Raw genomic sequence first — 116,058 nt, forward strand, 5'->3', positions numbered from 1 at the left:
GTCACCTCCGGACCCACAGCCACCAATCTCCCATTTGACTTTGAAGCCACGGTCATCTTCGACTACGAAGGACGAACAACAACTACTTAAAAATGACATTTTGGATGTAGTGACAATTGCATCTATTGAATGTTTGCACAAACAATACATTAATAAAGCACCTTGTTAAATATATAAAACATGTCTGCATCAGTGTTACTGTATCTTGTATTTCCATACAATGTTACATTAGGCTGTTACACATCTATCGTCAGAGAAGTACTTGCATAAGTAGGTAAACCACCTCCATACAAGCAAGGACAGAAAACAGGGCAAAGTGAGTATACTTATTTATTCAGTATTCCAGTAAGTTTCAAATCCTTGGAGGAAGAATTCAAGGTAACAAGAGCCAGAGAAGTGCTACAGTATAGGGACTCAAGTGACCCAAAGGTGGCTAGAGCAGGGATCCAAGTGAGGACTGGCAGGAAGTGGAGGGCAGAGGAAGCTGTTCAGGAGGCAAAGGCAAGGTGCATCACAGGAGGCTGGTGGGAGTGGTCACACGAGGTCGAGCTGGGCTAGGATCCTTTCCAACTCCCCAAATGGACACCAGAGGGAAGGAAAGGCGTCGTCTAGTTCAGGAGGAGGTGACAGCAGTAGGGGAGGAGATGAGAGCCTGCAAGGCAATGGGAATGAAGCAACAGGGAGCTTGGACAAGATGGGAGAATGCGGTTGAGAGGAAAGTGACCTGGACTGATCTTTGGAAAGCCGAACCACACCGCATCCAATTTCTCATCCAGGCAGTGTACGATGTGCATCCAAGCCCATCAAACCTGCACACATGGGGCAAGGCAGAGTCATCTGCGTGCCCACTGTGCTCCAAGCAAGGAACCCTGGAGCACATCCTCAGCGGCTGTGCAAGGGCACTTAGTGAGGGACGGTAACGACAATGAGGAAGCAGTGTGCATGTGGCAAAATCTGCAAGAACGATCGTGGCTTGAAGGTCCACCAAGCGAGGATGAAGTGTTTGGCGGGAGCAGGAGCAGCACAACACGCAGGTGTCCAACCTAGTGAGACGAAGGAGGGGCCAGGCCCGGAGTCACCCCATAGTGCCCAGAACCTCCAAGTGTTGCAAACTAATCCCTCTAACATGAAGTCTAACAGGAGGCGGATCAAATGGCCTGCAGCTAACATGACTTCACTGTGGAAGCAGTTCGATGAAGATGTTAACCAAATTCTGGAGGCAACGGCGAAGGGAGGGGTTGATAGGAAGCTGCAAGCCATGACAACAATTATTGTCCCAGTGGAGGTTGGTTGTAGGGGATTCGTAGCCCGTTCTTTAGTTACAGCCTTCAGCATTTTGGGCATCAAGGGAGAGAGGAAGAGGAGAGCCATCCGCAGTACCACAGATGCAGCAGAGAGGGCCTCAAGATGGCTATGGCTCAAAAGAGGGGAGCCATGGAGTCATAAGTAGCTAGCCATCTGGACACAAGCTGGGGTCTGATCAGCCCTGGCTGGGTCACCTGGAGGAGGTTGTATGATGTTGAAAGACCCAAAACACCCAATGATTCCAGGAACATCACTGAAGATGTGTCCAGAAGCATCAATAGATGTATGTACACAGCTTGGGTCAAAGTATTTGGTGAGTACATTTCTAACTCTTCTGGCTTCAGTCTCGTTGCCATCTGTTCTGAAATTGTTAGGTTGTGTGGGCGGTTGAAATTAATGTAGACAATAAACAACACACGCATGAAGCCGTCCGCCATTGTTATTGTGGTGTTGGAGGTTGCGTTCGAAAACAATGAAATGCCGTGCTGCCGCCACCATCTGTTCCGGCACATCATGACAGCGTTTTCAAAAAGAGCCGGTTACCCCGTACACACTACACCGACCATTAGGCGTTTTCAGATTTATTCACTCTGGAGAGCGTTTTTGAAAAGCTCCATTTTCGGGGGAGGAAAACGCCGTTTTAGTGTGGACAGAGAGTCAAAACAAAGAGAAAGAGCTTCGGTTATGGATTTATCTGGTCTGGTGGGGACGTAGCATAATAGTTTGTCAAACAGGACCTGCCTTTGCTGACTCCATGCTGCATCTGCCTAATGGTTCCAGTTGTTTCCAGATGCCTCGCTCTTCCTTCTTTAATGATGGCTGAAGCATTTTCCCAACCTATACCTCACTCTTCCAGCTTGGAAATCACCCAAGCCATTTTCAGATTCATTGTCAGATTTTGATACACATGTCCTTGGACAGCAGGGTCTAAAATATATCCAATGTCGCCTTCACCCTGATAACCAGCTTCATGTGTGGTTGCATCAGGTTGTGAGTAGAATTTAAGTACTATCTGTCCCCAACGTTGCGAAGGATGGGATGGTCCAGTTGCCGTGATATGTCCCACTCAGCTGGACGTTGCTGCACTACCTGTCTTTGTGGAAAAGTTCTTCCGGATCAAGACATTTGACAAGTCCATCAGTCAGCGGTTAGTACGGAACATGGAGCAGATGCCACAGGAGAAGACTTGATGGACACAGTAGGGTGGTTCTCTGAGCAGAATGCCTCATTGCCAGATCTCACCAATAGGCATCAGCACCTTGCCTGGCTGGCAATGAGAGGGGCCCTCCCAGTCAGATTCTTTCTGCATGCCTGGAGAATCACTCCCACTGTGTACTGCCCATGGGATGATTGTAGTGAGTACAAGATGGTTGCTCAATTCACTGCAGATTGCGGATTTGCAAAGAGAGTATGGAGAAAGTTGGAAGGGCCTTTGTCACGATCCATCTTGAGCAGGTTTGTGACTGAGGACTCTCTGATCTATGGGTTGTTCCCAGAGACACACACACATATGGATATCAGCTGCTGCTGGAAGATCACCAACTTGGTGAAAGACACCCTTTTGTCTTCTGAAAACTTGTTGGTCTGCTTGCCCATTGAGATGTCCATAGAGCAGGGATTCCCAACCAGGCGTCCATGGACCCTTCAGTAATGGTGGGGGTCCATACCATAAAAAATGTTGGGAACCCCTACCATAGAAGAATGCTGCTGTTTGGCACATTCTGGGCTGCAGGAGTACATCCCGAGGAACACACTGCAGCCATTGCAAAGGCTCAGTGGGGAAGGACCACAGTATACGGTTCTTCTGCTACTGAACAGAGAGTTTCTGGGTTGGGTGAGGAATCGTTTCAATTATTTTAATAGTGTATCTCCCCAGGGGACCACATGAGTGGCAACAATCCTAGTTGTCTTAAGGTATGTTATAAAATATTCCTTTATGCTTGACAATAAATGTGAGAATGAAAAGGCATTGCACGGTTTATTCTTGTAGATATGCCTTATTATGAATAAAGTTTATTTTAGTTATAAAAATTAACAATGATTTATATTCTTTAAACAGCATGTGTAACTGCAATAATTAAACCAAGTACAGGTCGACCTTCACTAATCCGGCACCATTGAGACCTGAGGAGTGCCGGATTAGTGAAAATGCCGAATTACAGAAGAATCACATTAAGCATAATCAGTGCCGGATTATCGAAGGAACCGGATTACAGGTAACCGGATTAGTGAAGGTTGACCTGTACTTCACAAACTCTAGTTTGTCCATTCTACCTTTTATTTATACATTATTCTCACTGATGCCCAAGTAACACATAGCACAAATAATTGAAACTGATACTCTTACATATTTAGGGAAATCTTAATCTAATTTTAACTACTTGTAATATTTTTAATATTTAATATTTGTAATCCGGGGAGTGTGAAGCGCAGAATCAAATATCGCTTTGATGATTGTACGTTCTAGTACCAATTGTTTGGTGACAATAAAGTATAAAGTATAAATCTCTTTACACTTCCCATCTTGCTCAAGGTGTTGGCTACATTTTATTGGATTGAGCTCCAGCATTTTATGTGTCTTGCTCTGTAAATTTTAATTTTTTTTTATTATTATTATCACAACTCTGTTTTGCATGCCATCCATATAGATTATTTCATCACATCGGTGCTTTGAGTCGGTACAGGAGAAAAGCAATAACAGAATGCAGAATAAAGTGATATAATTACAGTGAAAGTGCAGGTTGATAGCAATGTGCAAGGTTATACAGTACTGTGCAAAAGACTTAGGCACCCTAGCTATATATACAGTGTATATATATACCAATTTCCCTTGGGATCAATAAAGTATGACTATATATATGTGCCTAACAGTTTTGCACAGTACTGTAACAAGGTAGATTGTGAGGCTGAGTACATTTTGTTATATTAGGAGACATTCAATAGTGTGAGAGAAGCTGGTGCTTGAGTCTGGCGGGTCATGTTGCTAGGGTCATTCAGGGGTTATGAAATTATGCATAGCATATTTATTGATTAACTAAAGTGAGAACCAGTTTTCAGGTAAAAGAATCTGTTCATTCTTTAACTTCCAACTGGTACTTTGTGGCTAGTGAACCCAGTCATTGAAATAACACAGGGAAAAACAATAGATGAATGTTGCTAAACACAAGAGATTCTGCAGATGCTGGAAATTTTGAGGAATACACAAAGTGCTGGAGGAAACCAACAGGTCAGGCAGCAGCTACGGAGGGGAATAAACAGTTGACATTTTGGGCTGAGTCCATTCATCAGGACTGATGAATGTTCCTGCTATTAGCACTTTATTAAATGTGTATCACAGCTCAGGTGACACACACAAAAATTCACTGCTCAGGTGAGATGTTTTGTCACTTAACCTGGTTAGTTGTAAATTCATGGAGTCATGAATATAGTCAATACTTGTAACAAAAAGTTATCTGGCTTTTAGAATTGGTAGATAGATAGATAAATACTTTATTGGTCCCAAAGGAAATTACCGTGTCACAGTAGCATAACAAGTGCACAGATATACAAATATTAGGAGAAAAGTAAGAAACAATAAAAAAATAAGTTACCTCAAACAGTCCAATAGGAGGAGGCCATCACTTTCCCAACTATGGGTTGATTTATTATAGTGCCTAATGGCCAAGTGTAAAAATGACCTCCTATGGTGCTCTTTGGTACTATTGTTGAATATGCAAAGCAGTCCTGCTAGTTGGGATGTGCTACCAATGTAAATAAGTAATTCTGCAAATTTACCTGACAATTGTCCAAATTAAATTGGTGATTGTAGCAATTGAAGCTGCAGTTAATTGTTCATTGCTATTTTGTGTTGAAGAAGTATAAAACATGCTGTCAGGAGAATGCAATTCTCTTGGATTCTCCTGAACATTCTGTCTCCTGGAGGCTCACTGTGTGAATAAACACTTTCATATTTCCTAGTTACAGCTTCCATGTGGCTCAGTTTTAGTTCTGTCACAAGACCTGCTTTCAAGCTTTTGTATTTTTTGCCCAGTGGGAGGGGGGAGAAAAGAAAGTGAGTCCAGAGTGTGTGAAGTCTTTGAATTTGTTGGCTGCTTTAGAGGGGTAGTGCGAAGTATAGACAGAGTCCATGGAGGAGAGGCTGGCTTCTGTGATGTGCTGAGTCATGTCTAGAATTCTCAGAATCAGGTTTATTATCACTGGCATATGTTGTGAAATTTGCCATCTTTGCAGCAGTTGTACAATGTAATAGTTCGATGATTCAATTTAGTATCAGAGAATGTATACAGTACACAACCTGAAATCCTTACTCTTAATAGACATCCACGAAACAGAAAAAAAACAATGACAGAAACGTTAGAAACATTAGAATCCCAGAGCCACCCTCCCCCCTACGCACATGCGGCAGCAAAAGCATCAACCCTCCCCCCAGTTGCTCCAACAAAACCATCAACCCCTACAATCCATCATGCAAGCAATAGCAATGGCCCCAGAGACCATGATCTAGAGTCCATCAAAAATTACTGTTCATCTCAACACTTCAACATCTCAGACAGGCTCTCTCTCTCTCTCTCTCTCACTAGTGAGGGAGAGAGAGATAGCACTCCTACCACAGTGAGAGGGGAGATCAACAGTTCGTTGTTTCGATGTTATAATCTGCTGTGTCGCTTCCATGTGCCCCTACCTCTACCTGAGGACCAACAAATTCTCACTCACCATTGAGAGAGAGAGATTGGTTGAGTGCAGAGGCCTTCTTTAGACAGCAGTGTATACCATGTGCCTCCTGTCTCGATGTTTCAATCTCCTATGATGCTTCAGTTGGCAACACTGGCAAGAAATTGGGTCATCCATGGGACTGCAGCCCAAAGGTACACATCTTCCAGGACACACCTGGTGATATTGAATGCCAGGCTGCTCAATGAGTTCTGAGAGCGAGAACCCACCTCCCCCGGCCCCCCTTGAAGAACTGTAGTTTGAGCGCAGCTGTAGATCACGGACTTCGACAAGACCCCAGCCACCTTGAAAAAGAGAGAAAAGAGATATGTGAAGAGGAGAATTAAACTGTTTCACAGACGAACTGGAAGAAGTCGCCGCCCAGGTTCGCAAAAACCTCCGGCGCCATCTTTAACTGCTCCCACTCCCAATACATAATAATAGATTACAGTTTTAAAAACAAGTGTGCCTTCTGGGTGATGGGGGGGGGGGTCCTTAATGATGGATGCCACCTTTCTGAGGCATTGCTCCTTGAAGATATCCTGACTGCTGGAGGCTAGTGCCCAGGATTAAGCTGACTGAATACACAACTTTCTGCAGCTTCTTTTGATCCTGTGCAGTAGCCACCCCCATATCAATCAGATCGTGACGCAGCCAGTTAGAACGCTGTCCACGTTACATATGTAGAAATATTCGAGTGTCTTTGGTAACATACCAAATCTCCTCAAACTCCCAATGAAATTATAGCTGCTGTCGTGCCTTCTTTGCAGCTGCATCGATATGTTGGGCCCAGGATAGATCCTCAGAGATATTGACACCCAGGAACTTGAAATTATTCTCTCTTTCCACTTCAGATCCCTCTGAGGACTGGTGTGTGTTCCCTTATCTTGCCCTTTCTGAAGTCTACAACCAGTTATTTGGCTTCTGTCTCTCTCTCTATGCTGTTGGAAGATGTTACTGAAGTTCTGCAATTTATCGGCTAGAGTCTAACATGCCCCTGGACAAGTTCTGGATTTCTGTGAAGGAAGAGTATCTTGCCTTTCATGGGAAGGCAGTGAACATCTTGCTGCAGTTTTCAACTTCTTACATGTGTAAGCAAGCTTTTTCTTGTTTAACAAGCATCAAGAGCAAGGATAGAGATTGTCTCATTTCAGTTGAAGGTGAAATCCGTGTGTGGTTATCTCAAGTTCAACCCAGAATTGAGTCCTTGTGCGGCAAAAACCAAGCACAGGTTTCATGAGCTAGGCCTATATTTGAGCCTGAACATGTGACTTAGTAAGAAAAAGCTTTTTCAAAGTCTTGTATAAAATTGTGTCTTAGGCTATATTTTTATTCATATTGCTTTGGCTTATGGTTTTTAGTAACTTTACTATTCAACATTGTCAATGTTGTCATGTTGTAAATAGCATTAATTAAAATCAATTTACAACTTTAAATGTACTAAGCCTGCCTTGAGAAAAATTAGATTCCGTTTTGGCTTAAGCCAGTTATTTAACAGAAATTTATTATATTCACCTTATGAATTTTTAAAATTTATGAAATGGAAAGAAAGATTAATTTCAAGAAAGGCAAGCTGAGCTTAAGTACCTGCTTTTTTCCAGAAAAGTTGGCTAAAAATTAGTTCTCTATTCAAAATAGCATTGACAATTATTTTTGGATTATTTGATCACGCTAATCACACTAACGTACCATGAGCTGTAGATGTAATAATTTTTACGCAAAGATTCCCTGAGACTTGAAAATTATTTCAAGGGTTCCTCCAGGGCATAAAGGTTGAGAAAGGCTGGATTAGACTGTGGACTGTGGTTTCTTCCAGTTTTAGAGTTTTTGTATTCTGTGTTTTTCCCATTCTTTCTTGTTGCCACGATCTGCTTGGCGCAATTTTTTAGGTTTTTTTGTGCAAGTGTAGGGGATTTGGGGGTTGATATTTTTGTTGCCATTTGGCACGTTTTGTTAGTTTTTTTGTGCGGGGTGTTTTGGGTTTGATGCTCTTATTGCCATTTGGTGCTTTTTGTTAGTTTTTTTTCTGTGGTATGTTTTGGGTTTGATGTTCTTGTTACCATTTTGTTAGTTTGGTTTTATTGTGCAGGGTGTTTTGGGTTTGATGTCTTGTTGCCATTTGGTGCTTTTTATTAGTTTTTTTGTGTGAGGATGTTTTGGGTTTGATGTCTTGCTGTCTGACATGTTTAGTTAGTTTTTTTGTGCGGGGTGTTTGGGTTTGATGTTCTTGTGGGGTTAGGTGCATTTTGTTCATTGTTTTGTGGGTGGGGGGTGTTTGGGGGCTAATGATCATGTTGCCGTTGGTTTTTTTTGTGCAGCAGGGATGAATTTGAAGTTTTTCCTTGAACGATTTCTGTTGTTTTCTTTGTTTCATGGCAATTTGGAGAAGACAAATCTCAGAGTTGTATATTGCATACATACTTTGATAATAAATTAACTTTTGAACCTTTGAACCTGACATTGAGTGCAAGGGTTGTTGGTGTGACACGATTCAATTAACTAATGTATCTCAGTCCTGCACACCTTCTCATCATCTGAAATTCAGTCAACAATAGAAGTATTATCAGCAAATTTATAGATTACTTTTGAGCTGTGCCTAGCCACACAGTCATGGGTGTTGAGAAAGTAGAGCAGTGAACTAAGCACATATCCTTGAGGTGCAACACACACAAAATGCTGAAAGAACTCAGCAAGTCAGGCAGCATCTATAGAAAGGAGTAAACAGTTGACATTTCAGGCCAAGACCCTTCTTCAGGACTGAGAATGAAGTGGGAAGGTGCCAGAATAAAAAGTGGGGGAAGGGGAAAGAAGCTAGCTGGAAGATAATAGGTGAATCCAGGTGGGTGGGAAAGATCAAGGGCAGGAGAAGAACTGAATATGATAGATGACCCCAGCAGATTCACAGGTGGAGTGTTGCCTCACATGAAAAGAATGTGAGGCCCTTAATGGAGGTGAGGGAAGAAGTGTGTGGGCACTTAGGCCACTTGTCAGGATAAGCACTGGAGGGAAATTAGCGAGGAGGGAAAAATGGACAAGGAAATCGTGTAGGGAGTGATCCCTGTGAAAAACAGAGGGGGGAGGAGATATGTTTAGTGGTAGGATCCCTTTGGAGATGGCATAAGTTGCAGAGGATATTGTATTGGATGTGGAGGCTGATGATGTGTTAGGTAAGGACAAAAGGGATTATCTCTATTACCGTGGCAGGAAGATGGGGTGAGCTCGGATATACTGGAAATGCACCTCTGTGCCATACCCCACAAACAGGATTTCTTGGTGGCCAAACATTTCAATTCCAATTCCCATTCCTGTCCAACCTGTTGATCCATGGCCTCTTGTGCCAAGATGAGGCCACCCTCAGGACGAAGGAGCAACGCCTTATACTGTATTCCATCTGGGTACCTTCCAACCTGATGGCATAAATATCGATTTCTCTGTCCAGTGAATAAATCTTCCTCCCTAACCCCCCATCCCTCCATTCCCCATTCTGACCTTTCACTTCTTGTCACCTGCCTATTACTTCCCCAGGGTCCCCTTTTCCTTCCCTTTCTCCTACTGTCCTCTCTCCTCTCCTATCAGATACTTTCTTCTCCAGCCCTTTACCTTTCCTACCCACCTGGCTTCACCTATCACCTTCCAGCTAGCCTTCTTCCCCTCGCCCCACCTTTTTATTCTGGCATCTTCCCCCTTCTTTCTCAGTTCTGATGAAGGGTCTTGACCCAAAATGTTGACTGTTTACTCTTTTCCATAGATGCTGCTTGACCTGCTGAGTTCCTCCAGCATTTTGCGTGCGTTGCTTTGGATTTCCAGCATCACATTTGTGATTATCATTTAGATGCACCAGTGTGGATTATCAGTGAGGTGGAGATGTTATTTGCGATCTGGACAGATTATGGTCTTCTGGTGAGGAAGTCAAGGACCCAACTGCAGAGGGAGGTACAAAGGCCCAGGTTTTGGAGCTTTTCAATCAGAACCGTAGGAATGACTGGGTTAATTGCTGAGCTGTGCTCAATAAAAAGCAGTCCAACATAAGTGTTGGCATTGTCCAGATGATCCAAGGCCACATGAAGAGCCAATGAGATCGCATCTGCTGTAGACCTATTGTGGTGATAAGCAAATTACAATGAGTCCTGGTCCTTGGTGAGACAGGAGTTAATTCTCTTCAGTCTCTTGCAGTTTTGGGCACAGCAGTTGCCCATACCAAGCTGTGAAGCAGCTGCAGGGTGAATATGTTACAAATAAGGAATATGAAAACAGAATGTTGGAAGTACTGAGATCAGCTAGTATCTGTGGGAGGGTGACAGTGCAGATGATGATCTTTTATTGTTGTTAAGTACCCCGTAACTGGGTTGCCAAACCAGCAGAAATGGATCACTCAGTTGGAGTCTGGAGTACTAGAACTAAGAAAGTTTTATTAAAGAAACAAGCAACACAGTAATCGAAAGGATAATAAATGCAACAGTTCAGTGATGATAAACACACATGTGCACAGAATTAAGATAACAGCATCAATCAAGCTCTATCGTTGTCTAGGGGTAAATGACCAAATTTCAAAGTGACTCAAAGTTCAGTCCAGTTTAGTAGTTCAGTTCGCAGTAATCGTTGCCATGGCGATGGACAACGTTGGGGAAGAGAGAGATAGAACAGGAACAACTGATCATTCAGACACGGCTTCACTCACAGACCGGCGAGATGGCTCACAAGCAACTTTTTTGGGCGGGTCCTTGGTGATGTCACCTGAGGTCACCGACTGTGACCCCTCCTCCAGATGCGGTCGATCCTCTGCAGTGAACCCGGCACCCAGGCAAGGGCGGACACACACCGGGTTCCCGCTGATCGTACCTTTCCACCCTGGCCGTTGTCTGGTACTCCTCACCGACTCGTGAGAAGCGTACCGCTTCCAGGGTCTCGTTACCTCGGGTGGCGTGTGTGTCCTGCCTTAGCGAACCGGTCCCTTTTTATCCCCCTGCTGGGGTATTGCCTGTCCATCATTTCAAACAGTTCAAGGTTCAAAGGGGGAGCCGCTCTAGACAGCTCTCTCTCCTGTCCCTTCATTACACATCTCCAGATCGCCTGTCCATCACTTCAAACAGTTCAAGGTTCAAAGGGGGGAGCCGCCCCAGACAGCTCTCTCTCCCCCGTCCCTTCATTACACATCTCCAGACGCTGCTCCATTGTTCCTTATCTCTCCTTCCCCTGAGGGCAGGTGGCAGACCACTTGCTGATGTCACTGATGCTAACCCAGGCCAGCAAACATCTTAATTTTATGTGTATTCTCGTCACATTGTAATCTCTCCTCATCTCCACTAATATTTCCAGAAACTGCAAATAAGAAGGGGAGAAGTAAGAGACTGCAGAATTTGGTCAGCTTCAGAGTAGAAGGACTTTCTTGGTCTTTTCACTCAAACAGTTGGGCAAGATGTACTTTATGAAGTCCTTCAGTCAGTCACAAGATTGCAAATCAGGGAGGTCAGGTAAAATTTTAATGGGTTGCAGCACATGTAGGGGTGAAGGGGAATGAGAGGGTGGATGAGTTGGCAAAGAGGGCTTTAAAGAAAGAAAATATAGAAATGCACATTAGTATCAGTAAAGCAGAGGTTAAGTGTGTAATCTGGGAAAAAATCAGATTAGATTAGATTCAACTTTATTGTCATTGTGCCGAGTACAGATACAAAGCCAATGAAATGCATTTAGCATCAGACCAGAATTGCAAAGAACAGTGTTATTTACAAAATAACTGCAAATGAAAAAGTGCTACAGCACATAAATATAAAAGTACTGAGACAGTACAATACGGATGCAATACTGCTTAGCGCTGTGATGTGAGGTTCAGCAGTGTCACAGCCTCAGGGAAGAAGCTCTTCCTGTGCCTGCTGGTGCGGGAGCGGAGGCTGCTGTAGCGCCTACCGGATGGGAGGAGAGTAAAAAGTCCATGGTTAGGGTGAGATGCATCCCTGATAATGCTTTTCACCCTGCCCAGGCAGCGTTTATGGTAGATCTTCTCAATGGTGGGCAATTGGGTGCCGATAATCAACCAAATGTGGCAAGAAAGGTGGGACATGGAAGGGAAAGGGAGGCATTTATATCAAATACAAAAAAGTGTTGCAGCTACTAGGGTAGGTAGTGGATACAGAAGAGAGGAGACTATGTGGACTAGGTTAAGGCTGGGGCACTGTATGTTAAACAAAACATTGAAAATGATAGGGAAACACCAGACAGGATTGTGTGAGGAACGTCAGGAAGAGGAGTCAGTAGAACTTGTAGTTCTGAGTTACAGGAAGTATGGCGTACAGAGAGAGATGATGATAATCAATCTAAGGGAATTGGGGGTGCAGGAATTCACATTAAAAGGGTTGCTGGGCATGGGTGAAAAAGCACAGGTCAGGTTATTTCTAGTTTTCTTAAGGGGTACAGGGTTTTTTTATAGGATATGATGAATAAGCAGGAATAGGGTACTAGGATGGCCAAAGATGGGAGGATAAAATGTAGGTTAGGGTATGTGTGTGTGTGTATGATTGGGAGCAGAAGGTGGCGGTAATGCACCATTAAGCTGGGTGCCAACCGCCGTAAAACAAGAAGGAGAAGAAGGACTTACTTTCAAACAGACAGAGGAATTTCTTTAGTCATAGATTGGTGAATCTGTGGAACTCGTTGCCACAGATGGCTGTGGAGGCCGTCATTGGGTGTATTTAAAACAGAGGTTGAGGGATTCTTGATTAGTAAGGATATCAAAGATTACGGGAAAGAATGCAGGAGAATGGGGGTTGAGAGGGACAATAAAGCAGCCATGATGGAAAGGCAGAGCAGGCTCCATGGGCTCAGTGGTCTAATTATGGACCTGTATCTTATGGTCTTATCAATGACCAAGGATGGTGTGCTGGATGCAGAGGCTCATGCGTGTGAGATAAGCACCAGGGGTACTCTGTCTCTATTTTGTCTCGGACAGGTGGGGTGAGAGCATAAGTATGGGGCACAGAGAAGGAAGCCACGCTCCTAAAAAAAAATGGAATTTCAGATGTCTTGGAACAGAAAAGCCGCATCGGGGCTGCAGTAGGACTTTGCGGACAAATCTAAAGCAGGCTTCACGCTGGGGAAAAAGAAGGAGCGGCGTACTGGAACATACGGAAAATCGGGCGAACAGGAAAATCATATATTTTCTCTAGGGTCTGCTGTCATATTGCTGACTGATAATACTGTCGTTTATTAACGGAAACAAAACACTCGAGACTAGTGGGCAAATGTGCCTGCACACTACAGGGACTAAGATTTAGTTACTGGGTAAAAATAACGCTACCGCCGCTACTGCGGTGAGCGTTATCGGGGACGTTAGTGAAATAAATTCAACAAGCGCTGGAAGTGGCTGGCTCTTTAAGAAACCTACCAGTGCGGCCGATCAAAATGTCAGCTCCTCCCCTTCAGTCGGTTTACGACTTTCTTGGTAGGTATTGCATTTTTTAAAAATTCACAACGTTGCCGTAAATTGTGGAGGAGAAAATGTAGTGGCTCAGAGGTGGAGGCTGCGGAAGGTACTATAATTATATGTTAAATATATGAGAAGAGGGAGGTGGGGAGGGGAGAAGGGAAAAGAAGTTACAGTAGTGGCAACGAGCGAAGGCGGCACAGTTGCTGATCGTCTTTCTTTGATACAATGTCTTCTGCTGTAACACGGCGATGGTGGGTGGTTGAGCCGAGAACCCGGCATTGCCGCTTAGCCTGAGGCCAGCTATGAGTGGGCTCCGCCGTCGGGGATTCAGGAGTAAGCAATCCGCATACGCCAACAAAAAAAATTACTTCTGAAAAGTCTTTGTCCACCTCCAAAATATCTAGTGAGTAGTAAATTCGCAGTAATTTTCAGTATGCTTAAGAGGCGGTGTATGTTTGTTATGTTAGATAAGTTACAGGTTGTTACTAAGCGGCATAAATAAGCAACCCAGCAGCCTGCTATGCCTCCAATACCAAAACGCACTGTATAGATGTTAATTACATAATGGTTAATATTATTAATATGAGAACGATTCCAGTCTTTCTTCTCTTCAGTACATAATTTAAATGACATGTAGCCCCGCGATCTGTTATCATCACAGTTTTAAAGTGTGAATGAAGTATGTGATAAGTTGAGAGTAACTAACAGCTGTGGGTGCCACATTAAGATTTAGCAAATTAGCACCTCTAATATTGTGACAGTATCTAAGTTGCATGATTTAGTATAGGATTTTTTAACTGTATGTTGGCTTCAAGGAAATTGGCAGTTGAATTTATCTTGGGATGGATGTTGGTGCTTCGTGTAAGGTAATGTTATTTGGTGTGACGGTGATCATTTAAATTACAATTCAAATCAGTGAATTACAGAGTAGTTCTTAAGTCCAGAATAATTAGCATCTACAACAAAACTGTTTTTTTCTGTATTGGATGAGAACCCAGAGATTTTGGAATGAATAGATTTTCACATCTCAAAACAAAGGAGCTTGAGGGATTGACCTTATAGAGATCATAGGAGGTTGATCTTGTAGAGATTCGTGGAATCATATGGGCAGATATGGTGTGGATGGTCACAGTCATTTTCTCAGGGTTGGTGAATCTGGGACTGAAGGGTGTGGGTTTAGAGTGATCTGAAAGAATTTGAGGGGGACGTTTGATGCAAGTTGTCCAAAGTTCCTCTATACCAAATTTTAGCCATCCAATAGTGCTCGCTCTTCTGAACTTTGCTGCTTCTCAGCCACCGTATTGGGTGAAAGATTATTTTAGATCCGAGGTTTCCAACCTGGAGTCCACTGATCCCCTCAGTTAATGGTAGGTGTCCATGACATTAAAAAGGTTGGGAACCCCTGCTTTCGAGGCATATGAAACTAGGATAGATCAGCATGTACGTTTGGCTAAAACGCCTGTTTCTGTGCTGTAATTCAGGAAGGCAGTAGGGTGGCTGAAAAAAGCCCAGAAGAGTGAGCACGACTGGATGGCTAAAATTTGGCAGAGAGCAACTTTGGACACAAGTTCACATCGTCTTGTGTGTCTGTTAGAAGAGGATATGCCAGGTGAACTTGGATAAAACCCCAACACATGACTGTAATTATAAAGGAGTTTCCCTGATGCCTACTACATAAAGGTCATTAATTGGGTCTTACATGACCACCAATATCTAGTGACTGAAAAAGAATAACTCTTGATGTGTTATGTGGATTCCATTCAGCTGGATATTCAATGGATTAGATCTTCATTGCCTGACAACTCCAAGAATAAATCAAGAAACAGCATCAGCAATATACATTTTTTAATCTTCCCCTCTAACCTTCCCCTTTTCCCAAAAGGGGAGAGGGGTTGAGGAGAATACTTATCAAATTTGGCTGCCCTCAGAAATTCATTCTCCATCCTAGTTCTGCAATTTGACCATTTGTAAGCCGTGATCAGTTTGGATTATTAAATCCAAACCAAACCCAGTTCTAGTGCAGAATGACATCAGGCAAGACATATGTCAAATATCCCAATCTTTCCCTCTGAAGTTCTGTACCTCTCCAATGAGCTTTTGTTGGAGTGGAGTAGGTCAACAGAATAAACATGGGACAGTTAAACGCATATTGCCTCTCTTAAGCATTCAGTGGATCAGGCCATCATTTGTCCATCTGAAGAAAAAGTTGTTTGATGATCAAATGTGAAACAAAGCTCCGAGACCACAGGGTAAGAGACAAGGTAAATGGAACTGATGGGATTGCTTTGCTAAGAGTAGGCATGGATTCAGTGGGTTGAAAGGCATCTATGCTTAACAAGCAAGTCAACATTTCTGTAAATTTCTGAATCATGGGCTACTTACCTCAGATTTCTCAAGACTCTTGAAGGATACCAATGTTAGCTCCACTAACAACTCCAATGTTAGACCAGTGTCAGCATCCTTTCCTGGGCCGACATACCCAGCACTGAGGCTCTGATTAGACGTAATCACCTTTGAGCTGCAAGCCATGTCATTCACATGTCTGACACTAGACTGTCAAAGCAAGCATTTCTGAAGATAACCAGATGAACAGAGGTATGTTCTCAAAGCATCCTTGGAAAAAGTGTAATATTCTCACTGACGTGGGAATTCCTATCTAATATGTTCAGTGGAGAAGAAGCATTTGGAGTGGCCTTAAGCATCACAAAATCCCTTGGGAACATGTAAAAGCTCTGCATAAATGGTGAAGATGTTTCAGAATCTACAGTTGCACATTGGCCTCATCAGCTACAAAACTTACAAAGCCCAGATGGAAGTGCAGGTTTATTATCACTGGCATGTGACGTCATCCTCGATCATGGGGACTTCTTTAAGAAATACAATTACTGGTAAATATTTCTTCACTTAAGAAGATTATGCCTCTGTCATTTACATCTTGCGACGCTACTATATTAAGAATATAACTAAAATCTAATAGAAACATAGAAAATAGGTGCAGGAGTAGGCCATTCGGCCCTTCGAGCCTGCACCGCCATTTATTATGATCATGGCTGATCATCCAACTCAGAACCCCGCCCCAGCCTTCCCTCCATACTCCCTGATCCCCATAGCCACAAGGGCCATATCTAACTCCCTCTTAAATATAGCCAATGAACTGGCCTCAACTGTTTCCTGTGGCAGAGAATTCCACAGATTCACCACTCTCTGTGGTGATCTGTTATATTAGTAGATACCCATTAAGAAACTAAAGGAAGGTGAGAATCATATACAAAGCGATAGACCGTACAATTGGGGAGTGATGCATGTGAGGGCTGAGATACTATCTTAACTGTCTTACTATCCACTGTCGTATTTTAACTTTGCTGTCTTATTTGTTGTGTAGTTGGATGGCATTAATAGTGATCTATTGACTATAACATACAATGTTCCAATTCTCACAGAGGACATAATGAATGTGGGTTTTTGCCTTTGCTTTTAATGTTGAAATGTTATCACATTGTGCATAGGGTGGAGGGACAAGAAAACTAATTTTGGTTTACAGTGTTTATGTTTTCCAAAGGAATTGAAATATAAATTCAGTTCAAAAATATGAGGTAGTTTTCTGGACAATCAAAGGATATGTAGGTTCCATCGTAACTGAAGGAATTGGGTTCAAACTGTTTATTTTACCTTGGGTTGATAATGGAAATTTTTTTTCACATATTTAAAGGAAACTGAAAACTCTTAGGCATATATATCTATGGTACCTAAGACTTTTGCACAGTACTGTAGTAATTTTATGTATTGCACTGTACTGCTGCAAAAAAAAACAAATTTCATAGCATATGTGAGTGATGATAAATCTGATTCTTATTGTGGACTGAGGAGGAAGGGGTCAGGGAGAGAGGAATCACAGTTGCGAAAAGGGGAAGGGAGAGGGGAAGAAGCGGGAAGCACGAGAGACATTCTGTTATGATCAATAAACCAATTGTTTGGATTCAAATGACCTTGCCTGGTGTCTCAGAGCTGGGTGTGTCAACCTCGCTCCTGGCACTCTGCCACCTGCCCCTCGCCTCACCCGCAGCACTCTATCCTTACCATTCCCAGCATCCTTTGCTCCTGCCAGATTTACAAACACATTCAGTGCTCAATGTTGACAAATACACTACAGTGCAAAAGTCTTACACCTTAGCTATATATACAGTATGTGCCTAAGACTTTTGCACAGTACTGTTGTTTCAAATAGGTGGGGCAGGTATACAAACTTTTTGAACGGCAATGTGTGATTAGAAGGCCATTAGTGAAGGATGGAGGGATTACTTAGTACAATTTGAAATAATGACAATATTTGTCATTAAAATAGATAGTGGAGAGAGTGACAGGGAAAAAAAAGGTACAAGTCACTTTGGAGTGAAGTAGGAATCAGCAAAAGAAAGCTTCAGAATTTCTGAATGTTAGCTATAAAGCCTTGGTTTGAATAATTACTGCAGGAGGATGTTAAATTCTCATTGAGCTGGCCTGAATTATTGATTATGAGTCAATAATTATAGGGATAAAACATTGAAGAATAGGAGAATGCAAAAGAATAATAATGATGTTTAATCAAAGAGTATGTATTTTTGATCATGTTTGGGTGTGTATTTATGTCTGTTTGCTTGGTTCAGGCTTCCTTCTGTGTGTGCGCACAGAGTTGGATATGTTAGTAGGAAGATTTGGATGCTTGACAAGGATTTGAGTTTCCTATCTGATAACAATTATGTTGGAAATGTAAAACAATGGCAGAAATCTCCTCTACATTGAAGAAGACAAATATAGATTGAGTGACTGCTTTACAAGACCTTTTGCAAAGGATTACCTTGAGCTTCCAGTTGTCCATTATTTTAATTCTCTGTCCAACCTGTCACTCTGACTTTGCTATCTTCTTTTCATGCATTTCTTCAAATATGTACAAGATAAACTCAAAGGACAACACTTGATCTTCTCTCTGAACATATTGCAGCTCTAGGACAAATATAAAATTTAACAATTTCAAGTAACTGCATTTTTTCTCTTCCTCAGATGTAGCTGTATCCTTCGGTTTCAATTTGTTGCCTTTCACTTCCATCTCTAACTGTTTTTAAAGAAATTGTTCCTTTTACAGTCTGCGGTTGCAACTGCAGTTACGGTTGCGGTTCCCTCTTCTCTCCATTCCTCCCCTTCTCTCTGGCTTCTGTGAAAATTTTATGTAAATGCTAATCTGATTTTTCTAAATATAGTTTAACGAGATTTTGCTAACTTGTGCTAATGTGGTTCACTTTGCTTAAACAGAAGACTCTTGATTACTGAATTCAACTTCTTAGAATATTCCTGACCCTAATGTTACTAATTAACCTGTCTCAATGCTATACCTGAAGGAGAACATTCCTTGGTTACTCCTTCAACATATTGCCTTAGCAAATTCTGGCAAATTCATTTCATTGACTTGTCATCCATGTTATGTTTGCCAAGTCTTACTTTTTTCCCAATCTGTATAAAGTTTAAGGAATCCCAGGGCCATAAAAATAAAAATCATTCAATACTTATCTCTCTGTGGTACTGATTCACAGGGGCAAATATGATGTAAGATTGGCCTCAATGACATTACCTAATTGCTTTGGTTGTAATCTAAATCATTTAACATTGTATTGGGCCATGCCAGAGGAATGAGGAATGTTAATAGCGGATAATTGTGTATAATACACTCCCTGAGAATTAAATTACATGTATAGTAGTCAGAAGTGTTAGAACAGAGAGTAGTGCAGCACACTAATGGCTCTTTGGCCCACGGTGTTATGCCAAACTTGTTCTATAAACAAAAGTAAGAGGGAGAAAAGGGAAAACATCATGGTGTTTGTTTGCCAAAAATAAAAGTATATAATCAACATGCAGCTTATCAGCTGGGTTAGTGGAAGTACTAAATTCATCTGTTGAACAATTGTGCTGCATTTGTAGACATCTCTGGCAAACTACATAATTTGTATGACATTTTTCTTTCTCCATCCCAAACCTTAAAGGATATGAACTGAGGAACAGGCTGGACACATCCCAAAGATGAAGTTTTTTAAAGAGAGGATGAGGCAACCGTGGCTGACAAGGGAAGTCAGACACTGCATAAAAACAAAAGAGAGGACATATGATATTGCAAAATTAGTGGGAATGTAGAGGATTGGGAAGCTTTTGAAAACCAACAGGCAATGAAAAAAGCCATAAGTAGAGAATAAATGATGTATGAAGGTAAGCTGGCCAATATAAATATAAAAGAGGATACCAAATGTTTTTTTCAGATATATAAAAAGAGAAACGAGAGTAGATATTGGACTGCTGGAAAATTATGCTGGAGAGGCAGTAACAGGGGACAAAGAAATAGAAACATAGAAACATAGAAAATAGGTGCAGGAGTAGGCCATTCGGCCCTTCGAGCCTGCACCGCCATTTATCATGATCATGGCTGATCATCCAACTCAGAACCCCGCCCCAGCCTTCCCTCCATACTCCCTGATCCCCATAGCCACAAGGGCCATATCTAACTCCCTCTTAAATATAGCCAATGAACTGGCCTCAACTGTTTCCTGTGGCAGAGAATTCCACAGATTCACCACTCTCTGTGTGAAGAAGTTTTTCCTAATCTCGGTCCTAAAAGGCTTCCCCTTTATCCTCAAACCGTGGCCCCTTGTTCTGGACTTCCCCAACATCGGGAACAATCTTCCTGCATCTAGCCTGTCCAATCCCTTTAGGATTTTATACGTTTCAATCAGATCCCCCCTCGAACTTCTAAATTCTAACGAGTACAAGCCCAGTTCATCCAGTCTTTCTTCATATGAAAGTCCTGCCATCCCAGGAATCAATCTGGTGAACCTTCTTTGTACTCCCTCTATGACAAGGATGTCTTTCCTCAGATTAGGGGACCAAAACTGCATACAATACTCCAGGTGTGGTCTCACCAAAGCCTTGTACAACTGCAGTAGTACCTCCCTGCTCCTGTACTCGAATCCTCTCACTATAAATGCCAGCATACCATTCGCCTTTTTCACCGCCTGCTGTACCTGCATGTCCACTTTCAATGACTGGTGTATAATGACACCCAGGTCTCGTTGCACCTCCCCTTTTCCTAATCGGCCACCATTCAGATAATAATCTGTTTTCCTATTTTTGCCACCAAAGTGGATAACTTCACATTTATCCACATTAAATTGCATCTGCCATGAATTTGCCCACTCACCCAACCTATCCAAGTCACTCTGCATCCTCTTAGCATCCTCCTCACAGCTAACACTGCCACCCAGCTTCGTGTCATCCGCAAACTTGGAGATGCTGCATTTAATTCCCTCATCCAAGTCATTAATATATATTGTAAACAACTGGGGTCCCAGCACTGAGCCTTGCGGTACCCCACTAGTCACCGCCTGCCATTCTGAAAAGGTCCCGTTTATTCCCACTCTTTGCTTCCTGTCTGACAACCAATTCTCTATCCAAATCAATACCTTACCCCCAATACCGTGTGCTTTAAGTTTGCACACTAATCTCCCGTGTGGGACCTTGTCAAAAGCCTTTTGAAAATCCAAATATACCACATCCACTGGTTCTCCCCTATCCACTCTACTAGTTACATCCTCAAAAAATTCTATGAGATTCGTCAGACATGATTTTCCTTTCACAAATCCATGCTGACTTGTCCGATGATTTCACCGCTTTCCAAATGTGCTGTTATCACATCTTTGATAACTGACTCCAGCAGTTTCCCCACCACCGACGTTAGGCTAACCAGTCTATAATTCCCTGGTTTCTCTCTCCCTCCTTTTTTAAAAAGTGGGGTTACATTAGCCACCCTCCAATCCTCAGGAACTAGTCCAGAATCTAACGAGTTTTGAAATGGTGGATGAACTTAAGACAGGTGGAGGGGAACGAAGTGTTGAGGAAGCATGGAGTCTGCAGATGAACTTGGACAGATTGGGAGAATGGGCAAAGAAGTGGCAGATGGAATATAGTGTAGAATAGTATATGGTCATGCACTTTGGTAGAAGCAATAAAGACTTAGACTATTTTCTAAACTTTAAGGTTAACTTTCAGGTTGAGTCGATGGTAAGGAAGGGAAATGCAATATTAGCATGCTTTTTGGGAGGACAAAAATATGAAAGCAAGGATGTAATGCTGGAGTATTGTGAACAGTTTTGGGCCACTTATTTAAAAAAATATATATGCTGGCATTGGAGAAGGTTTAAAGGAGGCTCATAACAATTATTGCGTGAATGAAAGGGTTAACACGAGCATTTGATGGCTCTAGGCATGTACTCACTGGAGCTTAGAAGAACGAGGGGTGATCTCATTGAAACCTGTTGAATACAGTGGATTTAAGTTAATTGGACCATCAGACGCTAAACACTACACCATGCTTAGAGTGATCAGTTTTTAAATAGCATCAGTTGCTCGTGATTGTGTTCAAAAAAGACGTGATTAGCTGTTAACTAACTATGCCATTGAGGTGCTATAATTGTCAAAGGTTTGGACACGTGGCTAAAAACTGTAAAAGGCAGAGGAGATGTGCTAGATGTGGGGGTGATCATGAATATGGAAAGTGTGGAACAGGAGTTCAACCAAAATGCTGCAATTGTGGAGGAGCTCATAATGTTGCATATAGTGGGTGTGAGGTTGTGAGACGGGAGACTAAAATTCAAGAAATAAGACTGAAAAGAAAGATCACTTATGCAGAAGCTGTAAGAATGTCAAGAGAACAGAATAATGCTCCTAATGAACAGGGAGCAATAGGGATACGAGAGATGCAACAAAGAACAAATGACAGGATTTATGTAGACAAAAAGGCTCTAGTAACATTCATTGCAGGAGTGATTAATAGTACTGCTGAGGTAAAGTCAAAAAGTGACAAAATTCAGCTGGTGGTAAAAGCAGCAGTAAACCATTTAGGGTTAGTAGGACTGACATGGGAGGAAGTGAGGGAGAACCTCAGTAATCAGTCAAGCCAGGAAGTGTCATGTGTTGGTTAATACTAATTATGGTGATTCTTTTACAATGGAATGCAAGGAGCTTACTGGCCAATAGCCAGGAATTCAAGCACTTTATTAAAGAAATGGTTGTAAAACCGGATGTAGTGTGTATTCAGGAAACTTGGTTGAAACCAACTTTAGACTTTGTGGTATATGGGTATATAATGATAAGGAAAGATAGAAATCTAGGGGGAGGAGGGGGTTGTGCTATGTTAATCAAGCAAGGTATACCGTATAGGGTACTGGAGAAAGGAGATGATCAGGAATACATAGTGGTGGAAGTGTGGGAGAGAGGGGAGGGAGTGGTTATAATTAACTACTACAATCCATGTAAAAGGTTGGATTTGGACAGCCTATTAAAGATACAAGGACAAAACAGACATAAAGTAGTGTGGTGTGCAGATTTCAATGCTCATAGCACAATATGGGGGGATCAGATTACAGATCCAAATGGAAAGGTAATTGAAGATTTGATGGAAGAAAGGGATTTGGTGTGTATGAATGATGGTAGCGGCACAAGGATAGATATAACAACAGGAACTGAGTCAGTGTTAGATATTACGTTAGTGTCTAATACCTTGGCTGGCATTAGTAACTGGGGAGTTTGGACTGCTTCAACAGTAGGCAGTGATCACTACCCAGTTTTGTGTTCAGTGGGTGAAAGAGTTGAAGTAAGACCAGGTGGCGGAACCCCAAAGTGGGTGTTTGAAAAAGCTGATTGGGGTAAGTTCCAGAAGTTGAGTGAAGAAGGGTTGACAAAGATTGATATTTCTGGAAATGTAGATGAATTAAACAGTCAGGTGACTTCAGCAATTATCATGGCAGCAGAAAGGTCTATACCTAGGAGTAAAAATAGGATGAATAGAAAACTGGTACCATGGTGGACAGAGGAATGTTGTCAGGCTGTAAAAAACAGAAATAGAGCATTCAGGCTAGTTAAAAGAACCCATAATATGCAGCATTTGGTTCAATATAAGAAAGCACAGGCAGTGGTGAGAAGAACTATACGTCAAGCTAAAAGGGCAAGTTGGAGGAGTTTTTGCGACAAAGTAGGAAGAACAACACCTGTGGGAGAGATATGAGGAATGATTAAGAGGATGGGAGGAGATAGAAGGGAATGGGAATATCCAGTAATGATATCTGAGGAGGAAACTGCAGTCTCCAGTAGGGATAAGGCTGAGGTCATGGCCAAGTCATTTGTGCTGATACACAGTTCAGAAAATTTGTCTGAAGAAAGGAGAAGAAGGAGGGAAAGATTAATGAGCCAACACCCAGGTGTGTTAAGCAGGAGGGAAGGAACAGATGATATAATTGATGATCCATTTACATTAGCAGAAATGGTGAGAGCAATAAAGAGATCGAGACCAACCTCCCCAGGGAAAGATCTGATATGCTCTGTGATGCTAAAAAATCTAGGAGAAGGAGCGCTCTTGAAGTTGCTGCATTTTTATAACAGAGTGTGGGAGGAGGGAAGATTACCAAGTGCATGGAAAGAAGCCGTAGTAATTCTAATAAGGAAGCCTGGCAAGGATCTGTCAAAACCCACTAGCTACAGACCAATTGCATTAACATCAAGTATATGTAAGATAATGGAAAGGATGATAACAGAAAGGTTATCATATGAGCTTGAGAAAAGGGGAATGCTGGCAAGTTATCAGAGTGGTTTTAGAAAGGGAAGGAATTCCATGGACTCGGTGATTATGTTAGAGACTGAAATAAGGAAGGCCCAGGCAAATAGAGAGTCAGTAGTGGCAGTGTTCTTTGACATTGAAAAAGCCTATGATATGATGTGGAAGGAAGGATTATTAATTAAACTGCATAAGATGGGGGTTGGTGGGAGAGTTTGTAATTGGATTAAAGATTTTTTGTTTGGTAGAAAAATTCAAGTTCGGATTGGATCAGAATTATCAAAACAGTACATAGTGGAAAATGGCACACCTCAAGGTAGTGTGATTAGCCCATTACTTTTCATGATTATGATCAATGATGTCTTCACAAAGGTACCAGTGGATATAGGTAGGTCACTGTTTGCGGATGATGGGGCCTTGTGGAAAAGAGGCAGGAACATGGACTATATAATCAGGAAACTACAAGAAGCAATTGATGAAGTGATGGAGTGGGGTTATGATTGGGGATGTAGATTTTCAGTAGATAAAACTCAAACTGTATTTTTTACCAGGAAAAGGGTTGAGGTAGGGAAGAAGTTAAGGATGTATGGGGTTGAATTAGAAAGGGGTGCATCATTTAAATTTCTGGGAGTTATATTTGATTCACGATTAACATGGGCAGACCATATCAGGAAAGTTGAGGAGAAATGTAAAAAAGTAATAAATGTGATGAGATGTTTGACTGGTAGGGAATGGGGAGCAAGTTGTTCAGCTTTGAAGAGAATGTATGTGGCTTTAGTAAGATCTGTATTGGATTATGGAAATATAGTATATGGATCAGCAGCTAGGTCTCTTATAAGGAAACTGGATGTGATTCAGGCTCAGGCCTTGAGAGTGTGCAGTGGGGCTTTTAAAACGTCACCAGTGTCAGCCCTACAGGTAGAAATGGGAATAATGCCTTTGGAACTAAGAAGGATGCAACTGATGGCAAACTACTGGGCTAACTTGCAGGGGCACAATGATTCTCACCCTACTAAAGGAGTGTTGCAGGAGTGCTGGGAAAATGGGAGGTTTCAGAGGGATACCTTTAGTCGGGTAGGGAATGATATCGCGAAAGAATGTGGAGTGTTTGATCTGAGGATAAGTCCTTCAGTAGTTTATCCGGTTGTAGCTCCATAGAAGCTTGTATGGCCTGACATAGACTGGCATTTGTTAGAGGTAAAAAGGAAAGAAAGATATAAAACAGATTTGGTAAATGCATTTAACTGTCATGTGATGGAAAAGTATAGTGATTATACTCACATTTATACAGATGGTGCGAAGGAACCTGAAACAGGAGTGACAGGGTTTGGGGTGGTAATACCAGCAAAAGAAATTGGAATCAGCAGAAGAACATCTAATAAGTTAGGGGTGTTTACAGTGGAGATGCTGGCAGTGTTAGTTGCATTGCAATGGGTGCAGAAAGCCAGACAAGCCAAAGCATTGATATGTTCAGATTCATCCTCAGTTCTAGCAAGTTTAAGGTCTTTTCACACAAACAGTCGGCAAGATGTACTTTATGAAGTCCTTCAGTTAGTTACAAGAATTGCAAATCAGGGAGGTCAGGTAAAATTTCTATGGGTTCCAGCACATGTAGGGGTGAAGGGGAATGAGAGGGTGGATGAGTTGGCAAAGAGGGCGTTAAAGAAAGAAAATATGGAAATGCACATTAGTATCAGTAAAGCAGAGGTTAAGTGTGTAATCTGGGAAAAAGTCAACCGAATGTGGCAAGAAAGATGGGACAGGGAGGGGAAAGGGAGGCATTTATATCAAATGCAAAAGAGTATTGCAGTTACTAGGGTAGGTAATGGAAACAGAAGAGAGGAAATTGTGTGGACTAGGTTAAGGCTGGGGCACTATGCATTAAACAAAACATTGAAAATGATAGGGAAACACCAGACAGGATTGTGTGAGGAATGTCAGGAAGAGGAGTCAGTAGAACATGTAGTTCTGAGTTGCAGGAAGTATGGGATACAGAGAGAGATGATGAGAAATAAATTAAGGGAGTTGGGGATGCAGGAATTTACATTAAAAGGGTTGCTGGGCATGGGTGAGAGAGCACAAGTCCGGGTATTTCTAGCGTTTTTAAGGGGTACAGGGGTTTTTTTATAGAATATGACGAATAAACAGGAATAGGATACTAGGATGGTCAAAGATGGGAGGGTGAAGTGTAGGTTTGTGTGTGTGTGTGTGTGTGTGTGTGCGTGTGTGTGTGTGATTGGGTGAAGGGATTTAGAATGTATGTCTAGTGCACATTCTGGAGCAGAGGGTGGCGGTAATGCACCATTAAGCTGGATGCCAACCGCCGTAAAACAAGAGACAGACAGACAGTTAACTAACTATAGTTGGTGAGAAATTAGCAGCAAGACAAATTGGAACTGTTTTGCTCAATGTGGTTTCAAGCATTCAGGCTTCAAGTTCCCAGAAATAGTTTGGAGGAAATGTGAAACAATTTTGTTACTTCAACAAGTTGGGAACTGTGAAGAATTTGAAGGTATCGACAATTAACTTTTTAGTGCATTATGTGCATTAAGTGTCTGCAGTGATTTTATTCATTTACAGCCAATCAAACGAATATGGCAGCATACAATGGAGTGAATTTCCCTGTCGATAAATATTAGGAACTAATACACAGTTTTATAGTATTGTAGCAGTATTGGTAGTGTGCTAATTTGTTCTATATATCATTTAAATACTATGGATTCCAGTTAATTGGGCCATCAGTTAATCAGGTCAGTCACTTGTTTGGGACAACTTTTAAAGAACAAAAACTATAGGACACCCTTCCTATATTTGGGGTACATTCCTGCTTAGTTTGACAGGAGACTGTTGTCGAACAGTTTCTAACTAGCGTCAGATCTATGCATTTCCGTGGCTGTTAGACACTACACCGTGCTTAGAGTGAACAATTTTTAAATAACATCAGTTGTATGTGCTTCTGTTCAAAAAGCAGGGATTTTTGTCACATAGTTGGCGAGAAATAAGCAGTAAGATTTGCTTACTGCGGTATCAAGCATTCAGACTTGCAGATGCCAGAAGCAGCTGGGAGTGAAAATGAAACGATTTCATTACTTCAACAAGTTAGAAACTCCAAAGAATTTGAAGGTATCAACAGTCATCTTGAATGTTAGAATGAAAGTGAAGATTTGGAGGATGCAGTCGTCAACAGCATTATATGAAGGCAGTCCATTATCTACACTAGTTGCTGACTTTGTTCATTTTGCTGCCATTAACGAATGATACTGCATAGTTTGTCTTTTTCATACACGTTTAATTATTTCCATGAAACTTTGGCTAATTGGAACAGCTGCTTAATTTGACCAAAATGTACTAGTCCTGATGTGTCCCAATTAATCGGAATCCACTTTATTGGAAGGCCAGCCAGGATAGAGGGGATGTTTCCTATGGTGAGGAAAGTCTAGGACCAGAGGGCACAGCCTCAGAATATTGGGACGTCTATTTAGAACAGGGATGAGGAGGAATTTCTTTAGCCAGAGGGTAATGAATCTGTGGAACACACAGAGCGCTGAGGATCTGTGGAATTAATTGCCACAGACAGCTGTGGAGTCCAAGTCATTGGATATATTTAATGCGGACCTCAATAGGTTCTTGATTAGTAAGAGTGTCAAAGGTTACAGGGAGAAGGAAAGAAAATGGAGTTGCGAGAGATAATAAATCAGCCATGAGCAGAGCAGACTTGGTGGGCTGAATGGCCCTATATCTAATGCTTGGTGGTGAAGATGATGTTTTTAAGACAAATCTATAATAATATCCTTAATTGAAAAATTTAAGAGTGGGGAAATTGAAGAGTTGTATTGTAGGTTCCTAAGTATGCATTTGGTGATATACAACAGATATATATGGTGATATATAGCAGATGACAGCAAATATTTTAATGTGGCCCATTGTTTCATTACTAGACAGGTTCAAGTGTTAGCCCAAAAGGGGTGATTTTTTTTCCCTCACTTATCTGCGGACATGTATAAAATTACTGTTATCCCAGGTCAAAATGTTTGTTTTAGGTTAATGCTATTTCATAGTAATGAGGGAAATTTAAGAGATAAAACAAGTATTAAGATGTGGAGAAAAGAGGAAGGGCAGAGAGAACAAAAGCTGGTATGTTAACAGCTGGCTGACAAAAGAATTTGAATGACCAAGGGAGTGATGGAACTGAATGATAAAGTTTGAACAGAACATCAGTGGATAACAAGGTAGACTTAGAATTACTTTAAACGGATGTAATGTTGTAAGGGATTTGGCTAAATATCTGTTTCTGAAGATGGTTGAAGGCAGCGTGGATAAAGATGACTGCATACTATGCAGTCATCTTTATCCACGCTGCCTTCAACCATACTATGCTCTCATTATCTCACAATTGACATTAAAACCAGATGGGCTTAACTTTGGTTGTTTTCGTGTGCTACTTGTGAATTTTAAATTGCCACAAGGGTGGTTGTTATTAAGTCAGGCATGGTACTATTGAGGACTATTCACCCCATTCCCATCAGTGAGCTCTGTAGAAGAGTTTAAGAACCAAGCAAAACAGTGTTCCCACAGGTGGGTGTTTGCCTGTGACTGTTACAAAAGGATGACATCATCAGCAACCAATCCACACTGAGCATTATTTTATTCGAGGCAATTGGTTTGGGGGTGGGAGTGGTGCTGTCAATGCCATCAGATTTGCTGTTAACTCTTACTTTGCCAATTAAGATGCTAATGACTGCTTTCTGCAGCTGAAGTGTAAAGTAACTGATGGATCAGCCCTACTGTTTTCCTCATGCACAATCACTTCATTTTAAAGTAATTCTGCTAGCTTCTTCGGTTCACAGTTCTTCAACTCCACCATATTAAAATATGTAATGGACAAAATACAGAGGGTGGTGAGAAATTTGGTCCACTGAATCATCAGCAAAGAAGCAACTAAACTGTGGAGTTTTAAAACACTGATGGTTTTTGTTTTTGAGTTCTGATTTATTTGAGGACAATGATAATGAAAATGTACTTCCTGAGATCATGAAAAGATCTGATAAAGGAATATTACTACTTCATCTGTAGCAACGTGTAAGTTTTGTTTTGTGATATTTTTGTTTTGAATGTTGCTTTGTTCATAATGATTTGTCTTTTAGATGGATGGATGTTATGTTGTTACCAGGGCTGTTTGTTAGCATATTTCTGCAAGTTAAATGTTATCCTCTTTTTAAACTTTGAACCTTTGGCTTCCTTCCCCTCATTTCCTCCTCCTCGTCTGGGAATGCCCCATTCCATTTGTAAAGTTCCACAATTTGCACCAAAGGGAATAGTGCACGTAGAAATTGTTTGTTAAAGGCAAATGTGATGGCTGAAGAAGATTAGTGCCACACTGCTGGATAACAGGCAGGATAGAAAAATGAGAGTCACTGGATGTTGTTTACTTGGTTTTTCAGAAGACCTTTGAGAAGGTGCCACCTGTGAGGCTTCTTAACAAGAGTCCGATGTATTACAGGAAAGATAATAGCATGGATAGAAGAATGGCTTACTAGCAGGAGGCAAAGAGTGAGAATAAAGGGGGACTTATGTTTGGCGTCAGTGACAAGGGCTGTTCCACAAGGGTCGGAATTGGGACCGCTTCTTTTCACATTATATGTTAATGATTTGGATAATAAAATTGATGGCTTTGTGGCCATGTTTGTGGACAATACAAAGATAGGCGGAGGATCAAGTAGTATTGAGGAAGCAGTGAGTCTGGAAAAGGACTTGGACAGATTGGAAGAATGGGCAAAGAAGTAGCAGATGGAATATAGTGTGCAGGGAAATATATTGTCATACTCTTTGGTAGAAAGCATAAAGGCGCAGACTATTTTCTAAACATGGAGAAATTCAAAAATTAGAGGTGCAAGGGGACTTGGGAGACCTTGTGCAGGATTCCCAAAGGCTAACTTGCTGGTTGAGTCGATGGTAAGGAAGGCAAATGGAATGTCAGTGAGGATCTCATTGAAACATATTGACTATTGGAAGGCCTAGATAGAGTGGATATGGAGAGCATGTTTCCAGTAGTGGGTGAGTATAGGACCAGAGGGAAGTGACTCTATGGAATTCATTACCGGCCTGCTATGGAGGTCTAGTTATTGAGTATATTTAAAGTGGAGGTTGATGATGGGTTTCTGATTATTTAGAGTGTCAAAGGTTATGGGGAGAAGACAGGAGAATGGGATTGAGAGGGATAATAATAAACCATGATGGTAGACCATACTTGATGGGCTGAATGGCCTAATTCTGCTCCTGCGCTTTAGTGGTCTTATGCTGTCAACAACAAGCAAGTTGTAGACATAGTTGCATGGTGATATTTTTTATTATTGGTTAACCAATTCCAATGCACATTTATGATTGAAATTATATTGTCAGGCTTTTGACCTGAAACATTAACTTGTTTCTCTTCCCACTGATGTGGCCTGAGTTGTTTAGTATTCCCAATGTTTTCTGTTTTTATTTTAGATTTACAGCATTCCACTCTGTTATGTTATTCTCATGCAAATTACATTCTTCTGCTTTACAGTTGATGGGAAGGGTATTAATAACATGGAAAGGCAGACAACATATTTAACATCAAAAAGGGGACGCAATTCACTTCACTGCCATTTATCCCCAGGTTACTAAATCCATGTCACCTGAAAATATATTTTATTGCCAGGCATGTTAGTGCGACGCTATTATTGCTGGAGTTAACAGAGTTAGGAGTTTAATCCTGGAGTCCTCCATAGGGAGTTTATATGTCCTTCCCTTGGAATGCATGGGTTTTCTCTGGGTGCTCTGGTTTCCTCCCATCGTCCAAAGACGTACAAGTTAATTGGTTATTGGTTACCATAAGACCATAAGATACAGGAGCAGAATTAGGCCATTTTGTCTCATCGAGTTTGCTCCACCACTTTATCATGACTGATCTATTTTCCTTCTCAGCCCCAATCTCCTGCCTTCTTCCTGTATCCCTTCATGCCCTGACCAGTCAAGAATCTATCGATCTCTGCCTTAAATATACCCAATGACTTGGGCTCCACAGACATCTGTGGCAACGAGTTCCACAAATTCACCCACTCTTTCTGTAACCTTTTCGCGGCCTTACAAATCAGGAACCTTTGGCCATCAGAAATGCCCACGCACCTCCCTTATCCCGGCACTGGAACAGTGGCTATATTCCTGTCAGACTACTAGGATTACCAGCTCAAAGGGCTGGAAGGACCTATTTTAATGCAGGGTTTTGTATGAGATTTTAATGCACGGTGACTTCTGCAATCCAGTACTAAAAGGGAAATACCCAGGTGTTCTGACCAATTTTTATTTTTAATGATGGGCCCAACATATCAATGCAGCTACTGAGAAGGCACGACAGTGGCTATATTTCATTACAAGTTTTAGGAGATCTGTTATGTCACTAAAAACACTCGCAAATTTCTACAGGTGTACCTTGGAGATGCACTGGCTGCATCACCATCGGTATGGGGGGGGTGCAGGGTCAGTGGGCTACAGCACAACATCGAAGAAAGCTACAGAGAGTTGTAAAATTAGTCAGCTGCATCTTGGGCACTAGCCTCTGTCGTACCCAAGACATATTCAAGGAGCGATGCCTCAAAAAGACAGCATCTGTCATTGGGGACCCTCGTAACCCAGGTTATGCCTTGTTCTCTTTGCTACCATCAGGAAAGAGGTACAGAATTTTGAAGGCACACACTCAGTGATTCAGAAACAACTTCTTCCCCTTTCCATTCGATTTCTGAGCGGACATTGAAGCCATGAACAATGCCTCACTACTTTTTTATTTCTATTTTTTGCACTACGCATTTAATTTAGCTATATAACCACCAGGCCATTTCATGACAGCTTCTTCCACCAGGCCATCAGACTGATTAACTCATGCTGATTTGACTATATAGAACAGTCAATGTAGGTTATTATAAATTATAAATTACTATGATTGCACATTTAGATGGAGACATAAAGATTTCTACTCATGTATGTAAAGGATGTAAGAAATAAAGTCAATTCAAGATATGTATACTATAATTCAGTTTTTCCTCTATTATTACTATTATTATGAATTGCATTGTACTGCTGCCGCAAAGTTAACAAATTTCATGACATACACAGGTGTCCCCCGCTTTTCGAACGTTGGCTTTACGAAACCTCACTGTTACGAAAGACCTACATTAGTCATAGTCATACTTTATTGATCCTGGGGGAAATTGGTTTTCGTTACAGTTGCTCCATAAATAATAAGTAGTGATAGAACCATAAATAGTTCAATAGTAATATGTAAATTATTCCAGTAAATTATGAAATAAGTCCAGGACCAGCCTATTGGCTCAGGGTGTCTGACCCTCCAAGGGAGGAGTTGTAAAGTTTGATGGCCACAGGCAGGAATGACTTCCTATGATACTCTGTATTGCATCTCGGTGGAATGAGTCTCTGGCTGAATGTACTCCTGTGCCCAACCAGTACATTATGTAGTGGATGGGAGACATTGACCAAGATGGCATGCAATTTAGACAGCATCCTCTTTTCAGACACCACCATCAGAGAGTCCAGTTCCATCCCCACTACATCACTGGCCTTACGAATGAGTTTGTTGATTCTGTTGGTGTCTGCTACCCTCAGCCTGCTGCCCCAGCACACAACAGCAAACATGATAGCACTGGCCACCACAGACTCGTAGAACATCCTCAGCATCGTCCGGCAGATGTTAAAGGACCTCAGTCTCCTCAGGAGATGGAGACGGCTCTGACCCTTCTTGTAGACAGCCTCAGTGTTCTTTGACCGGTCCAGTTTATTGTCAATCCGTATCCCCAGGTATTTGTAATCCTCCACCATGTCCACACTGACCCCCTGGATGGAAACAGGGGTCACTGGTACCTTAGCTCTCCTCGGGTCTACCACCAGCTCCTTAGTCTTTTTCACATTAAGCTGCAGATAATTCTGCTCACACCATGTGACAAAGTTTCCTACCGTAGTCCTGTACTCGGCCTCATCTCCCTTGCTGATGCATCCAACTATGGCAGAGTCATCAGAAAACTTCTGACGATGACAAGACTCTGTGCAGTAGTTGAAGTCCGAGGTGTAAATGGTGAAGAGAAAGGGAGACAAGACAGTCCCCTGTCGAGCCCCAGTGCTGCTGATCATTCTGTCGGACACACAGTGTTGCAAGCACACGTACTGTGGTCTGCCAGTCAGGTAATCAAGAATCCATGACACCAGGGAAGCATCCACCTGCATCACTGTCAGCTTCTCCCCCAGCAGAGCAGGGCGGATGGTGTTGAACGCACTGGAGAAGTCAAAAAACATCACCCTCACAGTGCTCGCTGGCTTGTCCAGGTGGGCGTAGACACGGTTCAGCAGGTAGACAATGGTATCCTCAACTCCTAGTCAGGGCTGGTAGGCGAACTGGAGGGGAGCTAAGTGTGGCCTGACCATAGGCCGGAGCAGCTCCAGAACAAGTCTCTCCAGGGTCTTCATGATGTGGGAGGTCAATGCCACCGGTCTGTAGTCATTGAGGCCGCTGGGGCGCGGCGTCTTCAGCACGGGGATGAGGCAGGATGTCTTCCACAGTACAGGAACCCTCTGGAGCCTCAGACTCAGGTTGAATACATGGCGAAGTATTCCACATAGCTGAGGGGCACAGGCTTTGAGCACCCTGGTACTGACACCATCCGGTCCTGCAGCCCTGCTTGGGTTGAGACGTTTCAGCTGCCTTCTCACCTGTTCAGCTGTGAAGCCCACCGTGGTGGTTTCGTGTGGGGGAGGGGTATAGTCATGAGAGCAGGGTGGGGGACTGTGAGGAGGGGTAGGAGGGGAGAGTGGAATATGTGTTGGTTGGGGGCTGACAATAGATGGCTCATGTGGGGGATGGGCAGGGGCCACCCACAATGTCAAATCTGTTAAAGAACAGTACCCTGTTTTCGCTTTCAGAAGGTGTTTTCACTGTTACAAAAAAAAATCAGCGCGCGAAAAAATCAGCACACGATAAAAGGCAGCGCGCGCCCCGAGCAGCTGCTGTCCCCCCGGATTCGGAACTGCATTCTCGCCGGCATTGCTTAAACACATGCCTGTGAGCAGTCATTTGCAAGATGAGTTCTATGGTATCAGAAAAGCCTAAAAGAGTTCGTAAGGCACAGCGTAAAACTAGACATAATTAAGCGTTTCGATCGTGGTGAACGAAGTAAGGACAAAGTGAGTTTGGCTTGTGGAAGCTGACGAACATGATGTTGAAGAGGTTTTGGCATCCCATGAACAAGATCTGATAGATGAAGAGCTGATGCAATTGGAAGAAAAAAGGATAACAATCAAAACCGAATGAGTAATGATAAAGTACAACCTTAATTTTGAAAGGGTATGTCGGTTTAGGGGATATTTGCAGGATGGTTTGAGTCCTTACAAAGAACTGTGTGATAGAAAAATGCACAAGGCTCAGCAGTCAAGCAAGCCTTCCACATCAGCCACAGCAGACGACAAACCTTGACCTTCGACATCGAGGCGGGCAGAGATAGAAGATGACCTGCCTGCCCTAATGGAAATAGACAATGACAAGATGACACCCCAATGTCCTACCACCCCAACCCCCAGGCGACGGACAGATACCGATTCGTGGAGAATGCAGCGGTAGCCGGGAGGCACACAGCACATCTTTAAGAAAAAAGCCAAAACAAACATGCTAATTAATTAGGTGCCGCCCGACACATAATTGTTGGCCCAGATCAGAGATGATGCAATCGGAAATCGGCACTGATCTGGACCGACAATTACGTGCCGGGCAGCACCTAATTAATTAGCATGTTTGTTTTGGCTTTTTTCTTAAAGATGTGCTGTGTGCCTCCCGGCTACTGCTGCACCCCTGCATGCTTTGCGGCAATGTATCGGTCGGCAGCCCAGAGAGTGGGGGCCACTGCACCACCCAATCTGCGACGACTCAGTCTAACACACCATCATCAGTGTGCTCGGCGCTGTCTTCCCGATTCTGGTAAGTGATACTAAACTGTACATACATTATTTCTACTTTATATCGGCTGTGTATTTTTACGTGTTATTTGGTATGATTTGGCAGCTTCATAGCTTAAAGGTTACTGGAGAGCGCTTGCGCCATGTTTTTGCTGACGGCGCTTGCGTGAGATTTTCGCTACGGAGAACAATGCAATAATGATTGTGGAAAAGTATTTCTACTTTATATAGGCTGTGTATTTATCATATCATTCCTGCTTTTACTATATGTTACTGTTATTTTAGGTTTTATGTGTTGTTTGGCATGATTTGGTAGGTTATTTTTGGGTCTATGAACGCTCACAAAATTTTCCCATATAAATAAATGGTAATTGCTTCTTCACTTTACGACATTTCGGCATAGGAACCTTATCCAACCTTCGGATGGCGGGGGAAACCTGTACCTGTGATATTAAACCTGATTCTGATCATTTCTTTCTTAAAAAAAGGAAGTAGAAATTCGCCTTTAGTTACAAGTGCCAAAATAATTAGCCCACTCCCACTTATTGCCCTTCCCCATAATTATTGATTTCAGTGCTTGAGCAATAGCTCATCTATATGGACCAAAGTAGTTCAGTCACATAGAATGCATTTGTATTGTCGGCGACAAGTGGGGATATCACATAACTACAGAAGAATTAGTTCCTTGTGATAATGGTTTAAGCAGACCTGCTCAATGTGCAGAGCCTTATTTTGTAGTTTGCATTCTGTAACGTGCATTTCTGCAAATAGTTTTTGGAACATAGTAAGAAAGTTTTGTTTCCCTCACGTGATTACATGAAATAAAAATGCTTAAACATAAAGGCAATGATTACTATTTAAAGCAATAACTTTTTCTGTCTTTGTGCTTTTGTCATGTAGACTCGTCTGATTCTTTTATTTTCCTTCCATCAATCATGGCTTGGTATTGGACTGAAAGCTGTCCACCTTATGCTCTCTGAGGAAGACACTGACCATGCACAGCCTTGCTGGAGAACGGCCAACAGGGCAGGATGCTGATCCCTGTTCTCGCCCCCTTTCTCAAGCCCGAGTTTATTTGGAGCAAATTCGGAGCCGTGTGTCTTCCAGCCTCCAGGAGGGTCAGCAGCCTGCCAGAAATACAGCCTGCAAACGAGACTACTTGGTTGATGCAGCAAAGCAGATCCGCTTAGCACTGGACAGGGAGGTTAATGAGGATTATGAAGCTGCATTTAACTATTACAAGAATGGCGTTGATCTGCTCTTGAAGGGAGTGCAAGGTATATGTTTTGCTTAGAACTCCTAACTGTTTCACTCCAAAATAGTTTGTGAGCCAGCTAGATTAGATAATTAATGAATAACAAGATTGGTGTATGTTGGTGGTCATACTGTAAGTTGTTTTGTCAGTGGGTGCACAGACACAAGAAAGTTTGCAGATGCTGGAAATCCAAAAGCAACCCGTACAAAATGCTGGAGGAACTCAGCAAGTCAGGCAGCATCTGTGGAAAAGAGTAAACAGGCTATGTTTCAGACAGAGGCCCTTCATCATGTCCTGATGAAGGGTCTCGGCCCAAAAGATTGACTGTTTCATCTTTTCCATAGATGCTGCCTGGCCTGCTGTGTTCCTCCAGCAGTTTGTATATGTTACTTTGTCAGCAAGTGAAATGGTCCAAAATGAAAAGCACTTCAGATTCTATTATCAGCATAAGCCATCTTCTTTAAAGTGATATGTTTGCAGCTGTTTTAAAGCAGAATCCCCTTGTATACAACGAGATTTATTTTTCACTTGTTTCATCTTCACAGTCTCATTTATTAAAAACTTCATATATTATAGGGCTAACTGACTTCTGTCAACATAATAACTTTTGATCACCGGTCTCCAAGTTGGGCATTCTGGTTAAATTAAAAAGCTGTTAGAAGTTAGAGCCCCAGCTAAGGCCAATTGTGAACCAAGGTTTTGAAATAACTGATCCAGGATTAGGGATAGAGGGCTGGTGTGTGGTCCTTGGGTTGCAATAATTGAGCATCATACTTATCTAAGGGTTGTTTTATTCCCTTGTAGGAGTAATATAAATGAGTTTAGAGTCCAGCTGAAGTGTCTTGACCAAAATCTTAACTGTCCATTTCCTTCCATAGATGCTATCTGGCACACACGGTTCCTGAAGTGTGTTGATCCAGATTTCTGGATCTGCGGTCTCGTGTGTTTCCACTGGGTTAGTTCTGATAGTTTTCATAGTGAGCAGCTTGATAACATCTTTGTAAATTTGTGTATTTAAAAATGGCTTCTTCTCGTCTTTCTTACGATTCCTAAATGGTCATTGAACCCATGAACACTACCTCACTTTTTAAAAAAATATATATATCATTTCTGGTTTTGCACTTAAATCTATTCAATATAATATATATACCTAATTGATTTACTGATTTTTTTTCCCCCTTTTCTATATATCATGTATTGCATGGAACTGCTGCTGCTAAGTTAACAAATTTCATGGCACAGTGTTCAGTAAATTGCCATGAAGTAGATGCACGTAGGACTGAAGGATATTAATGAACAAACACCACTCAGTATTTTAATATAAGGAGATTTGGTTTATGGTGGAGATAAGAACTGTAGAATGAAAAATATCCAGAATGGTTGTTTAGAAAAAATGAAGCATTTTGACAACAGATGTTCACAATGTAGAGTCATAGATTTGTACTGCATAGAAACAGATCCTTCAGCCCAGCATATCTCAGCTCAGCCATCATCCTATCCATATTTATCTGTACTAATCCCACATGCCTGCAGTTATTCATACTCTTACTTGGTGAAATAGCTGTACAGATACCTTTTAAATGTTGTTACTCTTCCTACTTCCACCATCTCTCCTGTGGTTCATTCCAGATACCAACTAGAAAACGAATCTCTCCAGGGTAGTACTTGGTGACAGATACGCACTTCAATAATAAATTTATTTTGAACGTTGAACTTTGAACTACTCATTATTTGGTTGAATCCTGAATCTAGATAGAAAATTTGTACAGTTTCACTTCTGGTGATTGAGTTCTTTCAAGGTACCTGGCTGTGTCATCTTGGAAGTTGGAGGACCATTATGGCAAGCTGATTAGGACTGACATTTCTCTATTTTGTCTTGGAAATGAAGCAGGAAGAACATTATTAATTTCTCGTATTCTCTGTGTTGAGGGCTTTGTTGGTTTTGAATAATGGATATTGGTACTGGAGAATTTCAGGTTTGCAACGTTTTATACCTAAAGCCAAGTGAGCTCATGAGAAATGAGCTTAAAAGCCCAACCCTCACACTTCATTCATGTACTTTGAGTTAACTTTCCCTAGATTGTACAGTAAAGAAAAAACATAAACATGAGAACGTCTGCAAATGTTGGAAGTCCAAAGCAACAAATACAAAATGCTGGCAGAACTCAGCAGCTCAGGCAGCATCTATGGAAGTGAGTAAACAGTTGACACTTCGAGCTGAGACAAGCCTTCATCAGGACTGGAAAGGAAGGGGAAAGTAAGGGGGAAGAGAAGTAGGACAGCTAGAAGGTGATAGATGAAGGCAGGTGGGAAGTTAAGGTAAAGGGCTGGAGAGGAAGGTATCTGGTCGGCAAGGAGAAAGGGAAGGAAGAGGAGACCCAAGCAGAGGAGATAGGCAGGTTGGAATGGGAATCAGAATTAAAATGTTTGGCCATTGAGAAGTTCCACTTTTGGAGGATGGAGTGGAGGTACTCGATGATGCAGTCCCCAATTGATGATGGGTCTCCCAATTTAAGATGGGTCTCAATTGGTGAGACGGGTCTCTCCAATGTAGAGGAGGCTACGTCGGACACAATAGACAACCTCAGCAGATTTGCAGGTGAAGTGTTGCCTCACCTAGAAGGACTATTTGGGGCCCTGAATGGAGGTGATAGAGGAGGTGATTGGGAATAAAGGAGGCCTTTTCTGGTTGGCTGCCAGTGACTAGTGGTGTTCCTCAGGGGTCAGTATTGGGACTGCTACATGTCACATTGTTTGTCAATAATTTAAATAATGGAGTTGATGGCTTTGTGGCAAGGTTTGCAGATGATACGAAGATAGGTGGAGGGGTAGGTAGTGCTGAGGAAGCAATGCAATTGCAGTAGGACTTAGACAAATTAGAAGAATGGGCAAATAAGTGGCAGATAGACTGCAATGTTGGGAAATGTATGATAATGCATTTTGTTAAAAGGAACAATAGTGCAGACTATTATTTAAATGGGGAGAAAATTCAAACATCAGAGGTGCAAAGGGACTTAGGAGTCCTCGTGCAAGATTCCCAGAAGGTTAATTTACAGGTTGAGTCTGCGGTAAAGAAGGCAAATGCAATGTTGGCATTAATTTCGAGGGGAATAGAATATAAAAGCAAAGAGATAATGCTGAGACTTTATAAGGCACTAGTCAGGCCACTCTTGAACTATTGTCGATAGTTTTGGGCCCCATATCTCAGAAAGGATGTGTTGGAGAGAGTCCAGAGGAGGTTCATGAGGATGATTCCGGGAATAATCCGGTTAACGTATGAGGAGCATTTGGCAGCTTTGGGCCTGTACTCACTAGAATTTAGAAGAATGCGGGGGCATGTCATTGAACCCTACTGAATCTTGAGAGAACTAGATAAGGTGGATGTGGAGAGATGTTTCCTATGGTGGGGCTATCCAGAACCAGAGGGTGCAGCTTCAAAATTGAGGGTGACCTTTAAGAACAGAGGTGAGGAGGAATATTTTTAGCCAGTGAGTAGTGAATCTGTGGAATGCTTTGCCACTGACTGCATTGGAGGCTACGTTCGTGGGTATATTTAAAGCAGAGATTGATGGTTTTCTGATTGGTCAGGGCATCAAAGGAGGCAGGTGTATGGGGTTGAGTGGGATCCAGCTATATTGGAATGGCAGAGCAGACTCGATGGGCTGAATGACCTATTTCTGCCCCTATGTCTTATGGTCTTGTAGCACTTTGGCCACTTTCAGGGAAAACCGTTCTGTCCATTGCACTTCTTAAAGCATTAGCAGAGAATTGAACGATTGATGCAACTGCGGAAGCATATGGGCCGTTCAACCTAATTCATTTACTATTCTAGCTTGACCAACTTTTATTATTCTGCCTTTTTTTTAATTGCAGTTGATCCAAACAAAGAGCGTCGTGAAGCTGTGAAACGAAAAACGACCCAGTATTTGAAAAGAGCTGAGGAAATATTCGACTCTCACTTACAGGGAAGCTTAGGAAACGGTACCGACGATTCTGGGGTATGAAGAGCTGCATAGAATCTGGCAGTGCACGGCATGTTTTGAGTCTTGTGGGACTAAATTCATGTGGGGATGGATTCTAGACTAAGCTCCCGTGGGGGCGGAAAAAGTCGGTCCTTTTTCCTGAGATTTCTCATTTTCCTACACAAAGCTACATCCATTCTTTTCTCATTTTCCTTTCTTAACTTGTCATGACTGCTGCAATGAAAATGTCTGATGTTATGTCTGATTTTGTAGGGTTGTATTTAATGTATCCTCTGTTTACAAGGCATAGGCAAGACTAACCCTGGAAAGCATACTGTTTACTGTTTATGTTCAATGAACAAAGCTTTAGTTGCATATTCCAAAAGAATGAAATGCAGACATCTAGCATAGATGGGTCAACAATACAATTTAAACATATTATTTTACCAATGTGTATATCTAGTTTTGAATTAAATAAGAATTGAGAAACATCATGTCATCCAGTCACCTCTTTGAGCAACTATGTCAATACACCAACTGCGCGTAGATTAAAATGTGGTACTTTGTTTCTTGTCCTTCCCTAAATAAAAGTACAAAGTTCACTGAACAATTGTTCATGATGCCTCTTTTTCTCTCAAGATAAATTGTCTATCCTCAGATTATGTTAATTAGATGAAATTAGAAAAATGTTACTATCATGTTAATGTTCATTCTGATTTCTGGTGTCAGGCATAGGTCATTTGGATTTGTCTGTCATGACACAGTGCCATTTCAAGGCTGGATCATTGGTTACAGCAGTAGTAATGTACAGTAATCTGCCCTCTTTATCAGTGAAATAATGGTCAGAATTGGTGAATAAAATATTTTTTTCCACTTTGCCCCATTATCAGCCACTTGCCCTGAATGGAGAGGATACAGACTCTCTTTTGTACTGTCATTTCAAAGTCTGTTTAGTCTAGTTGAGTTGTTTCTTTTTGGGCATGTTGTATTCTGAGATAATATCAGTCTTCATTGTCAACTTGCTTGCCTTTCTTCGTTTTGTTTGCAGGGTTTCAGCAGCCTGAGGTTTCGGCCAAATAGAATTCTCAGTTCCCCAGTAGAGGATTTGAAAATGTCAAAGGTCATTGCAATCATTGACAAGGTAATTATTCCCACCCTTTGTCCACAACCGTGTTGGCGCGTGGCCAAATGGTTAAGGCATTCGTCTAGTGATCTGAAGGGTGCTAGTTCGAGCCTTGGCTGAGGCAGCATGTGTGTCCTTGAGCAAGGCACTTAACCACACATTGCTCTGCAACGACACCAGTGCCAAGCTGTATGGGTCCTAATGCCCTTTCCTTGGACAATATCAGTGGCGTGGAGAGGGGAGACTTACAGCATGGGCAACTGCTGGTCTTCCATACAACCTTGCCCAGGCCTGCGCCCTGGAAACCTTCCAAGGTGCAAATCCATGGTCTCATGAGACTAACCGATGCCTATGTTCACAACCAACCATGCCCAGTGACCACAATGTCAATGCTACTGTTGGGTTAACATGCAATTGATTCGTAAGACTCTTGTAATTAAACTGAAAGTTTTAGTGCAATTTCATTGTCTCTCAAGTGAAATCCGTTGAGTTGTTTATTGACTTTCACACAGCTATTGCTAATTTTCAAAAACTCCTTAGACATTTTCCATGCTAATTTGATTTGAGTTGGATGGTTATGTTGCAAGTGGAATGTATGCTAGATTTTTGTTACTATTTAGACTTGAAACTTTTCAGTCAGTAAAAGCTGTTCGTTCTTTCCCTTTAACTATAAAACCATTTATTAAGTTTCTGTGCAAATTTAAAGAAATGTTTCCTCTGACTTTCCCTTATAGATTGCTGTAGTCTGTTTCCATTTATTACCATAACAGAATTTGTGATCTACCCACAAGTTCTGCTTTCCCAGAGCATTTTTAGCTGAGTGGTGCAGTCATGTAGCACAGAAAAATGCTCTTCTGCCCACCATCAAGCACCCATTTGCATCAATCTTCTTTTATCTATTCTTATCACCTCCCCCCCCCCAAAGATTTACCACTCACCTACAAGTGTTTACTGTGGTCACTTCACCTACTGACCCATGTGTCTTTTGGAGGTGGAAGGAGACTGGAGCACCTGGAGGAAATGATGCAGTTACAAATAACGTGCAAAGTCACCAAGATAGCACCAAAGGCTGAATGAGACTGAGCTCTCAGGAGCTGCAAGCCAGCAGCTTTCCCAGCTGTATCACTGTCAGAGTCTATTCCCAGAATATCCTTATTTCAAAATTCCACTGTATCTTCATTTTTGCTCCGTCATTTAGTGGACACTTCTCAAAACCCTTCATGGAGTAGATGTGGGAGAGGAAAGAGCTCTTTTTGCTTTCCAAAGTACTCGGCTTAGAAATTGAAAATTGGATCATATTAAACGGTAGAATAAGGGATATAAATGGCCCACTTCTGTTCATATATTCCCCTAGGTCATGTGCATCTAACCATTGCTTGTAATAGTAAAGTAAAGGTATCCGTTAGTCTTGCGAGACCATGGATCTGCGCCTGGAAAGTCTTCACTCTCCAGGGCGCAGGCCTGGGCAAGGTTGTATGGCAGACCGGCAGTTGCCCATGCTGCAAGCCTCCCCTCTCCACGACACCAATATTGTCCAAGGGAAGGGCATTAGGACCCATACAGCTTGGCACCAGTGTCGTCGCAGAGCAATGTGTGATTAAGTGCCTTGTTCAAGGACACAACACGTTCCCTCGGCTGGGGCTCGAACTCACGACCTTCAGGTCGCTAGTCCAATGCCTTAACCACTTGACCACGTGCCCAGCTTGTAATAGTAAAACTCTGGTAATCCACCATACATTTGGATTTCCCTGTGGTTTGGCATTTGGTTCACCAGGAGATGTTTGCCACACTACTTAACAGGCCCCTGGTTGCTGTGATCCATCCAATCACTGGGGCCCAGGGCCCAGATCCCAAGGTTATGGAATCTGCTGTAAACTTTATTGTTCTATCATATAACATCTTAAAGAATTAAGTAATTTGGAGTAACTATGGAACGTCCATTGGTGCACAGAATACCTGCTGTGGCTGTGGCTTCAGCACACCCAAGAATGCTGGGTTAACAGAGTTTACTATAGTTAGAAGGCTCTTTTGCCTGAATCAGCTTGCACGAGTATATTCATTTACTGTCAGAATTAAGTAATATAGTTATTCTTTTCCACTTTTGTCAAGGTGCTGTTAGTGCAGAATCCATCCACAAAGGAGCCTTTCATAGTTAAAGTAAGTATCTGAATTTCAAACTGGCCCGAAACCACAGTCACTCAGAACAGATTTGCTGCGTCCCTGACAGTTTTGGCTTTAATAAAAACCTGCTGTGACTGTGGTTTCAGCTGCCAAACCCCAAACTTTGGAATTTCCTCTGTAGCAGGTCCCATAGCTGCCTCTTTTTCCTCCATTTTATGAATTGGTATTGGTTTATTATTGTCACATGTACTGAGATACAGTGGAAAAACTTGTCTTGCGTATTGTTCATATGAAAAAAAAACATTATACAGTGCATTGAGACAGGACAACGCAAAGCAATTACAGAATGCAAAGTAAAATGTAAAAGCTACAAAGTGCAGGTGTTATAGATATTACAAGTCAATTTTGTCCTTAAGTTGAAAATCACACAGAAATCACTTTGTGTTAACCGGACCTCTGTAGTATTATAATGAATGGGATAAAAATCACTTAAGACTGATAAATAATTTCTGAAAATGAGGGTTGGGAGTAGAGAGAGAAAATTTGTTCTGCTGTCCATAGGAGCGAACATGTGTATGTACATCAGACTTGTTAAGTTAGTTTAATTTTTATGGTACATGATTCAAGCATTCATAATCTGAGGACAGTCTGTAATATAGTGCATTGAAGTTCTGTGCTCACTATCTTGCAACCCAAGGTATAGATAACACTGTGCCACAGACTGTAAAAATGAAATCAAAAGACAGCTTTAAAATTAATACAACAGCAAGTGCCTGCACGAGTAATACAGAAACTGCTTTGACTTTTTAAATTATTTCATTTATTTAGGAAGCAGGAGCAGGAATAGACCATCTTACCCTTGAGCCAACCTGATCCTCTACCTCTGCTATTTTCCTGCAATATTCCCATATTGCTTGATTCCCTAAATAACCATAAATCTTCCGATCTCTGTTTTGAATGAACTGAATGACTGAGCCTCCACAACCCAACTTCTTATCCCAAGTGCATAGAGAATTCCAAAGGTCTGCCATCTCTATAAAAAGATTACTCTTCACATCAGTCCTAAATAGCACAAGACTGTCCCATTAAGTTAAGGAAACAAATATGCTTGCTACATGTTGAGCATTGTAAAATATGTTTAAGTTTCAATGAGATCTCTTCTTATTCTTATAAGCTCAACTACTCTACTTAATGTCTCTTTATGGCAGGCCTATCATCATCGGAATCAGTTTAATGATTTTTTTTTTGTTTTCTGTCCATGATAGGTATATCCGATTTTAGGTAAGGAGACTAATATTGTCGGAGTCAGGAACCATAGAGCACAGAAATGCCCAACCCATCCATGCTAATCAAATTGCCTACCTGAGCTAGTCCTATTTGCCTGTGTTTGGCCATTATCCCTCTAAACCTTTCCAAGCCATCTGCCTGTCTAAATATCTTTTAAATGTTGTAAATGTACTTCCTCTGGCAGCTGATTCCATTTCTCCACCGCTTTTTGTGTGAAACAGTTGTCTCTGAGGTCCCCTTTAAATCTTTCCCCTCTCACATTAAGGCTATTTTTAGTTTCCTGTACCCTAGGACAAAGATTGTGACCACTTCACCTCATCCATGCCCCTCATCTATAAAGATCACCCCTCAGCCTCTTACTCCGTGGTAGGAAGCCCCAGTCTCTCTGGTCTTGTAACTCAAGCCCTTCAGTCACAGCATCATTGTTGCAATTCTTTCCTGTACCCTTTCCAGTTCTCACCAACATTTTATACAGTTGTAACATGTCATTCCAACCCTTGTACTCATTGCTTATCAGCAAGTGAATCAAATCCCGCCTTCACCACCCTGTCAATCTGTGGTTACTACTTTCAGGAAATCAAGTACTCATACCCCAAGCTCTCTCTATTTTATAACATTCCTCAGGGCTCTGCCATTTACTGTGCAAGCCCTGTCCTGATTTAACTTGCCAAAATGTAATACTTTGCACTTGTCTGTATTAAATTCTTGGATAGATACATGGAGCTTAGAAAAGTAGAGGGCTATGGGTGACACTAGGTAATTTCTAAAATAAGTACATGTTCAGTACAGCATCGTGGGCTTAAGGGCCTGTATTGTGCTGTATTGTAGGTTTTCTATGTTTCTAAATTCCATTTTGCCATTTCTTCGTCCACATATCCAGTTGATCTAAATCCTGTTGTAATCATAAACAACCTTAATTGTTCACTGTGCCATCATCAATTGTAATGTCAACACAGACTTACTAACTACATTATCATTCTTCAGTACATACAACAAACAGCAGTGGATTCAGCACTGATTCCTGCACAATCATTTGTCACAGGTCCTCAATCTGAAAATTGACTGTCCACTACCACCATCCTTCCACCATTTGGCTAGTTCGCCGTGGATCCCATCTGATCTAACCTTCCAGTCCAAACTACCATGCAGGATCTTGTCAAAAGGCCTTGATAAAGTTCACATCGATGACATCTAATGCCCTGCCCTCATCAATCCTCTTGGTCGCCCCTTCAAAAAAGGTGGGGAGGGAGGGAATGTCGACTTAGACCATGCAAGGCCTGCGTCGGGCATTTTCATGCCTTACAAGGGGCAAGTTGGAAGTTTGTGTGGGGCGCCACTCCTTGCACAGACACTAGAGCAATGTGTGGTTAAGTGCCTTGCTCAAGGACACAAACACGCTGCCGCAGCTGAGGCTCAAACTAGCGACCTTCAGATCATTAGACGAATGCCTTAACCACTTGGCCACGTGCCCAGCACAAAAAAACTCTAATCAAATCTGTGAGATATGATTTCTCACACTTTCTTCCAGCTTTTTCTGTTTAATTCTAGTATCTACAGTTTCATTTGTATCCCATCTTGTATCTGAATTAGAGCTTTTTTAGAAGGCATGAACCACAGTTATAATTTTGAATTAGAATGACGACTGAGAAAGACAAGCCAGTAAATTCCATTTCAGTCACGTTTTCTTATTGCTTTGGCAGTAGGGGAGCACTGGGGCTTGGCAAAGGCAGGACTGCTGATGACATTAGTTTTCATTGTGGTAATCCTTAAATACTTATTTCCCAAAATAAAATGCCCAGTGTAAAATCCAAGAACCTAAGCTGACTTAGTCCTATGGTTCATGTGAGGACATGCGCACAAAGCTTCATCTGATATTAATTACTACTTTAGAAATAGCTTCACCTATTTAACTCTTCTAGAATCAAATGTATTATTTATACTGTCACTATGAAAGTAAGTGGTAGTTGGATGAGGACATTAGTAGTGTTTTCAGTGATAAGCGATATTTCAAGGATATTGTATTTTGTTCAATAGATGTATGATTGTGAAAGTTTGAAACCTGACGCAGATTCCACTCAGTACAGATAGGGTGACAGGTGCTATCAGAGTTGCTAAATCTTCCAGATTAGTGTAGGAAGGTCTAGAAATTGTAGAATAATCTTGGCGTGGTCATGACTAACCAGTAGAAAACTTTCTCTGCACAGATCTTGCTAAAAGCATGTTTGATTCTGCAAGGTTGTTGGAGGCAGGTATCTTGTGGTGAAATCTCCCAGAATATGACCTTCCACACAGGCTTGTGGGATTTTTTCTTGGGACAGGATAGTCTGAGGAAATTCAGACCCTCACATTGCAGGTAATTTGGGTAGCCAGGTAGTGGTAATCTCTGTGGTCAAAGTTCCTCACCTTGCAAAATTTCCAAAACTGGTTACAGTGGAAATACTTGGTTTATTACACAAGAATTAAATATTTAGTTGATAAATAGTTACCAAGCAGTTAATCAACTAAGATTGATAGTAATGCATTGCTTGATAGATCGATAGAAGAAATTGGATATCAGGTCTGAAAGTATCAGCTTCGATTCCAATCCAGCAGTGGGAATGGAATTTAATAGCATTGAGCCCAATACCTTGAGTGCTATGATTGAATTGTTCTAGTAGAGAATGAGTAGATAATTAGATGAACCCCCTGAACTACCTGTTAGACATTATCATTTAAACCATTTAATGGACGTTGCTCATCTCATTTCAGTATTCACCTCATCCCTGTGCTGATCAACTGGCTGGAATGTTAACTGAGATCTTTAACCTCTCACTTCGGGGCCTGAGATACCCACCTGCTTCAAGCAGGCTTCATTTAAACTGGTGCCTAGGAAAAATGTGGTGACCTGCCTCATTACTATCATCCAGTAACCTTTACATCCACAGTGATGAAGTGTTTTGAAACATATCAACTCCTGTCTGAGAAGTGACTTGGATCTGCTCCAATTTGCCTACCAGCACAACAGGCCATCTCATTGGCATTTTTGCTCAACCCTGGGACATCTGGACAGCAAAGATGTAAACATCAGGGTGCCCTTGATCGACCACAACTCGAGACTCAATACCATCATCCCCTCGATACTAATCAATAAGTTTCAAGACTTTGACCTCAATACCTCCCTGTGCAATTGGACTCTTGATTCTCTCACTTGCAGACCCCAGTCAGTTTGGATTGGCAACAATATCTCCTTCACAAACTCCATCAGCACAGGTGCACTACAAAGCTCTGTGCTTAGCTCCCTGCTCTACTCACTTTACACTTATTCCTATGCACAGCTCCAGTGCCATATTCAAGTTTGCTGAAGATACCAATGTCATAGGTGGAATCAAAGGTGGTGATGAATCAGCATATAGGATGGAGCTTGAAAATCTGGCAGAGTTGTACCACAACAACCACCTTTTACTCAATGTTAGCAAGACCAAGGACCTGATTATTGACCAGGAGAAGAAAACTAGAGCTTCACGAGCCAGCCCTCATCAGAGGTGGAGAGGATCAGCAGCTTTAAACTCCTCGGTGTTTCAGAGGACCTGTCCTGGGCCTAGCATGTAAATACAATTACAAAGAAAGCATGGCAGTGCCTCTGCTTTCCTACAGACAAACGTCTGTAGATGTGTGGGTGAGAGTACATTGACTGGCTGCATCACAGCCTGGTATGGACACACCAATCTCTTGAATGGAACATCCCCATAGTGGATATGGCCCAGTCCATCAAGCCCTCCCCACTGTTGAACACATCTACAAGGAGTGTTACCAAAGGAAAGTAGCATCCATCATCATGGAGCCTCCCCACCACCCCGGTCATGTTTTCTCTCTGCTGTCATCAAGAAGATGATACAGGAGCATCAGGACTCACACCACCAGGCTCTTGAACCAAAGGAAATAACTTCACTCAGCTTCATTTGCCCCACCAATAAAATGTTTCCACAACCTATGGGCTCACTTTCAAGGACTCCATGTCATGTTCTCAATATCTATTGTTTGTTTATTTATTGTAATTTTTTTTTTCTCTTTTGTATTTGCACAGTGTGTTGTCTTTTTGCACACTGGTTAAACACCCAAGCTGGTGAGGTCTTTCATTGATTCTTTTACAGTTATTATTAACTGTATAATATGAATATCTGGAGAAGATGGCAGCGCGCCTGCGCGTGCACAGCTCTCCGGTGAAAAATTATATCATACCTGTTAAATAGAGGCCGTGGACGATTCTGATTTGATGGAGAATGGACGTGAAAGCACAGAGGAACATCTGGAGAAATTTCTGAAATGCCTGTCCGCTGCTGTCGTTACTGTGTGGTCGGGAATCTTTCGGAGGGTAGGCCTCAAAATCTCCGGCCTTGCCTGCTTTTGGCGACCGAGAAGGAGGTCGAATCGTTCGGACAGAGATGGTGCTCAGTACTCGGTGTCAGAGAGCTGATCAGAACTCGAAGTTTTCGGATGACTCAGAGTTGGATTGTCGTCGGCATGGCAGGGAGAGTTTTTCTTCCTTCTCCCGTCGAGAAACTTTGAACTTTACTGTGCTCACGGACTTCTTCAAGTTATGGTACTGTTACACTGTTTGTAACTATATGTTATAATTATGTGGTTTTGTCAGTTTTTTCAGTCTTGATTTGTCCTCTGTTTTGTGATATCACACCAGAGGAAAAAATGTATCATTTCTTAATGCATGCATTACTAAATGACAATAAAAGAGGACTACGTGTCTTCATAATCATATGTGTATTAACCATATATTACGAATAATACGGTTATTATTCTATGGATTTGAGTATGCCTGCAAGATCGTATACAATGAAATATGTACTTGGACAATAAACTTACTTTAACTTATTTGTCTTATTTATGAATTGCAAATTATTCATTGCTGTTTAGTGTACTGGTCAACGCTTAACATGCTTAAGTAATCAATGGGAAGCAGTGAAAGCTCTGAGTAAGTATGTGTAAGACAAGGTTGGATAGAGTTTTGCATAGTAGGGGAATTAAGGGTTATGGGGAAAAGGCAAATAGGTGGAGATGAGTCCATGGCCAGATCAGCCATGATCTTATTGAGTGGCGGAGCAGGGTCAACAGGTCAGATGGCCTACTCCTGCTCCTATTTCTTATGTTATTATGTTCTTATAGGGAGAGAATACTGATGAGGTCTTGTCCATCTCTGACTGCTTGTTTAACAATTTACCAATGGGTCGTGTCTGTGCTGAAGACTTACATCATTTTTCTCCTCTTTGTAGAGCCTGCCTAAATGTAGCCTGATAAATCGTGAGCGGCAGACAATAATACCACAGGGCGTTCCATTCATGGTTCGACTCCTGCAGTATTACGTCAGTGATGATGCAGTCTTTCTTCATCTGGAACACGTACCTGGTAAGGTACTCCTGAAGAGCTTTGTAGCAAGGGAACCATGGTGAAATGAAGTTTATGGACTTACATTAAGTGAACCTAAAATATTTTGAGTGGAAAATACAAAAAGATTGGGAAGAGTTTAGAAGTTGCTAACACAGAGGGTGGTTCTTTGGCCCCCATTTTGGCATTTACTTAGTTCTTGGGTGCAGCTAATGTGGAAAGGAGTAATTATCTGATGCTGTTTTCTCATGTTCATGAGCATTGGCTACAGAAATGCTTCTGAGAATAAAACCTTGGACTTGGATAAAAGGGGAATGATTCCTGAAACTGTGTTATATGGATGTAATAACACAGCTGTACTTGGCTTTGCATTCAACTCCCCAATCCACCTTCGTGTATAGACAACAAATAAAATGTCATCATATCCATTTACTATAGTTTATTTTTGAGGAATCTGAATTTAGATTTTGAGCCAAAGTATGCATAAGACAACATGCAACTATTTCAGAACTAAAAGGCAGTTCCCATAGGCTAATCAGTGTTTATTTTAATAAAGTCATAATTTTCCATACCTTTGATAAGAATGATCTAATTTACACTCCTTGAGAATGAATTGCTCCTTTATGTAATTCCTTTCATAAGCTTCAAATGGCCCAAACAAAGCACAGACCTAAGATTTTTTTTTTAATGTAGAAAATGCAACAGCCAATTTGGATACAACATGATCTAGAAAACAGAAATCTGAATCTGTTTTTAGCAATGTTATATGTGGAATGAAATGTTACTGGGGAAACACTCTTCAAAGTACATTTAATTATCAAAGTATGTAAACCGTGCACATCCTTGAGATTTGTCTTCTTTCAGGCAGCTGGGGTGGCACTGTAGAGTAGTGCTTGGCAGAATGCTTTACAGTGCAGGCGTCCCAGGGTTCAATGCCCGACACTGCCTATAAGGATTTTGTACGTTCACCCCGTGACTGCATGGGTTTCCTCTGAGAGCTCCCGTTTCGTCCCACAGCCCAAAGGTGTACCATTTGGTAGGTTAGTTAGTCATTGTGAACTGTTGCGTGATTAAGCTAGGGTTACATCAGTGGGTTGCTGTGTGGCACAGCTCGAAGGGCTCATTCTACGCTGTATCTCAATAAAACAGAAACACAATAGAACACATAAAAAAACAACATAGCAGACTCCTATCAAACACCCAGTATGCAAAAAAAATCATGCAAACAATTTTATAAAGTAAACAAATAAACACGACATTAACTCCAGAGTCCCCAGACCTGAGTCCTCAGCCACAGAGCCTGCTCAGCATGGAACCACACATCTTGAGAATAGAACCAGAAAACCTGAGCAGTGACATCTACTTGGCTTAATGATGGTCAGTGCAGCACTTCCTCATTACATTTTCACCTTTAATTTTCATCCTTTTGCGTTCTTTATTGTTGTATTTGCATTGTGGTGTAGCTGCAAGTTCGCCTATGTCTAATGTAGCATGTGGTCTCATTGTTTCCCTCCCCTGCCTCCAGGTGGGAAACTCTGGTCTCAGCTGCATCATTACCGGCCAGCCGTCACGGGAAAAGGGATGGAATTCCCGGAATGCTCTAGTCCGCATCACAAGACCATTAAACTAAAGAACAGCTACACTGCACCCTCTCTTGCACTAACATGTAACGATGCTTCCACGCTTGCACCAGTCAGCAAGGGGTGCCGGCAAAGAGAAGACAAGAATAAAGTGTGCAAAGAGTTCACCAGGGAGCACAGTTACAACACTGATAGATTCGGAAACACACAGACAAGGACAGATCTGGGTGTAAGTGACAAGCCACCTTGTCACATGAATGGTGCAAATCAACAAAATGCACAGAATGAGTGTGCAAACAGGACAAGGACTTGGCAGGGAAATAACAAAGCTTCAAAAACTAGCCCACCACTGATTGGCTTGAAGCAAAGTCCTGAGAGGATAAGTTTGCAGGCTGCAAATGTGGAATACAGTGCTGGTGTAACCTTTGACCTTGCATTCCTTTCAGAAGAGGGCAGAGACTTAACTCAAAGTTGTAAAATTATGAATCACATTATGAGCAGCAGTGTGGACAGTTTGATGCAAAAAGACCTGCGGCATGGAAAGATTCAGCTTCACTCACAGGGTGAAGTCTTACACTCCCCTGATCATTTTTCAAAGACCAAAGACTCCAATAAGTCACCAAGCCCAAAGTCATCAAGAACTTACCAAAACCAAGCCACTCCAGATTTGTTGAAAGGAAAGTTCTCATTGGTTAATGAGAAATCCCAACATGGATCTAGCCCAATTAGAAGTCCTGTTAGAGCCACCAATTTGAATTTGAAGGCTGGCACAAGGCAAGGAAGGAGGGGTTCCTACCAAATAACAATCAATCCTCTGGATACAATCGATAGTAAAGTTAGTAGTGTTATGGATAGCTCCAACCTGGTCATTATAGGGTCGTCAGCTGTCTTGCCTGCAAGGAATACAACTGTCACTGTCTTGGAGAAAGGACAGTCAGAGCAGAAGACTTCAGTCAGTGTACTCAGCTCTGTACAACAAAGTAATGGGCATCTGTCATCACTAAGTGTAATTGAATCACCATTAAAATTATTATCATTGAAAGACAAAACACCTGAAGAAATGTTGAACGACAAAGATAAGAGTTCTGCAAATCTAGATTATCAACTTAAACTTCCAGACCAGTTTCTGGTCTCTGAAACCTGCTGTGATCATGAGGATCACAGTTCCAGAATAGTTGCAGGCAAAAGCACATTTTGCAGAGTTGACAGTGCAAGATCCTTGAATAGGACATCAGATTCCTCAGCTCCCTCCAAAACAGAAGGCCATTTCTTAGCCCCTCCACCAATCCATCCAAATGCCGAACAGTCCATCTCAAGCCAGGTTTTCTCAGGCCTGTCAGAGGATCAGATCAGAATCTGGGTGGCCGAGATAGTTCTTGCCTTAGAGAGTCTACATCAACAAGGAATTGTCTGTCAGGATCTAAACCCTAGAAATATACTTGTGGATAATGCAGGTGAGTTCAGAGAAAAATGCATAGAGGATTTTAAAATGGTATTTCCTGGTTGTTGCTTCTGTTATACAGCAATGAAGTGCTGTTCAAATTCATAGACTAGAACTTCTAATTCTGTTTTATTTTACAGGCCACATTTGCCTCACCTATTTTGGCCAGTGGAGTGAAGTTGAAGTTCAATGTAACACAAGAGCCATAGAGGACATGTACTGTGCACCAGGTAATGGGGTTTGACAGTACAAGACTGAACCTGGGTGGTGTATAAGCTTTCGTGGTGAAGCATTAGGATGTTCTGCCATCTTAATAGTTGTTAATTAATTCACTAATAATTGCAATACATTTATCATGGGGCACTGACATCAAAGGTTCTTGAATTTTCATCGGACCAAGTTTGGCAGATATGAGCACTGTGAAAATTAAATTCGTGCACCTTCACTCTTAAACTCTTCTTGGGCTTCAAGCCTGCTATGAATTATAACCGATGTTTCGATGACAAACTCGGCCACCTTATTCAAAGGTGAAGATGGCAGAGTTTGTCATCGAAATGTCAGTTATAATCGATACCTGTGCCTGGTTTGAAGCCCGAGAAGAGTTTATTCGTCCTACTCGCCAGGAAAGCACCAGATCCTTTTTCACCTTTGCTCCTGTTTATTATGTGATTGCTAGTGACAGATACCATAGTGAATCCATACCACTTAGTGAGTGACTTGGTTAAAAGACTTGCCAGTGTTTTCACGACAAACCATAAGATATAGCAGCAGAATTCCGCCATCTGGCCAATCGAGTCTGCTCCGCCATTCAATCATGACTAATCCTTTTTTTCTGTCTCCTCCTCACCCCCAGTTCTTGGCCTTCTCCCAGTAACATTTGATGCCATGTCCAATCAAGAACCTGTCAAACTCTGCCTTAAATACACCCAATAACCTGGCCTTCACAGCTGCATGTGGCAACAGATTCCACAAATTCACCACCCTTTGGCTAAAGAAATTTCTCCGTATCTCTGTTTTGAAAGGGCACCCCTCTATCCTGAGGCTGTGTCCTCTTGTCCTAGACTCTCCCACCATGGGAAACGTCCTTTCCACATCTACTCTGCCTAGACCTTTCAGCTTTCAAAAGGTTTCAATGAGATCCGCCCCCATCCTTCTTAATTCCAGCGAGTGCAGACCCAGAGCCATCAAACGTTTCTCGTATGATAACCCTTTCATTCCTGGAATCATCCTTGTGTACCTCCTCTGGACCCTCTCCAATGCCAGCACATCTTTTCTAAGACAAGGGGCCCAAAGATGTTCACAATACTCAAGGCCTCACCAGTGCCCTGTAAAGCATCAGCATCACATCCTTGCTCTTGTGTTCTAGACCTCTTGAAATGGATGCTCTCGTGGTATTTGCCGTCCTCACTACTGGCTCAACCTACAAGTTAACCTTTAGGGTGTTCTGTACAAGGACTCCGAAGTCCCTCTGAATCTCAGATTCCTGGATTTTCTTCCCGTTTAGAAAATAGTCCACACATTTATTTCTACTACTAAAGTGCATGACCATGCATTTTCCAACATTGTATTTCATTTGCCACTTTCTTGCCCATTCTCCTAATCTGTCTAAGTTCTTCTGTATCCTACCTGTTTCCTCAGCCCCTCCACCAGTCTTCATATCATCTGCAAACTTGGCAACAAAGCCATCTCTTCCATCATCTAAATCATTTATATACAGCATAAAGAGAAATGGTTCCAACACCAACCCATGCAGAACACCTCTAGTCATTTGCAGCCAACCAAAAAAGGATCCTTTTATTCTGACTCATTGCCTCCAACCAATCAGCCAATGCTCTAACCCTGTTAGTAACTTTCCTGTAATACCATGGGCTCTTAACTTGGTAAGCAGCCTCATGTGGCATCTTGTCAAAGGCCTTCTGAAAGTCCAGATATACAACATGCACTGCATCTCCTTTATCTATCCTACTTGCAATCTCCTCAAAGAATTCCAGCAGGTTCCAGGCAGGATTTTCGCTGAAGGAAACCATGCTGACTTTGTCCTATCTTTTCCTGTGTCACCAAGTACTCCATCACCTCATCCTTAACAATTGACTCCAACATCTCCCCAACCACTGAGGTCAGCTAACTGGTCTATAATTTCCTTTCTGCTGCCCTCCTCCTCTCTTAAAGAGTAGAGTGACATTTGCAATGTTCCAGTCCTCTGGCACAATGCCAGAGTCCAATGATTTTTTGAGATAATTTCTAATGCCACCCCAATCTCTATAATGTTATCTCTTTCAGAACCCTAGTGTGCAGTTCCTCTGGTCCAGGTGACGTGTGTACCTTTAGGTCTTTCGCTTTTTGAGCACCTTCTCTCTTCCTTCACACACTACAACATCAGCATACTGCTAGTGTCTTCCACAGTGAAGAGTGATGCAAAATACTCATTTAGTTCAACAGCCATCCCCTTGTCAACCGATATTATTTCTCCTGCCTCATTTTCTAGCGGTTCTATATCCACTCTCATTTCTCTTTTATTTTTAACATACTGGAAAAAAACTGTTACTATCCACTTTGATATTATTTGCTAGCTTGCTTTCATACTTCCTCTTTTCCCTTCTAATGGTTTTTTTAGTCGCTCTCTGTAGGTTTTTAAAAACTTCCCAATCCTGTATCTTCCCACTAATTTTTTGCTTTGTTGTATGCCCTTTCTTTTGCTTTTACAATAGCTTTGACTTCCCTTGTCAGCCATGGTTGTGCTATTTTACCATCTGAGTATTTCTTCACTTTTGGACTACACATTTCCTGCACCTTTCTCATTTTTCCCAGAAACACATGCCATTGCTACTCTGCTGACATCCCTGCCAGCAGCTGCTTCCAATTTACTTTGACCATCTCCTGTCTCATACCATTGCAAAATCCCTTACTCCACTGAAATTTTACTAAATCAGACTTTACTTTCTCCCTATCAGATTTCAAGTTGAACACAATCATATTGTGATCACTGGTTCCCAAGGATATTTTTTACCTTCAGCTTCCTAATTGCCTCTGATTCATTACATAACACCCAATCCAGTATAGCTGATCCCCTAGTAGGCTCAATGACAAACTGCTCTAAAGAGCTATCTCTAAGGTATTTAACAAACTCACTCTCTTGAGATCCATTACCAACCTGATTTCCCAATTGACCTGCATGTTAAAATCTCCTGTGACTACCATAATATTGCCCTTCTGACTATTTCCCGTTGTAACCTGTGGTACACCTCCCAGCCACTGTTGGGAGGCCTGTATGTAACTGCCATCAATATCCTTTTATCCTTGCAGTTTCTTAACTCAACCCACAAGGATTCAACATCTTCCAATCCTTTGTCACATCTTTTTACTGATTTGATGCCATTCTTTACCAGTAGTGCCACACCACCCCCTCTGCCTACCTTCCTATCCCTCTGATATAACGTGTAACCTTGGACATTCAGCTACCAACTCCAAACATCCTTCAGCCACGATTCAGTGATGGTCACAACATCATACCTGGCAATCTGTAATGCTGTAACAAGATCATCCACCTTATTTCTTATACTATGTGCATTTAGATACAACACCTTGAGTACTGTATTTGCTGTCCTTTCTGAGTCTATATCCCTAATGATTTGATACTCAGCCTGTTGGCTGCAACTAAGTCCCATCACTTGCCTGCCCTTCCTGACAATCTGACTGCACGCTATCTTTACTCTTTTTTTTTACCAAACTGCCTGACATGAAGACAAGTAGGCAGGAAAACTGGAGAATTTGCATTGAGATTCCTAATTTACTTGCAACAAATGTGGAGAGAGAAATTTTTGCTATAGATTCTGACTGGTGTCCATTTATTGGAAGCTAAGAGAATGAATCGTGATGTTTGACTAAATCACACTTCTCTGGGCAATTTCCATTGATAAAATACTTCAGGGGTATTGTTTTAATATTACTGTAATATTTCAAGAGGAACTACAGGTTACGCGAAATTGACCTTCAGATCTAATGTAGGTAAACATCTGTACAGAATCATACTTGGTGGTTCATTCACTTGGTACTAAATTCCACTGCCTGATCCTTTCCCATGGCGCTATATATGAAACTGTAACTAAACATTAAAATTGTCAGTATACAGGTGAATCCACTGATGTACATTCATACACATGCAAAAGTAAGCAAGAAACTTGAGGTAATAAAATGTCAGATATTACAGTTTCAATTTCATCACCGATTCTTTGATCAGGACTTTGAACTTAGATCATTAGTCTAAAATCCAGGCTGCTGTTCAGTGCTATATGCAGTAAGTGCTGCATTTGTTTTGGATAAAGTGTTAAACCATGGCTGTATTCAGATGAACCTGGAAAATTCCATGGCATGATATGAAATGAGACAAGAATGGCTCTACCATATCTTCTGAAATTGATTTGGAGGGGGAAAACAAATCATCAACTTGTGCACCATCTTACTCTGGGATTCCTGGGCTTAATTACTTTTGAAGTGGCGTGTCTGACAAACATTACACTCACTAAGATCCACCAAAGTAAACTAAATATGATTTTAATCTTGAAGATTTAATTCAGATGCCAGAAGGTTTCTCTAAAGCTTTTCAAGTAGTGCCATGACATCTCTTAAATCCATTTGAAAGTACTGATTATCAGCTTGCTACCTTCATTTTCAGACTCTAGGTAGGCCCCTCTTCCCTGTAAGGAGAGTGTGGTAACGTTAGAAATAGATATGCAGCTAAAAGCATCCGATAATTATTGCATTTTGGATCAAGGAGTTGGCTCCAAAATAAACAAATTCTCCAAGTGGACAAGTGAAAATAAGATCTGAAGCCCCTTTTTACTGGGCATTTCTAGAAACATGGCTCAATAGCCCCTCGCTAACAGCCACTGGACTCAACAGTGAGAAAACCACCTTTCTCAGACTCTGTACATCTTGGGTCAGTATGACTTGGGTCCCACCAAAACCAGGAAGTTGGTATGTTTCACCCACCCAAACCCCAGTCTGTGTGAATACTGTGTAAACATTGCCACTATGCAATTGGCCATCGGCAAGAAATAACAGATCATACACTGCATACAATTATAAAGTAGGTATATTCAGAAGTGTCAGCTTTATCAAACAGTAGGGGGAAAAAAGGCCCATTACAGTTAACCTAGTCCAAATGTGCATACAATCTTGAAGTTGTCTTTAACTCACACACTGGACCCTCGGTCTGTGTGAAAGCACACACTGCCTTAAGAATGTCACTCGAAATCCATCTCGAATAAATGGGCTCCCCCACTAGAGTATTGGTCCTTGCTCCTTGAAGCCATTCATCTACACAAAGCACCTGTGTAACAGGGACATTATCCTCAGCCATCTTCCCTCCTGTCTTCTCTCATATTCCGCCAAAATGACCTCAACCCACACTAGTGTCCGTCACAAAAACCTCTCCGCTGGGTGTTCTCTAGAACCTCTCCCAATCCCACCATCCCAATTGAATGACACTACATTCCTAAGTATGAACATCACAACCCTGTATCTTTAACTCAGACTGCTCTTACAGAACTGCTAAAGTGAAATACCTATAGCATAGCAGTAAAAACCAGGGCATTACAGATCTTTTTTATTTCAGCAGTATATATCAAGGATAGAAATTCCAGCAGAGCACTTGTATTCACTGAGCCAGCCTGGATTATGGGCAGCAAGGATAGAAATTCCAGCAGAGCATTTGTGTTCACTGAGCCAGCCTGGATTATGGGCAACAAGCTGCTTGAACCAATGAATTTTCTGATTTGCTGAAGACATAGACAGGAAGTCAGTTGGGAGTTTAAACGAATGAGGTTGGTTAATTGGCAGAAAGTGAAGAATACTCAAAGGATTAATGTCCGGATTTGGAAATGGTAAAGAATATGGGAATTCAATGAGGTTCTCCGAAGTACAGAGCTAAATCGACTATTAAGTATTAAGAGCACAGCAAACAGAAGTGAATTTGCTGTACGATAATGTCAGTGGAGACAAAGGTGAATCAATCAAACTGAAGCATGGTGGGGGAAATGGTTGAAGTCTTGGGAAACTAAACATTTGGAGTGCCCGGCAAAAGGCAAACTCCACCACTCTCACAGGTTCAATTTGAGATAAGCAAATCCTTAGATCTGTAAAATAAAAGTCAACATTTTAAAAAAAACGAAGTCAACAAAGATCAGACTGTTGAATTTGATCAGCAAATTACAATGAAGCAAATTGAAGGATGTTTTGTTTGCTAGTCTCTAAGGAGACTGCATCTTGAATACTTTGTTCCGTTTTGGACTCTTAAGAAATGGGGCTGTTTGATACGGGAGGTAGTGTAGAGGTCAGTTGTGAGGCTGTTCCTTCATCATTCAGTTACTGAGTGAATGGTACAATTGGTAGAAGAATAAAACATACTTGATCTCGGAGCAAGACAAGGCAATACAGACATGAAAAGTACTATATCTATTTTGCTAATCCTGCCAAGTACAAACGTATTTCCAGCATCTTTTGTTTTTGTTCAACACAGATTCAAACTAGTTGGTTAATTTTGGACGTCTTAAATCTCAGTGATCCAAAATTATAACAGACCTCAAAACAGAGAGTTGAAGATAAAATGTCAGACTCTTAAGGACGTAGCAGTGGGAAAGTGCAAGATTTGATAGTCAACATCCTAATTAGATAGCGGACTATATTCTTCCCAGCCAAGTATTCTGTCCAGTGAAGATAAGCTGAAAGAAGAATTCTCCAAAAACTAAAATTGTAATATAGCTTTCTTTTGCTCTATGATTCTAATTTCTAAACAATTTGATTTTGACAGAAGTCGGTGGGGTTGGAGAAGTAACAGAAGCCTGTGACTGGTGGAGCCTTGGCGCATTGTTATTCGAGCTTCTAACTGGGATGGTAAGGTTTTCATTGATGTTTTAACTTTTGTAAACATCTGCTTTATTAATTTGAAAGAAAATTACTTTAATGTCAGCAAATATCTCTCTTCAAGCATCTCAAAGAACTTCACTTTTGAAATGCCATTTTCTGGAGGAAATGGAGCAGTTGATTTATGCACAGTGTAATCTGCTTTTGTGATGTTCGTTGAGCAGCAGATATTAACCGAAGCACATAGTCTTCAGTGCCATGGAATCTGAAAGAGCAGACAATATCTTTAAGAGACAGCAGCTCTGTCAATTCAACTCCTCCTCAACCCACGGTCAGGTTAGATTTTTGTTTACATTTCTAGAGTGGGCCTTAAATCCATAATCTTCTGACTCCAAGGTGAGTCAGAGAAAGATTCAGCATAGAAATCAGCTCTTCAGCCCACCAAGTCAGGAAAGAACATCAACCACCAATTTACATTTGATATTAATTCCTTTTCTTTTGTAATCCCAATCCCTATTAAACCACTCACCTGCACCCAATGGGCAATTTATCGTTGCAAATTACCCTGCAAACCTGTAGATCATTCAGATGTGGGAGGAAACTGGAGCACCCAGGGGAAGCACATGTGGTCAGTGTGCAAATTCCACACTGAGAGCACGAGGACAGGACTGAAACCTGGTGTCTGCTTTTGTGAGGTTGTGAAGCGATGAGCTATACCACGCCACTGCCTAAAGGACGCCAACAACTGGACTACATCCATTTACGTGGATAGATGTATTGATGAGGATAAATTATTACATGAGGTTGAGGCATTTGGTACAATTTCTGTTTAGCTGGTGAGATATTTAATTCTGAAGTGGAACAAAGATTAAACCAAATGCTTCATGAATTTTAACTCTATCTCTCATTTATAATTTTCTGTTTTCTCTGGTGTCTTGGGGCCTACAGCATTTCCATTTGAGGACAACTTTTACCTAAAATGTTAATTCATTCTTTGAATGCTGGGGGGGAGGGGTTGGTATTTTCAATATTTTTCTATTTCCATTTCAGATTTAAAATAGTTTTTCTTCAGTATATTTGTGGATATTACAGGGTATTTGATCACAAACATTCAGGTATTTCTTTCACTCCTTCACTTGGGGATGTATGCAGGTGTTTGAATTTTGGTTAGTCACCAAACAGTTACACTGTGTGTGTGCGTGTGTATAAAAATCATAATCCATACATACACACAGTACTTTTGATATACGTAATGACCATAGGGGTGGTGAGTACCATTTCTGAACACCCACCCCCCACTTGATAGATGCTTCTGTTGTCATTCCTCTGCTACTTCCACCCTAGTGCCAAACCCTCCAGACTACTGTTGTAACAGATTATTCCAGTATTTTCATTCCTTCAGTATCGAGTTCATTCAATTTGTCCATTCTATCCAAAGAGCATCCTGACATCAGTCCTTAATTTCTTATTTACTAATTAAATTCAATTTTCCTGTTCGATCACAATATCTACTATTCCTGATTATATTTTATTTACTTTTGAAAATGTATTTTATTTAGAGATCTTCCAGCACAACGAGCTGCACTGCCCAGCAACCCACTTATTTAACAATAGCCTAATCAGAGCAATTTACAATTATCAATTAACCTACTAAGCAGTACGTCTTGGACTATGGAAGGAAACTGGAACACCCAGAGGAAACACACATAATTACAAGTGAAGAACGTTACAAGCTCCCTATCGATGCTGCTGGAATTGAACCCCCATTCCAGAAACACCTTGAGCTGTAATAGTGTCACACTAACCATTTCCTTAAATCTTTTATGTCGAAGATATCCAAGATCTGTTTACTGATACTCCTTGGTCTCTTCCATCTTCTGCATATTCAAATGCCACTTATAGAGAGTGTGATCCTATTCATCCCTAATGTGCTGGGCTTTGTATCTTGCAAGTACAAGGGGTGATTGATAAGTTCGTGGCCTAAGGTAGAAGGAGTCATTTATTTTTCAACATAGTCCCCTCCTACATTTACACACTTAGTCCAGCGGTCGTGGAGCATACGGATCTTGGACCTCTAGAAAGTGTCCACAGCAGGGGTGATTGATAAGTTCGTGGCCTAAGGTAGAAGGAGATGAGTTATACAACTCTCGTTACATGCACATGCAGGTCAACTCTTTGATCATGCAGAAAGTTTGAAGTTAATAACTCATCAGCGGCGATTGATAAGTTCGTGGCCTAAAGCAGAAGGAGATGAGTTATTAACTTCAAACTTTCTGCATTTTCACTCAAAGAGTTGACCTGCATGTGCATGTAACGAGAGCTGTATAATTCAACTCCTTCTACCTTAGGCCACAAACTTATCAATCACCCCTGCTGTGGACACTTTCTAGAGGTCCAAAATCCGTATGCTCCACGACTGCTGGACTAAGTGTATAAATGTAAGAGGGGACTATGTTGAAAAGTAAGTGTGCTAGGTTTTCTAAAATTGACTCTTTCTACCTTTGGCCATGAACTTATCAATCACCCCTTGTAGTATTTAATCAGCATTTTTTGATCTACTTATGTGCACTTGACCAATAGCCAATGTTTATGATCATTTGATCACAGTTAGAAATGGTTGTAAGGTTGTAGGCCGTGGGCCCGAAGATCCAAGATCTTTGCGATCTTCAGGCACAGAGCTCGTAAAATGCAACAAAACAGACTTTTTAAACATGGTAAGGCAGCAGGTTGTTGTTATGTCTCCTGCTCACTGTGAAAATGGGGGACATCTCCCTCTCCCTTATTAGAGAGAGAGAGAGAAAACCTGTGGTTTGTCGAATTCCAGATGAAATGCGATAGTCTTCGGGGTAATTGCAAATCTGTGTCCTTGCTATCGCCTAGCTCACGCTTATGCTCGGTAGCGGGTGCGCTTTTTCTTGCTGGGGGAGGAGGGGGATAGTTGTTTGCTACTGCTTACGCGCGGGGGTGTGGTGAGCTGGGGGGGGGAAGGACTTTGGAGTTTTCATGTTTAACCGTCGTTCATTCTTTGGGGCACTTCTGCTTTTCATGGATGTTTGTGAAGGAAACGCATTTCAGGATGTAGATTGTAAACATTTCTGACATTAAATTGGATCTTTGAACCTTGAAACCTTTGAAGGTTGATGATGAGCCTTGAGATACCCAACAAAGTAACCATTAAACAGCCACATCTTCCCACAATCCTGGAAAGGATTCACTAATCAAACACCCATTTGTTTTCTACCCTGAACACAATTCCTATCCATTCACTGACATGGAATTTTGCTAAAGGTCTTTAAAAAGTCTTTATGCGAGTAGGTTCTAACCATCTAATTGAATAAGAAAGCAATGTTCATTGCTCATGAAGGTGGCAGAATTTGTCATCGAAGCATCAGTTATAATTGATACCTATCTGGAAGCCTGAGAAGAGTTTATTCATCAAAAAATTAGTCTGGAATAAGTTAATAAAATCAAGTTATCATGCACTTGACTTGTGTGTTCTCCACTGTTAAATATTTGTGTTCTATCTTTCCATATGCCAGACCCTGTCCCAGTGCTATCCATCCAGAATCCATTCTCATACCCAGCTTCGACTCCCAGAGCATCTCAGTCCCGCAGCTGTGTCACTTCTGCAGCAGGTGAGAATACAGAGTAACAGTTCATGCCACGTGCTTCCAGACTTCATCTCTGGAAAACCCAATATGTACACCAGGCAAGGTGATCAAGGGTAACGACGTTTTAAGTGTCACTCATTGTAGCTTAACCTAGAATGACAGTGTAGTTTATGAAAAACGAGATATCCACTTATGTCTGTCCTCCACGACTACTGAAGTATTAAGTGACATCAAGCAGATGTAGCAAACAATTTGTCCATATCGTGGTTCACACAAGCAACAACTTTGATTTGTTTTGGCACCAAGTCAGGGAAGAAAACTATGTCCTTACATAGTATGAGATGATATTTTGCGTACTCCCTAAAAGGACTCTGAGCATTTGTTGACCTAAAGGCAGCTGGTGGCAATGTAGCACACGTCAATATTGCAGTGAAAATAGGGATTAAGGTAGAAAGCTGAAAAGCAGGACCTCGGGTGGTAATTTCTAGATTTCTGCCTATGCCAGGCACCAGTGAGGATAAGTGTAGCAGATTTGGGTGAGGAACTGGCAGATTTCTGGATCACTGAGATTTGAAGAAGATATGACTTGTACAAAAAGGGCTGGTTATATTTGAACTCAAGGGTGACCAAAATCCTTGCGGGCATATTTGCTATAGCTGTTGGGGAGAGTTTAAAATAACTTGACAGGGCGATGGGAGCCAGAGCGATGAGGCTGACCATATGGCAGTTGGTATACAAGTCAATGCACTGAGACTGAGCAAGGATAGGCAGATGATAGAGCTAAATTTCAGTCAGCAAGATAATAGGAAATTACAGAGGCATGAGAGAGGAGCTAGCCAAAGTTGATTGGAAGGGGACACTAGTAGGGATGACAGCAGAATAGCAATGGCTGGAGATTGAGGGCAGTTTGGAAGGTGCGAGATAGATAGATCCCAAAGATGAGGCAATGTATTGGGAGGATGATGTAACCATGGCTGACCAAGGGAAGGCAAAGACAGCATAAAAGCCAATGAGTATAACATAGCAAAAACCAGCAGGAAATTAGAGGATGGGGAAGCTTTTAAAAACCAAAAGAATGTAACTAAAACACCTTATGGACAGAACAGATGACATATGAAGGTAAGCTACCCAAAATTATAAAATAAAGACCCTTGAAATTGACGCTGGAGGCAGTAATGGACAAAGAAATGGTGGATGTATTTAATAAGAATTTTGCATCAGTCTTCATTGTGGAAGGCACACACCAGCAGTATGCCAGGAATTCAAGAGAGTGTCAGGAGGCAGAAGTGAGTGTAGTTGCTATTACTAAGGCGAAGGTGCTTGGGAAGCTGAAAGGTCTGAAGGTAGATAAGTCACCCGGACAAGATGGATTATACCTCAGTGTTCTGAAAGAGGTAACTGAGGAGATTGTGGAGGCATTGTTAGTGATCTTTCAAGAATCACTACTAGATTCTGGCTTGGTTCCGGAGGACTGGAAAATTACAAATGTCACTCCACTCTTTAAGAAGGGAGATGGGGGCAAAAAAAAGGAATTCTTAGGCCTGTTAGTCTGACTTCAGTGTTTGGGAGGATGTTGGAGTACATTATTCAGGAAAAAGATTCGAGGTACTTGGAGGCACGTAATAAATTAGCCCAAAGTCAGCATAGTTTTCTTAAGAGGAAATCTTGACTGAACAAATCTGTTGGAATTCTGTAAGTCATCCCCATAATTGCCAAGGTCTTTTTCCCTGGTGAATACTGAAGAAAAGTATTCATTAAGTACCTCTGCTACCTCCTCCGACTCTATGCACACATTTCCACTATCGCACCCGACTGGTCCTATTCTCACATGGCTCATCCTCTTGCTCTTCACATACTTGTAGAATGCCTTGGGGTTTTCCTTAATCCTGCTCACTAAGGCCTTCTCATGGCCCCTTCTGGCTCTCCTAGTTCTATTCTTAAGCTCCTTCCTAGCAACCTTGTAATTTTCTAGAGCTTTAATCGTGCCTAGTTTCTTGAACCTTTCATAAGCTTTTCTTCTTAACTAGGATTTTTACATACTTTGTACACCATGGTTCTTTAACTCTACCATCCTTTCCCTGCCTCAATGGAACATACCTATGCAGAACTCCATGCAAATATTCCCTGAACATTTGCTACATTTCTGCTATGGCTTTCCCTGAGAACATCTGCTCCCAAGTTCCTGCCTAATAGCATCATATTTCCGCCTACCCCAACTAAATGTTTTCCCGAATTGTCTGCTCCTATCCCTCTCCAGCACTATGGTGAAGGAGATAAGAGTTGTGGTCACTACCTCCAAAATGCTCTCCCACCGAGAGATCTGACACCTGACCAGGTTCATTTCGCAATACCAGACCAAGTACAGCCTCTCCTCTAGTTGGCTTATCTACACACTATGTCAGGAAACCTTCCTGAACACACCTAACAAGCTCCACCCCATCTAAACCCCTTGCACTAAGGAGATGCCAACGTTAGGAAAGTTAAAATCTCCTATCACAACAACCCTATTATTATTGCACCGTTCCAGAATCTGCCTCCCTATCTGCTCCTCAATATCCCTGTTACTATTGGGGGATCTATATTAAAAAAAACACCCGGTGGAGTTATTGCTCCTTTACTGTTTCTGACTTCCACCCACACTGACTCAGTAGACAGTCCCTCCATGACTTCCTCCTTTTCTGCAGCCGTGATACTATCCCTAATTAGCAATTCCATACCCCCACCTCTCTTGCTTACCTCTCTGTTCTTTTTGAAACATCTAAAGCCCGGCACACTCAGCAGTCATTCCTGCTCCTGAGACATCCAAGTCTCTGTAATGGCCACAATGTCACAGTTCCACATATTAATCCATATTCTAAGTTCATCTGCCTTGTTTATGATACTCCTTGCATTAAAATAGACACATTTCAAATCATCAGGCTGAGTACATCTTTGCCTTTCCTACCTCACAAATTCCCTACAAGCTGTCTCTACTTGTGCTCCAACCTTCCCATCCTCTGCCTCTTCACCTTGGTTCCCATCCCCCTGCAAATCCTGTTTAAACCCTCCCCAATAGCATTAGCAAACCTCCCCACCAGGATATTGGTTCCCCTCAGACCCAAGTGCAACCCGTCCTTTTTGTGCAGCTCACACCTGCCCCAGAAGAGGTCCCAATGATCCAAAAATCTGAATCTCTACCCCGTTCCAATCCTTCAGCCACACATTTATCCTCCACCTTATTCTATTCCTATACTCACTGTGGCATGGCATAGGCAGCAATCCCAAGATTATTAGCTTTGAGGTCCTGCTTCTCAGCTTCCTTCCTGACTCCCTGTATTCTGCTTTCAGGACCTCCACCTGTTTTCTACCTATGCTGTTGGTACCAATATGTACCATGACTTCTGGCTGCTCACCCTCCCATTTCAGGATATTGTGGACACACTCAGAGCAACATGAACCTTGGCACTGGGGAGACAAACTACCATTCTTCTTTTTTGTGTCCGGGGAGCCACCTATCTGTCCCCCTAACTATAGAGTCCCCTATTACTGCTGCCCTCCTCTTCCATTCCCTACCCTTCTGAGCCACAGGGCCAGACTCAGTACCACTGTTGCTTCCCCTAGGTAGGTCGTCCCCTCCAACAGCACTAAAAATAGAGTACTTTGTTAAGGGGGACTGCCACAGGGGTGGTCGCTACTACCTGACACCCCTCCCTTCCCTCACCTGACAGTCACCCACTTATCTGTCTCCTGTGGCCCTGGGGTGACTGCTGCCTTTAGCTCCTGTCTATCACCTCCTCACTCTCCCCAACAAGCCAAAGATCATCAAGTTGCGGCTCTGTTCCCTAACTCTGTCTCTAAGGAGCTGCAGCTCGATGCACCTGGCGCAGATGTGGCCATCATGGAGGATGGAAGTCTCCCGGACATCCCACATCTGAGACCCAGAACAGAAAACTAGCCTCACAGTCATACCCAATTTACTAATACGCCAAGCCCCACGAGATGCTCCTCTTTTAAACTTTTCTCCCCGACCTGTGCGAAGCCCTCTCTACAAATTGATTGGTCTGCCGCTAATGCCGATACAACTCATCCACGGCTTTTGGTTTGGGGAATGTACAGTAAGTCTTTGTAGGCACACACTCATCCACAAAGGTTTTCATGAAGTTGGTAACAACTGCGGCATTCTCATCCAGGTTCGAAGATGAATCCCTGAATGCAATCCAAGCCACCAATTCAGAACAGTCCAGTAGGCGCTTCTGTGCTTCCCTTGACAATACCTTCTTAGTCCTCACTACTGGAATTCACAACCCAGAGAACTCCTGTGGTAGTTAAAAAGGACAGCATTTAACTGATAGATATTCCAGGTCTGGTGAGCAGAACTGGGACAGCATTGATACATTTGTGCACCAAGAAGAGTCGATCATGAGCATATTCCTCCATCTCTGCTTTTGAGACTCCGTAGATCTGTCCTGATGGTGTGTAGTAAACCCGTTGATCTGAATCGCTGCATCTGGTACGGAAGGGGTTAACCAGGATTCCATGAAACAAAGGACACACACAGTCCTAATCTCCCTCTGATTCAGCACTAGCTCTGAGATCATTGACTCTATTCACCAGAGACTGCACGTTTGCCTGCAAGGTAGTCAGTACTGGGAGTTTAAAACTCCTTTTCCTTAAATGCACTTGTATCCCCAATCTACAGCCACGCTTCCTCTGTGGAATTCTACGCTTCCGTCCACAATCAGTGTTGTTTCTGTCAGTTTTAAGCAGCGATAGTTCATTTAAACGCATTGAGACATCTTTGTTGACTGTACTGACCTTGGAAGCAGTTGTGCTTTTTAGCTGCATCAAGCTGAAATGAGAATATTTAATCATATCCATTGAGAGTACTGCTGCTACTCAAGGCGCCCCAGAAGTCAGATGAGATGGAATTTCTTGAGCCAGAGGGTAGTCAGTCTAGTTGGGACACACTACTGTGTAGGACACACCAGTGGGTACATTTAAAGCAGAGGATCTTGATTAATAAGGCTGTCAAAGGATACGGGGAGATCGCAGGAGAATGGGGTTAACAGGGAAAATAAATCAGCTATGATGGAATGGTGGAGCAGTCTCGATGGACCAAATGGCCTACTTCTGCTTACAACAGGAATTCTGCAGATGCTGGAAATTGAAGCAGCACACATCAAAGTTGCTGGTGAACGCAGCAGGCCAGGCAGCATCTCTAGGAAGATTAACTAACTGAAGAAATCTCTTACTAACTCTTCCTTCAGTTAGTCCTGACGAAGGGTCTCGGCCTGAAACGTCGACTGTACCTCTTCCTAGAGATGCTGCCTGGCCTAATTCTGCTTTATGTCTTATGGCCTTAATTAAATCAATAATTCACTCCCACTGTTTATTATGGCACTGCGCTGTGATGAAAACTAGCTGTTAATGAATAGGACTAAAAACTAAACAAATGTACCAAATTCAAATTATAACTTGTACTGTCAGTCCTGGGTATGACTCTAAACTGCAACCGGTGACGAGGCTCTGATTGGGGACTTTCAGAGCTTTGGGGAAAGTGGAGTTACCCCTTAGTCATTCATTGCTTCCAGGGCCTCTCTGACCTGGAACGGAAGCACCTGCAAGAGTTCCTAACTCTCTAAAGGACTCCTTGGTAGAATCAGCAAAGTCAGTGATTCCTAAAAAAGAAAAAAGCACAAAGAATAAATGGATGACAGATGAAATGAAAAATCTGATGGAAGAAAGGAGACGGAAGAAAGCAAATCCAATAGAATATAAGTCCTTAGATAAATAAGTTAAAAGCTTATGTCAAAAAGCCAAAGAAGAATGGTTAAACCAGGAATGTGAGCAAATAGAAAGAATCCCTATTACTGATCCAAAAAGGTTACATCAATAAATCAAGAATATCACTGGTAAAAAGCTCCTCTGTTCTTCAGGTGGATGTTTGAAAGCAAAGCACGGTACCATTATCATGGAAAAAGATGAGATTATGAACAGATGGACTGAGTATATTCAGGAATTGTTTGAAGACGATCGAGGTGAAAAACCAGAAATTCAGAAGAACATTGAAGGTCCAAGTATTTTAAAATCTGAAGTTCGTAATGCAATAAATAAGATGAAGGAAAGGAAAGGCAGCAGGTCCTGATGAATTAGTAATGGAACAAATTATTGCCCTTGAAGATTATGCAATTGAAAAACTTACTGATTTAATCAATGATATTTATGAGACTGGATTAATACCAGAAGAGATGAAAAAAAAAATTCAGTATTTATCACTCTTCCTAAGAAAGCTGGAGTAATAGAATGTAAATTACATAGGACCACAAGTTTAATGAGTCATATCACTAAGATACTTCTAAGAACTTTGATGACAAGAGCTAAAAGTAAGATACAAGCTGAAATAGGTAAAGAACAATATGGTTTTGTGAAAGACAAAGGTACAAGAAACGCAATATTGATGTTAAGGATACTATCAGAACAAGCTATTCAATTGCAAAAAGATTTGTTTGTTTTATCGACTATACAAAAGCATTTGATAAAGTGAAGCACAATATGTTATTTGAAATATTACAGAAAACTCTAGATCTAGATTCGAAAGATCTCCGCCTAATCAGAATTCTGTACTGGGAACAAACTGCTGCTGTAAGAATAGTTGGAGAAGTGAATCCATTAACGAAAATCAAGAGAGGCGTTAGACAAGGGTGTGTTTTCTCCCCTGATTTATTTAATGTGTACAGTGAAACAATATTACAAAAAATAAGACATCTTGGGAATCAAAGTTGGCGGTGAAAACATCAATAATTTCAGATATGCAGATGACACTCAATTGCAAGTACAGAGGAAGAACTGCAAAACTTAATTGATATAGTTGTTGAAGAAAGTGCAAAAATGGGTCTATATATCAATTGCAAAAAGACAATGTATGGTGATATCCAAAAAGGAGGATCCTATCTGCGGGCTGAGAATAAACGGTGAAGACATAAAACAAGTACAGAACTTTTGCTACTTAGGAAGCTGGGTGACATCAGATGGCAGGTGCGACATGGACATCAAAAGAAGAATAGGGATGGCAAAAGACACCTTTACAAGAATGAAGAGTATACTGATCAATACTAAACTAGGCATGACAACCCGCCTCAGAGTACTGAAATGTTATGTTTATCCAGTTATGTTATATGGCTCAGAATGTTGGATAATATCCAGTAACATGAGGAAACGAATTGTAGCAGCAGAGGTGTGGTTTTTGAGGAGGATGCAAAGAATATCATGGACAAAACGAATATCTAATGAGGATATTGTGGACAGAGCAAACACAAAAAGAGAAATAATGTATGAGATCATGAAAAGGCAACATAACTTCGTTGGACATGTGATTAGGAAAGAGGAGTTAGAATGCACGGTAATTATGGGAAAGATTGAAGGGAAGAAAGCAAGAGGAAGACAGACAAATGATGATGGAGACGCAAACAAGAGGAAATCTGCAGATACTGGAATTTCAAGCAACACACACAAAAGTTGCTGGTGAATGCAGCAGGCCAGGCAGCATCTCTAGGAAGAGGTACAGTCGACGTTTCAGGCCGAGATGTCGACTGTACCTCTTCCTAGAGATGCTGCCTGGCCTGCTGCATTCACCAGCAACTTTGATGTGTGTTGCTTGATGCTGGAGACAGCAGCCAGAGAACTGGAAATGAATACCAATGAATTGATCCACTTGACCCGAAACAGGAGTGTGTGGGCCATGGCAGTCAAAGCTCAAACTGGGCACGGCACCTGATGATGAACTTGTACTGTGGCTGAAATGAGATCACACTATGATTCTACAGTTTAGAAAGGGTTTTTTGGCCCATAATGTCTGTGCTAGCTTTTTTTGAAAAAAATGATCCTGATATCGTCCCATGACTTTTACTCCGAAGCCTCCACACCACCAACCGCCCCCCCCCCTCCACAAAAGCTGGTCTCTATGTACACAGGTCACGGAGTCGATACAATAGTGACACCCTGTAACTGAAAAGCTTCAATGAGGTTTGTTTGTAGATCTGAAGTTGGGTCTAATGGTATCTTGGGGGATGTGACGTATTACTACAAATGGTAGCTCACACCTTTAGAAACAAGGCAGAAGGTCAGTCTTATTTCTGTTTTTCAATCTTCTGTTATTTGACTCCACAAAAGCCCAAAAAAAATCCATCAACCTCACCTTAACACAGACATCCGAAGCTGACTGGAGTGTAATGTTACAAAGGTTTCCAACCATCTGCGTAAATAATTTTTTACCACAGCTCAGTCCTAAATTGCTGAATACTAAGCTCGAGGATGGAGCATCTTGCTCTAGATTCTCACTTCAGTTTGTTCAGGACTGTTTTGTCAAATCCACTTAAGAATGTTGAGACCTTATAACTTGTTGAGGTCTCACTTGGAGCATTGTGAGCAGTTCTGGGCCGCTTATCTTAGGAAGGATGTGCTGAAACTGGAGAGGGTTCAAAGGAGGTTCACAAAATTGATTCCAGGATTGATTGGCTTGTCATATGAAGGGTGTTTGATGGCTCTGGGCCTGTATTCTCTAGAATTCAGAAGAATGAGGGGTCACCTCATTGAAAACTATCGAATAGTGAAAACCCTTGATAGAGTGGATGCTTCCTGTGGTAGGGGAGTCTAAGCGCAGACAACACAGCCTCAGAATAGAGGGTGTTCTTCTAGAACAGAGATGAGGAGGATTTTCTTTAGCCAGAGAGTGGTGAATCTGTGGAGTACTTTGTCAAGGGCAGCTGTGGAGGCCAGGACTTTTTGTACATAAGGCAGAGGTTGATAGATTATTGATTAGTCAGGGCATGAAGGGATATGGAGAAAAGGCAGGAGATTGGGGCTGAAAGGAAAATTTGATCAGCTGTGAAGAAATGGTAGAGCAGACTCAATGGCCAAATGGTCTAATTCTACTCCTATTATCTTATGGTCTTATTTGTATGCCTTTTGTCTGACAACATCCTTGCTTCCCTTTTACCCATCTATACTAATCCCATTTACTTGCACTTTAACCTGCTCCGTCTATGCCTTGCCTATTTAACTGTCTGTCCCAATGCCACTGAAACAGTGATTGTATCCGATTCCTCCACCACCACCTCTGGAAATCAACCAGTCAGTATAGTTTGAACTGTCATTCTTCTGAACTTCAGACAATGTGGACTCACTCAGTCTCAAAGCTATATTAAGGCTAAAGCACAGAACATATGTCACAATGGGCCAACTGAAAAGGAGGCAGCAAAGTGCCAGACATGACGAAGTCATCATCTGTAAACACGATTTGAAATTATTTAGAAAATAAATGCATCCAAAAAAAGGATATGATCAAACACATGAAGCAACATATTATTATCTATTCTAAATTTTTTAAACATTAAGTTAATAGCTAGTCCACTTAGGGACAAGCTTTCTTGGTAGCCTTGATAATTGGGGAAGGGATCCTGAGACAATCTTCTCAAAATATGAACCAGTCCAGTGAGCAACTACCCTTCTGAAGCAAGTATTGTACATTCTTTCTGAAGAAGGGCAAGATGTGGATTGCCTGGGTGAAAATGACTCCCAGTAGATCAGAGATTTTGGTGCTTGGGTGGAAAGTGAATGGGAAGGGGTGGGGGAGAGGAGGTTTGAGTAAACAGTGTGGTGAACTCTAATGATATCTTGAGAACTGAGCACAAAACTAGTTTACACAGCCAGTAAAGAGGCAGCTCTGTAGTTAATGCTGTTCCCCAGCTAGTAAGATCCAGTACTGCTGGGTAAGTACAGGCTGCACCACCACATGTTGCCCAGTCAGAACAGGACTGGCAAAAGCTGGTCTGCAACTAGATTGTCCATTCAGTAGATTTGACAATTGCTTGTACGTGGAAAACGACAGACTGTACAGAGCATAGAAGTATCTGGCACCTGAAGAAAAAACTGGCATACTTTTGGAGCATAGAATCAGGACTTTTAGCCCACCAGGTCTGTGCCAACCATTGACCACCCATTTACACAAATCCTAACTTATTCTCCCCAGATTTTACAATCTCTACACCCCAGGGGCAATTTACAATGGCCATGTGACCTACATTTTAATGTAGGTGACAAAGCCACTGAAAAGCAGCTGACGACCTTCAGTGTACATTGACAAAACAGTCATTTCTATTGGATAGCGAAATACATGATATAAAAAGATGAGAAATAATTTGAGGTAATACAGAATTCAGGACATTACAGACAAAACTATAGTTTAGTGCACAAGCTATTAATGATTGAGCTAGTGGCTGAATATAATCGCTGTAATATATTGCTGGTAATGGTCTATCCACAGTAATGGCTAGTACCAATGATTACCTACACTGTCCCATTTGAAAATGAAGACTAACCAGCTGTCTTGCATTTCTTTCTCTTTCAGTTGTTGCAGTGGGATTATCGCTGCCGGCTTGGCTCCGGGGAGAATGGAATACACGAGATAAAAGCTCATTCCTTTTTCAGCTCTGTTCACTGGAATAAGTTAAATGGGTATAGATGAGTAACATAACTGAACAATGAACAGCTCAGGGGCAGAGTGCTCTGAGCAGATTTGGAACTTGTGCACCAGTGCTGAGCCTGCAAACAATTAGAGCTACAATGAGCAAAGGTTATCAGCAGAATTCAGTCCGTTACCACTCTGACTGGGTTAAAAAGAGTTGAAGTTCACTAGAAACAATTATTAGTCCTGTTGAATAAGCAATGTGCTGAACTTGGGACAGTGTTCAGCAAGTTACCATGCAGACATCTTTCTAGTGTGGCATACTTGGTGGTAATAACTTCTAGTGATTAAGCTTTCACTAGCCAGGCAGCTCCTCTTTATCCACTGGTGAAATACTTAGTCCTTACCTGACTCCCATCTCCTTGTCCATATATCCGTGATATCCTTCCTCAGAGCACCGGTTAATACTCAGTGTTCTCATCCATCCATTCCCTAGTGGTCAAGTTTGGTATTTCTCCTGGGTCTTCCTTTCCCCAGTGCTTACAAAGCTGTATATTCCAAATTATTTTCCTTCCCTTCCAGGATTACTGCTGAGAAAACGAAAGATAAATCACACTCCACCTTGTATCTGTTGAATTCTTGTATCATAAATGTTTGGTAACTGCCATGGAAAGAAAAGTATCCAGTCCATGCTGATCAGTGGACACCCATACATACATATTAATCCCATCTTCCAGCTCTAGGTCCATAGTCTTCTAAGTCTAGAAGGTTCAAGTATTTGTTTATTTAGACGTTTTTTAAATGCTCTCAGTGACATTGTTTCCACTACTCTCTCAGGCCACTTGCCACTTTTGGTTAATTCCACCCCCCCCCCCACAGTTTTATCTACCTCTAATATTGGGAATAGTTTCCTCCAGTCCCCCTATCTCTACCCTTCTTATTATATACCTCAATCATATCTCCTCTTGACTGCCTTCACGCCAGAGAAAACTGACCTAGTGTCTCCGGTTTCTCCTCATAACTGAAACGCTCCATCTCAGTTAACATCGTGGTAAATCCTCTCCAGTCCTATCACACCTCCTCTATAGTGTGGTGACTAGAATGGCAAACTAAGGTCTGACCAATGTTTTATAAAGTTGTAGCATAACCATTTTTTAAATGTATTAATGTACAGTGCAGAACAGGCCTTCTGGCCCTTCAAGCCGTGCCATCCAACAACCCCCGCTTTAACCCCAGCCTAGTCACAGGGCAATTTACAATGACCAATTAACCAGTACATCTTTTGACCGATTGACCGTACGTCTTTGGAAAGTGGGAGGAAACTGAAGCACCCGGAGGAAACCCACACAGCCCCAGGGAGAATGTACAAATACCTTACAGGCAGCGGCAGGAACATGCCTGCTCTTTTATTCATTGTAATTCACATGCAATCCCAAATTTATTCCATCTGCTATGGATATTTGTGTTTTGGTCCCTTGTTCACAAAAGCCATTAGTTTGAAAAGAGAAAGATGATTTTCTCTATCCAAAAAAAAATGCAGTTTCATATCCAGGCCTTTTGTCAAAAGGAATTGCACGCCAGTTTTGTCTGCTCAGAGGCTTCTGGTAACGTGAAATCTTGTCTAGGGTACCTTGTGTTTCCCTCCAGTTACATTTGGAAGAGATAGGAGGGACAACTTGGGATCAGGCACTGACGCTGACAGTGATGGGAAGAGACTCACAGGCTCCATGTTCCCACTAAATCACACTGCTGGCAAGCTGTTTCTCTTTCTAAATTCACTTGAGCCTTGTTAAACTACTTGAATTGTGTGCAAACGGATGAAGAGTTCTACTGTTACTGGCATGGTCATAGGCCTGTGTTTGTGTTTGCACTTTTTTGCTCCTTGCAAGACTTGCTTGCCCAACTATTCAAACAGTTATCAGTATATATATCTGTACTGGATTTCCATAACTTTCATATTGGCCATCTTTGATTGACACTCCTGCAAGCAGCTAGCATGCAGGATTTTATTTTAGCAAGTTCTGCCAGGCAGCATTGAACAAAAGGATTTAGTCATTTCTCTAGCTTGTTTCACACAGTACGTTCCAAATAAAGACCAATGAATCATCCCTCTATTGAAAACTAAAACTTGTTTATTCCTAAGTCTACTGTGTGCACTAGCTGCAATTTATTTGTTGAGTTTTGTGTATCCTGAGTCCCAATGTCTGCCTCTATAGTATGCAATGATCCTGTTAATGACTAGTAAGATATAGTACATGTCTTTATGTCCTTCCCAGAAGCCTGTTGTGACACAATGCTTGCTACAGTGATTTACTGGTTTCTGTCAAAATATGTATGGCCCAGTCTCAGTGTACATCTAATTTATTTTTAATTTTCACAGTGGTCAAGGAACTGGGGCAGGGGTACTTACAAAAAAAAAGGTATAACAGTAACATACAAGTAAATAATGATGGCTCTCTGATTAAAAATCAGTCTACCTACCTCCAGCTGAGTGCCAACGTTACTTGAGGTTACTCTACCTTCCATCCTGCCGCTTTTTATATTATGACAGAATATTATTCAGAAGTTATGGTGTCTAGAGTAACAAATGTGCAAATTATGTGACTGTAATTAATTTTTCTGTCCCCTAAGTTTGTTAAGTTATCCCATAAAGATCTCAGAAGCTAACCGTTGCTGAGGATGGCCACTTGTAAATTGGCAAAAAGAAACCAACAGGTATTCTTATTTTATATTTTTGTAAAATGCTATTTGTCTCTAATTTGATGTGATTGGCTGCTATTTTATGAATTGTACATGTAGCCAATCAGCTGCAAGCATGATATACTTTTTCCAATTTTAGCACTTTGACTAATGCATGTGAGATACATAAATATATTTAACTTTTATCCCATAAAATATTTTTCTTCATAGTTTTTTTTCAAACGTTACTGATTTCTTATTGTGGAATAGTTATGCAGGGGAATGGCAGTTATTAGTTGGGAGCCTGACTGAGTACCAGGGGACTCTGTGAAAGTCATTACATACACATGAAATCTTGCACACACAGCACTTCTAGTAAAAGACACAGAACAGATCCTGCAACGGGAATTGTGGCCGGTTTTGTTTTTCCTAATCCAGGGATGAGTGTATGTGACTACGAGTGAGGCAAGAGATAATACTGGAGGAAAAAGGATTTAGTACTAGACATGCCCAGGCATGTCCAGTACGATGGTATTTATACCCCAGTAGTCCATCCCTCCTGATTGATTAGTCCTCATCCAGTCAGGTGTCTGCTCTCTCACCCTGATTACAATGGAATTCCAGTTCTTACTTGGAGCCAGTCCTTCGTGTTTGTTAAAATTCTTTTCCTCTAGGTATATTTCAATGGCTTCCTTTACCAGACGGTCCCAAAAGCCATTGGTGTGGCACAGTAGTTTTGTGCTGATGAAGTCCGTTCTACGGCCATTGCGAATGCAATGTTCTGCTACCGCCGATTTCTCTAGGTAACCCAAATGGATGCAGCTGCTATGCTCCTTGTTGCAGGTTTATATTGTGTGTCCCTTCTGCCTGATGTACGCTGCTCTGCATTGACAGGGAATCCTGTAAATACCAGCCAACCTGATTCCCAGCTCATCCTCATGCTGAGAGTGGGAGTTGTACAAAAGATAAGCAACCAAACAATAGCACTGTCATTCAAGAAGCCAGTCAAAAGGGGGAGAAGAGAAATTAAGTTGCAATTTGGGATGGTAGAGTCAGAGGAATGAATGCAATTCTCTATCACAAAGATCGAGAATCCTGAAGGTTATGATGTCTGACTGGTGCCTGGGTTCAGAACATCTCATCTGACTTAAGACCACAAGTCCATAAGATCATAAGATGTAGGAGCAGAAGTAGGCCATTTGGCCCATCAAGTCTGCTCTGCCATTCAATCATGGGCTGATCCAATTCTTCCAGTCATTCCCACTCCCCTGCCTTCTCCCCATACCCTCTGATGCCCTGGCTAATCAAGAACCTAACTATCTCTGCCTTGAATGCACCCAATGACTTGGCCTCCACAGCCACTCGTGGCAACAAACCCCACAGATTTACCACCCTCTGACTAAAGTAATTTCTCCACATCTCTGCTGTAAATGGACGTCCTTCAATCCTGAAGGTCGTGCCCTCTTGTCCTAGAATCTCCTACCATGGGAAATAACTTTGTCATATCTAATCTGTTCAGGCCTTTTAACATTTGGAATGTTTCTATGAGATTCCCCCCACCCCACCTCAATCTGCTGAACTCCAGGGAATACAGCCCAGGAGCTGCCAGATGTTCCTCTTATGGTAACCCTTTCATTCCTGGAATCATTCTCATGAATCTTCTCTGATCCCTTTCCAATGTCAGTATATCCTTTCTAAAATAAGGAGCCCAAAGCTGCACACAATACTCCAAGTGTGGTCTTACGAGTGCCTTATTGAGCCTCAACATCACATCCCTGATCTTATATTCTAATCCTCTGGAAATGAATGCCAACGTTGCATTCACCACCTTCACCATGGACTCAACCTGAAGGTTAACCTTTAGGGTATCCTGCACAAGGACTTCCAAGTCCCTTTGCATCTCTGCATTTTGAATTCTCTCCCCATCTAAATAATAGTCTGCCTGTTTATTTCTTCCACCAAAGTACATGACCATCACTTTCCAACATAGTCATAGCCATACTTTATTGATCCTGGGGGAAATTGATTTTCGTTACAGTTGCAGTATAAATAATAAATAGTAATAGAACCATAAATAGTTAAATAGTAATATGTAATTTATGCCAGTAAATTATGAAATAATTCCAGAACCAGCCTATTGGCTCAGGGTGTCTGTCCCTCCAAGTAAGGAGTTGTAAAGTTTGATGGCCACAGGCAGGAATGACTTCCTATGACGCTCTGTGTTGCATCTCAGTGGAATGAGTCTCTGGCTTAATGTACTCCTGTGCCCAACCAGTACATTATGTAGTGGATGGGAGACATTGACCAAGATGGCATGCAATTTAGACAGCATCCTCTTTTCAGACACCACCGTGAGAGAGTCCAGTTCCATCCCCACAACATCACTGGCCTTACGAATGAGATTGTTGATCCTGTTGGTGTCTGCTGCCCCAGCACACAACAGCAAACATGATAGCACTGGCCACCACAGACTCGTAGAACATCCTCAGCATCGTCCGGCAGATGTTAAAGGACCTCAGTCTCCTCAGGAAATAGAGACGGCTCTGTCCCTTCTTGTAGACAGCCTCAGTGTTCTTTGACCAGTCCAGTTTATTGTCAATTCGTATCCCCAGGTATTTGTAATCCTCCACCATGTCCACACTGACCCCCTGGATGGAAACGGGTCACCGATACCTTAGCTCTCCTCAGGTCTACCACCAGCTGTATTTTATTTGCCACTTCTTTGCCCATTCCCCTAAACTCTCTGAGTCTCTCTGCGTCTCTCTGCAGGCTCTTTGTTTCCTTAACACTACCTGCTCCTCCACCTATCTTTGTATCATCATCAAACTTAGCCACAAATCCATTAATCCTATAGACCAAATTATTGACATACATCATAAAATGCAGCAGTCCCAACACCGACCCCTGTGGAACTCCACTGGTAACTGGCAGCCAGCCAGAATAGGATCCCTTTATTCCCACTCTGTTTTCTGCCGATCAGCCGATACTCCACCCATGCAAGTAGCTCCCCTGTAATTCCATGGGCTCTCATCTTGCTAAGCAGCCTCATGTGCGGCACCTTGTCAAAGGCCTTCTGAGGACTTGCAGAGGAATTTGGAGTGAAAGGGAAAACATCAAATTACCATGGTCCATATGGCTACCAACAACGTAAGAACAAGAAAAATGTTACTCTGAGGGAATTGAGCAAAGTAGAACCAAAGTGGTAATAATCTCTGAGCCATGTGCAAATGTGCACAGGGTTTACAAGAACAGGGAATTAATTACATGGCAAAGATCAATATGGAAGAAGTGGATTTGAATACCGGGGAAGGAAGCAAATGTTTCGCTAGGACAAGCTCCACCTGAACCATGCTGGGACCAGGGTCCTGGTAAATCACATCGAGGGCTGTGGATAGGGCTTTAAACTAAATTGTTGGGGGGGGGGGGTCATCAGCTTGGAAGAATATGGACAATTTAAAAGGAACAGAGTGCAGGAGAAGTTACTGAAGCCTCCAAAATGAAGAATAAGACCATAAGATATAGGAGCAGAGTTAGGCCATTTGGCCCATCGAGTCTGTTCCACCATTTCATCATAGGTGATCCAGTTTTCCTCTCAGCCCCAGTCTCCTGCCTTCTCCCCATATTCCGTCATGCCCTGACCAATCAAGAATCTATCAAACTCTGCCATAAATATATATAAAGACTTGGCCTCCACAGCTGACTGTGGCAAAGAATTCCACAGATTCACCACTCTGGCTAAAGAAATTCCTTCTCATCTCCAATTTAAAAGGATGCCAGTCTATTCTGAGGCTATGTCCTTAGACCCTCCCACCACAGGAAATACAGACTCTATCAAGGCCTTTCACCATTCAATAGTTTCATTGAGGTCACCCCCTCATCCTTCTGAATTCTAGAGAATACAGGCCAAACACTCCTCATATGACAATCCATTCAATCCTGGAGTCATTTTTCATGAAACTCCTTTGAACTCTCTCCGGTTTCAGCACATCCCTTCTGAGATAAGAGGGCTAACCCCGGCTCACAATACTCCCAGTGAGCCTCACCAGTGCTTTATAAAGTTTCAACATTACATCCTTGCTTTTCTATTCTAGTCCAATTGAAATGAATTCTAACATTGTATTTGCCTTCCTTACCACAGACTCAGCTTGCAAGTTAGCATTCAGGGAAGCCTGCACAAGGATTCCTAAGTCCCTTTGCACCACAGTTTTTTGTATTTTTTCTCCATTTCCACCCAAACTCCCTCTATTTCTGTGAACTGGTACACTTCCATTGATACCTCCATATTATTGTCCAGTCTTCCTCAGATCTGATTTCGTTTTTCACCAACAGAGCAACACCGCCACCCCCCCATCCCCCACCCCCACCTATCCTTTATATATAGTGTGTATCTTTGGATATTATGCTCCCAGCTATAATCTTTCAACCATAATTCAGTGATGCCTACAACATCATACCTGCCATTCTACAACTGTGCTGCAACAAAAAGTTAAAGGCATAAGAATTTACTTTAATGCAATGCTAAGCCAAAATTGTGAATGCAGGATTGAAGGGTTACATTTGAATATACAGTATATGCAATAAGGTAGGTGATCTTTCAGCACAATTAGAAATTGACAGGCATGACTCATAGTGTTGTGGTTATCCAAGGATACACGTTGTATCCATAGGACAGACAGGTGAAGAGAGGAGGTGGGGTGATTTTATTGATAAAATGAAATCAAATCTTTTGAAAGAACTTACAGTCTTAGAAGATGTAGAATCCTTGTGTGTGGAGTTAAGAAACAGCAAGGGTACAAAGAACCTGCTGGAGTTATACATAGACCTCCAAACAGCATCCAGGATGTGGGCTACAAATTACAATGGGAGATATAAGAATGATAATATGGCTGGGGAGACTTCAATATGCAGGGTTTTTTTGGGGGTGGTGGAATCAACTTGGTGCTGGATCCCAAAAGAGGGAATTTGTAGAATGGCCATGAGCAGGCTTCTGAGAGCAGCTTGTGGTCAAGTCCACTGAGGAAAAGGCAATTCTGGTTTGGGTGTTGTGTGATGAGAAGGGAGATTCCATTGAAACCTATCGAATGTTGAAAGTTCAAGATACACTGGACGTGGAGAGAATGTTTCCAGTAGTGAAAGAGTCTAGGACAGCCTCTGCTAAAGAAATTCCTCCTCACCTCTGTTCTAAAGGGACATTCTTAAATTCAGAGGGTAGTGAATCTGTGGAATTCACAGCCACAGACTATTTGGAAGATCAAGTCATTAGGTATATTTTAGACCATAAGACATAGGTGCAGAATTAGCCCATTTGGTCCATCGAGTCTGTTCCATCATTTAATCATGGTGATCCACTTCCATCTCAGCCCCAGTCTCCTGCCTTCTCCCCATATCCTTTCAAGCCCTGACCAATCAAGAACCAATCAACCTCTGCCTTAAATATACCCAATGAGTTGGCCTCCACAGTCACCTGTGGCAACAAATTCCACAGATTCACCACTCTCACTAAAGAAATTCCTCCTCATCTCTGTTCTAAATGGACATTCCTCTACTCTAAGCCTCTGTCCTCTAGTCTTAGACCCATAGGAAACATCCTCTCCACATCCACTCTATCGAGGCCTTTCAATATTCAATAAGTTTCAATGAGGTCACCCCTCATTCTTCTGAATTCCAGTAGAGACCCACTGGCATCAAATATTCCTCATATGATAAGCAATTCAATCTAGGAATAATTTTCATGAACCTCCTTTGAGCCCAATGTCAGCACATCCTTTCTTAGATACAGACCCAAAACTGCTCACATTACTCCAAGCGAAGCCTCACCTGTACTTTAAGAAGCCTCAACATTATATCCTTGGTTTTATATTCTATTCCTTTCGAAATGAACAGTAACTTCACATTTGCATTCATCACCACCAACTCAACCTGCAAATTAACCTTCAGGGAATCCTACATGAGGACACCCAAATCCCTTTGCACTTCAGATTTTTAAATTTTCTCTCCATTTAGAAAAGTCTTTTTTATTCCTTCTACCAAATGCATGACCATACACTTCTTGTCACTGTAATCCATCTGCCACTTCTTTGCCCATTTTTGTAATCTAAGTCCTGCTGTAGCCTTTCTGCTTCCTCAAAACTCCCTGATCCTCCACCTATCTTTGTATTGTATACAAACTTATCCACAAAGCAAGCCATCAATTCTTTCAATCCAAATCATTGACATATAATGCAAAATGAAGCAATTCCAAAACAGATACCTGTGGAACACTAGTTAATGGCAGCCAACCAGAAAAGCCTCCCTTAATTCCCACTCCTTTCTTCCTGTCAATCTGCAAATGCTCTATCCATGCTCGTATCTTTCCTGTAATATCATGGGCTCTTAACTACTTAAGCAACCTCATGTGTGGCACCTTGCAAGGGTTTCTCAAAATCCAAGTACACAACATCTACCAATTCTCCTTAGTCAATCCTGCTTGTTATTTCTTCAAAGTCATCCAACAGATTGACAAGATTTCCTCTTAAGGAAACCATGCTGACTACAGCCTATTTTATTGTGTGCCTGTAAGTACCCCGAAACCACATTCTTAGCAAATGACTCCAACATCTACCGAACAGCTCAGCTCAGACTAACTGGCCTGTAATTTCAAACAAGAGAAAATCTGCAGAAGCTGGAAATCCAAGCAACACACACAAAATGCTGGAAGAACTCAGCAGGTCAGGCAGTATCTATGGAAAACAGTACAGTCAACGTTTTGGGCCGAGATCCTTCAGCAAGACTAATTTCCTGTCTTCTGCCACTCTCCCTTCTTGAAGACTGGAATGACATTTGCAATTCTCTTGTCCCCCAGAACCATGCCAGAATTAATTGATTCTTGAAATATCATTACTAATGCCTCCACAATCTCTTCAGTCACTTCCTTCACAACCCTGGGTTGTAGACCATCTGGTTCAGGTGACTTCAGACCTTTCAATTTCCCATGAATCTTCTCCCTAGTAATAGCAACTTAGCACTTCTGGTCCCAGACATTCTCGAACTTTCAGCATATTGCTAATGTCCACAGTAAAGATTAATGCAAAATACTTACCCAGTTCATTCACCATTTGTGTCCCCCATTACTACTTTGATTTTTAGTTGCCTTCTGTCAGTTTTTAAAAAGCTTCCCAATCCTCTGACTTCCCACTAATTGTCAGCTGTGGTTGCATCAGCCTGCCTTTAGAATACCACTACTTCTTTGGGATTTAAAGATCCAGCACTTTCTGAACTGCTCCCAGAACTTACAGCCACTGCTGTTCTGCCATCGTCCCTGCTAGTGTTCCCTCCAAATCAATTTTGGCCATCTCCTCTCTCATGCCTCTGTAATTCCCCTTACTGTAATAATAATACATCCGACTTTGGCTTTTCCTCAAATTGCAGGGTGAATTCTATCATGTGATGATCACAGGGCCCCCAAGGGCTCCTATACCTTAAGCTCTCTAATCAATTCTGGTTAATTTCTCAATACCCAACTTGTCTACATTAAATCCATCTGCTTTTTTTCAGCCCATTTTTTCAGCTGGCCCAGATCCTGCTCTGACAGCCTTCTGCACTGTCCACTACACCCCCAATAATGGTGTAATCCACACCTGCTGGTCTAGTTTACCACATTATCATCCAGATCATTGATATAGATGACAAGCAACAATGGACCCAGCACCAATTCCTGGAGCACATCACTGGTCACAGGATTCCACTTAGAGAGGCAACCATCTACTACCACAAACAACAGAAAATCTGCAGATGCTGAAAATCCAAGCAACACACGCAAAATGCTGGAGGAATTCAACATGACTTTGATCATAATCGTTCAGAACATTTAGGGCTGGGCAACAATTGGCTTTGGTGAAATCCACAGCTTGTCAATATCTGAAAAGACTGAAATGAGTTGTGGCATACTAACTCCTTTTCCAAACACTCTTTAAATATATTATGGCATCCTGTCACTACCCTGCTTTCAGAGAGTCAGTTGTGACAGACCTATCATAAATTATCTAAAGAGGAGTGGAGACCATTATAGATCAACTATGATCTTACTGAATGGTTTGAAAGGCCTGATGGCCTGTTCTTGCTCCTTTTTTTTTGCAATTTTGTTTTTGTCTCTAATCCTTCTACCAATTATGTTAGGTCTATACCCTAACTTTTGTCAAATGTTCAGGTAAGTCTGGGTTTAAAGTTTCTGCAGCACTGCAACTGAATTTAGCTTCTTTGCCAGTAGAGGATGCTGTCCTCCTGCATATCCAGAAGAAATCTCTTATCAACAACTCAGTACTTATCAAGGTCAGAGACACAGGAATAGAATTAAGCTATTCAGTCCACAAGTCTGCTCCATAATATACCGACTCTGCTGGTTCTCAAACCCATCTTTGAATTACTTGGTCACAGATGGGTAGAAGTTTAATATGAGATTCATTGCACTACAAATCCCACAATAACTCTCCCTGACTAACCTGCAGGCCTGTAATAGAAAGAGAAACGTGGATGGAAGATTTACAAATATAGAGCCTTTCATGTCAACTTCAAGCTGTGCAATGTGTCAATGAAGTACTGAAGTGTTGAAAACTTTTGTGTCCCACCTTTTCCCACAAACAGCACTACCTTATGTGTTCTGATAACATTGGTTGTGAGATAACTATTGGCCAGGTCCCTGGGGATCAGACACCTGCTCTCCTTGAAAGCCATGGGACTTTTTTCACCCCAGCTGAAATAACAGAGTGTAGGTCTAACATCTTACCTGAAAGACAGCTACTGTACTCCTTCAGTCCTGAAGCATCAGCTGTGATCTCAACTTCGTGACATCTGAACCTTTTTCCTGTCCTTGGCTATCGTACCATACTCCAGCGCATTTTCAAAGTAATAGAAATGTTAAAAAGCTATTAAAATTGAAGCAAATGTAATTTAAAAATCTAAAGTTTATTACAGCAGTTAATGCTTTATTATTTCAAATTCACATTTGGCTCCCAATTGCCTAGAAATGAAGGATTTCATGTTCACCAGTTCTATCTTTTCAGCTATTTACACATTTAGATACTAATACTTGCTGAATATGGAGTTTAAATAGTTTAACAAAATGTCAATGTTCAATTATTCCCCTTTTGGTAAACAATCTTCTGATTTAAGATGGCACTGGTGAATCACAGTGACTTCTGGCTGCTGGCTAACAAAACGAAATAACTAAATACTTGTTAATCACTCCATCCCTGGTAAATGATCACCACAAACGAAGTCTGTAACTTCCCTGTGGACTTGGATGCAATATGATGTGACAAAACTGAGGCGAGGCCATGGTTCCATCACCGAGAACAAGGAAGACCCAAAGTTCGGCCAATTTAAGCGCCAGGATGAGTCAGAAAGGGGGTACAGACTGTATCAAGGTGGCAGGATCCAAACCCCAGAGTGTATCAAAGTGACTGGTTGCGATGATTGGACGATTTAAGCGATGGGCCAGGTTGAAAAGGTCAGGGTGTCAGGACTGGAGGCAAGGGTTGAGCTGGTTCAGTTCCATTCTGCGCTGAACTAAGGATCAATGGATAGACAATGTAGACTTCTGTTCGGAACGCTATATGCTTGCATTTAGTGTTTGCCTAGTTTTTCTCTCTCTGCACGTTCAGTGTCCGATGACATTCTATTTTTATGGGTTTTTGGGGGGTTTCTGTGTTTTGTGTCTGCCTGTTAGGAGGCAAATCAAGGTTGTATAATGTATACATACTGAACTTTGATCATGTCGGAGATCGATCCAAAATTGAAGAGCAGCGCCCCTTGCTGGTTGGAACATGGATCAGCATAGCAGAGGAACAGGCCCTTCAGCCCACAATTTTCAAAGTTAAAAGTAAATTTATTATCAAGGTACATATACGACCCTGAGATTCTTTTCTTGCGGGCATTCATACTACAAGGAACGCAATGAATGAAGGACCACACCCAACAGGATGGACAACCACTGTGCAAAAAAGAAACAACAAACTGTGGAAATACAAATGAAATAAGACGACCACAAGACGAGGAGCAGTATCATCATGGCTGATTTATTATCCCTCTCAACCCCATTCTCCTGCCTTCTTCCCGTAACCTTTAAACACCCTGACTAACCAATAACCTATCAATCTCTGCTTTAAGTATAATAATAAATAAATAAATAAGTGCAACTCTCACTTCGGCTAGCGGCCTAACATAGGGATGATAGCCCCCCCCCCCAGCCCCAGCCCGGAAATCTCGTTTCGGTGGATGCTGCGCGATGTGTCCCCTGTTACAAATCAGTACTACGAAATAACAAACAGAAGACTATATGCAATTAAACGATTGAGCTTTGTAATTCTTAATTTGACTATATGGTTAGTAAAGAAAACTAATAAAGAAAAAGGGCCCATTCTCATGAAACAGTCTAATGCGCAGGGTTGGAGCTCACTGATAAGGCCGTTCGTCCACCATTGACCTCCTCCGATCATCACTGACATTCGGACCCTCGCTCCAACTCCACTCTGCCCAACGCCTACCAGTTCTCTCCATTTGCATCTCCTCTCCTCATCTCTCCCTGGCAAGAGAACCACAAATTCCCGGCTCCCAGACACACAAGACAGAACATCCCGCTCATTGGCTAGCATGCCCCGTTATCTCTAGTCATAACCCAAACGCTGCTGCTACAGAGAAACCATTACCTCAGCAGTGGAACATTACAGAGAAGCCATTACATCAGCAGTGAAATCTTACAGCGTGCTACATAAGCAATAAATATCAAGAACATGAGATGAAGAGTTGTGGAAATGAGTTCAAGAGCCTGATTGTTGAGGGGTAATAAGACATACGAGCAGAATTAGGTCATTCAGCCCATCGAGTCAGCTCCACTATGTCCTATGGTAACTGGTCCTGAACCTAATTGTGCTGGTCTGGAGGCACCTGCACCTTCTTCCTGATGACAGCAGTGAGGAGAGAGCATGGCCTGTGTGGTGGGAGACCTTGATGATGGATGCTGCTTTCCTGTGACAGCCCTCTCTATGGATGTGCTCAATGGTGGGGAGGGCTTTACTACTACTTTTTGTAGGCTTTTGCGTACAAGGGTATCAATGTTTCCATACTAGGCTGTCATGCAGCCAGTCAATATACTGTCCATCACACATCTAAATAAGTTTGTCAAAGTTTTAGATAACATGCTGAATCTTCGCAGACTTCCAAGAAAGTAGAGGCACTGCTATGCTTTCTTGCTAATAGTACTTATGAGCTGGACTGAGAACAGATCCACTTGAAATAATAAAACTTTAAGTATTTAAAGTTGCTGACCCTGTCCACCTCTGATCTCCTGATGAGGACAGGCTCATGGATCTCCAGTTTCCTCCCTCTGAAGTCAACAATCAGCCTCTTGGCTTTGCTGACATTGAGTGAGAGGTTCCTGTTGTGGCACCACTCAGCCAGATTTTTAATCTCCCTCCTATACACTAATTGTCACCACCTTTGATTCAGCCAACGAGAGTGGTGTCATCAGCAAAATTAAATATGGCATCAGAGTCGTGCTTAGCCTCACAGTCGTAAGTATAAAGCCAGAAGAGGATGATAAAATGGACGCTTGACCTTATAATCTATTTGTTATGTCTTTGCACCTTATTGTCTGTCTACACTGTACTAACCCCATATGTTTAGCACTTTATTCTGCATTGTGTTGTTGTTTTCCCCCATATTACCTCAATGCACCGTTGTGATGTAATGATCTGTAAGGATGACATGCAAGACAAAGAATTTCATCGTTACTCAGCACTAATGCTCGGCAGCTCCCCTACTTCCTTAGGAGTCTGCAGAAATTCAGCATAACATCTAAAACTTTCACAAACTTCTATAGATGTGTGGTGGAGAGTATATTGACTGGCTGCATCACAGCCTGGTGTGGAAACACCAATGCCCTTGAATGGAAAATCCTACAAAAAGTAGTGGACATTGGTCAATCCACCATTGAGCACATCTGCATGAAACTGCCACGGGAAAGCAGCATCCACCATCAGGGAGGCCCACCACCCAGGACTTGCTCTCTTCTCGCTACTGCCATCAGGAAGGTGGTACAGGAGCCTCACAACTCACACTGTCAGATTCAGGAGTGGTCATTACCCCTCAACCATCAGGCTCTTGAAACAAAAGGAAAAACTTCACTCAACTTCACATGCCCCAACATTGAAATGTTCTCACATATGTTCAAGGAATCTTCATCATGTTTTCAATCTTTATTGCTTACTTATTTATTTTTACTATTTCTTTCGTTTTGTATTTTCAGTTTGTTGTGTTCTGCACTCTGGTTGAACGCCCTAATTGTGCGTGTTTTCATTGATTCTGTTATAGTTGTTATCCTATAGATTTATTGAGTATGCTCACAAGAAAATGAATCTCATGGTTGTATGTGGTGACATTCATGTATTTTGATAATAAATTTACTTTAAAAAGACAATAATAAACCAATTTAGCTATGGTTAATAAAATAGTAAATGAGACAGTACTTATCAACCAATCACTAAACGCCTCCATCATCACCCCCACAGTGCTTTCCAGACATTCAACATTCTACATCAGAGAACCTTAAATGCATGTTTTCTAATATTTAGACATTTTAACCCTGGGATAAGGATATAATTACTATCCATGTCTCTAACAATCTTATCAAGTCTCCCTCCTCTTCTGCAACTGTGGAGAAAACACCCTGAGTTTGTTCAACCTCTCCTCATAGCACACACTCTCTAATCCAGGCAGCATCTTCGTAAACCTCTCCAAAACCTCAACACATTTGGTTGGGTTGAGTTGTTCTCCAATCTTGGCAACTTACTTGCAACAGTATATCAACAGTATATAATGGGGTGGTCAGAATGGAGTGCAATACTTCAGATGCAGCCTAGTCATAGTTTTGTAAAGACATAAAGTAACTTCATGATTCTTGAACTCAGTAATTGACTAATAAAAGCAAACAGTTTGTAATGAAAATATTTTAAAATTTGAAACTTGTTCTTTTTTTGATTCAGATGTGTCCATAAACAAAGGAGCCACTGTACGCTTATTAAAGGTTACAAGGCGGTTAGTGGCGGGAGGAGAAGATGGCAGCGCGATGCAGCGCGCACAGCTCTCCGGTGAAATTATATCGTATCTGTTAAATAGGGGCTGTGGACAATTCTGATTTGATGGAGACAGACGTGAAAGCACAGAGGAACATCTGGAGAAATTTCTGAAATAGAAAACATAGAAACATAGAAAATAGGTGCAGGAGTAGGCCATTCGGCCCTTCGAGCCTGCACCACCATTTATTATGATCATGGCTGATCATCCAACTCAGAACCCCGCCCCAGCCTTCCCTCCATACCCCCTGACCCCCGTAGCCACAAGGGCCATATCTAACTCCCTCTTAAATATAGCCAACGAACCGGCCTCAACAGTTTCCTGTGGCAGAGAATTCCACAGATTCACCACTCTGTGTGAAGAAGTTTTTCCTAATCTCGGTCCTAAAAGGCTTCCCCTCTATCCTCAAACGGTGGCCCCTCGTTCTGGACTTCCCCAACATCAGGAACAATCTTCCTGCATCTAGCCTGTCCAATCCCTTTAGGATCTTATACGTTTCAATCAGATCCCCCCTCAATCTTCTAAATTTCAACGAGTACAAGCCCAGTTCATCCAGTCTTTCTTCATATGAAAGTCCTGTCATCCCAGGAATCAATCTGGTGAACCTTCTTTGTACTCCCTCTATGGCAAAGATGTCATAGAAATGCCCGGTTCGCTGCCGCTGCTACTGTGCGATCGAGAATCTTCCAGAGGGAAGGCTCCAAAATCCCCTGTTTTGCCTGCTGCTGGCGACCGAGGCTGAGGTCGAAGCGTTCGGATAGAGATGATGCTCGGTACTCGGTGTCGGAGGGCTGATCAGAGCTCGAAGTTTTCGGACGACTCAGAGTCAGACTGTGGTTGGGCATGGCAGGGAGAGTTTTTTTCCCTCTCCCGTCTGTGTGAGATGTGGGACTTTCAAGAGACTTTGAACTTTTTCCTGAGCAATGGCCTGTTCTTCATCAAGTTATGGTATTGTTCCACTGTTGTAACTATATGTTATAATTATGTGTTTTTTGTTAGTTTTTCAGTCCTGGTCTGTCCTGTGTTTCTGTGATATCACACCGGAGGAATATTGTATCATTTCTTAATGCATGCATTACTAAATGACAATAAAAGAGGACTGCGTGTCCTCATAATCTAATAAGAAAATACATCAGTTATATGAAAAGTAAACTATAGTAAGAAAAATGCTTAGTAAACTAGAAGAGGCAAAATAATACTCATCAACCAATTACTAAACCACTCGACACAATATACAGCTGCAGGGAACCACAATTGTCTGACAGCTTTTCCAATCTCACTCTCTCCCCACTCCTTTCAACGTCCTTGTCTCTATTTCCAGCCCTTAGCATTAGTCCCGATCCAGCCTAACAGGAGATTCCCATTTGCACAAAAGGCTGTTTCTTTTATACCCTTCAAGACCCCTTACTCTAACATTTTCCCAGACAAACATTTTTCACCATCACCTACTCTCAAGACTGTAGACTCGTACTCACACTAAATTCTCAAAACATTGATGTGGCCTGGTTCCCTTGTTCTTTCTCAAAACATTCCCACTTTAGAGACCAACACCATTTTGTATTACAAACTTCCATTTTGTTTTGCGCATTTTAGCATGCCTAGTTTGACTCTTTCCTTTCACCTACCCTATCAAGTTGTGCAGCCACCTACGGGGAGCTATGAAGTTGGACCTTCAGTAGTGTTATTCTTACTTTCCTTCTTCAACAATGGAAGGACATTAGTTGAGGCTAGAGAGGACACTAACTTCTTCGTCAAGACTCTAGCAATCTCATTCTTGCCTTTTGCATCGTCTCTGGTTCAAATCCTGGACCCCCCTCCCCAATAGAACCATGGCAGTACTTTCATCAGAAGACGGCAGCACTTCAAGGAGATGGCTCACCACCAGCTTCTCAGTATTGATTAGGGATGGGAAATGATTTCTAACCTCACCAATGATGCCCAGGTGCTAAAAGTAAATTAAATCAATGATTTCAATAAGTTATTTGGATTTGGATAGAGGCATACAAGAAATACAAAACTTCAGGAGGTCAAAGTAAAATGGTGACAGATGTAACTGACCAAAGGAAAAACACAAAAGGATTTTGTGAGGCACAATCGTGTAGTGGTTAGCACAACACTTTACAGTACCAATGACCCGGGTTCAATTGCCGCTGCTGTCTGTAAGGAGTTTGTACGTTCTCCCTGTGACCATGTGGGTTTCCTCCAGGTGCTCCGGTTTCCTCCCACAGTCCAAAGACATACAGGTTGGTAGGTTAATTGGTCATTGTAAATTGTCCCGTGATTAGGCTAGGATTCAATCGGGAGATTGCTGGGTAGTGCGGTTCAAAGGGTCAGAAGGACTGTATCTCAATAAAATAAATTGATTAACGGTACATATTTTTGAAAAGGCATAGAAAGGCGTTGATGATCAGAGACTAAGGATTTCAAATACAAAATTGCCTGTAAGTTAATTCAGCAATAAATCAACACATGTTGAATTTCAAAAAAGGGTTTCAAAAAAAAATCATACAAGAATAATAATTATTGATACATTCAGATACAACTGTGAGTAACGTCTTGTTTAGGATGATTTATACCACTACAAGTAGATATTCACTGTCCAGAGCCGGGAGGGTGGGGGGAGGCTTTCTTTTTGCCGAGCTTAACTTTCTAAACACAGCAGAGATTAAGGGGTTGATTTTGAGTAAGATAAACTTCCACCCAATATTCTTTATACAGCTTCTTGTCATAAAGAGAGCATATAACGGAGCAAAAATTAGTGGGAAGTTAGAGGATTGGAAAGCTTTTTTAAAAAATCAACAGAAGGCAACTAAAAAAGCCATTAAAGTAAAAATGGAATACAAAAGTAAGCTAGCCAATAATATTAAAGAAGATACCAAAAGTTTCTTCAGATACAGAGTGTAAAAGAGAAGCGAGAGTCGATATTGGATCACTGGAAAATGATGCTGGAGAAGTAGTAATGGGGGACAACAAAATGACAGATCAACTGGATAGCATTTTGCAACAGTCTTCACTGTGGAAGACACTAGCAGCATGGTGGAAGTTCCAGGTGTCAGAGTTCATGAAGTATATGAAGTTACCACAACTAGAGAGGAAGTTCTTGGGAAATTAGAATACCTGAAGATGGATAAATCACCTGGTCCAGTTGGCATACACCTCAGAGTTCTGAAAGAGGTGGCTGAAGAGATTGTGGAGGCTTTAGTAATGATCTTTCAAAAATCACTAGATTCTGGAATTGCTCCAGAAGACTAGAAAATTGCAAATACCACTCCAAGAAGGGAGAGAGGCAGAAGAAAGGAAACTATAGGCCAGTAGGTCTGATCTCGGTGGTTGGGAAGATGTTGGAGTCAGTTATTAAGGATGCGGACTCAGGGTACTGGGAGGCACATGATAAAATAGGCCATAGTCCACGTGGTTTCCTCAAGGGAAAATCTTGCCTGACAAATCTGTTGGAAATTTTTGAAGAAATAACAAGCAGGGTAGACAAAGGAGATTTGGTTGATGTTGTGTACTTGGATTTTCAGAAGGCCTTTGACAAGGTGCCACACATGAGGCTGCTTAACAAGCTACGAGCCCATGGTATTACAAGAAAGATTCTAGCATGGATGAAGCAGTGGCTGATTGGCAGGAGGCGAAGAGTGGGAATAAAGGGAACCTTTTCCTGCTGGCTGCTGGTGAATAGTGGTGTTCCACAGGGACCTATGTTGGGTCTGATTCTTTTTACATTATATGTCAATGATTTGGATGATGGAATTGACAGCTTTGTTGCAAAGTTTGCAGACGGTATGAAGATAGATGGAAGGACAGGTAGTTTTGAGGAAGTAGAGAGGCCACAGAAGGACTTAGACAAATTAGGAGAATGGGCAAAAGAAATGGCAGATGGAATACAGTGTTGGAAAGTGTATGGTCATGTACTTTGGTAGAAGAAATAAAAGCGTAAACTATTTTGTAAATGGAAATTCAAAAAATGGAGGTGCAAAGGGACTTCACAGTTCTCGTACAGGATTCCCTAAAGGTTAATTTGCAGGTTGAGTCTGTGGTGAGGAATGCAAATGCAATGTTAGCATTCATTTCAAGAGGACTAGAATATTCAAGCAAGGATATAATGTTGAGACTTTATAAAGCACTAGCCTCACTTGGAGTATTGAGAGCAGATTTGGGCCCCATATCTTAGAAAGGATGTGCTGAAACTGCAGAAGGTTCAAAGGAGGTTCATGAAAATGATTCCAGGATTGAATGGCTTGTCATATGAAGAGTGTTTGATGGCTCTGGGCCTGTATTTACTGGAATTCAGAAGAATGGTGGGAGAGTCTAAGACCAGAGGGACAACTTTTTAGAACAGAGCTAAGGAGGAATTTCTTTAGCCAAAGGGTGGTCAATCTGTGGAATTCTTTGCCACAGGCAGCTGTGGAGGCCACGTCTTCATGTATATTTAAGGCAGAAGATGATAGATCGATTGGTCTGGCCATGAAGGGTTGTGGGGAGAAGGCAGGAGATTGAAGGTGAGAGGGAAATGGATTAGCCATGATGAAATGGCAGAGCAGAGCTGATGGGCCAAATGGTCCAATTCTGCTCCTATATCTTATGGCTATGGTCTTATGGAGGCTTCAGTTTTTAACATAAATGTCAAGCAATCAGTTTGAAGTTAAAAGGACAGCTTTATAAACAAACACACTTTCTGTAGAACACAGGGTGCTGGTTCTCAGCACCTGGACTGACTTCTCAAGAGTTTTAGTGTAAAACTAGGGGATTATGCAATTGGGCTTGTTTCATACCAGACAATGTGGCTAAATTATTTAGTTCAAGGAGGTCAGATTGATAGTATCACCTAGCACATTAAAATAGCTGATCTGTTAATAGCTGGAAGGTTCTCATGCTTAAAGAGAACCTTCTTTAATGTGCTTTAGTAATCCACAGCATTATTTGTGGGAATCAGGAATTGTGTCTGAAAAAGCTTTTAGACCATTTGTGTAAAAAAAAAGCAGTTTAAATGTGGAGAGCAGTCACTCACATTAGGAATGGTTAAGTGACATCAAGAATAACCCAAACATGGGATGAAGTAGAGTCACAGAAAAGTAAAACAGAGAAATGGGCCCTTCGGCCCATCTAGTTCATGCTGAAACTATTTAAATTGCCTACTCCCGTCAGCCTGCACTGGGGCCATAGCCCTCCGTACCCCTCCCATCCATGTACCTATCCAAACTTCTCTTAAACATTGAAATCGAGCTCACATGCACCACTTGGGCTGGCACCTTGTTCCACACAAGTAGAACCCATTCCTCTGCCTTCAATTTCTGCATCAGTTGTCTGTCTTTTTAGCTTGTAGGAATTGTATCTGTGTTTTAAATCACATTGGGTTTTAGAAATCACTTGTAATTTTGGAAATCTTTTATGATAGAAATCCCCAGAGTTTTAAATGTTTTTAGGAATGTTATCTAAATTTAAATGTGTATCACTTAAAGTAAATGAACAACGTTTAATCTACTTTCCTAGCTGGAAGTACCTTCTCCTTGTGGGGAGGGAAGGGGAAGGGGAAGGGGAAGGGGAAGGGGAAGGGGAAGGGGAAGGGGAAGGGGAAGGGGAAGGGGAAGGGGAAGGGGAAGGGGAAGGGGAAGGGGAAGGGGAAGGGGAAGGGGAAGGGGAAGGGGAAGGGGAAGGGGAAGGGGAAGGGGAAGGGGAAGGGGAAGGGGAAGGGGAAGGGGAAGGGGAAGGGGAAGGGGAAGGGGAAGGGGAAGGGGAAGGGGAAGGGGAAGGGGAAGGGGAAGGGGAAGGGGAAGGGGAAGGGGAAGGGGAAGGGGAAGGGGAAGGGGAAGGGGAAGGGGAAAACCCACCACTAAAATCGTGGGTAATGACAGCTAAACTCGCCATGGAGAATAAACAGGGAAGTGAACCGATAGTTACAGTATTGCTCCCTTTAGTAAGGGTACCTGTAGCTACCTATATGGTATAGGGTTTAAAGTCTTTGTTTGAGTTTAGAACTTTGTGGTCAGCAAACCCAATACCATTACAGTTAAAGCTATTGCATTGTTGACCAGGAATGATGAAAGGGTGCTAGACATAAAAATGAGAAAATTTGAGAGGAACTGGGTCCATCTCCTATTGAATGGAAATGGAACAGAACACAAAGTTATGATATGAAAGGCTACTTCCTCCAATTTGGTTGTCAATGATAAGGCAAGCAGTTTTTGACAAATGTCTTTAAGCAGGGCATCATTGAAGCTTGGAGCAAGACAGTGAAAGATCAATGGGCCATTATTTGGAGGTCTTGAGCACTACTCCAGAAATGAACTCAAATCCCAAAATAGCAGAGGAAATTTTGCATTTATATGAAGTTGTGTGTCATATCAAAGGTGGCAATGAATCAGCATACAGGAGAGAAAATGAAAATTTGCCTGAGAGGTGTCATAATGATAACTTCTCACTCAATGTCAAGGAACTTATTGTGGATTTCAGAAGGAAAGCAGAGGTCCATGAGCCAATCCTCACTGGAGGATCAGAGAGGGAAGAGGGTCAGTAGCTTTAAATTCCTGGGTGTCACTATCTCAGAGGATCTGTCCTGGACCCATCATATAAATGTACTTGCAAAGAAACTACAACCACGTTCCTTTGGAGTCTGCAGAGATTTGGCATGACATCTAACACTTCGACAAACTTCTAGAGATGTGTAGTGGAACATGTATTGACTGGCTGCATTGTGGCCTGCAATAGAAACACCAATGCCTTTGCATAGAAAATCCTATGAAAGGTAATGGACTCGGCCCAGTACATCACGGGTTAAACCCTCACAGCCGTTGAGCACATCTACATGAAACACTATCATAGGAAAGCAACTTCCATCATCAGAGATCCTCACCACCCCAGGCCATGCTCTTTTCTCACTGCTGTCATCAGGTAGAAGGTACAAGAGCCTCAAGACTCACACCACCACGTTCAAGAACAGTTACTACCCCTCAGTCATCAGGCTCTTAAACAAAAGAGGATAACTGCAACCATCTATTCAGATGTTTCCACAACCAATGATCTCTCTAAGGAATCTTTATCTTGTTATTTCACGTTCTCGTTATTTATTGCTATTTATTTATATTTGCATTTGCACAGTTTGTTGTCTCTGTGCTCTACTTCTTCTTTCATTGATCCTGTTACTGTTCTATAGACTTGCTGAGTATGCCCACAGGAAAAAAAATCTTAGTTGTACGCGATAACATACATGTACTCTGATAATAAATGCACTTTAACAAAATCTGTAATAAAAAATTAATGTCAGAAATGATGACCATGAAACTAACAGACTGTAATAAAATACCGATCCAGATTACCAGTACCATCCAAAGAAGGATGCTTGCCACTCTTAGCTGGTCTGACCTGCATGTGTCTCCACTCACCCCAAGAAGATTCCTCAGTGATTCCAGAAAATAGTGTTGCAAGACCATTAGTCCATTCTGCTAGTTCCCTATCCAAAGCAAGAGAAAATAAAACTCAAATCCAAGTAAAGACAAAATCTAATTTGCCCTGATGAATTCAGGAGGAGATTTTAGTACATCTTTGATTCTTTAGTTTTAGTAAGAATGTATTTTGATGATTAAATGTAACTTTTCGTATGAACACAAGCAAAAATACACAGGCCTACTTGGAACAAGTTTATGACATTGATATGGAATACAGCTCAGAAACAGGCCCTATTTGGCCCGACTCATCCATACTGACCAAGATTCCAACCTGAGCTTGTCACATTTGCCCACGTTTTACCCATACCTTTCAAAACCTGTTCTATCCAGATACCTACCCAAGTGTCTTTTACATTTTGTTATTGTACCTGCCTCAATTACTTCCACTGGCTTCCTCATTCCAGGTACACACCACTCTCTGCACGAAGAAGTTGACCCTTACACAACAAGGGGAATTGGTGGAATTTTATGAATCTGTTAAAACTCTGTTTACTCTGTTCTCTTTTTTTCCCCTTTACTGTACACCACATTTGGGAGATTACGCCTTGAGTTGTATGCTTGGAATGAGTTTTGATACCACATCTCACCCCAAATTAAAAATGGGAAACAATTATTTTTTTCTTGTCTGAAATTGAACCCAAGGCTGCAGGGATGAAAAAGATAATGTCTGCAAAAACCCATTATACCATGCTTGCAAATCAGGCTCCTTCAGTCTGCTTGCTTGGCATGGATCCACATCAGCAGCTAAGATAAAGGGTCGTTGTCCACTGAATTATGGAAGTGAGGCCTTTATCTTGTGTGCTTTGGGTGGACACTCAGCTGGATGAGAGATAAAAGGCCAGAGTTCACCTCGTTACAACAAAATTAAATTTTGCATAACACGAGGGTTCAGAGTTAACACCAAACAATTTCATCGTCATTGTTGTATGTATTCCATTTGGCAGGAACAAAACCAGATACTTCCTACAGAAGTGCACATGAAAACAATCCCTGGGTTGATTCTTTATTTAAAAAGGTTATGGCTTATGCAATATTCCATCTTGGTGCCAATTTTTGAAAGAACACAGATGTGTAAATCAATAAATTAGTATCAAAAACACCTTAAGCTGCTATGACCATATTAATTACCATCCCCCGAGCTAATGGAACCTGAAGAGGTGCAATTGAAAAAGCTAAAACAACATATTGTTCATACCACATGTCCATATAAGAGCTACTTCTATTCTCATGCAAATGGGGCATTCATCTCTATATTGGGCCTAATGAATAGCGACCCTTTCTTTATTTGCCAGCTCATTGTGTGCATGGAGCCGTTTGGACTCCAGTGACAAAAGGATTCATTTGAATATATCGAATCATTTTTTTTAAAAAATGTACGCAGATGATTGAGTTCACCTCACAGCTGTGTACACTTGAGATGTTTTGGGAAGGGTTAAGGAGGAAAACTTCATTCTTGGGATGGCAGTGTACTGACTGTCTTCGTTGATGTATTTCATTAACACATGGGAGAGTGAGGGGAGATCTCATTGAAACCTATCGAATGTTGAAAAGCCTAGAAAGAGTGGGGACGGGGAGGACGTTTCTTATAGTGGGGGGGGGGGGAAGAGGCTTAGACCAGAGGACATGGCCTCAGAATAGAAGGACTCCCTTTAGAACAGAGATGAGGAGGAATTTCTTTAGCCAAAAGGTGGTGAATCTGTAGCATTCATTGCCACAGACAGCTGTGGAGGCCATCGGGTATATTTAAAGCCAAGGTTGATAGGTTCTTGATTAGTAGAAGTGTCAAAGGTTATGGGGAGAAGGCAGGAGAATGGGGTTGATAGAGATAATAAATCAGCCATGATAGAACGGCAGAGCAAACTTGATGGGCTGAAAGGCCTAATTCTGCTCCTATTTTATGTTTTATAGTCTTATTTCAGAAGCAATGCGATTACACACTGTACTGGGTTAACACTGGCTGACATGAGAGGAATACAAATTATACTAATGCCATATTCAACACCACCCAACAGCATTCAGCATTGTAATATTTATTTACCCAGCATAGAAATAGTAAGCCTATTTCAGAATTTAGAAAAGGATACATGAAAATGATATTGAAAGGAAAATTCAGAAGATGAGAATAAACTGGTGGTGAACATGAAATCAGAAAAAACTGGCAATACTCAGGTTAGACAGCACCTGTGGAAGGGAGACAGTTAACGGTTCAGGAAGAGGAACTGGGGGAATGAGGAACTGGAGGTACAGAACATCTCCAATAGGATAAAGGCAAGGATTAATTTAGAAGTTGTAAAAAGAAACAAAAGTTGTGAAATGAGGGTCATTAGGGAGCAAGACCACAAAGAAAGGCAGGTGGTGTAAAATGCAGGGCTGAAGTTCAAACTTAAAAGTACGTTTATTATCAAACTATGAGTACATTTTACAACCTTGAGATTCATCTCATTACAGGCGCCCACAAAACAAAAAACACAATAGAACCCATTAAAAACAAGTGTCAAACACCAAATGTGCAGAGAAAAGAAAACAAATCACGCAAACAATAAAGCAAGAAAACAGTATTCAGAACCGAATTTTATGAAAGTGAGTCAACAGACACAAAGCCAGGCATCAATGCAGCAGGCCACAGCCTCAGTTCAACGCAGAGCTGAGTAAATGTTGAGCAGCAAGCTGAACTGGCCCATCCTTCACCTCTGGCCCCGACACCATGACCTTTTCAATCTGGCCCAGTGCTAGAATCGTCCAAATCTTGGGTCATCCCTTGATGTTGGACCTGAGCCCCGCTGCTTTGATATGCTCTCAGGTTGGTGCTCCACCACCTCAATTCAGCCCCTAACTGACCTTTCCAATTCCATCCAGCGCAAACCTCAGGTCTTTCCTCACCCCTGGGCCTGGACTCTACCTCAACTCAGTTCTGCATCATGATATTGCCTCCAAGTCCACTCCAGCAATTGGTTCATTCTCTGCACTCAGACCTGGGCCCAGCCACCTCGATTCAGCTCACAGGCTGCAACCATACCATACCCTCAAGACTTCAGTTCATAGTGCAAAAATCCCAGGACATACAGGCAGTTCAAAGGCTCAAATCCAAAAGGGAAGTTACAGACGATTGTTTGAACTGATCGTTTACCAGAAAAAGTGTTATTAATAAAGCATTTTGTTGTTTTCTTTGCCTTTGATAAATAGTCACTGAGCCTCACCAGCACTATTTTAACAAGTCAAGTTGCACGATTAGAGAAATAAAAATTGAGAAAGGAGAATTTGCAAGCGAAAAAGGAAATACTTATGTAAATTTCAACAATGCTAGGGTTGTAATTGTTCCTAAGCAATGTGGCAGAAAATGCAGCTAGCTCTAAACTGTAGGTCTTCAGTTCTCTAGCTAAAACAGTATCTGATTCTGTGGTCTTTGGCACTTTTGGACAAACAAAATTGCTAAAATAAGATTGTACAGAGGCCTCACGGAGTTATGAAACAGAAGTCATGGTTAGCTGATCTATGGAAAAAATGTGGGGAAAATGTGAGGCTCGTTAGAAAAAAAAACATGTATCGTTATTCATAAACACGAGAAAGTCTGCAGATGCTGGAAATCCAAAGCAACACACACAAAAAGCTGGTGGAACTCAGCAGATCAGGCAACACCTATGGAAATGAATGACCAGTTGATGTTTCGCGCAGAGACCCTTCACCAGGACTGGAAAGGAAGGGGAAAGATGCCAGAATAAAAAGGTGGGAGAAGAGGAAAGAGGCTAGCTGGAAAGTGATGGGTGAAGCCATGTGGGTAGGAAAGGTAAAGGACCGGACAGGAAGGAACCTGATAGAGTAGGCCATGGGAGAAAGGGAAGGAGGGGACCCAAAGGGAGGTAGTAGACAGATGATAGAAGGTAGGAGAACAGAGTGGGAAATAGGAGAGGGGAGGGAGGGATTTTTTTTAAACTGGAACATGCCATCAGGTTGGAGGCCTCCCAGATAGAATACAAGATGTTGCTCCTCTAAGCTGAGGGCAGCCTCATCTTCACACAAGAGTCGTCCATGGACATGTCAGAACAGGAATGGGAATTGGAATTAAAATTGGTATTTCTTAGCAACACACAATGTGACCATAAGAAGAGATAAGAGCAGAATTAGGCCATTCAGCTCATTGAGTCTGCTCCGCCATTCCATTATGGCTGATTAATTTTCTTTGGCAGTTGAACGAGGCATGACAGCGCAAGCGCGTGTAAGTCGGACCGTGAGGCAGTGGGAGTATTTAAAAGACAGCAGATTAACAGAGCGGGGTCAGAGTAGAGGGGGGACAGAATAGGAAGGCTTTGGCTCCTGAGGCTTCGGTGAGCAGAGGCTGAGGAAGAGCTTCACTCCGAGTGAGGCAAGGCCAGGTAAGTTCCTTTAATAAATCTAATTACCTTAGGAGTAAGTAATGGAAGCAGCAGTTAGGGCAGTTGAGTGCTCCGTTTGCAGGATGTGGGAAGTCAGGGCGAGCACAATCGTCCCTGATGACTACACCTGTGAAAGGTGCATCCAGCTGCAGCTCCTAACAAACCGAGTTAGGGAACTGGAGCTGGAGCTGGATGAACTTCGGATCATTCGGGAGGCTGAGGCAGAAATAGAGAAGAGTTACAGGGAACATACATCAAAGTTTCTGGTGAACGCAGCAGGCCAAGCAGCATCTATAGGAAGAGGCGCAGTCAACGTTTCAGGCCGAGACCCTTCGTCAGGACTAACTGAAGGACTAGTCCTGACGAAGGGTCTCGGCCTGAAACGTCGACTGCACCTCTTCCTATAGATGCTGCTTGGCCTGCTGCGTTCACCAGCAACTTTGATGTATGTTGCTTGAATTTCCAGCATCTGCAGAATTCCTGTTGTTTAAGAGTTACAGGGAGATAGTCACCCCTAAGAGTCAGGAGACAGGTAGCTGGGTGACTGTCAGGAGAGAGAAGGGGAATAGACAGAATGAGTAGAGCACCCCTGTGGCCGTTCCTATCAATAATAAGTACATCATTTTGGATGCTGTTGATGGGGACAGCCTACCAGGGACAAGTTGTAGTGGTTGCGTCTCTGGCACTGAGATGGGACCCTCAACTCAGAAGGGAAGGAGGGAAAAGAGGAGAGCAGTAGTGATAGGGGATTCGATAGTTAGGGGAACAGATAAGAGGTTCTGTGGAAGAGATCGAGAATCCCGGATGGTCTGTTGCCTCCCTGGTGCCAAGGTCCAAGCTATCTCAGATCGAGTCCTCGGTATTCTCAAGAGGGAGAGTGAGCAGCCGGATGTTGTGGTCCATGTAGGGACCAATAACGTGGGTAGGAAGAGTGAGGAGGTCCTGAAAGGAGAGTTTAGAGGATTAGGAGCCAAGTTAAAGGACAGGACCTCCAGGATAGCAATCTCAGGATTGCTACCAGTGCCACGTGCAGGCGGGTTTGGAAATAATAAGATAGCGCAGATAAACACGTGGCTGAAGACATGGTGCAGGAGGGGGGGCTTCAGATTTATAGATAATTGGGCAGTTTTCCAGGGAAGGTGGGACCTGTTCCGGTGGGACGGTCTACATCTGAACTGGAGGGGGACAAATATTCTTGCAGGTAGATTTGCTAGAGAGGCTCCGGTGGATTTAAACTAGATACGTGGGTGGAGGGGAACCAGAGTGTAGAAACAGATGTAGGGAAGAAGGAAGAAAAAGAAAATAGTAAAGTTGTTTGCACCATTAGTGATAAACAGAGAGTAAGAGGTGGAAAATTTCTTAAGTGCATTTATTTTAATGCTAGGAGCATTATAAGAAAGGTGGAGGAGCTTAAGGCATGGATTGATACCTGGAAGTATGATGTGGTAGCTATTAGTGAAACATGGTTACAGGAGGGGTGTGATTGGCAACTAAATATTCCTGGATTTAATTGCTTCAGGCATGATAGAATGGGAGGGACAAGAGGGGGAGGTGTTGCATTGCTTGTCAGAGAAAATATTACAGCGGTGCTCTGGCAGGATAGATTAGAGGGCTCATCTAAGGAAGATATTTGGGTGGAATTGAGGAATGAGAAAGGTGCAGTAACTCTTATGGGGATGTATTAGAGACCCACCAAATGGGGAGCGAGAAGTGGAGGAGCAAATTTGTAAGGAGATAGTAGATATTTGTAGTAAGCACAAGGTTGTGATTGTGGGAGATTTTAATTTTCCACACATAGACTGGGAAGCCCATACTGTAAAAGGGCTGGATGGTTTGGAGTTTGTAAAATGTGTGCAGGATACTTTTTTGCAGCAATACATAGAGATACCAACTAGAGAAGAAGTAGTGTTGGGTCTCCTGTTAGGGAATGAGATAGGTCAGGTGACAGAGGTTTGTGTTGGGGAGCACTTCGGGTCCAGTGATCACAATGCTATTAGTTTCAATATAATTATGGAGAAGGATAGGTCTGGACCCAGGGTTAAGATTTTTGATTGGAGAAGGGCTAACTTTGAGGAGATGCGAAATGATTTAGAAGGAGTGGATTGGGACAATTTTGTTTTATGGGAAGAATGTAATAGAGAAATGGAGGTCATTTAAAGGTGAAATTTTGGGAGTACAGAACCTTTATGTTCCTGTTAGGATGAAAGGAAAGGTTAAAAGTTTGAGAGAGCCATGGTTTTCAAGGGATATTGGAAACTTGGTTTGGAAAAGGAGAGATATCTACAATAAATATAGGCAGCATGGAGTAAATGAGGTGCTCGAGGAATATAAAGAATGTAAAAAGAAGAAAGAAATTGAAAAAGCTAAAAGAAGATACAAGGTTGCTTTGGCAAGTAAGGTGAAAATAAATCCCAAGGGTTTCTACCGTTATATTAATAGCAAAAGGATAGTGAGGGATAAAATTGGTCCCTTAGAGAATCAGAGTGGACAGCTATGTGTGGAGCCAAAAGAGATGGGGGAGATTCTGAACAATTTCTTTTCTTCAGTATTCACTAAAGAGAAGGATATTGAATTGGGTAAGATAAGAGAAACAGGTAGGGAAGTTATGGAAACTATGATGATTAAAGAAGAGGAAGTACTGGAGTCTTTAAGGAACATAAAAATGGATAAGTCTCCGGGTCCTGACAGGATATTCCCTAGGACCTTGAGGGAAGTTAGTGTGGAAATAGCAGGGGCTCTGAAAGAAGTATTTCAAATGTCATTAGAAACGGGGACGGTGCTGGAGGATTGGCGTATTGCTCATGTTGTTCCATTGTTTAAAAAGGGTTCTAAAAGTAAACCTAGCAATTATTGGCCTGTGAGTTTGACGTCAGTGGTGGGTAAATTGATGGAAAGTATTCTTAGAGATGGTATATATAATTATCTGGATAGACAGGGTCTGATTAGGAACAGTCAACATAGATTTGTGCGTGGAGGGTCATGTTTGACAAATCTTATTGAATTTTTTGAAGAGGTTACTAGGAAAGTTGACAAGGGTAAAGCAGTGGATGTTGTCTATATAGACTTCAGTAAGGCCTTTGACAAGGTCCCACACAGAAGGTTGGTTAGGAAGGTTCAATCGTTAGGTATTAATATTGAAGTAGTAAAACGGATTCAGTAGTGGCTGGATGGGAGACGCCAGAGAGTGGTAGTGGATAACTGTTTGTCAGATTGGAGGTCAGTGACTAGTGGTGTGCCTCAGGAATCTGTACTGGGTCCAATGTTATTTGTCATATACATTAATGATCTGGATGATGGGGTGGTAAATTGGATTAGTAAGTATGCAGATGATACTATGATAGGTGGCACTGTGGATAATGAAGTAGGTTTTCAAAACTTGCAGAGAGATTTAGGCCAGTTAGAAGAGTGGGCTGAAAGATCGCTGATGGTGTTTAATGCTGACAAGTGTGAGGTGCTACATTTTGGTAGGACTAATCAAAGTAGGACATACATGGTAAATGGTAGGGCATTGAAGAATGCAGTAGAACAGAGAGATCTAGGAATAATGGTGCATAGTTCCCCAAAGGTGGAATCTCATGTGGATAGGGTGGTGAAGAAAGCTTTTGGTATGCTGGCCTTTATAAATCAGAGCATTGAGTACAGGAGTTGGGATGTAATGTTGAAATTGTACAAGGCATCGGTGAGGCCAAATTTGGAGTATTGTGTACAGTTTTGGTCACCGAATTATAGGAAAGATGTTAACAAAGTAGAGAGAGTACAGAGAAGATTTACTAGGATGTTACCTGGGTTTCATCACCTAAGTTACAGAGAACTGTTGAACAAGTTAGGTCTTTATTCTTTGGAGTGTAGAAGGTTGAGGGGAGACTTGACAGAAGTATTTAAAATTATGAGGGGGATTGATAGAGTTGATGTGGATAGGTTTTTTCCATTGAGAATGGGGGAGATTCAAACAAGAGGACATGAGTTGAGAGTTAAAGGGCAAAAGTTTAGGGGGTAACATGAGGGGGAACTTCTTTACTCAGAGAGTGGTAGCTGTGTGGAACGAGCTTCCAGCAGAAGTGGTTGAGGCAGGTTCAATGTTGTCATTTAAAGTTAAATTGGACAACTATATGGACAGGAAAGGAATGGAGGGTTATGGGGTGAGTGCAGGTTGGTGGGACTAGGTGAGACTAAGAGTTTGGCACAGACTAGAAGGGCTGAAATGGCTAGTTTCCATGCTGTAATTGTTATATGGTTAATTATTCCTCTCAACCCCATTCACCTGCCTTCTCTTCGTAACCTTAAGCTTACATATCAAGAACCTATTAATTTCTGCTTTAAGCGTTCTCAATGACCTGGCCTCCAGAGCTGTGTGTGGCAATGAATTCTACAGATTCACCACCCTCTGGCTAAAGAAAGTCCACCTAATCCAGGGATCCAGGCAAGTTTGGCCAGGTGGATTCAGAATTGGCTTGCCTGCAGAAGGCAGAGGGTGGTGGTGGAGGGAGTACATTCAGATTGGAGGGTTGTGACTAGTGGTGTCCCACAAGGATCTGTTCTGGGACCTCTACTTTTCGTGATTTTTAATTAACGACCAGGATGTGGGGATAGAAGGGTGGGTTGGCAAGTTTGCAGATGACACAAAGGTTGGTGGTGTTATAGATAGTGTAGAGGATTGTTGAAGATTGCAGAGGGACATTGATAGGATGCAGAAGTGGGCTGAGAAGTGGCAGATGGAATTCAACCCGGAGAAAGGTGAGGTGGTACACTTTGGAAGGACAAACTCCAAGGCAGAGTACAAAGTAGATGGCAGGATACTTGGTAGTGTGGAGGAGCAGAGGGATCTCGGGGTACATGTCCACAGATCCCTGAAAGTTGCCTCACAGGTAGATAGAGTAGTTAAGAAAGCTTATGGTGTGTTAGCTTTCATAAGTCGAGGGATAGAGTTTAAGAGTCGCGATGTAATGAGGCAGCTCTATAAAACTCTGGTTAGGCCACACTTGGAGTACTGTGTCCAGTTCTGGTTGCCTCACTATAGGAAGGATGTGGAGGCATTGGAAAGGGTACAGAGGAGATTTACCAGGATTATGATCAGAGATTAAGGGAGCTAGGGCTTTACTCTTTGGAGAGAAGGAGGATGAGGGGAGACATGATAGAGCTGTACAAGATAATAAGAGGAATAGATAGAGTGGATAGCCAGCGCCTCTTCCCCAGGGCACCACTGCTCAATACAAGAGGACATGGCTTTAAGTTAAGGGGTGGGAAATACAAGGGGGATATTAGAGGAAGGTTTTTTACTCAGAGAGTGGTTGGTGCGTGGAATGCACTGCCTGAGTCAGTGGTGGAGGCAGATACACTAGTGAAATTTGAGAGACTACTAGACAGGTATATGGAGGAATTTAAGGTGGGGGGTTATATGGGAGGCAGGGTTTGAGGGTCAGCCCAACATTGTGGGCTGAAGGGCCTGTAATGTGCTGTACTATTCTATGTTCTAAAGGGACATCCTTGTATTCTGATGCTGTGCCCATTGGCCCTAAACCACATCCCTCCCCACCACTACTGGAAATAGCCTATGCCCACTCTATCTTGACCTTTTGATATTCAATAGGTTTTAATGAGATCCCCCCCCCCACCCCACCCCATTCTTCTAAACTTCGGTGAATTCAGGCTCAGAGCCATAAAACGTTCATCACACAACAACCATTTCATTCCCAGGATCATTCTCGTGAATATCCTATACACCCTCTCCAATGCCTGCACATCCTTCCCTAGACAAGGACCTCAAAACAATACTCCAAGAACAGACTGATTAACATCTTATCGAGCATCTGCTGGAGGAACTCAGCACGATGAGTAGTAACTACTGGGGGGAGTGGGGGGGTGGAAGAGGGAAGATGAAGGGATCTTCCATGTTTTGGGTCAAAACCCTATATCAGAGGGATGAGAGAGGAGCTCAAGATGAGTAGTAGTGCTGGTGAAAACTTGCAATGAGGAAGAATATGCAGCTGTGATAACAAGTTTTGGTAAGAACAGGATCAAAGAGTCAGAGAGCAATGATGATTGTGATAGGTAGGCTGGATCCCTTTCCTCTGGAGCTTTGAAGAATGACGGGTGATCTCACTGAAATACAAATTTCTTCCAGGGTTCAACAGGGTATTATAGACTGAACGTTCCTCATGACTGATGAGTTGAATCTCAGAATAAGGAGTAGATCATTTAGAACTGGAATGAAGAGCAATGTCTTCACTCAAAGACTGACATACAGTAGCTCCAGTATTCCTTATCCAAAGGTTATTTTATTATCGAAGCATGTATGCAGAATACAACTGAGATTTGTCTTCTCCAGATAGCCATAAAATGCAGAAAATCATAGTAGCTGAAAGACATTAATTCTCTCCCCCACACAAAAAGAGAAAAACAACTCCAAATTCCAAACCCTCTCTCGCACAAAAATTAACAGATCACCCAAACCCCCAGTCCACCAATCAGCAACAAAAAAATGGGTGAGAACATGAAAAAAAACATAGAACTAAAAGAGGCAAATATGAACTACAGTCCAATCCATAAATCTTAGCATTTCGATAACATCTCAGAGAGTATCAGGAGCCAGCTGCCCCTCCAAGGGAAGCGATCCTAGAGAGTAGGGGAGTCTCATTCAATGATTGTGTTTAAACAGATTTACAGATACTAGCAGAATCCAAGGAAATGGGAATAGAGCAGAAAAATGACACAGAGTTGGATCAGGCATGACCCTGATGAACGGCAGAGTGGCTCGAGGGGTCAAATAGCCTCCTGAATCTGAATCAGGTTTATCGTCACTGACGTTAAGTGAGCTGCTCCTATTTCTCAATCTTTGATTGAAATCTAGATGGTAAAGGGGGCCATAAATCAAGGTACTGAGTACACGAGTTGGGAATTTCTGTTGAAGGTGTATAACTCATTAGAGGTTTCAAATTTGGAGTATTGTGTTCAGTTCCGGTCACCGGCCTGCAGGAAAGATATCAATATGAATGAAAGAGTACAGAGAAAATTTATAAGGATGTTGCTGGAATTTAAGGACCTGAGTTACCAGGAAAGTTTGAATAGGTTAAAGGTTTAAAGTAAATTTATTATCAAAGGACATGCTGTTATGTCACCATATACTGAGATTTTTTTTGCAAGCTTCATACTAAATACAGATAAATAAAATCGATGAAAAAAATGCTCTCAAGATGGACACACAACCAATATGCAAAAGACAACAAACTGCAAATACAAAAGCAAATTAAGTAATAATAGATAAATAAACAATACATAGAGAATGAGATGAAATGTCCTTGAGTGTGACCACATAGGTTTGTGGGACCAGTTCAGTGTTGGGGTGAGTGAAGTTATCCCCTTTGGTTCAAGAGCTCAAGAGGTAATAACTGTTCCTGCACCTGGTGGTGTGGGTCCCGAGGCTCCAGAACCTCCTTCCCCATAGCAGCGGCGACAAGAGAGCACGGCTTGGATGGTGGTGTCCCTGATGATGGGCAGTGCTCCCTTGTAGATTTGATCACTGGTTGCGAGGGCTTTACTCACGATGAACTTTATTCACTGGAGTGTAAGAGAATGAGGGGAGATTTAGTAGAGGTGTAAACATTTTGACGGCTATAGATAGGGTTAATACAAGCATGCATTTTCCCCATAGAGTTTGCGTGAAATTAGAACTAGAGGGTGAAATTAAAAATTAGAAGGGTGAAAAGTACAACACTTAGGAACGCAAAGGGGAAACCGCTTCACTCGGGGTGGTGGAAATATAGGATGAAACTGCCAAAGGAAGTGCTGGATGCAGGTTTGATTTCAACATTTAGGAGAAGTTGTGTTAGAGTGGAATAGTAATGGGCAGGAGGGTATGGAGGGCCATAGTCCGGGTACGGGATGATGGAACTAGGCAAAAGTAACAGTTCATGATGGACTAAGTGAGTGCTGCTTCCGAGCTGTAGTGTTCTATGGTTTTATAATATCGCCACTCTGCAGAGCTTTGAATATTTCCTCTGTTACGACTTGACTCTTGCTTCACAAACTTGGGCGCTACCCAAATTACCTTTCGTCCCAGCCTCATCCTGTTCTTTCCAAGCCAGTTAGAAGAGATGGACAATTATCACCTTACCTACACCAAATTTAAAAATATGAAGCAACACACATCAAAGTTGCTGGTGAACGCAGCAGGCCAGGCAGCATCTATAGGAAGAGGCGCAGTCGACGTTTCAGGCCGAGACCCTTCGTCAGGACATGATAAAAATATGAAACTTGATGGAAGGCCCAGGGGTACTTGGACAGGCTACATCTTATTCATTCCCATGATTACCTAAGAAAAAAAGCTCTGCCAACTCTTCCAGGCTAGTTAATCTCAACCCTTAATTTATTTAAAACATTCCGCAATGTAAGAGTATGCCAAAGGCTAGTTCACATTTCAGGCGTGCCTCATATCGAGAGCCCATGCTCGATAGCCCTATTCCCGACTCGTCACTCGGGCGCTCACAGGTAACCAAGTTGGGCAAAAACTTCCCGGAGCCGCTGGGCGCGACCCTCCGTGACGTCACGGCGTCGCAGGCGGAGCCCGGCGGTGGCCGCGCCCATTTCGCACTCGCTCCGCCAACGCTGTTGCGAATGAAGAAAATAATGAAAATTAAAACATCTAAAAATGCCAGTTAAAATATCGGTGTATTTTACCTCTTCCTCACGGGCATGTTTAACCTGCCAGAAATCCCCCAGGAGCTTGCACTTTGCTGAGTCCGGCAACGCAACCAAGAAGCAGTTTCGCTGACAGGCGTCCGTCCACAAGTCGGAACTTCCAGGTTCGGTTACTAGTTGTGTAATGCCTGAATATGCTACTAGTTACGATGGCGAAACCCAAGCAACCTCTGCCTCCTAAAGGCGTTTTCTTTGCGTAAAGCACACTGACCACTATGCCGTTGGGATGCACTCATTTAAATAAAGTGGCCGCTGTTCCAACACTGCACTCTCCTACATGAAAGGATTATTCATCCGCCAGGCTTTAACCGACTTAGAAAGCAACGCAGAAAATATAGGAACCACTTGGTCCAGTTTCTATCCACGTCCACCGACTTTTGCCTCGTGCAGTTTCACGTCCTCTAATAGTTTCACGTGACTGAAATCTACACATTTTTTTCCCCGAGATAAAGTTCTGGATGGTGATTGAGGAACTTTAACTTGTTGCCACTCTAAACCAAGGCACGTTGACCAGATGCAGCATTTTAACTGCAGATAAGCCAGTTTAGGCAAACTAGGTGAGCACGACCAGAAACTTATAGTTTAGAGTCATTGTTATAAAGCACAGAAACAAGAGATTTTGTAGGTGCTGGTGTGGTAAACCATGTATATATGTTGTAACTGGGTTACCTGTCTGGACACACCCCTCTGCTGACTGCCCCTGTGGCTCCTCCCACAGAGATCTGTATAAAGGTGTTCTCCTTGCCCCCCCCCCTCAGTCTGGGGGGGGGCAGACACTCACTGTGGAGGTTGTATTGTACAGCGAATTCAGTATTTGTTCAGTATTTTACCAAACCTCAGTCTTTTGGTGTATTTGAAGGTGTTTCAGCTGGAAATCCAGAGCAAACACACACACACCACCATTCGACTCAACTAGTCCATACGGACCAAGATGTCTGTCTGAGTGAGTGCCATTTGTCTATGTTTGGTCCATATCCTTCCTATCCATGTACCAATCTATTCAAATGTCTTGTTAAGTACTGTGATTTTGTGTCTCTACAATTTGGTCATATACCCATCACCTTCCTTGAGCAGATGGCCCCTTTAAAATTTTCACCTCTCACCTTGGATCGACGGAAACCAATTTTAGATGTCTTTGGGCAAAAACAAATATGATGATCCACCTTAGCTAAACCCCTCATGATTTTATTAATCTGTATAAGGTTTACCTCTTGGCCTCCTACTCATGAAAAAAAGTCCCAGCCTATCTGGCCTCGCCTTATAACTCAAGTTCTCCAGTCCCCGTTACACTCTTGCAAATCTTTTCTGCACCTTTTACAGTGTAATGGCAAGCTTCCTATAAACTATCAATACTCCCAAGTGTGACACACACAAAATGCTGGAAGACTCAGCAGGTTAGGCAGCTAAATTGATGTTCTGGGCCGAGACTTTTCATCAGGACTGGAAAGGAAATCCAGGTTCTTCTGCTCTTCCAGCATTTTGTGTGTGTTACTCCGGATCTCCAGCATCTGCAGAATCTCTTCCAAATGTGGTCTCACCGATGTCTTGTAGAGGGATAGATAGATCCACACTTATCAAGTCTCTATTCTAATCCCATTTTACCAGTATTTGGTCTGAAGCCAAATTATATCCAATTGCAAACCAGTGAATACAATAAAGTTAAGGTTTGTTTAATGCACAAATATGGTGAATGGTTGCCTAGGTAACCATTTAACAGCAGCCGGGGGGGGGGGGAGGGAGAAGAGTGGAGAAGAGAAGAGAATACCCTTCATCTCCTCATAGTTACACCGACTTAATAGTTTTTCAGTGATTCCGGAAAAGGTATAGCATTTACTGCTATAATGACAGAGACCTTAAGACTTCCTGCATCATTGATGTACAGAGCTTAAGAGCCCCATTACAACCTTTAAAGATGGATAGCATAGAGAGGAGCTGGACCGATCACTACTTTATTTCAGCCATTTTTGCTCCAACAAATCTGATAGTTATATTAATAAATCCTTTGAGAATCTCTTCACTCAGATTTCCAGACTGGCAATGTCCATTCTGCACACATCCTGAAGTCACTAAGTGTGATGTCAGTTGTATTTTGACCTTCCGTTGTAACTGAAGTCTGGGAAGTCATGTGAAACCAAGTGATCCAAATTGACTGAATCCGATTGCTCTTGCAAAAGGGGTACGTGATGTTCTGCCTCTTACAGACTGATCTAGTCTGAGAGGAAGAGGTGGTTGGCTCATAAACAGAGGAAGCTCGGAGACAGTGCGAGAGGGAGGAGAGGCAGGTGATACAGAAGGGACGCGCTCAGACCGATGGTTTGAGATGTGTCTATTTTAATGCAAGGAGTATTGTGAACAAAGTGAATGAGCTTAGAGCGTGGATCAGTACTTTGAGCTATGATGTTGTGGCCATTACAGAGACTTGGATGGCTCAGGGGCAGGAATGATTACTTCAAGTGCCAGGCTTTAAATGTTTCAGAAAGGATGGGGGTGGGGGGGGGGAGGCAGACGAGGTGGGGCTGTGGCACTGTTGATTAGGGATAGTGTCACAGTTGCTGAAAAGGAGGAAGTCATGGAGGGATTGTCTACGGATTCTCTGTGGGTGGAAGTTAGGAACAGGAAGGGGTCAATAACTCTACTAGGTGTTTTTTAGACCACCCAATAGTAACAGGGACATCGAGGAGCAGAAAGGGAGACAGATTCTGGAAAGGTGTAATAATAACAAGGTTGTTGTGGTGGGAGATTTTAATTTCCCAAATATGGATTGACATCTCCCTAGAGCAAGGGGTTTAGATGGGGTGGAGTTTGTTAGGTGTGTTCAGGAAGGTTTCTTGACACAATATGTACAAACCCCATTTCCAGAAAAGTTGGGATATTTTCCAAAATGCAATAAAAACAAAAATCTGTGATATGTTAATTCACGTGAACCTTTATTTAACTGACAAAAGTACAAAGAAAAGATTTTCAATAGTTTTACTGACCAACTTAATTGTATTTTGTAAACATACACAAATTTAGAATTTGATGGCTGCAACACACTCAACAAAAGTTGGGACAGAGGCATGTTTACCACTGTGTTACATCACCTTTCCTTTTAATAACACTTTTTAATCATTTTGGAACTGAGGATACTAATTGTAGTAGATTTGCAATTGAAAATTTTGTCCATTCTTGCTTGATAATAAGACTTCAGCTGCTCAACAGTCCGTGGTCTCAGTTGTCTGATTCTCCTCTTCATGATGCGCCATACATTTTCAATAGGAGATAGATCTGGACTGGCAGCAGGCCAGTCAAGCACACACACTCTGTGTCTACAAAGCCACGCTGTTGTAGCCCGTGCAGAATGTGGTCTGGCATTGTCCTGCTGAAATAAGCATGGACGTCCCGGGAAGAGATGTCGCCTTGATGGCAACAGATTATCTCTCTAAAATCCTAATATACACCTCAGAGTCAATGGTACCTTCACATACATGCAACTCACCCATGCCGTGGGCACTGATGCACCCCCATACCATCACAGATGCTGGCTTTTGCACCTTTCGCTGATAACAATCTGGATGGTCGTTTTCATCTTTGGCACGGAGAACTCGACGCCTGTTTTTTCCCAAAACTAGCTGAAATGTGGACTCATCTGACCACAGCACACGGTTCCACAGTCTTTCGGTCCACCTGAGATGAGTTCGCCGGCATTTCTGCATAGAGTTGATGTATGGCTTCCTCCTTGTGTAATACAGTTTCAAGTTGCATTTCTAGATGCAGTGACGGACTGTGTTGAGCAACAATGGTTTTCCGAAATACTCCCAAGCCCAGGTGGCTATAATTGTCACAGTAGCATGACGGTTTCTTAGGCAGTGCCGCCTGAGGGCTCGAAGATCACGCGATTCAACAGTGGTTTCCGACCTTGCCCTTTACGCACTGAGATGTCTCTGAATTCTCTGAATCTTTTCACAATATTATGTACTGTAGATGTCGAAAGACCTAAATTCTCTGCAATCTTGCGTTGAGAAATGTTCCTTTTGAACTAACAATTCTGTCACAAATTTTGGCACAAAGGGGTGAGCCATGACCCATCCTTGCTTGCAAAGACTGAGCCTTTGATGGACGCTACTTTTATACCCAGTCATGATACCTCACCTGCTACCAATTAGCCTGCTTAATGTGGAGTCTTCCAAACTGGTGTTACTTGAATATTCTGTGCACTTTTCAATCTTATTTTAACTCTGTCCCAACTTTTGTTGAGTGTGTTGCAGCCATCAAATTCTAAATTTGTGTACATTTACAAAATACAATTAAGTTGGTCAGTAAAACTATTGAAAATCTTTTCTTTGTACTTTAGTCAGTTAAATAAAGGTTCACGTAAATTAACATCTCACAGATTTTTGTTTTTCTTGCATTTTGGAAAATATCCCAACTTTTCTGGAAATGGGGTTTGTAGATAAGCCTACAAGAGGCTGTACTTGCTCTGGTATTGGGAAATTAACCTGGTCAGGTGTCAGGTCAGTGGAAGAACATTTTGGAGACGGGATCACAATTCGATCTCCTTTACCATAGCATAGGGATGGGAACAGACAAGTCAGGGAAGTATTTAATTGGAGTAAGGGGAAACATGAGGCTATCAGGCCTGAACTTGGAAGCATAAATTGTGAACAGATGTTCTCACGGAAATGTACAGAAGAAATGTGGCGAATGTTCAGGGGATATTTGCGTGGAGTTCTGCATAGGTACATTCCAATGAGACAGGGAAAGGATGGTAGGGTACAGGAACAGTGGTGTACGAAGGCTGTTGTAAATCTAGTCAAGAAGAAAAGCTTACGAAAGGTTCAAAAACTACGTAATAATAGAGATGAGGAAGTGGAGGGATGTGTTAGTAAATTTGCTGATGACGCAAAGGTTGGGGGCGTTGTGGATAGTGTGGAGAGCTGTCAGAGGTTACAGCGGGACATTGATAGGATGCAAAACTGGGCTGAGAAGTGGCAGATGGAGTTCAACCCAGATAAGTGTGAAGTGGTTCATTTTGGTAAGTCAAATATGATGGCAGAATATAGTATTATTGATAAGACTCTTGGCAGTGTGGAGGATCAGAGGGATCTTGGGCTCCAAGTCCATAGGACACTCAAAGCTGCTGCGCAGGTTGACACTGTGGTTGAGAAGGCATACGGTGCATTGGTCTTCATCAATCGTGGGATTGAGTTTAGGAGCCGAGAGGTAATGTTGCAGCTCTATAGGACCCTGGTCAGACCCCACTTGGAGTACTGTGCTCACTTCTGGTCACCTCACTACAGGAAGGATGTGGAAATCATAGAAAGGGTGCAGAGAAGATTTTCTGGATTGGGGAGCATGCCTTATGAGAATAGGTTGAGTGAACTCTGCATAGGTACGTTCCAATGAGACAGGGAAAGGATGGTAGGGTACAGGAACAGTGGTGTACAAAGGCTGTTGTAAATCTAGTCAAGAAGAAAAGCTTACGAAAGGTTCAAAAAACTGTTCTCCTTGGAGCAACAGAGGATGAGAGGTGATCTGATAGAGGTGTATAAGGTAGTGACTCCCCAGAGCTGAAATGGCAAACGTGAGAGGACACAGTTTTAAGGTGCTTGGAAGCAGGTACAGAAGAGATGCCAGGGGTAAGTTTGTTTGTTTTTTTAAACACAGAGAGTGGTGAGTGCATGGAATGG

General features: G+C 42.0%; 1 protein-coding gene and 1 long non-coding RNA gene across 5 annotated transcripts; one reads left to right on the forward strand and one right to left on the reverse strand.

Annotated features, from left to right (window-relative positions):
• Positions 1-13,414: 13,414 nt before the first annotated feature.
• Positions 13,415-90,980, forward strand: rps6kl1 (ribosomal protein S6 kinase-like 1). 4 transcript variants are annotated; one of them, XM_063043897.1, is made up of 13 exons: positions 13,415-13,450; positions 35,937-36,313; positions 40,165-40,289; positions 41,302-41,394; positions 43,486-43,533; positions 50,049-50,181; positions 51,686-53,194; positions 53,322-53,411; positions 59,990-60,072; positions 63,582-63,677; positions 74,038-74,144; positions 76,726-76,809; positions 89,790-90,974. In XM_063043897.1, the coding sequence occupies exons 2-12, from the start codon at positions 36,031-36,033 to the stop codon at positions 76,769-76,771; spliced, it is 2,613 nt and encodes an 870-aa protein (XP_062899967.1). In that variant the 5' UTR covers positions 13,415-13,450; positions 35,937-36,030; the 3' UTR covers positions 76,772-76,809; positions 89,790-90,974. The 4 variants fall into 4 exon arrangements, with proteins under 4 accessions (XP_062899967.1, XP_062899947.1, XP_062899957.1 ...); XM_063043877.1 differs by lacking the exon at positions 13,415-13,450 and adding an exon at positions 13,487-13,538; XM_063043887.1 differs by lacking the exon at positions 13,415-13,450 and adding an exon at positions 13,595-13,838.
• Positions 90,981-96,514: 5,534 nt separating this feature from the next.
• LOC134351469 (uncharacterized) lies at positions 96,515-110,645 on the reverse strand. Its single transcript, XR_010019156.1, has 3 exons — positions 110,369-110,645; positions 97,263-97,330; positions 96,515-97,121 (listed from the first exon to the last, which is right to left on the reverse strand). It is a non-coding gene; the product is annotated as an uncharacterized LOC134351469 (long non-coding RNA).
• Between the last annotated feature and the right edge of the window lie 5,413 nt (positions 110,646-116,058).

This window comes from Mobula hypostoma, chromosome 1 (genome assembly GCF_963921235.1).
Source record: "Mobula hypostoma chromosome 1, sMobHyp1.1, whole genome shotgun sequence".
NCBI classification, from domain to species: domain Eukaryota; kingdom Metazoa; phylum Chordata; class Chondrichthyes; order Myliobatiformes; family Myliobatidae; genus Mobula; species Mobula hypostoma.

Excerpts from the sequence above, each read along its gene's own strand:
- rps6kl1 (XM_063043897.1), top strand. The coding sequence starts at position 36,031 with ATGCACAGCCTTGCTGGAGAACGGCCAACAGGGCAGGATGCTGATCCC. Across the intron at positions 53,412-59,989 it reads GGACATGTACTGTGCACCAG|AAGTCGGTGGGGTTGGAGAA; the intron begins GTAATGGGGTTT and ends TGATTTTGACAG. Across the intron at positions 60,073-63,581 it reads TCGAGCTTCTAACTGGGATG|ACCCTGTCCCAGTGCTATCC; the intron begins GTAAGGTTTTCA and ends TCCATATGCCAG.